Source organism: Schistocerca gregaria, unplaced genomic scaffold, assembly GCF_023897955.1.
Source record: "Schistocerca gregaria isolate iqSchGreg1 unplaced genomic scaffold, iqSchGreg1.2 ptg000317l, whole genome shotgun sequence".
Taxonomy (NCBI): Eukaryota; Metazoa; Arthropoda; class Insecta; order Orthoptera; family Acrididae; genus Schistocerca; species Schistocerca gregaria.
In genome coordinates this window covers 5,515,607-5,659,785 of record NW_026061795.1, presented here as the reverse complement: position 1 = coordinate 5,659,785, position 144,179 = coordinate 5,515,607, and positions in this window count along the sequence as shown.

Sequence of the window (144,179 nt, the reverse complement as noted above, 5' to 3'; positions counted from 1 at the left end):
CAAAGCCTCAGTTTTTTGTGGAGCGAGGTGAGGGCTTGTCGAAAATGTGCTCTGGAGCAGTTTTGAAAGAAACAGCATCCTTTGTCCAGTCATGACGGTTACTTGCTTGTGTAAAGTTGGGGGATGTTTCAGTTACCATAGCGCCCCATAAGAGTTTAAATATGGTCTAGGGCATTATATTCCACAAGGATCTTCTTTTGCAGTCTGACAATGAACTCCCACCAAGCTAGAACAATAAGGTGTTCACTTTCTCTGGCGCATCCATTGAGATCTGAGGGATAATCAGGAAGTCACCACTGTCTTCATCTTGGCCTTCGAGGATGATGCATTACCCGAAAAGGTCAAGGTGATGGTTTACTGCTGTGTTGTGAAGCGTATATCTCTCCCCCGATGCGGTGTTTTAAATGCTGGAGGTTGTGGTTGGCAGGAGAGCCAACACCGTTACTACAGGAGGCCGAAATGCACGTGTTTTAACTCACGCAGGCTGGCGTGAGGTCTGGAACATGACAAGGGAATTAGAATTGAGAAAAACGGACGTACCTGGTGGAATACTTAACTTTAATCCATTAATGACGAACGTCGCTCTTGACATTACATGATTCACAGTATCAATCGTAACTGATAATGGCGCCTTGCTAGGTCGTAGCAAATAACGTAGCTGAAGGCTATGCTAACTATTGTCTCGGCAAATGAGAGCGTATTTTGTCAGTGAACTATCGGTAGCAAAGTCGGCTGTACAACTGGGGCGAGTGCTAGGAAGTCTGTCTAGACCTGCCGAGTGGCGGCGCTCGGTCTGCAATCACTGATAGTGGCGACACGCGGGTCCGACGTATACTACCGGACCGCGGCCGATTTATAGGCTACCATCTAGCAAGTGTGGTGTCTGGCGGTGACACCACATTCCTCCCCCGCAAATCGGCGTACGGTTGTGGCATAAGGCTTCCGCCCACCGTGGGGAGGATTCCATGTTGACGTAGGCGACGAGGTGGGGATACAACAGGCGAGGCTGTGCCACCCGCATCCTGCTATTCGGAGCGCGGGGAGCTAGGAAACGCCTGAAAACCTGCTCCAGGGTGTACGCCAATATGCGGTGTATGCGCCCGTAGAGAGACAGGAGGGGCCGAAGGGTCGACCTCCATCGGGCCGGGGCACCCGACGGGCGAAGACGACATATGGTCCGGAGCGGGCAAGAGTTCCATGGCGGAGGACAACTGGTCACGGGAAGCGATCGGCGGCACGTGACTCAGGGAGGCGCCCGGCGGTTGCAGCGACGCGACCACTGCGGGCGTCGTCGGCGGGAGAACAGGCGGCGGCGGCCGCGTTGGCGGCCGCGTCGGCGGCGCGTCGCCATGGGGCAAAATGGAAGGCAGCGTCGGTAACACCTGGGGCTGAGGCGAGCCAGTAGAGGGGTCCCCGGGGCGCCGACCGGGCGGCACCGTCGCTGAAAGCAGACGGCGAGCGACAGATCCCGTGCGACGACAGAGGCGCAGCTGATTGAGATGCCGACGCACCTCACCAGAGGCCCCCAAAACCAGATACGTAGCGCGTTCGAGGCAGCGAAGAATGCGCCCTTCGAGCCAACGCCGTGAACCTTGGTAGTGGCGATAGTAGACAACGTCGCCTGGAGCAAAAGCAGGTGTCTGTCGCTGCACAGGAACTTGATGCGGCGGATGTAGCAAAGACATCAAGGTTTGATGAGGGCGACCGTGAAGCAACTCAGCCGGCGAGCGACCATCTCGGGGCTGAGAGCGACACGAGGACAAAAAGAGCAATAACGCGTCTTCCCGAGAATGCGGCTCTTTCAACTTCAACATCTGTGGCTTGAAAGTCCTGACCAATCGTTCAGCTGCACCGTTTGACTGTGGCGAAAACGGCGCGGACGTCAGATGTTGAATACCATTGGCCTTGCAGAATGACTGAAATTCCGCGGACATGAATTGTGGGCCATTGTCGGAAACAATTGTCTGTGGAAGACCTTCAATGCAAAAGATAGCGGATAACACTTGGATGGTGGCAGATGTCGTCGTGGAAGACATCCGGACAACAAAAGGAAGATTACTGAATAAATCTACCACAACCAACCATCGAGCATTCCAGAATGGATCAGCAAAATCGATGTGTAAGCGTTGCCAAGGGGATGTGGCTTTTGGCCATGCAAAGAACTCCCGCGGTGGTGCTGATTGTTGTTCGGCACACACCCTGCAAGAAGAGCACATATTCGTAATCGCGGCATCGATTCCGAACCAAGTACAGCGCTGACGAGCAAGTTGTTGCGTTCTCACTATACCCCAATGTCCTTGGTGGAGAAGCTGTAAGACAGAGGACTGTAACGAACGTGGTACCACGACCCTGGACTGATCATTATCAGAACGCAACAGCAAAACACCACGTCGTACAAAAAGTCTCTCCTTGTGAGCAAAAAATCGGCGAACGAACGGGTCCCCGATCCGTGAATTTGACAAGGGACATTGCGTAGCAACAAAACGCAGAACGGTAGCAAGGACAGGGTCGGCAGCTGTGGCTGTAGCTACACGACGAAAATCAATCTGAAACGATTCGACCACGACATCGGTTTCCGCTTCAATGAATATGCAAGCAAGTTCGGAGGAATCGAATGCCCTATCCTCAGCAACAGGCAAGCGGGACAACGCATCGGCGTTTCCGTGCATAGCAGTGGACCGATGCAAGATATCGTAGCGGTACTGCGAGAGGAAAATAGACCAGCGAATGAATTTCTGCGCTGTACGTGGAGGTACAGGCTTGGTCGGATGATGAAAAAGCGATGTCAAAGGTTTATGGTCTGTGATTATGGTAAAGTGACGACCATACAAGAAATCATGAAACTTTGTAACACCAAATACGATAGCCAATGCTTCTTTCTCGATCTGTGAATAATTTCTTTGCGCAGACGAGAGCAATTTGGACGCAAAGGCAATAGGGCGATCGTGCGATCCATCTTTGTGCGCAAACACAGCACCGATCCCGAAATCCGATGCATCCACCATCAACAAAATGGGCTGCCGGTTGTCGAATGGCCTAAGGCAAGTATTGGAAAGCAACCCCGATTTCAACTAGCGAAAGGCGCATTCGCATTCCGTCGTCCAGACGAACGGAACACCCTTACGGCGTAAGCGATGAAGCGGAGCTGAAATAGAAGAGGCATGCGGTATATAACGGTGATAATAATTAATTTTTCCCAGCACACTCTGTAGCTGCTTCAAATTCTGCGGCGATGGCAAGTCTTGTATGGCACGAAGGTGTGTGGAACAGGGATGTATGCCTTGGGCATTGAGTACATGTCCCAAGTATGGCAAGTCCCGAGTAAAAAATACACATTTGTCCTTCCGCAAGCGAAGACCATTTTGTCGCAAGACCTGAAATAATGTTCGGAGATTGGCCAAATGTTCTTCTTCCGTTTTTCCGGAGATCACAATATCGAAAAATGGCTCTGAGCACTATGGGACTTAACATCTGTGGTCATCAGTCCCCTAGAACAGAACTAATTAAACCTAACTAACCTAAGGACATCACACACATCCATGCCCGAGGCAGGATTCGAACCTGCGACCGTAGCAGTCGCGCGGTTCCGGACTGAGCGCCTGAACCGCTAGACCACCACGGCCGGTTCACAATATCGTCCAGATAATTTGCTGCAGTAGGGACCGACGCACAAACAGTTTGTAGATATTGCTGAAACAATGCAGGGGCGGATGCACACCCGAATGGCAGTCGTTTAAATCGATACAAACCAAGATGCGTGTTAACCACCAAAACGCGCTGGGATTCTTGTCCACCGGTATTTGCAAGTACGCATCTGCGAGGTCCAACTTCGAAAAATATTTCCCCGGGCACAGTTTGTCAAAAAGATCTTCCGGGCGGGGTAAAGGAAAAGTTGCAATCACTAGTTGTAGATTCACCGTTGCCTTGAAGTCCACACAAAGTCTCAACTTTCTGGAAGGTTTTGGCAAAATTACTAAGGGTGATGCCCAGAGAGAAGCCTGCACACGTTCAATTACACCTGGCGATTCCAAATCGTGTAATTTTTTTGCGACCTCATCACGCAATGCGTGGGGAACATTGCACGCTCTGAAAAATTTCGGTTTCGCGTTTACTTTCAGTTCCAAATGTGCTTTATAGTTCTTAGCGCCACCGAGGCCCGGTGCAAAAATGTCTGCAAATTCTTCACATAGACGAGAAACACTGTCTGAAGGCACAGTCTGGTTCACTGATAGGACCTGATTTACTATAGACAGGTAAAACAACTGAAATAAATCGAAACCAAACAAGTTCACTGCAGAAGAAGAACGAAGGATGTAAAATGACACAAGTTTTGTTTGTCCTTTGTATGTTGCAAGAAGGCTGCACTGTCCGAACACAGGGATACCTTGCCCTGAATAGCTAGTTAACTTAACATTTGCGGCACGCAAAGGAGGTGTGCCCAGCAGTTTGTAAGTGTCTTGATTGACCAGTGAAACTGCAGCTCCGGTATTGAGCTGGAATGGTATCACTTTGCGTTAATGTCCAAGTCTACAAAAAGTTTATTGTCCTGCTGACGACAAGAGCGACTGTCTCGTGCAACGTGAACTGACACTGGTACATAATCACTTGCGACTTGACGGGAATTCCGGCGATGACGACGCACACTATTTTTGGGACGAACACAGTCACTGTTAGAGAGAGTGGCACTGGGCTGAGTGGAATGAACTACATGAATTTCCATGGGCGAAGTTTCGCGAGCCTGAGTATCCATGGTTCGATTCCGATTCCGGCGCGAAGCAAAGGGCCTGGAACGGTTTTGAGCTTCCGATCTGTGCTATTTCTGGCAAACACTCTGAACATGTCCTTTTTTATTACAATAAAAGCAAATAGCTTGGCGTGACGCGCAATTCTCACGCGAATGTTTAGTAGCACACCGCGGGCATGATTTGATCACTGCCTGCGCGGCACACGTGGCTGAGAGCCTGGCGGCAGCAGCGCGGCCGGGCGCGAGGGCTGTTTACTGCTCCGTGCAGCTCGCCCGGCGGGCCGGTTAACCTGACACACTGCTCGCGAAGTTTCAGATGATTCCTGAGCAAAGACAAGTGTGTCCTGCCGATCCAATATGACCATCACTTGTTGAAGGGAGGGATTTACTAGTTTCAAAATCTGTTCCCTTATACGAACATCAGAAACTTCTGTGCAATTGCATCACGCACCATAGTATCTGAATAAGGGAGTCCACATTGATACTCATAAGCACAATCCCTAGTAAGGCCTTGCGAGGTTGCAAACCACTCACGATTAGTCTGACCTGCCGTGCGTTTTGTACGAAAGAAGGTATACCTTTTTGCAACTACATTGACTGATTCTTTGACATATGCACCTAATGCAGACAACATTTCTTCGTAGGACAGAGTTGCTACGTTGCGTCGGGGAAATAATTTGACTATCACACGGTACATGGTCACCCCGACGGAAGATAACAAAAAAGGCTGCCGCTCGTTACCTTGAATTCTGTAGGCGGCGAGATGGAATCCAAATTGGCGTGACCACTCCGTCCAGCTTTCCAGTGCAGCATCAAAAGGTCCAAAAGTCGGTGCAACAGCGTGTTGTAGCTAAGTTAGCGGTGAAGCGGCTGCTGCCGCATAGTTTTGCATCGCACGTTGACCCTGGACGAGCTGTCCAGAGGCACCAAGTAATGCCTGCGTCTGCTGATTCTGTAAGCGATGAAATTGGGACAGTACATCTGGAGATTGTGGCGAAGCCATTACGCAAGTAAATCAGGGCAATATCGGTAAGAACACTTTTACTCTCGTCGCCAATGTTGTGGTTGGCAGGAGAGCCAACACCGTTACTACAGGAGGCCGAAATGCACGTGTTTTAGCTCACGCAGGCTGGCGTGAGGTCTAGAACATGACAAGGGAATTAGAATTGAGAAAAACGGACGTACCTGGTGGAATACTTAACTTTAATCCATTAATGACGAACTTCGCTCTTGACATTATATGATTCACAGTATCAATCGTAACTGATAATGGCGCCTTGCTAGGTCGTAGCAAATAACGTAGCTGAAGGCTATGCTAACTATCATCTCGGCAAATGAGAGCGTATTTTGTCAGTGAACCATCGCTAGCAAAGTCGGCTGTACAACTGGGGCGAGTGCTAGGGAGTCTGTCTAGATCTGCCGATTGGCGGCGCTCGGTCTGCAATCACTGATAGTGGCGACACGCGGGTCCGACGTATACTACCGGACCGCAGCCGATTTAAAGGCTACCACCTAGCAAGTGTGGTGTCTGGCGGTGACACCACACTGGAAGTTTGGGCATATGTCATCCTGGTGTACTTCCAGCGTCACGTGTTGATATTGTGGACGTCCTTTGCTTCCCAATACCCCCTGTGTCCCGCCTCCCATCTGTATTAACAGCGGAGAACACCGTTCCCCTTGCTCTCTGGACTATCGGATTTTACAGAAAGAATGGAGGATTATGGAATATAAGACTCTGGATCGCCTGACCTACACTGATACACTGAGGCTAAACTGAAATACGAAAGACTCCATCCTGTGCATATGACATCAACCTACACTGCTGTTGCGACAGTGGTTCTACCATCTCCCATTTCATTGTGTACAGTTGGCTCTCAGAGCTGTCAGACTCCCCCCACCCCTTTGATGGTGGGGGACATTTCCCTCCCTGTTGCTCCTGCACCACATACTTTAGGAGCAACGCCCCCTTCCCCAATCATCGGGGACACCAGTCCCCACTTCTCACTCAGAGAAGCGTGCGTCTTCTTTGGCTCTTCTCACCAGGAAGGGGTCCCTTGGGTCACTCCCTTCCTGAGTTCTGACCAGTGGAAAAGTGGATGCCCACCAGTGGCTGAAGCAACCACACACAGGTGGCTGGTCATAGAGTTTCACGGTCCTCCCCATTCCCTGAGACTGACCCAGTGAAGCCCTCTCAGCAGGATCTGTCGAAGGACCAGCAGGAGACAAGAAGAAGGCCAACAGGAATCCTGACCTTGCGGTGGCACCCATTCCACTGCTCCCTACAAGCTCTGCATCTGAGGAAGAAGTGGAGATTCTGGCGTCTGCTGAGGACCTAGATCTCGCTGGACCCTCAGACACAATGGATGTCACTCTCACAGGTACTCAATCGATGGCAGCAAGTGACCCTGAGTCGTGACCTGCCTCCTTGAGCGCTTCCTGTCTTTCCAGCCTAATCATGACATCATCCTCCAGTGGAATTTCAGTGTTTTTTTTTTTCAACCACTTGGCTGAACTAAGACAGATTTTGAGCTCAACGCCTGCTCTCTGTATTTCCCTCCAAGAAACCTGGTTCCCAGCAATGCAGACCCATGCCCTTTGTGGCTATCGGGGTTTTTATAAAAATCAGACTGACTGTAACAGGGCGTCAGGTGGCATATGTCTGTGTGTCCTTATCTCTGTTTACTCTGAATCAGTGCCTCTTCACACAGCTTTAGAGGCTTTAGAGGCTTTAGAGGATAAGGACAATCTTGGATATTACCGTCTGCAATGTCTACCTTCCTCCAGATGGTGAAGTACCTCTTAATGAATTGGCTCTTATGATTTCCCAACTCCCTCCACCATTCCTACTTTTGGAGGACTTCAATGCCTATAAACCCTTGGAAGGTGGGGCCGTGATTACTGGCCGGGTTAGAGATGTTGAGAATCTTCTCTCTCAGCTCGACCTGTGCCTCTTAAATAATGGAGACCCCACACACTTCAGTGTGGTTCGTGGCACAAATACGACCATTGATCTCTCGCTTTGCAGCCTAGGATTTTCACCATCCATCCATTGGAGGGTTCACAGCAACTTGTGTGGTCGTGACCACTTTCCGATCTTCCTGTCACTACCCCAGCGTCACAGTTCTGGACGTCTTCTGCGATGGGCCCTTAATAGGGCCAATTGGCTGGCTTTCAAATCTGCTGTCACTGTTGACACTCCCACTCATGGCGCTATTAATGTGGTGGTCGAGCAGGTCACTGCGTAGATCGTATCAGCTGCAGAACGCACGGTTCCTCTTCCTTCTGGGTGCCCTCGGCGTAAAACTGTGCCTTGGTGGTCGCTGGAAATCGCTGAGGCCATCAAAGTGCGTAGGCGGGCCCTCCAACTACACAAGCGGCATCCATCATTGGAGACTCTCATTTTTTTTAAGCAGCTCTGTGCCCATGCCTGCCACCTGATACAATGACGGAAGCAAGAGTGCTGGGAACGATATGTTTTCTCCATTGGTTCTCGTACCCCTGCCTCCCGGGTGTGGACTCAGATTCGCCACATTTATGGTTACCTGACCCCGCTGGGGGTACATGGGGTTTCAGTCAATGGGGCAGTGTGCAACGACTCATGTGAAATCACCGAGCATTTTTCTGAGCATTTTGCTCCAAGTTGTGCACCTGCCAATTATCACCCAGCTTTTTGTTCCTTGAAAGAGATGGCAGAACGACAACATTTGTCTTTTACATCGCCCCGCCCTGAGCCATAATATGCTACTTTTACTGAGTGGGAATTCCTCAGTGCCCTTGCCCATTGTCCTGACACAGCTAACCGAATTCACTCCCAATTTCTCAAACATCTGTCTCTGGCCTCACTGTGTCAGATTATGTCTATCTTGAATTGCACCTGGGGTGAGGAAGTGTTCCCGTCCCAGTGAGAAAATAGCATCATCTTCCCAGTCTTGAAAACTGGGAAGAACCATGCAGCATTGGACAGCTACCATCTCATTAGCCTCATCAACGTTCTCTGCAAATTATTCGAATGAATGGTAAGCCGGAGGTTGTGTTGGCTCCTGGAGTCTCGGGGGCATCTGGCTCCATCCCAGGGTCGTTCCCGCCGACGCCGCTCAACGACACATACTTTGGTGTGCCTTGAGTCTGCCATCCAAACATCTTTTTCCAGTTGTCAACATCTGGTAGTCGTCATTTTTGATTTGCGGGGGGCCTACGACACGACCTGGCGCCACCACATCCTTGCCACACTGCCGATTTTTATATGGAACTTTCTCTCCCTTTTTACCTTCCGTGTTCAAGTCGGAGGCTCCTTTAGTTCCTCCCATATCCAAGAGAAGGGGGTCCCACATGGCTATCTGTTGAGCGTTCCCCTGTTTTCAATCGCTATAAATGGCCTAGCAGCAGCTTTAGGACCGTCAGTGTCGCCCTCCATATTTGCTGACGATTTCTGCCTTTGCTTCAGTTTCTCAACCATCGGTGTTGCTGAAAGCCAACTACAGGGAGCCATTCAGAATGAACAGTCTTGGGCTCTCTCCCATGGGTTTCACTTCTCTGCCGACAAGACTTGCGTTTTGCACTTCTGTCGGCGACAGGCAGTCCATCCTGACCCTGCACTTTTTCTTGATGGCCATCCACTACAGGTAGTCGAAACGTATCGCTTTTTAGCACTGGTTTTCGACGCCCAGCTAAGATGGCTCCCCCACATTCGCCAGCTTAAGCGAAAGTGCTGACGGTATCTTAACGCAATCCGCTGCCTGAGAAACACCACTGGAAAGGGGGGTGGGGAGGGGGAGCAGATCGCCCTACATTACTGCACCTCTAGAAAGCCCTAGTTCAGTCACGACTTGACGATGGGAGTGAAGTGTATGGTTCGTCAGTGCCTTCAGCATTGAAGTTGTTTGATCCTGTGCACCACTGCAGGGTCCATCTGGGGATGGGCGCTTTTCGAACGAGTCCAGTGGCCAGTCTACTAGTGGAGGCTGGAGTCCCTCCATTGCACATCAGGCGCCGCCAACTGCTTGCCCAATATGCATCGCACGTCCATAGCTGTCTTTTGTTCCTGAATGCAGTGATTCATCTCCCAGAATGGCGGCCTCAGTCAGGGATAACGATCGCTGTACGTATCCGTTTCCTATTGTTTGAACTCGATTCCTTTCCCTTACAGCGTCTGGTGTGGGTCCATCACATACACCTCAATGGTGTATGCTTCAGCCGAAACTATGGCTGGACCTATCGCATTTCTATAAGGACTCCAATCCTCCTGAGGCACTCCACAGTCAATTCTTATCGATCCTTGACGAATCCCACGATTCTCAAGTCATTTATCCCGACATCTCGCTGGTTGATGGTCGCGTAGGCTTTGCCTATGCTCACTCAGAGCATATCGAACAGCACTCCATACTGGATGGCTGCAGTGTCTTCACTGCCGAGCTGGTGGCCACCTCTCGCGCCCTTGAGCATATTCGTTCTTGCCCATTGTGTCCTACCTGGTCCGCAGTGATTCTCTGAATGGTTTACAGGCCATTGATCAGTGCTACCCACGCCATCCTCTGATAGCAAGTATCCAGGAGTCAGTTTAAGCCCTCAAATGATCTGGTCGTCCAGTGGTCATTCTATGGACCCCAGGGCACGTTCGAATCCCGGGAAATGAGCTCGTTGACAGGCTGGCCAAACAGGCCACTCGTAAACCACTTCTGGAGATTGGAGTACCCGAATCTGACCTCCAATCAGTGTTATGCCACAAAGTTCTCAAGATTCGGGATGCTGAATGACACAGCTTAGTTACGCCCAATAAAATCCGCGCCATCATGGAGAGATCAAATGAGTGGTCGTCTTCTCTGCGGGCTTCTCACAGGGTCTCTGTGGTCCTCTGCTGCCTTCGCATTGCCCACACTTGGCTGACACACAGATATTTATTGCGCTACGAGGACCCACCTCTCTGTCGATGTGGTCCACATACTGGTGGGCAGAACTAGCACCCCTGAAAGAAAAGAGTTCGAGTCTCCGTCGGGCACACAGTTTTAATCTGCCAGGAAGTTTCATATCAGCGCACACTCTGCTGCAGAGTGAAAATCTCATTCTACAATCTATTTAGATTACAAAATGTAGGAAGTCGTTGTTTCCACACAGCAGGGAGATCCCATTTTATTGGTGCAATGTTTATTGGTGCAATGTTTATTTTCTCATCGACTGGGTTTTTGGTGGAAGGGAACCACCACGTCCAACGTACTGACTACAGGAGACACTGGGAAAATCTTCTTTCTTTTGGTATATCCTTCTTTTGCCTTACGTTCTTATCAGTTATATTAATCAAGTTCACTGTGGAATAATTTATTTGACTTGCGAAATGTACTAAATTTCTTGTCCTTTACAGTAGGGTCACCCGGTTTTGTGGGTGTAATATTTATTCTCCCTTCAACGGGTTTTTGGTGGAAATGAGACACCACATTTACCACTCTAACTAACTGGTTTTTGGATCTTGATAAATCTGGTTAGTTTAGGTATGTCCTTCCTTTGCTTTATATTTTTCATAGCTATATCCCTGTGTTCACTAAGAACTCGCTATTGGCATTGACAGTTTTTGTTGGAAGGGAACCACCACATCCAGCATACTGACTACAGGAGTGTATGGGCAAAGGGACTTTCTTTTGGTACGTCCATCTTTTGTTATATATTCTTATAGTTACATTCATCAAGTTAACAGTGGAATAATTTATTTAATATGTGAAATGTAAATGTTTTGTCCTTTACAGCAGGGTTATCTGGTTGTGTTGCTACCCTGCCGCCAATGGATAAGCAGCAGCCAGCAGCAAGTCATACTCTTAGCTCACTTATTTGTTTTATAGTTTAATTCTTAATTTCTTTGCGTGTTTTTGTGTGCTTACATAGTTTAAGTCGTAATTTTCGTGTGTATTATAGTATTTTAGAGTTGTAGCATCACATTTTAGTACCTGTGTAGTGTAAATTCGCGTAATCGCCAGTCATCTGTTTGTTTTAAACAGCTTGTGAGATAAAAGAGAGGAAAAAAGATGTTAATGATGGATAGGGACTGCGCCTGTTGCGTACGGATTCAGGGGTATTGTCCACCGTCTGTAAACAGCTGGAAGATGTGTTGGCCATGGTCGACAGGTTCCAGGCTGTTGCTTTGGGCCGTGGTGACATTAGGACAACCAAGGCGAGCGCTTTGGCGCTTGTGGAACCTGTAGCATTGCCTGGAATCTCTGATGCCACTGCGCCCTGCAGGTCGACACTTGCCTGACGGTGATTGGCGAACCGTGGCGGGGTCACGGATACCTGGGCGGAAGGCGAAAGTTGGTGCTGGTCGCAAGGCTGTACGCTTATGCCTCCGTGACAGGTTTGAGGTTCTGCCCAGTGCTGAAAGTACTTCCGAGCCAGCAAGGGCGGCCACACCTGCTGAGTCAGTAGCCTGTCTTCCTGAGAGGTCCGGACAAGTGCAGAGGGTCGGATTGCTTGTCATGGGGAAGGGGCGAGTGATGGAGCCCCTCAGGGATATGGCAGCTAAGGACGGGAAGAGAGCCAATGTGCACTCTGTGTGCATACTGCGGGGAGTCATCCAAGATGTGGAAAGGGTCCTTCCGGATGCCATGAAGGGTACAGGGCGCAGCCAACTGTGGATGGTGGCTCATGTCGGCATTAATGAAGTGTGTCGCTATGGATCGGAAGAGATTTTCTCTGGTTTCCGGCGGCTATCTGAGTTGGTAAAGACTGCCAGTATTGATAGCGAGATGAAGGCAGAGCTCACCATCATCTGCAGCATCGTCGTCAGGACCACTTGTGGACCTTTGGTACAGAGCCGAGTGGAGGGTCTGAATCAGAGGCTCAGACGGTTCTGCGACCATGTAGGCTGTAGAATCCTCGACTTGCGCCATAGGGTGGTGGGGTTTCAGGTTCCGCTAAATAGGTCAGGTGTCCACTACACACAGGAGGCGGCTACACGTGTAGCACGGGCTGTGTGGCAGGGACAGGGCGGTTTTTTTAAGTTAGACCGTCTCGGGAAAGATCAAAAAGGGCTCCAGACTCAAAGGGTACAGGGCAAAGGAACGACAAGAATTGACCAAGCAACAGTCGGTATTGTAGCTGTAAATTGTCGTAGCTGTGTAGGAAAAGTACCAGCGTTTCAAGTGCTGATAGAAAGCACTGAAGCTGAAATCGTTATAGGAACAGAAAGCTGGCTAAAGCCGGAGATAAATTCTGCCAAAATTTTTACAGAGGCGCAAAGTGTGCTCAGAAAGGATAGATTAAATAAAGTAGGTGGTGGTCTGTTTGTGCCTGTTTGTAGTAGTTTATCTTGTAATGAAGCTGAAATAAGTAGTTCCTGCAAATTACTATGGGTAAAGGTTATACTCAACAGCCATGCCAAAATAAATAATTGGCTTCTTCTAACGACGCCCCCGAGTCAGACGATATAATAGCTGAATGGATCTAGGAAAACTTGAATCACATTACAAGTAAGTACCCCACTCATACAGTTATAATTGGTTGGCGAAAATACATGTTCAAAGCCAGTGGCAGACAGAAAACATCTTCCGAAATTGTACTAAATGCTTTCTCTGAGAATTACTTTGAACAATTACTTCATGAGCCCACATGAAAAAGTCTCCATTCTTTCCAAGCTAATTATGTAAGTATAGACCAGATATGACCCAAATTCAAAGGTACAGAATCGACAGCAAGAGATAGATTCATACCGCATAAGTTAATAAGAGACGGGAGTGATCCACCATGGTACACAAAACGCGTCAGAACACTGTTGCAGAAGCAACGAAAAAAGCATGCCAAATTCAGAAGCACGAAAAATCCTCATGACTGGCTAAGTTTCACGGAACCTTGAAATTTAGTGTGGACGTCAATGCGAGATGCTTTTAATAGTTTCCACAATGAAACATTGTCTCAAAATATGGTAGAAAACCCGAAGAGATTCTGGATGTATGTAAAGTACACCAGTCGCAAAGATGGTGCTACTAAAGCGGAGTTACTAAACACAGTTTTCCATAATCCCTTCACGTAAGAAGACGAAGGAAATATTCCACAATTCGGAACCAGAACAGCTGTTAGCATGAGTGACATAAAAGTAGATGTCTTAGGTGTTGCGAAAGAACTCAGATTGCTTAAGAAAGGCAAGTCTTCTTGGCCCAGATGATAACCATTCAGGTTCCTTTCAGCGTATGCAGACACAAGAGCGCCTTTCCTAGCAATCCTATACAACTGCTCACTTGATGAAAGGTCTGTTCCTAAAGACTGGAAAGTAGCACAGATCACAGCGATATTCAAAAAATGAAATAGGAGTAACCCATTGAATTACAGACCCATATCACTGACCTCAATTTGCAGTAGGATTTTGGAGCATGTACGGTACTCGAACATTATGAATCACCAATCAAACTATCCACGGGTGTACTGCCGGTCTATAGTGTTCAACGGGCACAATATTTCGGCGATCAAACATGTCGCCATCATCAGGTGAACATCGAAAAAGTGCAAAGAAGGGCAGCGCGTTTCGTGTTACCGCGCAATAGGGGTGAGAGTGTCACTGATATGATACGCGAGTTGGGGTAGCAGTCACTGAAACAAAGGCAGTTTTCATTGCGGCGAGATCTATTTACGAAATTTCAATCACCAACTTTCTCTTCCGAATGCGAAAATATTTTGTTGACACCCACTTGTCTAGAGAGAAATGATCATCATAATAAAATAAGAGAAATTAGCGCTCGAACGGAAAGATTTAGGTGTTCCTTTTTCCCATGCGCCATTCGAGAGTGGAAGGGTAGGGAAGTAGTATGAAAATGGTTCAATGAACCCTCTGTCAGGCACTTAAGTGTGAAATGCAGAGTAACCATGTAGATGTAGGTGTAGAATGTTTATTCTCCCTTCAGTGTGTTTTTGCTGGAAATAAGACACCACACGCACCACACTCAATAATAGATTTTCTGAACTAGATAAATCTGCTTTGTTTAGGAATCTCCTAAGTTTGCTTTATATTTTTAAAAGTCATATTCCTAAGGACACTAGGAACGATCTATTTGCTTTACAAAATGTAAATCTTACTTTCCTCATAGTAGAGAGATTCCATTGTATGGGTGTCTGGTACCGAGTGCTGTGGGTTTCGAATCCGCATCAGACGGCATGGAACTCGATGACCACTAGAGGTCTCTGTAGCAGTCGCGCCATAAGCTGTGGCTGCGTGAGCTCCTGGCCTCGAGTCTAACGTGAGGACGCCACTGTGAAGCACGTGGTCCCAGCGGCCATTGGCGACATATGCTGTCGTCTATTTATGCACCTGCCTCTCACTCGGCTAGCTACGGATGCAGATCCTTTACAACTCCCGTAAACTTGATCCCCCTCACTCGCTTGTCTCCCACCCCCGTCCGCTGCCGCGCCTGTATTCCCACCTTCCACCTGCTCTCCATCTCTCCATTCTCCATACCCTCACCCATAGTGGCTTCCACCAACTTCCCCTCCCTGATGATGTCCTTCTCCCCTCCATCTCCCCCTCCTACCAATTTTGATCCTCCCCTTCCACATCCTGTGTTTTTTCCTTAGGGCACCCTCTCTGCCTTCTCTTCCTCCTCCCTTCCTTCCCCCCTCCTCCCCCTGGGCTTCCCCTACCGCCCCCCCCGTACCTTCTTTCCTCCACCTTCCATATCCTCTGCCACTGGCATCTACACCCTCCCCTCCCCTTCCTCCCCCACCTTTTCCCCTTTTGGCAGGTCCCCGGACCCGTACACGTCAAGTGAACATTCGCGCACTGGAGATCATTACCATCAGTTCTTTGTGTGTACCGTCGTGTTAGTTCCTCAGTGTTTTCACCGCCCATGCTCCATCGTTCACGTGTGTCATTTCAGTCATCAGTGTTTGTGTACAAGTGCTAAACGTTTTTTATTTTGCTACACCTGTAAATGGCTCCATGTTTTTTACTCATGTGTCTACTGTTTTTTGTCCACCATTATATTTTGTTTTTCTGTATCATTCTTGTTTCTATTTGTACTATCTGTGACCGAAGAGCGGCGTAATATTGCCGCTGCCAGCCCACCTTTTGTATGAAGTGTTAAAATAACAATAAAGAAAAAAAAAATGGTGAGGCAGTCTGGTGTTCGCATTGAGTTGGTTGATATCTCGCTTACAGACATCATGTTTACATTGCGTGTGCTTTCTTCCTGTTTATGAGGGGATGTTGTTTTAATTTCTTGAGGTTCTCTCTTGGGACCCCATTGTTTAATACTTTCTTGTTGATCTTGGTGTCTTCTTGGTTGTCTGTCATTGTGCTTGTCCTTCCATTCCCATTCGTCTGACTTGTTTGTTCGCCGGCCGCTACCATTCGGTCCCGCCGCATTTTCGTTAGTGGCAATCCCCCGACCGTTCCTGCCGTCGTTACAACATTTTGGTGACAAGGTAAACGGTGATAGTTGTTCGCATGGAGGCTAAGTTGGTCTGTCTGTTGCAATAACAACAACAGCAGCTCGTGCAGCAGCAGCAGCCTCCAGTTAGACAAATTACAAAAGTCGATGTGGTTGCTAATGGGTACAGTTGATGCCCGGGACGCATTACCACAACAGCTTCAAGTCCTCGGGTGTCCGATGCTTTCCCCACATCCGCTGTCATTCCCAACTTTTGATGACGCTAAAGAAGACTGTAAAACATACTTACATAGTGTGAAACAACATTTCACGGCTTTTCAAATCACGGATGACCTACTGCAGTGGCCATTGTTTTTGTCTTGGGCCACCCCAGACACATTCTTTCTTCTCTGCAAGTTGGCACCCTTGTCTGATCCTGTAGCTCTTCCAGGAGATATGCCTTTTGCTGTCAAACTATTATTCCTAGTGCTACTATGTGGTCGTCCCTCAGCAGGAGTTCCACCAGTGCCATAAACAGCCTGGACAATCATATCGTTCCTGGGCCATGGACTTGCAGGATCTCAGCCATCAATGTGATTTTAAATGCACCAATCAGCAATGTAACGCTTCGTATGTGGACTTCCTGGTCCAGGATGTGGTGGTTCAGCTGGCTCCCGATACTGAGGTCCACACTGAGGCATTGAAACTCAATAATCCCTCATTGGAAGAGATTCTCTGAATTGCCCACTCATCTGAAATTGCTGAGGTGGCTAATGAGTGTCTCAAGGCTCAGCTGCAAGTGGCGGCGATCGACGCATCTCTGTGGGTTCCACCCTTGCAATGTCGATGTGGCCCAGCCAACAGAGGCCAGTGGCATTGGGACTCCTCTTTGTCTGATGTCTCTATGGTATCAGAGCTAGTCGTGTGGCCAGCTTCCATCTTGCCCACAGTGCTTTACCGCACATGCTCGAGCTGATTGCCCCCATTGCTGGAAAACGTGCATGCTGTGTAAGAAGGAGGGCCACATGTGATCTGTTTCTCATACTCGTTCGACTCACCCCTGTCCTTCCCCTAATGGGCCTCAGGATACAGTACATGCTCTGCAATCAGTCGTCCCACTGGGGGACCCATCAGTACGGAGGCTATTCCTCACGCTCCGCCTTTTTACTGAGGATGTCAGTTTTCTGGTTGGCACTGGGGCCACCATCTCCCGGATAAATATTGCATTGTATAGTCGCCTGGACTCTCCTGCATTGTTGCCGCCCTCTTGATGTTTGGTTGCCTGTGGCGACAGTTCCGTTCCCCTTTGTGAACAGTCCACCTACGAACATGTTCCCTGCCTCTTTACCCTATTTGTCATCGACCATCCGTCGGCTTCAAATATTTTTGGACTAGATGCATTTCAACTGTTTGGCTTTTCAATTTCCGATGAAGTTATGGTCATTTCCATGGCTGTTCCTTTTCAGAACCTGGACGATCTGTGCTCGGGTTTTGCATCATTGTTTGTGACATATCTCGGGTGTGCTTCACATTTTGAGGCACACATCACACTTCAGCCAGATGTGCAGCCTTGCTTTTTCCAGGCCAGACCCATTCTGGTGGCCTCACAGCTAGCAGTCATGCAGGAACTTCATCGGCTCCAGGCTGCTGGCGTCCTCAAGTCTGTGACATACAGTGCTTGGGTGACACCATTGGTGGTTATATGGAAACCCAATGGGTCCCTTAAGCTGTTTTGGGACTTCAGTGCTACTGTCAGTGCTCAGTCCTTAGTAGACACTTACCCCATTTCCTGACAGGAAGACCTTCCCGCCAAGCTTGTGGGGACGAGTACTTTTCTAAGATCAACCTGGCTGAGGCATACCACCAGTTACCTTTGGATTCCAATTCCTTGAACATCTTGGTTATCAACACACCTTTTGGCTTATACAAGTACAAGCGCCTTCCATTTGGTGTCTCTTCAGTGCCAGCTAATTTGAAAATGGTTCCTGGAGCAGCTTATGCCACAGCCTATCCCAGCCTACGTTAATTATCTAGATGACATATCAGTCACCGGGCGTTCCTGCCAGGAACATTTGCACAACCTCAGCACCTTGTTTCACGCTCTGCAATCAGTGGGTATACGCTGTCACCTGGACGAGTGTTGTTTTTTTTTCAACTAGAAGTGGAATACTTAGGCCACTGGCTTAGCAAAGATGGCATTCACCCTTCAGATTGAAATGTCATGGCCATTGAGGCCCTTCCTCATCTCAAGGACTTATCTGAACTCCAGGTGTTTTTGGGCAAGGTTACTTATTACTTAAAGTTCTTGCCCCAAGCTGCCTCTGTTGCTCAACCCTTCAATCACTTGCATCACAAAGGGGTACCTTTTGATAGGACTCCTGCCTGTGACCAGGCTTTTCTTCATTTAAAGGCGATGCTGAAGTGTGCCCCTTGAGTTACTCCCTCATCTCTAGATCGCACCTTGGTTGTGGTGGTGGATGCGTCGGCCTACGGCACTGGGGCAGCCCTCACACATCGGAATACCAATGGCTCAGAACAGCACATTTAAACAACAGTTGACAAAGGTAGTGGAAACATCTCTAACCACATCAGCCCTCACCCTGTTCTTGAGCACATATCCCAACACACCAACTGACGGACATAGTCTGACAGAGCTCCTCCTTGGGCGACAGTTGCAGACCCTGCTCCATTTGCTGAAGCTGTCAACTTCCCACCCCACTCTTAGCCATCTCAGCGTTACACCCCGAGCATGGCCTTGTGGGCCCGCATGTAAGGGAGCAAGGTGGGCTGTGCGTCTGCCATGGTCGTCATGGCCCATGGTCAGTGTGTGACGTCAGTGCACGTGTCGAAAGGATTCTAGCCCCACCATCATAACCAGCTCCATCCATGTACCCCTGTCGGACTACCGCTGCCACCTCCTCCTACACTACCTCCTTCAGGTACAGACATGGTCATTGAGTCGTTGTCACTGCCCTCGGTTGCTACATCCCCGCAAGCCTACCGCCAACCATTCCCATCCTGAGCTGGATCGGAAGCTCCTTGCAACACCCTGGCTTCTGGCTTGGCTGACATGGACACCTCGGGTGTCCCTTCCTCCCCGACAATGGCAGTTGACAAGCCTGGGTCTTCTCCCATCTGCCGAACACCGCAGCACAGACAGGGGCATTTTCACCCCAATGCAGGGGGGGAGAAGGATCTGGTACCAAGCTCCATGAGTTTCAAATCCACAGGAGACCGCATGGAACTTGATGACCACTAGAGGTCTCTGGAGCAATCACCCCGAATGCTGTGGCTGCATGTGCTACTGACCCTGAGTCTAATGTGGGGGCGCCACTGTGGAGCATGTGGCCCAGTGGACAGTAGCAAAATACCCTGCCTCTCACTCAGTGAGGCAGCCTGGTGCTTGCATTGAGTCAGTAGACATCTCGCTTACAGACATCGTGTTCACATTGTGTGTGCTTGCTTCCCGTTTACGAGGGGGCATAGTTTGATTTCGCGAGGTTATCTCTTATGACCCTGTTGCTTAATACTTTGTTGTTGATCTTGGTACCTTGCTTGGTTGTCTGTCATCTTGACTGTCCTTCCATTCCATTCTTGTTTGTTCACAGCTGCTCCAGTCGATACCACCACATTTTGGTTAGCGGTAATCCGTGGCATTCCTGTAGAGGTTACAACAGGTGGCAATGTTTATTTTCACATCCACTGGGTGTTTGGTGTAAGGGAACTATCACATCCAGCATACTGACTACTGGAGAGACTGGGAAATTCTTCTTTCTTCTTGTATGTTCTCATTTACCTACATTCTTATCAGTTATATTCATCAATTTCACAGTAGAATAATTTATTTGTTCTTTGAAATGTTGTAAATTTTTTATCCTTTACAGCTGGGTAATGTTGTTGTTTGGCTACAATGTTTATTCTCACTTCAACAGGTTTTCAGTGGAAATGAGACACCACATGTACCATACTAACAGATTTTTTAAAATTGATAAATCGGCTTTGTTTAGGTATGTCCTTACTTTGTATTGTATTTTTGATAGTCATATCCCTATGTTTACCAAGAACAATCTATTTGCAATACAAAACATAGTAAATGGTTCTTTCCTCACAGCAGGGAGATTTCATTGCATGGGTGCAATGTTTATTTTCTCATCGACTGTGTTTTGGTGAAGGGAACCACCACATCCACCATACTGACTACTGGAGATAATTGGAAAAATCTTCTTTCTTCTGGTATGTTCTTTTGCTTTGCATTCTTATCAGTTACATTCTTCCAGTCCACAGTGGAAAAATGTATTTGATTTGTGAAATGTTCAATTTTTTTTACTTTACAGCTGGGTGATGTGGTTGTGTGGCTAAGTTGATTATTATCCCTTGAATGGGTTTTGTGGTGGAAATGACATACCAGATTCACCTTACTAACTAACAGATTATCAGAGTTTGATAAACAAGCTCTGATGAATTATTCTCTGGTTATCAGCTGAGTGGTGGTGTCATCTTGTCACAACGTTTCAGGGAGTACCGTGTGGGTATTAGTGGGGGCAGGGGCTGCGGCACTGCCCAGTATCTAGACCAGGTGGCTATCCAATCTGTCTGCGGATGCCACTGCCTTCAGATCAGAGTGTTCCTGATGTATTATGTCAATTGTGGAATTCCAAGCTGCACTGAGCTGAAAACCGCTACCGCTGTTTACTAAATTGTTGTGCAGACATATCTCCACTGCCTCTTTGAAGATCGAGCCCCAGAAACTGTTGATGCTGCACAGCTTCTTCGAAGATGTGTCCCTTGATAATGCTATGTTTTGCTACCGCAGACTTGTTTGTCTGTCCTAGTCATACATTTCTGATGTATCATTGTATCTACCTGATTGTCCCTTGATAATGCTATGTTTTGCTACCGCAGACTTGTTTGTCTGTCCTAGTCATACGTTTCTGATGTATCATTGTATCTACCTGATATATTCCATCCCACATTCGCACTCAATACTGTAAATGTGCAGTGTCTGCAACCCCAGCTGGTCTTTGGTTGAGCCAAGAATATCTTTGACTTTTTTGGTGCACAAAAGATGGTCGTTATTTTGTTTCTTTAATATTTTTATGATCTTGGCTGTTGGCAGTCCAGCACATGGCAGAAACGCCACACGTTTTGCTTCATCTTCTTCTTGTTTCTCCTTGTCTGCATGCAAGGCGTATCTTATTTGTGTCACAGTGTAGCTCTTAAAGAAGGTTTCCCAGAGATGTGCTAACTCACATGGCAAACTCTCGCTGTCACAGATTGACCAGGTTCTTTGTACTAAGGTGTTCATTACTGTGTTACATTTTGCTCGATGGTGGCAACTCCAAGCATTGAGATATAAGTCCGTGTGCATCTTCTTGCTGTAGACCAAATGTCCCATTGTACTGTCTGGATTTTTCCTGGTCAAAATATCCAAGAAGGGAAGGCAGCCATTCTCTTCTACCTCCATGCTAAATTTGATGCTATCATGTACATCATTGAGATGGTGTAGGAACTCCTATAGTTTTTTCATACCATGGGGCCACACTACAAAAGTGTCATCTATGTATCTGTAGAACACCTTTGGTTTATGGCAGATAGTGTTCAATGCCACATTTTCAAAGTGCTCCATGCACAAGTTGGCATACCTGGGGCCAGAGGGGAACCCATGGTAACACCATCTATTTGTTGATTTCCCACCACATTTGAAGTACATTGTGGTTAACACAAGACAAAAGAGTCTGAGTGTGTCCTCATCGAAGTGATCTTCAAGTAGAGCTACGGAATCATCCAGAGGCACACGGGTGAAAACAGAAGTGACATCAAAGCCAGCTAGTAGATCCTTCTCGTCCAGGTGTAACCCTTGGAGTACCTTAACAAATTCGGTCGAGTTCTTGACATGGGGAGGGCAATGACCCACGAGTGGTATTAACAGGTGTGCTAGGTGCTTGGCTACACCATACATCAGAGAATTTATGGTGTTCAATATAGGATGTAGTGGGACATTCTCCTTAAGGTTCTTTGGGAGCGCATACTGTTGTGGTGGAACCGGTGCCCAAGGGTAAAGCTTCCTGATGGTGTTTCTGTCAAGTCCTGTGCTATTGAGAAGATTGATGGTCTTGCCTGTAACAGAAGCAATTGTGTCTTTCCCCACTTCTTTGTATGCTGGACCTTGCAGTAAGATGTAGATCTTCTACCAGTAATCTTCCGACTTCAGTAGGACTGTCGCATTGCTTTTGTCTGCTGCTAAGACCGCTATACCCCTGTCGTCGTGAAGGTTCATCAGTGCCTTGTGCTCTTCTGCTGTAATGTTGTTCTCAGGCATTCTTGCTTTCTCGAGTACCCTGCTGGTCTCCCTCCTCACTTCCTCGGATGATCTCAGCGGGAGTCCACATGTGGCTTCCTCGACATATAGATATGCAGAACAAAGCATCCCAACACTTCACCAGAAAATGATGGGTATGAAACTCATTGAAACATTGCGACAAGACAACGCCACCACTCAGGTGATAACGCAAGAAGCATGCGTCAGTGGAATACACCAAGAAAGACTGTGCTTTGTTTAAGAATGTCCTTCCTTTGCATTATATTTTACATATTCATATCCCAATATTCACTAAGAAGAAAATATTTCTCTCCTCGGAGCAGGGAAATTACATTGTATGTCTGCAATTTTTTTTTTCCATCGACTGGGTTTTTGGTGGAAGGGAACCACCAAATCCTATGGGAGTAACTAGGAAAATCTTCTTTCTTTTGGTATATCTTTATAATGAGACACCGCATGTACAATATTAACCAACAGATATTCCAAACTTCTAAATCTTCTTAATTATGTATGTCCTTCTATTGCTTTATATTGTTAGATGTTGTATCAGTATGTTCACAAAGAAAAATTTATTTGCTTGAGATGCTGGAGTAAATCTATCTCTCCTCACAGAAGCGAGATTACATTGCATGGTTGCAATGTTTATTATACCATAGAATGGGATTTTGGTGAAAGGGAACCACCACATCCAGCATACTGAACATGGGAGATACTGGGAAAGTCTTCTTTTTTGGTATGTCCTTCTTTTGAATTATAATCATATCAGTTATATTCATCAAGTTCACAGTGTAATAATTTATTTGAATTGTGAAATGTGGGAAGGTTTTGTTATTTACAGCAGAGTTATCATGTTGTGTGGCAAGAAAGTTTATTCTCCATTCAATGTGTTTTCGGTTCAAATAAGACATAATGTGCACCTTACCAATTAACAGATTCTCGGATCTTAATAAATACATTTTTTAGGAATGTCCTTCATTTACTTTAAATATTTAAAAATCATATCCCAATGGTCACTATGAACAATCAATGTACATTACAATATGTAGCAAATCTTTATTTCTCCCAGCATGGAGATTCCATTGTACGAGTGCAATGTTTATTTTCCCATTGACTGGGTACCTTGTGGAATGGAACAGCCACATGCATCATACTGACTATGGGACAAACTAGAAATCCTTGTTTTGTTTAGTATGCCCTTCTTTTAAATTTTATTCTTATCAGATATATTTCTCATGTTCTCAGTTAAGTAATTTATTCTAATTGCAAAATGTAGTAAAGATTTTGTTCTTTACAGCAGGGTGATGTGGTTGTGATGCTACAAAGATTATTCTCCATTCAATGTGTTTTTGGTGCAAATGAGACAAAACCTGCATCTTACCAACTTACAGATCTTTGGATCTTAATAAATATATTTTTTTAGATATGTCTTTCATTTACTTTATATATTTAAAAATCATGTCAGAATGGTCAATGTACATTACAAAATGTTGTATATCTAAAAAATGTTGTATGTCTAACTTTCCTCACAACAGGGAGATTCCACTGTACTGGTATGTTTATTTTACCATCGTCTGGCAATCTGGTGGAAGGGAACTAAAATATGCACCATACTGACTATGGGAGATACTAGAAAGCCTTATTTCTTTTGGTATGCCCTTCTATTAAATTTTATTCTTGTGCTTGTTTTGTTACAAATATTGTTCTCCATTCAATAATGTTTTATGCAAGTGAGACATGGTGTGCATGTTTAACTTCCCATCGACTGGGAATCTGGTGGGAGGGAACCACCACATGCAGAATACTGGTTATGGGAGACACTAGAATGCCTTCTTTCTTTTGGTGTGACACTCTTTTAAATTTTATTCTAATTGGATATATATGTCTCAAGTTCACATTTAAATAATTTATTCATTACAGCGGAGTGATGTGGTTGTGTTGCTACGAAGATTATTTTCCATTCAATTTGTATTTGGTGCAAATGAGTCACAATGTGCACCTTAGCAACTAACAGATTTTTTGATCTTAATAAATATACTTTTTTAAGTTGTTGTATTGTTGTTGTTTTTGTTGTGGTCTTCAGTCCTGAGACTGGTTTGATGCAGCTCTCCATGCTACTCTATCCTGTGAAAGCTTCTTCACCTCCCAGTACCTACTGCAACCTACATCCTTCTGAATCTGCTTAGTGTATTCATCTCTTGGTCTCCCTCTACGATGTTTACCCTCCACGCTGCCCCCCAATACCAAATTTGTGATCCCTTGATGCCTCAGGACATGTCCTACCAACTGGTCCCTTCTTCTTGTCAAGTTGTGCCACAAACTCCTCTTCTCCCCAATTCTATTCAATACCTCCACATTAGTTATGTGATCTACCCATCTAATCTTCAGCATTCTTCTGTAGCACCACATTTCGAAAGCTTCTATTCTCTTCTTGTCCAAACTATTTATCGTCCACGTTTCACTTCCATACATGGCTACACTCCATACAAATGCTTTCAAGAACAACTTCCTGACACTAAAATCTATACTCGATGTTAACAAATTTCTCTCCTTCAGAAGTGCTTTACTTGCCATTGCCAGTCTACACTTCATATCCTCTCTACTTCAACCATCATCAGTTATTTTGATCCCCAAATAGCAAAACTCCTTCACTACTTTAAGTGTCTCATTTCCTAATCTAATTCCCTCATCATCACCTGACTTAATTCGACTACATTCCATTATCCTTGTTTTTCTTTTGTTGATGTTCATCTTATACCCTCCTTTCAAGACACTGTCCATTCTGTTCAACTCCTCTTCCAAGTCCTTTGCTGTCTCTGACAGAATTACAATGTCATCGGCGAACCTCAATGTTTTTATTTCCTCTCCATGGATTTTAATGACTACTCCGAATTTTTCTTTTGTTTCCTTTACTGCTTGCTCAAAATGCAGATTGAATAACATCAGATAAAGGTTACCACCCTGCCTCACTCCCTTCCCAACCACTACTTCCCTTTCATGCCCCTAACTGTTATAACTACCATCTGCTTTTTGTACAAATTGTAAATAGCCTTTCGCTTCCTTTTTTTTTTACCCTGCCACCTTTAAAATTTGAAAGAGAGTATGCCAGTCAACATCGTTAAAAGCTTTCTCTATGTCCACACATGCTATAAACACAGGTTAGCCTTTCCTTACTCTTTCTTCTAAGATACGTCGTAGGGTTAGTATTGCCTCACGTGTTCCAACATTCCTACGGAATCCAAACTGACCCCAAGGTCAGCTTCTACCCGTTTTTCCATTTGTCTGTAGAGAATTCGTGTTAGTATTTTGAAGCTGTGACTTATTAAACTGATAGTTCAGTAATTTTCACATCTGTCAACATCTGCTTTCTTTGGGATTGGAACTATTACATTCTTCTTGAAGTCTGAGGTTATCTCGCCTGTCTCATACATCTTGGTCACCAGATGGTAGAGTTTTGTCAGGACTGGCTCTCCCAAGGCTGTCAGTAGTTTCAATGGAATGTTGTCTACTCTTGGGGCCTTGTTACGACTCAGGTCTTTCAGTGCTCTGTCAAACTCTTCACGCAGTATCATATCTCCCATTTCATCTTCATCTTCATCCTCTTCCATTTCCATAATATTGTCCTCAAGTACATTGCCCTCTATATACTCCTTCCACCTTTCTGCTATCCCTTCTTTGCTTAAGACTGGGTTTGCATCTGAGCTCTTGATATTCATACAAGTGGCTCTCCTTTATCCAAAGGTGTCTTTAATTTTCCCGTAGTGAGATAAGCCTCTACATCCTTACATTTTTCCTCTAGCCATTCTTTTTAGCCATTTTGCACTTCCTGTCGATCTCATTTTTGAGACGTTTGTATTCCTTTTTGCCTGTTTCATTTACTGCGTTATTATATTTTCTACTTTTATCAATTAAATTCAATATTTCTTCTGTTACCCAAGGATTTCTACTAGCCCTCATCTTTTTTCCTAGTTGATCCTCTGCTGCCTTCACTACTTCATCCCTCAGAGCTACACATTCTTCATCTACTGTATTTCTTTCCTCCATTCCTGTCAATTGTTCCCTTATGCTTTCCCTGAAACTTAAAACCCTTGGTTTAGTCAGTTTATCCAGGTCCCATCTCCTTAAATTCTCACCTTTTTGCAGTTTCTTCAGTTTTAATCTACAGTTCATAACTAATAGATTGTGGTCAGTGTCCACATCTGCCTCTAGAAATGTCTTACAATTTCAAACCTGGTTCCTAAATCTCTGTCTTACCATTATATAAGCTATCTGAAACCTTATAGTATCTCCAGGATTCTTCCATGTATACAACCTTCTTTAATGATTCTTGAACCAAGTGTTAGCTATGATTAAGTTATGATCTGTGCAAAATTCTACCAGACGGCTTCCTCTTTCACTTCTCACCCCCAATCCATATTCACCCACTATGTTTCCTTCTCTTCCTTTTCCTGCTGTCCAATTCCAGTCACCCATGACTATTAAATTTTCGCCCCTTCGCTAGTTGAATAATATCTTTTATCTCATTATACATTTCATCAATTTCTTCATCATCTGCAGAGCAAGTTGGCATATAAACTTGTACTACTGTTGTAGGTGTGGTCTTTCATATCTATCTTGGCCACAATAATGTGTTTACTATGCTGTTTGTAGTAGCTTACCCACACTCCTATTTTTTTTATTTATTAGTAAACCTACTCCTGCATTACCACTATTTCACTTTGTATTTACAGCCCCGTATTCACCTGACCAAAAGTGTTGTTCCTCCTGCCACCGAACTTCACTAATTCCCACCATATCTAACTTTAACCTATCCATTTCCCTCTTTAAATTTTCTAACCTATCTGCCCGGTTAAGGGATCTGACATTCGAAGCTCCGATCCATAGAATGCCAGTTTTATTTCTCCTGATAATGACGTCCTCTTGAGTAGTCCCCATTTAGAGACCCAAATATGGGACTATTTTACCTCTGGAATATTTTACCCAGGAGGACGCCATCATCATTTAACCATACAGTACAGCTGCACGTCCGCAGGAAAAATTATTGCTGTAGTTTCCCCTTGCTTTCTGCCATTTGCAGTAGCAGAACAGCAAGGCCGTTTTGGTTAATGTTACAAGGCCAGTTCAGTCAATCATACAGACTGTTGCCCCTGCAACTACTGAAAAGTCTGCTGCCCCTCTTGAGGAACCACACGTATGTCTGGCCTCTCAATATATACCCTTCCATTGTGGTTGCACCTACGGTATGGCCATCTGCATCACTGAGGCATTGAGGCATGCAAGCCTCCCCACTAACGGCTAGGTCCATGGTTCATGGGTGGGACTAGTATGTCCTTCATTTACTCTATATATTTACAAACCATATAAAAATGATTTACTAGGAACAATCAATGTACATTTCAATAAGTAGTAAAGCTTTATTTCCTTACAGCAGGGAGATTCCATTGTACAGATGCAATGTTTATTTTCCCATCAACTGGAAATCTTAGATTAGATTAGTTTTCCAATCCATAGATCCATGCTGAGGAGATCCTCATGGATGTGGAACATGTCAATTATTTTTTTTTATATTTTTATTTTATTTAAAGCTGTAATAACAATAATAATAGCATGAGTATATACAATACATCCTATTCTTAAGCTGAAATAACAATGCTAATAGTGTGAGTATATACGAAACATCATTTGTTTCTATTAAAAAATTTGTCAATGGAATTGAAAGAGTTGGCCACTAGTAAGTCTTTCAGGCTCGTTTAAAAACTGATTCTCATTTGTAACTAAATTTTTTTTATTTTTGCTGGCAAATTATTGAAGATAAGTCTTCCTGAGTAGTTGACCCCCTTTTTGATCTAAAGTAATTGCTTTTAAGACTTTGTGCAGATCATTTTTGTTCTTGGTATTGTATGTATGAACTGAGCTGTTTGTTGGAAAAAGATATATATTACTTAAGACAAATTTCATTAAGGATAAATATACAGAGAGGCAGTAGTTAGTGTACCCAGTTCTCTGAAGAGGTATGTACAGGACGTCCATGAATTTACTCCACAAATAATACATATTACATGCTTTTGTACTCTAAAAACTTTTGTTTGACTTGAAGCTCTTTCATTTTTATGTAACCTATGTCTGCTACCACTCGAATGACAACCACAGATTTATTGAGGTGTTATTGCAGTTCTGTGGTGTGCTCCTCCCAACTGAATTTATTATCAAGTTGTAATCCCAGGATTTTAAGACTGTCAACATCTTCTGTCTGCTCTTCTTCATACTTTATGCATATACTGGGTGGAAACCTCTTACAGGTTCTGAATTGGATATAGTGAGTCTTTTCGAAGTTTAATGTTGGCTTTAAACCATTTATTATTATCCATGAGAATATCATTAACAGATCTTTCTAGAACTACACTCAACATACTATTTATTGCAGTACTTGTGTTATCTGCAAACAAAATGAACTCTGCTTCTGGCAGTGTAACTGATGAGAGATCATTAATGTGCACAGGAAAAAGCAATGGCCCTAAGATGAATCCTTGTGGGATATCACATGTAATTTCTTCCCATTCTGATGACTGATGACTTAATTCACTAGTCCCTTGCACTGACACCCTTTGTTTCCTGTTACCAAGGTATGACTTCAACCATTTTGCAGCACTGCCGTGACAACATAGAATTCTAATTCATTTAAAAGGATGTTGTGGTTCACACAGTCAAATGCCTTTGACAAATCACAGAAAATACCTGCTGCTTATAATTTGTTATTTAATGAATTAAGGACATTTTCAATGTAGGTGTAAATAGCCATCTCGATATCAGAACCCTTCAGAAATCCAAAGTGTGTTCTTGCTTATATGTTATTTGTGGTCAGATGGTTGAGAAGCTGCCTATACATTACTTTTTCTAAAATTTTTGAGAATGCTGGCAAAAGTGAAATCAGTCTGTAGTTTGATGTTATCTCTTTATCCCCACTTTTGAATAGAGGCTTAACATCTGCATATTTTAGCCAATCAGGAAATGTCCCAGTTATAATAGACTGGTTACACAAGTAATTTCGAATTGTACTAAGCTCACAAGAATTTGCCATAATTAACTTTGTTGATATGAATAGATTATAATTTCCTGCAGGTGCTTGGTAAATAGTCACTATTATATAGGATCTGTTATGGAACTCTACATCTGTTGCACATGCTTCTAGATGCTGCTCTAAACAGAATTTATTAATGTCAGTATTCTTGAATTTATGGCAGTTTTTAATGAATGTGGCAACTCCTCCTCCATCCATATCTACTCTGCAGATGTAGGAAGCTAGCATACATCCTGAAATCTGGTGGAAGGGAACCACCACTTGCAGCATACTGAATATGGGAGATACTAGAAAGCCTTCATCCTTTTCGTTTGCCCTTATTTTAAATTTTATTCTTATCAGATTCTTATTTCTCAAGTTCACAGCTGAATAGTTTGTTCGAATTGCGAAATGTTGTAAAGTTAAAAAAAAAAAAAAAGACAGCAGGGTGATGTGGTTGTGTGGCTACAAAGGTTACTCTCCATTCAATGTGTTTTGGGTGCAAATGAGCCTCAACGTGCACCTACCAACTAACAGATCTTCAGATTGTAATAAATATACTTGTTTGAGTTACTACAAAAATTATTCTCCATTCAACGTGTTTTTGTGCAAATGTGTCACAAAGTTGTAATGTTCAAACAGGCAACAAAAGTATCGCCACTGCTATGGGCGAACTGCTGCTGCTTTGTAGTTGCATGTGTGAACTCTTAGTTTTCGGTGACGCCATTTAAGAAGCGCAACTTTTGTCACGCCACAAAAAGTTTAAGTTGGTTCTACTTTGTTGCACCATTTTGCCTTCTCCACAGTCGAATAACGTCATTCCATTGCTACCTCGCGGCTGGATTCAAACCATTCTAGTGCGTATTCGTTCGTAGATAGTGCTTTTGTTTGGGAGTTTGCTATTAATATGCCGAAAAAGTGGTCAACAGCGACAATTATGAGATTCTTGGAAGTGTATCAAGAACAAGAATGCCTTTGGAACCACAAAAGCGAATCATACAAAGACAGAAATTTGAGAGATGCTGCTTTAATTGAAATAGTAAACAGTATGCGTGAATATGTACCTGGAATTGATGTAGCTACAACAAAATTAAAAATTCGAAATGCTTACATGAATGAACATACAGAAGTACTGAAATCACTTTGAGAGATGCTGCTTTAATTGAAATAGTAAACAGTATGCGTGAATATGTACCTGGAATTGATGTAGCTACAACAAAATTAAAAATTCGAAATGCTTACATGAATGAACATAAAGAAGTACTGAAATCACTTAAGAGTGGTGCTTCTACAGACGGTATTTATAAACCCAGCCTTGCTTGGTTTGAAGCTGCAGACCGGTTCTTAAAACGTGTAGTCGAGAGAAGAGAGATGAGAAACACTTTGGTAAGTAATATTTTATATTTATTAAGTTTCCAAAACATCTTATTTAGTAATATGTACAGCCGTTTAATCAGCCGAGACAGGTGACGCCATTTTGCGAACTGCGCAATTACGAATAATTTGTGGCTTCCTGTGTGAACGGTAACTCAATGCGCCACTCGAGAATGACTTGACTTGTAGCGGTACTTTCGTTGCGTGTGTGAACCCGGCTTAATGAACGACTGAAACTATCGATACAATCCACAGGGTAGCTACGCGTTGCTGTGAATCGACATGAAAGAACAATTATATATAAAATTACAGTGAACTTTAATTATGTCAACATAGACAGATATATTATCGCTCTATTATAAAAACTAATAATTTGCAGGACAATAATATTAAGTATGGCTGCAGAACTATTTGAGAACTCTATTCAATTTTCGCACTGTTTTCATAGGTGTATACGTGCGATGTAAAAATTATGTATGCTCATTTCATGTTGGCACACCTGCGTACTTTGTAAGGTCGTGGATTGTTGAGGCAGAAGCAATTACGTTATACTAAGTCCAAGAGGCAGTGTCATGAGAAGTCGTGAGAAATGGAAAATTTTGAGAAAATTCGTGTTGTTGAACATTTTGAGACAACGACTTATGTTGGGAAAGCTTATTTTGGTGAAGTACTGATTGTTATGAAGATGATATTACGAAAATATATAATATAGAAGCCTTTAAACAGCATCAGTTACGTAGCATATTACAAACCCAAGGACCCATTGTAGTAACAATTACAGCAAATCCAGAAGTTACCCGTAGACAACGAGTATTCATGGTGAGGTAATTAAATTATTTCATGTTCGTACTGTGAAGTTACCTTCTCTTTAAGTCTCTTATGCTCTGTTAATAGAGTGAACAGACTGACGGGGACTTGTGGTCCACTATTGAAACCAGGAAGACCTCACAGGTTTTTGAACACTTGTCATAATTTGATATAAAATAATTGATGATATTCAATATTTCTTCCCCGGACGAGAGAGGTACAATACATATGGGAACTTCCTGTCCGGGATTCAAATTGAATTGTTCGAACTGATACTTGTTCTATGTTCACAGATAATAATAGGTACAGTAACAGTAAATCAGCCAATAAAGGGGAAGAGGAAAAGGAATCCAATGACGAAGGCAAATAACATGTATTAAAGTACGGAAGCAATTAAGAAACAACAAAATTAGGCCTACACTTAACGGCAAGACCACGCGAAAAACAAGGTAAGTGCATATATTGATTTGTTCATATTGTTGGCTGTTTTTAGGCGTATTTTGTGGGTTAATAAGTTTAAAAATTTCTTGCTTTAAAATGACGTTAACGGAGGATATGACATACTATCTTGTTGCTGGGTGGGATTGGGTAGGCAAATTCGAATGCAAGTGGCGAGGTTAGTACCAGTACAGGAATAGAGTTATCAAAAAATGTTGTTGAAGAATTAGATACATCCACGATGTTGCGATTACTTTTTTTAAAAAAAATCTGAATTGAAGAACGTAATTGAAAATAAAAGTGTCTCGAATTGTTAGCAAATGCAAAACGTGTAGAAGTAAAACTTTCGAAAGAAAATAGCCAAGTGGCTCAGCAATTCGTTAAAGGAAGTGAAGGTATCAGATCTGACATGGAATTAATGAAAATTAATTTAGAATAACGTGCAAATAAGATTGAAGATAGGGTGTCGACGTAGAAGTTACGCTCAATATAGTCAAACTAACGATCAAACGGTAAGCGGAAGAAACCGTAAAAAATTTCGAAGTATTTGCAAATTAAAGGAAAATTAGATAGGGGGGTAATGATTACCGGAATTGAGTTGCATACGAAAAATTTCTAAACTTACAGAGGGGGAAATGGTTACCAGAATGGAGTTGGATACGAAAAATTTCTATGGCAAATTGTCAATACTTGAAAACAATGTTGTGGAAAAAGTAAAGACTGTCGGGAATCATGTAGAGTGTTGTCACGCCGTAATTAAAGACAATGAGAATGAGGTAGCACGATTACAGAAACAACTGAGATTCGGGATAATGTAGCAATGAAATCGGTGGTGACTCCTTTTAGCGGATTTTGGCCAGGTGTTGACGTGCGTAATTTTCCAGGGTCGAAAAATTACACCCGGTTGACTTGATTGTGAATAGTAGTGACAATTTTGGTATGAAATGAAAGAGTGGAAATTATCGAAGTAATTATAATGGGAACAATCAAAATTATCAGCAAAATCAACATTATAACTGCCAGGGAAATTCCAATACTGAAAACAAGGGCAACTGGAGACGAAATGAGAACAGGGCAAGAAATAATTATGGGTGGAACGGGAATAGACAATGGGAAAATTCAGAGAGAAGACAAGATGGGATTGTGCAAGGGTGGTTAAACTACGAGCCATTCCGATGAGGGCCCGTCAGTTTGGGACGAACAGATATAACTTCAGAAATCCGGCTATTAGAAACCAAAGTAGGCATATAATAATAATAATTTTATTGTCGTTCGGCTGATTACAGCAATAGCAAAGTCAAGAGCATATATTTCTATATAAACTACTATATTGATGTAATTTGGTTAACATAAAATAGGTACACGTTAGAATACAGTATTTTCATCTTCAAAGAATTCATAAATGGTATAAAATGGATTGTTCACTAGTAGCTTGTATAATTTAGCTTTAAAGATATTAACAGGCAGTTCTTTAAAGTCAGCACTTAATCTATTAAACATCCTTAGTTCAAGAACTAGGTAAGAGTTATGCGGTTTTGATAATCTATGATATGATACGTCTACAGATGTTCTGTTTCTAGTATTATGGCTATGAATATCATTTCTCAACTCAAAATTAGACACATTGTTTCTCATGTACATTAAAACATTGTAGATGAATAAGTTTACTACTGTAAGACATTGCAATTTAATAAACAGAGGTTTACAATGTTCTGTTTTATCAGAATCTGTTGTTATTTTCTTCTGTAAAAGTAAAATGTCATTTACATGACAGCTACTACCCCACAGTAAAATTCCATAAGAGATGATGCTTTGGAAGAAGGCAAAATATGCTGATCTCACATAGTCATTGGGTACATGTCTTTGTAAATTTCTAATTAGATAAATAACTCTTGAAAGCCTAGCCAGTATATTTTTAATGTGTGCTTCCCACGTCAATTTATTGTCAGTAGTAACACCTAAAAATTTAACAGTTTCTAATTCCTGGTAGTTGGGAATCTCTTTGAGGCTAAAGTAAAGTGTCTGGGTTTTGTTTTCATTTATGAAGAAGCCATTATCTTTGAACCATAATGAGGACTGAGCAAGGGTATTTTCGGTCAGTGTTTTCAGTGTACCTAGATCAGAGCTTTTATGTAGAAAAGTTGTGTCATCAGCATACAATATTGTATGAGAATTTATGAATTATGGCAGGTCAATAATCATTAGTACAAACAGTAAAGGTCCAAGCACCGACCCTTGGGGCACTCCGTACCTAACATTAACCAAATTTGATTTCTCCCTACCAATGCACACAACTTGTTGACGGTTCTCTAGAAAAGACCTGAACATATTTATACTGTTGTCATCGAAACCATAGCAAACTAGCTTATTGAGCACAGTGTCGTGCTATACACAGTCAAAGGGTCTGATCAGGTCACAAAATGTAGCCTGGGTATAGTCCCTAGCCTCGAACACATCTAGGACTAATTTTACGAGGGAGTCCATTGAATCCGTTGTGGATTTACCTTTCCTAAATCCAAACTGTTTATCACTAATTATATTTAGTTTACCCAAGTAGGCACTAACTTGTTCATACATAATCATTTCTAAATTATTTTTTTTAAAACTGTGGTTATGGATATAGGTCTGTAACTAGCGGGACAGTTCTTTTCCCCTTTTTTGTATATGGGCACAACTCTAGAAATTTTTAGTATGTCGGGGAACTTTCAACTAGGCATTTGTTAACACAAAAGGTTAAAGGATAAATCACACAATCAATAACATCTTTCAACAAATTTCATGACATAGCATAGAAATCAACACTAACTGAAGGTTTGAAATTTTTCACTATTTTTAGGATGTTATTTGGGCTCCTGTGAAAGTGAGGGTGCCTGAGGGAAGCTTTTTAAACCAGCTGTCCATAATACTAAGTGCATTTTCAGGTGGTTTGATTATTGAACTACTAATTTCTTCAATGGACTGACTGCAATATTTATTAAATTCTTCTGGAGTAATGGCAATTTCCTCTTTGTGTTTAGCGTGTGCAATGGAGTTTATTACCCTCCAGGCCTTCTTGCATTTATTGTTAGATTTTTCAATGTGTACTATGTTATGCAGTTTCTTTGCTTCATTTATTGTCTTCCTATACTTGCATTTAGCTTTATCATACAGTTCTTTATACAGTTCTGATTTACCAGTTTTGTATAGACTAGAATACAGCATAACAGTATTTTTCAGTTGCCCTAACTGTGGAGTATACCATTCCTTCGTTTTCCTTTTCTTGTAATTACTACTAATATTCACAGTACATTTTTTTAGAGGGATGTTATTTTCAAATACATTTAAAAAGACAGAGAAAAACTTTGTGAATACAATATCAGCTGAACAGTGTTGAAGCCTAATAAAACATGTGTCCCAACTGAAATAAGTGAGGGCCTGATTAATCCTATCCATCCTGTCTCTGCTCACTGGTCTACTAATCACAGTTGTAGATTCTGGTTTGGTGCAGTCCGAAGTTACATTATTAAGACTAAGATATACTGCATCGTGGTCTGAGAAAGGGAAACTAATTGTTGTGGTTGGCAGGAGAGCCAACACCGTATTGCTAAAGCAGGCCGAAATGCACTCGTCTCAGCTCACGCAGGCTGCCGTGAGGTCTGGAACATGACAAGGGAATTAGAATTGAGAAAAACCGATGTAGCTGGTGGAATACTTAACTTTAATCCATTAATGACGAACATCACTCTTTATGGTACATGATTCACAATATCAATAGTACGGATACTGGCGCCTTGCTAGATCGTAGCAAATGACGTAGCTGAAGGCTATGCTAACTATCGTCTCGGCAAATGAGAGCGTACAAGTCAGTGATCCATTGCTAGCAAAGTCGGCTGCCGACTGGGGCGAGTGCTAGGGAGTCTCTCTAGACCTGCCGTGTGGCGGCGCTCGGTCTGCAATCACTGATAGTGGCGACATGCGTGTCCGACGTATACTAATGGACCGCGGCCGATTTAAAGGCTACCACCCAGCAAGTGTGGTGTCTGGCGGTGACACCACACTAATTACATCAGTGGACATACAAGTTCTCTTAATATTTGTAAATATATTGTCTAGACAGGATGAGCCTCTGGTAGGTTTGCAGTTAACACAGTACAGGTTAAATTGTCGAATCACATTTTTGAGCTCTGTCACAGTTTTTCTGTCCTGCAGGACATCAAAACTTGAATTGATATCCCCTCAATGACAACATTGTACTGTTTCCATTTCGGTATACATATGTACATTAAGAGTTCCTCAAGTTCCTCCAGAAAGATATGGGGGTCACCACTAGGTGGCCTGTACGCTACTACTACCATTACCTTAAGGCTCTCAATTACTAGACCTGATATTTCAAAATGCATTTCATTACAAAGGGTATTGAGATCTATCCTGCCTCAGTTTGGTGCAAGAGGTGTTTTTGCATATATTCCTACACCACCACGTAAGTGCTGTTTTCTGCAACAGCAACTAAGTACTGTGTAATCATCCAATACTTTGTACCCAAGCTCATCCTCTTTACACCAATATTGACTTAAACATAGAACGTCTATCACGTTTTCATTTGAAAATTTGTTGACAATTAAGTTTTTGTCTGCCATGCCCTGAATATTGAGGTAGCATATTTTGAACTCTACTTTAGGCATTTCTTTTTTTGCATATTCTCTTAGTTGACATGACGTACTGTTACTGCATGAAAGTTGACCAGATTGTGTCCTTATGTCACTAGGACACCCAACCTGGTCTATGCATACAAGTTTTTTGTCATCTCAGTTGAAACATAATCCAAACACATTACTGGTCTTTTTTCCTTCTCTAGCTTATCCAATACTATTCCGATAATTGTATCACTTAAAACACGTTTACCTAGATAACAGAAATGTTGACCATGCTTGGTATGCCATTCTCTGCTACAACTACTGGTGTTAATTAAGGAAACATTCTTAAAAGTGCTTACAGATAGCTTTGTACTCCTTGTTTGTCTGCTCCACTTCCTTATTCACACATGACCACTGGGGCAAATCATGTCAATGTGGCACATTAACAACAATCACGTTGGTGTGGGTTAACATTCCGAGAGTCTCCTTCAGTGTCGAAGTAGCAATCTTCCTTTCATTTGTGCTGACGTCGTTCGCTCCGGCCATTACCACTACAAAGTCTCTGTCCGAGAGGACTGTGCTTTCTTTCTCGATTGATGTTGAAACATCTCGTAAACCAGCTCCTGATTTAACGGTACCTTCTATTTCGAACTCGTTAATCACACGAGGTCCGCTTTCTGTTAACATAGCTGCCAGTCCTCTGGCGTAACTGTCTGAATAAATCTTGATTTTGCATTTTTTCTTATACCTTACTTGGCTGTTCGCTAAGTTGTGAGAGTCATGCACCACCTTATCAGATGAGTGTGCTGATACCATTTCTATGTCATCTGTGTTTTGAAGCGAATTATATTTGTTATTTAATGGTAACACAAAGTCCTGCCTATGTTTATTGTTAATATGTTTGTAAGCGCTCCCCTTCGATTTTACAGTTACCCATCTACTACTAGGCCTGTTGTAAGCCGTTTTAGTCATAGCTTCACTTTCAGGCAATCCTTCCATAGGTTTAGAGATATGAAGACATACCTGATGACCACTCTCTTCCAATTTAAGCTTGAGTCTTCTGTTTTCATCACTCAGGATTTTTGTGTCCTCTCATAGCTCAGCAATAATTAACAACAGATCATTTTCGGAGGATGAAGCCTCGATTTTCACATCTTTGATTTTTGTTTTACCACGGCATTGCTCTGACTTGTGTGGATTTAATTCATATTTCTCGTACTGTTTTTTTAATTCGTCCTGTAAGAGTCCAATAATTGTAATATATGATAGGTTTTCCTTTTTGATACTGTCGGTCTTCCTTGCTGCATCACACATACACATTTCTTGATCATTAAGGGACACAGCCTTTTGTTTACAATCTGCACAGTTCCACATAGTCGCACAATTATCGTCGCATCTCAGGGAAGGGTCAACCTTTCCCCAACGAAAATTAAAGTTATGGTTACACTGGACACAGACGAAGCCACTTTTAACAGGTCTCGTGCACTTTTTGCAAGATTGACACTGTATAACACTATTTTTGCGAACTCCTATATTCAATACTTCCGTAACTGACGCCATCTACATACTAATTATGGAAAAAGACAGGTGGTTAATAATAATAATATAATTTTATTGTCTTTAAGCCATTACAGCAATAGACAAAGTCATACACATAATACAATACATGACAGTAAATGCTTTAAAAGAACAGAATTGTTAAGAACGTTACAGTGTTTATATCACAGGTCATGAAATCCTTTATATTGTAAAATGGGCTTACAACTAACAAGTCACAAAGTGTTTGTTTGTAATGTTGCTATGATAAATTTTGTGTAGCTTGTGGAAGTTTGTTAAATAATTTGTGGCCCATAAGTTCATAACTGTTAACTGATTTTGACAGTCTGTGGTAGGGCATATAGATAGAGCTGTTTGTCCTAGTGCTGTAACAATGTATATTTGCTCTGCGTTATACTTTAGGTAAGTTCTTTTTTGCGTAGATTAAAACATAATAAATATATAGGTTTATTACTGTCATGATTATACAAGTAGGGCACCGGAAGTTGTAAGAGACCATTTGATAAACAATTTTGGCACAAATAAGTGAAGGGGGACAAGCAAAGATAATTGTAGACACATTAGTATTCAGGAATCTGTGGAGATGTAATGAAGAATTTGTTTACGGAGGAAGAAAATGTTATAAGAGGTGATGTGGGGGGCTGTTGCTATGTTAATAATACTAATGACACCTGTGATACTTATGGAATTAATGTATTGTGATAAAATTGTAGTAAATTGACATCTGAATGATGTGGAGGCTTCTGTCAGTGAGAATGAGAAAAAAATACTGCATAATAGAGTTGTAGAATTCAAGGCAGGAGGTTGTGCTCATGATGTGAGAGATAATGTTGAAGTGGATGACGTTAGGGAACTTGAGTCATGTGTTGAGGTATTGAAGGATTCTGAGGAAGAGGCTGTTGATGGTAGAGCAGTAGGTGCTTCTTTTTATTGAAATTCTTATCAGTTTAATTCATCACATTCACAGTGGAAGAATTTATTTAAATTGCAATATATGGTTAAGTATTTTTTGTTTAAAGCAGGGTCATCTGGTTTTATGGCCAGAAAGCAGATTCTCCATTCAATGGGTTTTTGGTGCAGATTGGACACCACATGCCCCTTACTGATTAACGAATGTTCGGAATTTGATAAATCTTCGTGTTTAGGTATCTCCTTCATTTAATTTATTTTTTTAAAATATTATTCCATGTTCATTATAAATAATCAATTTGCTGCACAATTTGTGCCACATGGTCCTACCCTCTCAGCAGGGAGATTCCGTTTCATGAGTGCTATGTTTGTTCAACCATTGAGTGTGATTTTGTTGGATGGGACCCACCACTCCAAGCATCTTGAATATTGGAGTTACAAGGAAAGACTTCTTTCTTTTGCTGGGTGCTTCTTTTGATTGTTACCCTTAACACTTATAATCATTAAATTCACAGTGAAGTAATGTATTTGAATCATGGAATGTGGTTAAGTAGTTCCTTACATCAGCATCATCTGCTTGTATGGCCAGAAAGCAGATTCTTCATTCAATGGGTTTTTGGTGCAGATTGGACACCACTTGCATTTTACTGAACACCGAATGTTTGGAATTTGATAAATCTTCTTTTTTGGTATCTCCTTCATTTGCTGTATATTTTTAAAAATTTTATTCCATGGTAGCTAAAATAATCAAAATGCTGGTCAAGATGTGGTACAAGGTTCTTCCCTCTCTGGAGGGAGATTCCGTTTCATGATTGCTATGTTTGTTCCACCATCAAGTGTGATTTTGGTGGATGGGAACCACCACTGCGAGCAATTTGACTATTGGAGTTATAAGGAAAGACTTCATTCTTTTGCTAGGTGCTTCTTTTGATTGTTACCCTTATCACTTATATTCATCAATTTCACAGTAGAGTAATGTATTTGAATTGTGATATGTGGTTAAGAGTTTGTTGTTTAGAGCAGAGTCATTTGGTTGTATGGTCAGAAAGCAGATTCTGCATTCAATGGGTTTTTGGTGCACATTGGACACCACATGCACCTTACTGAACACCGAATGTTCGGAATTTGATAAATCTCCTTGTTTTCGTATCTCCTTCATTTGCTTTGTATTTTTAAATATCTTATTTCAATGGTCACAAAAAATAATCAATGTGCTGCACAAATTGCAGTACATGTTTCTTCCCTCTCATTAGGGAGATTCCGTTTCATGACTGCTATGTTTGTTCAACCATCGAGTGTGATTTCATTGAATGGGAACCACCACTCCGAGCATCTTGAAGATTGTAGTTATAAGGAAAGACTTCTTTCTTTTGCTAGGTGCTTCTTTTGATTGATACCCTTATCACTTACATTCATCAATTTCACAGTGGAGTAATGTATTTGAATCGTGAAATGTGGTTAAGAGTTTCTTCATTACAGCAGGGTCATCTAGTGGTATTGCCAGAAAGCATTTTATACTATCAATGGGTTTTTGTGCCGATGGGACACCACATCCACTTTTTTGAATAAGGGTTGTTCGGAATTTTATAAATCTTCTTGTTTTGGTATCTCCTTAATTTGCTTTATGTTTTAAAAAATCTTATTCCAGTGGTCACTAAAAGTAATCAATGTGTTGCACATATTGTGGTACATGTTTCTTCCCTCCGGGCAGGGAGATTCCGTTTCATGAGTGCTATGTTTGTTCAACCATTAAGTGTGATTTTGTTGGATGGGAACCACCACTGCGAGCATTTTGACTATTGGAGTTATAAGGAAAGACTTCTTTCTTCTGGTAGGTGCTGCTTTTGATTGTTACCCTTAACATTTATAATCATAAAATTCACAGTGGAGTAACGTATTTGAATCATGGAATGTGGTTAAGTAGTTCTTTACATCAGCATCATCAGCTTGTATGGCCAGAAAGCAAATTCTCCATTCAATGGGTTTTTCGTGCAGATTGGAAACCATATGCCCCTTACTGAATAATGAATGTTCGGAATTTGATAAATCGTCTAGTTTCGGTATTTCCTTTATTTCCTTTATATTTTAAAAAATGTTATTCTATGGTCACTGAAAGTAATCAATGATGCTGCATAAATTGTGGTACATGTTTCTTTCCTCTCAGCTGGGAGATTCCGTTTCATGACTGCTATCCTTGTTCTGCCATCGAGTGTGTTTTTGTAGGATGGGAACCACCACTCTGAGATCTTGAGTATTGGAGTTATTAGGAAAGCCTTTTTTTTTTTTTGCTAGGTATTTCTTTTAATTGTTATTCTTATCACTTATATTCATCAATTTCACAGTGGAGTAATGTATTTGCATTGTGAAATGTGGGTAAAAGTTTGTTGTTTACAGCAGGGTCATCTGGTTGTATGGCCAGAAAGCAGATTCTCCATTCAATGTGTTTTTGGTGCAGATTGCACAACACATGCATTTTACTGAATAACGAATGTTCGCAGATTAATAAATCTTCTTGTTTTGGTATCTCCTTCAACTGCTTTAAATTTTTAAAAATCTTCTTGCAATGGTCATTAGAAATATTCAACGTGCTGCTCAAATTGTGGTACATGTTTCTTCCCTCTCAACAGGAAGATTCAGTTTAATGACTGCTGTGTTTGTTCTACCTTACTGTGTGATATTGTTGGATGGGAACCACCTCTCCGAGCATTCTGACTATTTGAGTTATTAGGGAAGAGTTTGTTCTTTTGCTAGATGCTTCTTTTGATTGTTATCTTTAACACTTATATTCATCAATTTCACAGTGGAGTATTGTATTTGATTAATGAAATGTGGTTCAGTGATTGTTGTTTACATCAGCATCAACTGGTTGTTTGGCCAGAAAGCAGAATTCTCAATTCAGTTGGTTTTTGGTGCAGATTGGACACCACATGCTCTTTAATGAATAACAAATGTTCAGAATTTGATAAATCCTCTTGTTTAGGTAGCTCTTTGATTTGCTTTATATTTTTAAAAATCGTATTGCAATGGTCACTAAAAATAATCAATGTCCTGCACAAATTGTGGTACATGTTCCTTCCGTCTCAGTAGTGTGATTCCGTTTAATGACTGCTAATGTTTGTTCTAGCATCGAGTGTGATATTTATTGGATGGAAACCACCACTCCGAGCATCTTGAGTGTTGCAGTTAATAGGAACGACTTCATTATTTTGCTAGGTGCTTCTCTTGATTGTCATCCTTATCACTTATATTCATCAATTTCACAGTATGTTAATATATTAGAATCATTAAATGTAGTTATGTGCTTTTTGTTTACAGCAGGGTCATCTGGTTGTATGGCCACAAAGCAGATTCTCCATTCTATGTGTTTTGGTGCAGATTGGACACAACATGCACCTTACTGAGTAATGGCTGTTCGGAATTTGATAAATCTCCTTGTTTTGGTATTTCCTTCATTTACTTTATATTTTAAAAAATCTTATTTCAATGGTCCCTAAAAATATACAATGTGCTGCACAAATTGTAGTACAAGTTTCTTCCCTCTCAACAGGGAGATTCCGTTTCATGATTGCTATGTTTGTTTTACCATCGAGTGTGATTTTGTTGGATGCGAACAACCACTCCGAGCATCCTGAGTATTGGATTTATTAGGAAAGACTTCTTTTTACTAGGTGCTGGTTTGCATTGTTACCCTTATCACTTATATTCATCGATTTCACTGTTGAGTAATGTATTTGAATCGTGAAATGTGGTTAAGAGTTTGGTGTTTACAGTAGGGTCATCTGGTTGCATGGCCAGAAAGCAGATTCTCCATTCAATGCGTTTTTGCTGCAGATTGGACACCACGTGCACTTTACTGAATATCTAATGTTCTGAATTTGATAAATCTTCTTGTTTAGGTATCTCCTTCATTTGCTTTATATTTGTAAAAATCGTATTGCAATGGTCACTAAAAATAATCAATGTGCTGCACAACTTATGATACATGTTTCTTCCCTCTCAACAGGGAGAATCTGTTTTATGACTGCTATGTTTGTTCAAACATTGAGTGTGAATTTGTTGGATGGGAACCAGCACTCCGAGCATTCTGACTATTGGTGTTATTAGGAAAGACTTAATTGTTATGCTAATTGCTTCTTTTGATTGTTACCTTTATCACTTATATTCATCAATTTCACAGTGGAGTAATGTATTTCTTTCGTGAAATGTTCGTAAATGTTTGTTGTTTACAGCAGGGTCATCTGGTTGTATGGCCAGAAAGCAGATTCTCTATTGAATGGTCTATTGGTGCTGATTGGACTCCACATGCACTTTACTGGATAACGAATGTTCGGATTTTGATATATCTTCGTTTTTAGGTATCTTCTTCATTTCCTTTATATTTTTAAAAATCTTATTGCAATGGTCACTAAAAATTATCAATGTGCTGCACACATTGTGGTACATGTTTCTTCCCTCTCAACAGGGACATTCTGTTTCAGGACTGCTGTGTTTGTTAAAAAATCGAGTGTGATTTTGTTGGATTTGAACCACCACTCCGAACATCCCGAGTATTGGAGTTATTAGGAACGATTTCATTGTTTTGCTAGGTGCTTGTTTTGATTGTTACCTATATGACATATATTCATAAATTTCACAGTGGATTAATATATTTGAATCGTGAAATGTGGTTATGTGTTTGTTGTTTACAGCAGCATCATCTGGTTGTATGGCTAGAAAGCAGATTTTCCACTCAATGGGTTTTTTTTGCAGATTGGACACCACATGCACCTTACTGAATAATGGCTGTACGGAATTTGATAAATCTTCTTGTTTAGGTATCTCCTTCATTTTCTTTATATTTGTAAAAATGCTATTCCAATGGTCCCAAAAAGTAATCAATGTGCTGCACAAATTGTGGGACATGTTTATTCCCTCTCAGCAAGGAGATTCGTTTCATGACTGCTATGCTTGTTCTTCCATAGAGTGTGATTTTGTTTGATGGGAAGTATCACTCCGAGCATCCTGAGTATTAGTGCTTTTAGTCAGACTTCATTGTTTTGCTAGGTGCTTATTTTGATTCTTCCCCTTATCACATATATTCATCAATTTCACAGTGGAATAATATATTTGAATCGTGAAATGAGGTTATGTGTTTTTTGTTTACAGCAGGGTCATGGTGCATATTGGACACCACATGCACCTTACTGGACACCGGATGTTGAGAATTTGATAAATCTTGTCGTTTTGATATTTCCTTCATTTGCTTTATATTTTTAAAAATCTTATTTCAATGGTCACAAAAAGTAGACAATGTGCTGCACAAATTGTAGTACATGTTTATTCCCTCTCATCAGGGAGATTCCGTTTCATGACTGCTACGTTTGTTCAAACATCGAGTGTGATTTTGTTGGATGTGAATCACATCTCCGAACGTTCTGACGATTGGAGTTATTAGAAAGACTTTTTTTCTTTTGCTAGTTTCTTCCTTTGATTAATACCTTTATCACTTATATTCATCAATTTCACAGTGGAGTAATTTATTTGAATCGTGAAATGTGGGTAAATGGTTGTTGTTTACAGCAGGGTCATCTGGTTGTATGGCCAGAAAGCAGATTGTCCATTCAATGGGTTTTTGGTGATATTTTACACCACATGCACCTTACTGAACACCGAATATTCGGAATTTGATAAATCTTCTTGTTTTGGTATCTCCTTCATTTGCTTTATATTTTTAAAAATCTTATTTCAATGGTCACTAAAAATAAACATTGCGCTGCACAAATTGTAGTACATGTTTCGTACCTCTCATCAGGGATATTCCGTTTCATGACTGCTATGTTTGTTCAAACATCAAGTGTGATTTTGTTGGATGGGAACCACCACTCCGAGTATTTTGACCATCGAATTATTAGGAAAGACTTCATTGTTTTGCTAGGTGCTTCCTTTGATTGATACTTTTATCACCTATATTCATTGATTTCACAGTGGAGTAATTTATTTGAATCGTGAAATGTGGGTAAATGTTTGTTGTTTACAGCAGGGTCATCTGGTTGTAAGGCCAGAAAGCAGATTCTCCATTAAATGGGTTTTTGGTGCAGATTAGACAACACATGCACTTTACTCAATAACAGATGTTCGGAATTTGATATATCTTAGTTTTTAGGTATCTCCTTAATTTGCTTTATATTTTCAAAAATCTTATTGCAGTGGTCATTAAAAATAATCAATGTGCTGCACAAATTGTAGTACATGTTTCTTCCCTCTCAGCAGAGAGATTCTGTTTCGTGACTGCTATGTTTGTTCAAACATCGAGTGTGATTTTGTTGGATGGGAACCACCACTCAGAGCATCCTGAGTATCGGAGTTATTAGGAAAGTCCTGTTTCTTTTGCTAGGACCTTCATTGGATTGTTACCCTTATAACTTATATTCATGTATTTCGCAGTGGGGTAATGTATTTGAATCGTTAAATGTGTGTAAATGTTTGTTGTATAGAGCAGGGTCATCTTGTTGTATGGCCAGAAAACAGATTCTCCATTAATGGGTTTTTGGTGCAGATTGGACACCACATGCATTTTACTGAATAACGAATGTTCGGACTTTGATAAATGTTCTTGTTTAGCTAGCTCCTTCATTTGCTTTATATTTTTAAATATCTTATTTGTATGGTGTTTAAAAATAATCAATGTGGTGCAGAAATTGTGGTACATGTTTCGTACCTCTCATCAGGGAGATTCTGTTTTAGTTAGTTATATTACTTGTTCCATGGATCATGAACACGATTCTTTCGTAATGATGTGGAACGTGTCAAGGTACACAAGATTCATTTATCCCAAGTAATCATTGTTAGTCTTATATACGGTACAATTGTTAAAGCTTACTGTATTTCTTTGGCCTATGTCAAAAAATTCATCTATGGAGGAGAAGGAGTTGTCATTCAGGAATTCTCTTAACTTACTTTTGAATGCCGATTGTTTGTCTGTCAGACTTTTGATATTGTTTAGCAATTGACCAAAAATCTTTGTGGCAGTAGAATTGACCCCCTTTTGTGCCAATGTCAAATTCAATGAACGGTAGTGAAGGTCACCCTGTCTCCTAGTATTGTAGCTGTGGAGTGTGCTATTAATTCTGAAGTGATCTGGGTTACTAACAACAAATTTCATTAGGCTGTATATATATTGTGAAGCTACTGGCAATATCCCTAATTCTTTAAATAATTGTCTACGAGATGATCTTGGATGAGCCCCAGACATTATTCTGATAACACGTGTTTTTGTGCAATAAATACCTTCTTTCTTAGTGATGAATTGCCCCAAAAGATGATTCTGTAAGAAAGCAACGAATGAAAATATGCGTGGTAAGCTAACTTACTGATGTGCTTGTCTCCAAAATTTGCAATGACACTAATAGCATAGGTAGCTGAGCTCAATCGTTTCAGTAGATTGTCAATGTGTGTCTTCCACTTTAAATTCTGTTCAATACAGACACCCAGAAATTTTGAACGATCTGCTTTAGCTAAAGATTTTCCCCCACACTCTATATTTATTTCCGGTGGTATGCCTTTCCCTGTACTGAACTGTATGTACAGTGTTTTTCCAAAGTTCAATGAAAGTCCATTTGCGGAAAACCACCTAATAACTCTTTGAAAAACATTATTTGCATTTTCCTCAGCTGATTCTTGCTTTTTAGGCTTGATTACAATACTTGTGTCATCTGCAAAGAGGACCAAGTTTGCATCTTCATGAATATAATTAGGCAAGTCATTAACATATATTAAAAACAATAAATTCCCCAAGACAGAACCCTGTGGTACCCCATTCTTGATACATCCCCAGTCTGAATAATCTGCTGCCCTTTGTGTACTATGTGGGTTTACTGTTTCAACCTTCTGCATTCTACCAGTTAAATATGAAGTGAACCGTCTGTGTACTGAACCATTCATTCCATAGTACTTTAGCTTATCTAAGAGGATTTCATGACCCACACAATCAAAAGCCTTAGAGAGATCACAGAAAATCCCAATTGGTGATGTTCTACTATCCAGAGCATTTAAAATTTGATCAGTGAAAGCGTGTATAGCACTATCTGTTGAAACACCTTTCTGAAAACCGAACTGACATTTTGTTGAAACGTTATTCCCACTAATGTGTAAAGTTACTCTTGAGTACATTACTTTTCCAAACACTTTTGAGAAGGATGTCAGAAGCGAAATAGGACGATAATTGTTGACGTCTGTCTTGTCACCTTTTTTATACAAGGGTTTAACTATGGCCTATTTCAATCTGTCAGGAAATATTCCCTGATTCAATGAGCTATTACATATGTGGCTAAGAACTCGACTTATCAGGTGTGGACAAGATTTTAGTATTCTATTGGAGATACCATCAGTTCTATGTGAGTTTTTATTCTTAAGTGAATTTATTTTTTTCTTAATTTCAGACGGTGAGGTGGGTAGGATTTCAATTTCATTTGTTTGCACCGGGAATGCCTCTTTCATATGGAGTTCTGCCCTATCTGGTGAGCAGCTGGTGCCTATATTTTCCACTACATTTATAAAATGATTATTAAAAATATTTTCAACCAGTGATTTTTCATTTATAAGCTTTTCATTGTGCTTAACAGTAATACTGTTGTCCTGTGACCTTGGTTGCTCTGTTTCCCTTTTAACTATATTCCATATTGTTTTGTCATCAGAGGTGCTAATCTCAGACTTGATACACATACTTCTGGATTTTTTTATAACTTTCCTTAATATATTACAATATTTCTTATAATGGTTGAGCTTTTCTTCATCTCGACTTATTCTAGTGTCTTGGTATAGTTCCCATTTCCGGCTACAAGAAATTTTAATCCCTTTAGTCAGCCATGGTTTTTTATCAAGTTTATTTGAATTATGATTCACTAATTTCTTAGGAAAACTGTTTTCAAATATGTCCACAAGTTTATCATGGAATAAGTTAAATTTAACATTTGCATCAGGTTCCCGATAAACATCCTCCCAGTCTACCCTTTTCAAGCTTTCCTTAAATTGTTGAATTGTTATATGGTTAATTGGGCGTATTATTTTGTTTGTTTTTTTTCACATTACTGTATGGAGCAAAGTCATGAATTGAAAGTAGCTGTGCATCGTGATCAGAAAGCCCGTTCTTAATAGGATAGGTGCTTACTTCTTTTAATTTATCTTGGTCTATGAAAATGTTATCTATCAGGGTGCTACTGTCTTGTACAATACGAGTAGGAAGATCAATGACTGATGTCAGATTGTAAGAGCAAAGTAATAGTTCAAGGTCGTTCTTCTTGCTTGAGTGTTTAAGAAAATCTACGTTAAAATCTCCACAAATGATAATGTGTTTTCCCTTTTCTGACAGATAACACAGCAAGAGATCTAGGTTTTTAAGAAACATTTGAAAATTTCCAAGTGGGGACCTATACACAGTCACAATTATGAATTTACCACTGTCCAATTTAAGCTCACAAGCGCATACTTCAATGTGCTGTTCTACACAGAATTTTGCGGTTTCTCTGTTTTTAAAACTATGTTCCCCCTTAACATAAATGGCAGCTCCTCCTTTCTCCATATTGTCTCTACAAAAATAAGTTGCTAGTTTATACCCATTAATATTTCCATTTTCCATTTGTGTAGTTATATGATGTTCAGACAGGCACAGTACATCAACTTCTGTTGTATTTTTAATATTCTCAAAACAAATTATTAGTTCGTCTGTTTTGTTCCTTAATCCCCTGATATTTTGGTGAAATATATTAACATAACTGTTTCCTCTACCTTTATTCGAACCATTTATTTTTTTTACCTTTAAGAGCTGCCCGTCTGGACATTTTGTTCAACCTAAAAAAAGGTGCTCCTATGCCCTTTTGGGTCACAGGGGTTTTGCCTTGAGTGCTAGTGGCCCCCTTTAGACGACCTACAATTAAATCAGCTAATCTATCCTTCCCTAGACTATTTAGGTGCAGGCCATGTTGAGTGTATCCCCATCTCCCAATGCTACCAACAGGCACTGTATAAATGTGTGTTTTTGCACCGTCCAGCAGCTGCTCGCACAACTCTCTGTTAACTCGCCACACAGAAGGGTTAACCGAGTGCTGATCGTAACGCTGCAATACCTCAACAAAACCCACATTCGCACATCCTGTTGCAGCTCATATTTTATCCAGGTCACTCTTAATATCATAATTCCTATCCTTAGCCAGGCTGTTTCCTGCCCCACCTATTACTATCACCTCATCATTCTTGTCAAAGTCCCTACAGAGTGGTCCTATTTCTGCTATCACCTGGCTAAGCCTAGCACTTGGCTTAAACAAACTCGTGACCTGGTAATCTGCTCCTAATTTCTCCTGCACTAGTTGGCCTACACCCCTCACTGGCAGCAAGACTTTTCTTTTCCTATTACTAGATTTTCCCGACCTAATGCTGTTACCAATTTTAGTAGTCTGCTGCACCCTACTTTCAACTACTCCTGTTTTTGGCTCCTCCCTTCCTACTCCAGGTAACAAGGAGAATTTATTCATAACTGGAACTTCGACAACATCTACATGGCTGGTCCCTTTTTGCGATTTCCTTGTTACCAATTCCCATTTCCCGCAGGCTTTTTCCCCCTTTAACTTAGTTAATTCAGTTTTTACCGAATCTAGTTCAGCCTGAAGGGCACACATCTTTTCCTCCTGTTGTACGAATCTTTTTTCTATACTACAGAACCTACAGTTCCATGGAAGAGCCAAAAGCATAATCTCGTCAAATTTCCCGCTACATGAGCCCCAATGAAAAACACCCCCACATCCTCCACATACCACACCCGATTCTATCTCCTTACGGCAGCTTCCACACTTAGTACTCATGGCATTGTACAGTAATAAAATTTAAACAATGATCTCTTAATACAACAAACTATATTCTTAAATCAGTAAGATAATGAACCTACAATGGATGTAATCTAACGAGCTACGTGAATTTAAACAATCGTTACCTGAAAGTAAACAAATGCTAAATGGAAAGTCTATGAACAAATAAGTTTGAATAATCTACAATCCGACGATATGCTAATTGCTTCTTTTGATTGTTACCCTTCTCACTTACATTCATCAATTTCACAGTGGAGTAATGTATTTGAATCATGAAATGTGGTTAAGAGTTTGTTGTTTACAGCAGGGTCATCTGGTTGTATGGCCAGAATGCAGATTCTCCATTCAATGGGTTTTTGGTGCAAATTGGACACCACATGCTCTTTACTGAATAACTAATGTCTAGAATTTGATAAATCTTCTTGTTTAGGTATCTCCTTCATTTGCTTTATATTTTAAAAAATCTTATTCCAATGTTCACTAAAAATAATCAATGTGCTGCACAAATTGTGGTACATGTTTGTTCCCTCTCTACAGGGAGATTCCGTTTCATGACTGCTATGTTTGTTCAAACATCGAGTGTGATTTTGTTGAATGGGAACCTCCACTCCGAGCATCTTGAGTGTTGGAGTTATTACGAAAAACTTCATTGTTTTGCTAGGTGCTTCTTTTGATTGTTACCCTTATCACATACATTCATCAATTTCACAGTGGGTTAATATACTTGAATCATTAAATGTGGTTATGTGTTTGTTGTTTACCGCAGGGTCATCTGGTTGTATGGCCAGAAAGCAGATTCTACATTCAATGGATTTTTGGTGCAGATTGGACACCACATGCACCTTACTGAACACCGAATGTTCGGAATTTGATAAATGTTTTTGTTTAGCTAGCTCCTTCGTTTGCTTTATATTTTGAAATACCTTATTTCAATGGTGTTTAAAAATAATCAATGTGGTGCAGAAATTGTGGTACATGTTTCATACCACTCATCAGGGAGATTCTGTTTTAGTTAGTTATATTACGTGTTCCATGGGTCATGAACACGATTCTTTCGTAATGATGTGGAACGTGTCAAGGTACACAAGATTCATTTATCCCAAGTAATCATTGTTAGTCTTATATACGGTACAATTGTTAAAGCTTACTGTATTTCTTTGGCCTATGTCAAAAAATTCATCTATGGAGGAGAAGGAGTTGTCATTCAGGAATTCTCTTAACTTACTTTTGAATGCCGATTGTTTGTCTGTCAGACTTTTGATATTGTTTAGCAATTGACCAAAAATCTTTGTGGCAGTAGAATTGACCCCCTTTTGTGCCAATGTCAAATTCAATGAACGGTAGTGAAGGTCACCCTGTCTCCTAGTATTGTAGCTGTGGAGTGTGCTATTAATTCTGAAGTGATCTGGGTTACTAACAACAAATTTCATTAGGCTGTATATATATTGTGAAGCTACTGGCAATATCCCTAATTCTTTAAATAATTGTCTACGAGATGATCTTGGATGAGCCCCAGACATTATTCTGATAACACGTGTTTTTGTGCAATAAATACCTTCTTTCTTAGTGATGAATTGCCCCAAAAGATGATTCTGTAAGAAAGCAACGAATGAAAATATGCGTGGTAAGCTAACTTACTGATGTGCTTGTCTCCAAAATTTGCAATGACACTAATAGCATAGGTAGCTGAGCTCAATCGTTTCAGTAGATTGTCAATGTGTGTCTTCCACTTTAAATTCTGTTCAATACAGACACCCAGAAATTTTGAACGATCTGCTTTAGCTAAAGATTTTCCCCCACACTCTATATTTATTTCCGGTGGTATGCCTTTCCCTGTACTGAACTGTATGTACAGTGTTTTTCCAAAGTTCAATGAAAGTCCATTTGCGGAAAACCACCTAATAACTCTTTGAAAAACATTATTTGCATTTTCCTCAGCTGATTCTTGCTTTTTAGGCTTGATTACAATACTTGTGTCATCTGCAAAGAGGACCAAGTTTGCATCTTCATGAATATAATTAGGCAAGTCATTAACATATATTAAAAACAATAAATTCCCCAAGACAGAACCCTGTGGTACCCCATTCTTGATACATCCCCAGTCTGAATAATCTGCTGCCCTTTGTGTACTATGTGGGTTTACTGTTTCAACCTTCTGCATTCTACCAGTTAAATATGAAGTGAACCGTCTGTGTACTGAACCATTCATTCCATAGTACTTTAGCTTATCTAAGAGGATTTCATGACCCACACAATCAAAAGCCTTAGAGAGATCACAGAAAATCCCAATTGGTGATGTTCTACTATCCAGAGCATTTAAAATTTGATCAGTGAAAGCGTGTATAGCACTATCTGTTGAAACACCTTTCTGAAAACCGAACTGACATTTTGTTGAAACGTTATTCCCACTAATGTGTAAAGTTACTCTTGAGTACATTACTTTTCCAAACACTTTTGAGAAGGATGTCAGAAGCGAAATAGGACGATAATTGTTGACGTCTGTCTTGTCACCTTTTTTATACAAGGGTTTAACTATGGCCTATTTCAATCTGTCAGGAAATATTCCCTGATTCAATGAGCTATTACATATGTGGCTAAGAACTCGACTTATCAGGTGTGGACAAGATTTTAGTATTCTATTGGAGATACCATCAGTTCTATGTGAGTTTTTATTCTTAAGTGAATTTATTTTTTTCTTAATTTCAGACGGTGAGGTGGGTAGGATTTCAATTTCATTTGTTTGCACCGGGAATGCCTCTTTCATATGGAGTTCTGCCCTATCTGGTGAGCAGCTGGTGCCTATATTTTCCACTACATTTATAAAATGATTATTAAAAATATTTTCAACCAGTGATTTTTCATTTATAAGCTTTTCATTGTGCTTAACAGTAATACTGTTGTCCTGTGACCTTGGTTGCTCTGTTTCCCTTTTAACTATATTCCATATTGTTTTGTCATCAGAGGTGCTAATCTCAGACTTGATACACATACTTCTGGATTTTTTTATAACTTTCCTTAATATATTACAATATTTCTTATAATGGTTGAGCTTTTCTTCATCTCGACTTATTCTAGTGTCTTGGTATAGTTCCCATTTCCAGCTACAAGACATTTTAATCCCTTTAGTCAGCCATGGTTTTTTATCAAGTTTATTTGAATTATGATTCACTAATTTCTTAGGAAAACTGTTTTCAAATATGTCCACAAGTTTATCATGGAATAAGTTAAATTTAACATTTGCATCAGGTTCCCGATAAACATCCTCCCAGTCTACCCTTTTCAAGCTTTCCTTAAATTGTTGAATTGTTATATGGTTAATTGGGCGTATTATTTTGTTTGTTTTTTTTCACATTACTGTATGGAGCAAAGTCATGAATTGAAAGTAGCTGTGCATCGTGATCAGAAAGCCCGTTCTTAATAGGATAGGTGCTTACTTCTTTTAATTTATCTTGGTCTATGAAAATGTTATCTATCAGGGTGCTACTGTCTTGTACAATACGAGTAGGAAGATCAATGACTGATGTCAGATTGTAAGAGCAAAGTAATAGTTCAAGGTCGTTCTTCTTGCTTGAGTGTTTAAGAAAATCTACGTTAAAATCTCCACAAATGATAATGTGTTTTCCCTTTTCTGACAGATAACACAGCAAGAGATCTAGGTTTTTAAGAAACATTTGAAAATTTCCAAGTGGGGACCTATACACAGTCACAATTATGAATTTACCACTGTCCAATTTAAGCTCACAAGCGCATACTTCAATGTGCTGTTCTACACAGAATTTTGCGGTTTCTCTGTTTTTAAAACTATGTTCCCCCTTAACATAAATGGCAGCTCCTCCTTTCTCCATATTGTCTCTACAAAAATAAGTTGCTAGTTTATACCCATTAATATTTCCATTTTCCATTTGTGTAGTTATATGATGTTCAGACAGGCACAGTACATCAACTTCTGTTGTATTTTTAATATTCTCAAAACAAATTATTAGTTCGTCTGTTTTGTTCCTTAATCCCCTGATATTTTGGTGAAATATATTAACATAACTGTTTCCTCTACCTTTATTCGAACCATTTATTTTTTTTACCTTTAAGAGCTGCCCGTCTGGACATTTTGTTCAACCTAAAAAAAGGTGCTCCTATGCCCTTTTGGGTCACAGGGGTTTTGCCTTGAGTGCTAGTGGCCCCCTTTAGACGACCTACAATTAAATCAGCTAATCTATCCTTCCCTAGACTATTTAGGTGCAGGCCATGTTGAGTGTATCCCCATCTCCCAATGCTACCAACAGGCACTGTATAAATGTGTGTTTTTGCACCGTCCAGCAGCTGCTCGCACAACTCTCTGTTAACTCGCCACACAGAAGGGTTAACCGAGTGCTGATCGTAACGCTGCAATACCTCAACAAAACCCACATTCGCACATCCTGTTGCAGCTCATATTTTATCCAGGTCACTCTTAATATCATAATTCCTATCCTTAGCCAGGCTGTTTCCTGCCCCACCTATTACTATCACCTCATCATTCTTGTCAAAGTCCCTACAGAGTGGTCCTATTTCTGCTATCACCTGGCTAAGCCTAGCACTTGGCTTAAACAAACTCGTGACCTGGTAATCTGCTCCTAATTTCTCCTGCACTAGTTGGCCTACACCCCTCACTGGCAGCAAGACTTTTCTTTTCCTATTACTAGATTTTCCCGACCTAATGCTGTTACCAATTTTAGTAGTCTGCTGCACCCTACTTTCAACTACTCCTGTTTTTGGCTCCTCCCTTCCTACTCCAGGTAACAAGGAGAATTTATTCATAACTGGAACTTCGACAACATCTACATGGCTGGTCCCTTTTTGCGATTTCCTTGTTACCAATTCCCATTTCCCGCAGGCTTTTTCCCCCTTTAACTTAGTTAATTCAGTTTTTACCGAATCTAGTTCAGCCTGAAGGGCACACATCTTTTCCTCCTGTTGTACGAATCTTTTTTCTATACTACAGAACCTACAGTTCCATGGAAGAGCCAAAAGCATAATCTCGTCAAATTTCCCGCTACATGAGCCCCAATGAAAAACACCCCCACATCCTCCACATACCACACCCGATTCTATCTCCTTACGGCAGCTTCCACACTTAGTACTCATGGCATTGTACAGTAATAAAATTTAAACAATGATCTCTTAATACAACAAACTATATTCTTAAATCAGTAAGATAATGAACCTACAATGGATGTAATCTAACGAGCTACGTGAATTTAAACAATCGTTACCTGAAAGTAAACAAATGCTAAATGGAAAGTCTATGAACAAATAAGTTTGAATAATCTACAATCCGACGATATGCTAATTGCTTCTTTTGATTGTTACCCTTCTCACTTACATTCATCAATTTCACAGTGGAGTAATGTATTTGAATCATGAAATGTGGTTAAGAGTTTGTTGTTTACAGCAGGGTCATCTGGTTGTATGGCCAGAATGCAGATTCTCCATTCAATGGGTTTTTGGTGCAAATTGGACACCACATGCTCTTTACTGAATAACTAATGTCTAGAATTTGATAAATCTTCTTGTTTAGGTATCTCCTTCATTTGCTTTATATTTTAAAAAATCTTATTCCAATGTTCACTAAAAATAATCAATGTGCTGCACAAATTGTGGTACATGTTTGTTCCCTCTCTACAGGGAGATTCCGTTTCATGACTGCTATGTTTGTTCAAACATCGAGTGTGATTTTGTTGAATGGGAACCTCCACTCCGAGCATCTTGAGTGTTGGAGTTATTACGAAAAACTTCATTGTTTTGCTAGGTGCTTCTTTTGATTGTTACCCTTATCACATACATTCATCAATTTCACAGTGGGTTAATATACTTGAATCATTAAATGTGGTTATGTGTTTGTTGTTTACCGCAGGGTCATCTGGTTGTATGGCCAGAAAGCAGATTCTACATTCAATGGATTTTTGGTGCAGATTGGACACCACATGCACCTTACTGAACACCGAATGTTCGGAATTTGATAAATGTTTTTGTTTAGCTAGCTCCTTCGTTTGCTTTATATTTTGAAATACCTTATTTCAATGGTGTTTAAAAATAATCAATGTGGTGCAGAAATTGTGGTACATGTTTCATACCACTCATCAGGGAGATTCTGTTTTAGTTAGTTATATTACGTGTTCCATGGGTCATGAACACGATTCTTTCGTAATGATGTGGAACGTGTCAAGGTACACAAGATTCATTTATCCCAAGTAATCATTGTTAGTCTTATATACGGTACAATTGTTAAAGCTTACTGTATTTCTTTGGCCTATGTCAAAAAATTCATCTATGGAGGAGAAGGAGTTGTCATTCAGGAATTCTCTTAACTTACTTTTGAATGCCGATTGTTTGTCTGTCAGACTTTTGATATTGTTTAGCAATTGACCAAAAATCTTTGTGGCAGTAGAATTGACCCCCTTTTGTGCCAATGTCAAATTCAATGAACGGTAGTGAAGGTCACCCTGTCTCCTAGTATTGTAGCTGTGGAGTGTGCTATTAATTCTGAAGTGATCTGGGTTACTAACAACAAATTTCATTAGGCTGTATATATATTGTGAAGCTACTGGCAATATCCCTAATTCTTTAAATAATTGTCTACGAGATGATCTTGGATGAGCCCCAGACATTATTCTGATAACACGTGTTTTTGTGCAATAAATACCTTCTTTCTTAGTGATGAATTGCCCCAAAAGATGATTCTGTAAGAAAGCAACGAATGAAAATATGCGTGGTAAGCTAACTTACTGATGTGCTTGTCTCCAAAATTTGCAATGACACTAATAGCATAGGTAGCTGAGCTCAATCGTTTCAGTAGATTGTCAATGTGTGTCTTCCACTTTAAATTCTGTTCAATACAGACACCCAGAAATTTTGAACGATCTGCTTTAGCTAAAGATTTTCCCCCACACTCTATATTTATTTCCGGTGGTATGCCTTTCCCTGTACTGAACTGTATGTACAGTGTTTTTCCAAAGTTCAATGAAAGTCCATTTGCGGAAAACCACCTAATAACTCTTTGAAAAACATTATTTGCATTTTCCTCAGCTGATTCTTGCTTTTTAGGCTTGATTACAATACTTGTGTCATCTGCAAAGAGGACCAAGTTTGCATCTTCATGAATATAATTAGGCAAGTCATTAACATATATTAAAAACAATAAATTCCCCAAGACAGAACCCTGTGGTACCCCATTCTTGATACATCCCCAGTCTGAATAATCTGCTGCCCTTTGTGTACTATGTGGGTTTACTGTTTCAACCTTCTGCATTCTACCAGTTAAATATGAAGTGAACCGTCTGTGTACTGAACCATTCATTCCATAGTACTTCAGCTTATCTAAGAGGATTTCATGACCCACACAATCAAAAGCCTTAGAGAGATCACAGAAAATCCCAATTGGTGATGTTCTACTATCCAGAGCATTTAAAATTTGATCAGTGAAAGTGTGTATAGCACTATCTGTTGAAACACCTTTCTGAAAACCGAACTGACATTTTGTTGAAACGTTATTCCCACTAATGTGTAAAGTTACTCTTGAGTACATTACTTTTCCAAACACTTTTGAGAAGGATGTCAGAAGCGAAATAGGACGATAATTGTTGACGTCTGTCTTGTCACCTTTTTTATACAAGGGTCTAACTATTTCCTATTTCAATCTGTCAGGAAATATTCCCTGATTCAATGAGCTATTACATATGTGGCTAAGAACTCGACTTATCAGGTGTGGACAAGATTTTAGTATTCTATTGGAGATACCATCAGTTCTATGTGAGTTTTTATTCTTAAGTGAATTTATTTTTTTCTTAATTTCAGACGGTGAGGTGGGTAGGATTTCAATTTCATTTGTTTGCACCGGGAATGCCTCTTTCATATGGAGTTCTGCCCTATCTGGTGAGCAGCTGGTGCCTATATTTTCCACTACATTTATAAAATGATTATTAAAAATATTTTCAACCAGTGATTTTTCATTTATAAGCTTTTCATTGTGCTTAACAGTAATACTGTTGTCCTGTGACCTTGGTTGCTCTGTTTCCCTTTTAACTATATTCCATATTGTTTTGTCATCAGAGGTGCTAATCTCAGACTTGATACACATACTTCTGGATTTTTTTATAACTTTCCTTAATATATTACAATATTTCTTATAATGGTTGAGCTTTTCTTCATCTCGACTTATTCTAGTGTCTTGGTATAGTTCCCATTTCCGGCTACAAGAAATTTTAATCCCTTTAGTCAGCCATGGTTTTTTATCAAGTTTATTTGAATTATGATTCACTAATTTCTTAGGAAAACTGTTTTCAAATATGCCCACAAGTTTATCATGGAATAAGTTAAATTTAACATTTGCATCAGGTTCCCGATAAACATCCTCCCAGTCTACCCTTTTCAAGCTTTCCTTAAATTGTTGAATTGTTATATGGTTAATTGGGCGTATTATTTTGTTTGTTTGTTTTCACATTACTGTATGGAGCAAAGTCATGAATTGAAAGTAGCTGTACATCGTGATCAGAAAGCCCGTTCTTAATAGGATAGGTGCTTACTTCTTTTAATTTATCTTGGTCTATGAAAATGTTATCTATCAGGGTGCTACTGTCTTGTACAATACGAGTAGGAAGATCAATGACTGATGTCAGATTGTAAGAGCAAAGTAATAGTTCAAGGTCGTTCTTCTTGCTTGAGTGTTTAAGAAAATCTACGTTAAAATCTCCACAAATGATAATGTGTTTTCCCTTTTCTGACAGATAACACAGCAAGAGATCTAGGTTTTTAAGAAACATTTGAAAATTTCCAAGTGGGGACCTATACACAGTCACAATTATGAATTTACCACTGTCCAATTTAAGCTCACAAGCGCATACTTCAATGTGCTGTTCTACACAGAATTTTGCGGTTTCTCTGTTTTTAAAACTATGTTCCCCCTTAACATAAATGGCAGCTCCTCCTTTCTCCATATTGTCTCTACAAAAATAAGTTGCTAGTTTATACCCATTAATATTTCCATTTTCCATTTGTGTAGTTATATGATGTTCAGACAGGCACAGTACATCAACTTCTGTTGTATTTTTAATATTCTCAAAACAAATTATTAGTTCGTCTGTTTTGTTCCTTAATCCCCTGATATTTTGGTGAAATATATTAACATAACTGTTTCCTCTACCTTTATTCGAACCATTTATTTTTTTTACCTTTAAGAGCTGCCTGTCTGGACATTTTGTTCAACCTAAAAAAAGGTGCTCCTATGCCCTTTTGGGTCACAGGGGTTTTGCCTTGAGTGCTAGTGGCCCCCTTTAGACGACCTACAATTAAATCAGCTAATCTATCCTTCCCTAGACTATTTAGGTGCAGGCCATGTTGAGTGTATCCCCATCTCCCAATGCTACCAACAGGCACTGTATAAATGTGTGTTTTTGCACCGTCCAGCAGCTGCTCGCACAACTCTCTGTTAACTCGCCACACAGAAGGGTTAACCGAGTGCTGATCGTAACGCTGCAATACCTCAACAAAACCCACATTCGCACATCCTGTTGCAGCTCATATTTTATCCAGGTCACTCTTAATATCATAATTCCTATCCTTAGCCAGGCTGTTTCCTGCCCCACCTATTACTATCACCTCATCATTCTTGTCAAAGTCCCTACAGAGTGGTCCTATTTCTGCTATCACCTGGCTAAGCCTAGCACTTGGCTTAAACAAACTCGTGACCTGGTAATCTGCTCCTAATTTCTCCTGCACTAGTTGGCCTACACCCCTCACTGGCAGCAAGACTTTTCTTTTCCTATTACTAGATTTTCCCGACCTAATGCTGTTACCAATTTTAGTAGTCTGCTGCACCCTACTTTCAACTACTCCTGTTTTTGGCTCCTCCCTTCCTACTCCAGGTAACAAGGAGAATTTATTCATAACTGGAACTTCGACAACATCTACATGGCTGGTCCCTTTTTGCGATTTCCTTGTTACCAATTCCCATTTCCCGCAGGCTTTTTCCCCCTTTAACTTAGTTAATTCAGTTTTTACCGAATCTAGTTCAGCCTGAAGGGCACACATCTTTTCCTCCTGTTGTACGAATCTTTTTTCTATACTACAGAACCTACAGTTCCATGGAAGAGCCAAAAGCATAATCTCGTCAAATTTCCCGCTACATGAGCCCCAATGAAAAACACCCCCACATCCTCCACATACCACACCCGATTCTATCTCCTTACGGCAGCTTCCACACTTAGTACTCATGGCATTGTACAGTAATAAAATTTAAACAATGATCTCTTAATACAACAAACTATATTCTTAAATCAGTAAGATAATGAACCTACAATGGATGTAATCTAACGAGCTACGTGAATTTAAACAATCGTTACCTGAAAGTAAACAAATGCTAAATGGAAAGTCTATGAACAAATAAGTTTGAATAATCTACAATCCGACGATATGCTAATTGCTTCTTTTGATTGTTACCCTTCTCACTTACATTCATCAATTTCACAGTGGAGTAATGTATTTGAATCATGAAATGTGGTTAAGAGTTTGTTGTTTACAGCAGGGTCATCTGGTTGTATGGCCAGAATGCAGATTCTCCATTCAATGGGTTTTTGGTGCAAATTGGACACCACATGCTCTTTACTGAATAACTAATGTCTAGAATTTGATAAATCTTCTTGTTTAGGTATCTCCTTCATTTGCTTTATATTTTAAAAAATCTTATTCCAATGTTCACTAAAAATAATCAATGTGCTGCACAAATTGTGGTACATGTTTGTTCCCTCTCTACAGGGAGATTCCGTTTCATGACTGCTATGTTTGTTCAAACATCGAGTGTGATTTTGTTGAATGGGAACCTCCACTCCGAGCATCTTGAGTGTTGGAGTTATTACGAAAAACTTCATTGTTTTGCTAGGTGCTTCTTTTGATTGTTACCCTTATCACATACATTCATCAATTTCACAGTGGGTTAATATACTTGAATCATTAAATGTGGTTATGTGTTTGTTGTTTACCGCAGGGTCATCTGGTTGTATGGCCAGAAAGCAGATTCTACATTCAATGGATTTTTGGTGCAGATTGGACACCACATGCACCTTACTGAACACCGAATGTTCGGAATTTGATAAATGTTTTTGTTTAGCTAGCTCCTTCGTTTGCTTTATATTTTGAAATACCTTATTTCAATGGTGTTTAAAAATAATCAATGTGGTGCAGAAATTGTGGTACATGTTTCATACCACTCATCAGGGAGATTCTGTTTTAGTTAGTTATATTACGTGTTCCATGGGTCATGAACACGATTCTTTCGTAATGATGTGGAACGTGTCAAGGTACACAAGATTCATTTATCCCAAGTAATCATTGTTAGTCTTATATACGGTACAATTGTTAAAGCTTACTGTATTTCTTTGGCCTATGTCAAAAAATTCATCTATGGAGGAGAAGGAGTTGTCATTCAGGAATTCTCTTAACTTACTTTTGAATGCCGATTGTTTGTCTGTCAGACTTTTGATATTGTTTAGCAATTGACCAAAAATCTTTGTGGCAGTAGAATTGACCCCCTTTTGTGCCAATGTCAAATTCAATGAACGGTAGTGAAGGTCACCCTGTCTCCTAGTATTGTAGCTGTGGAGTGTGCTATTAATTCTGAAGTGATCTGGGTTACTAACAACAAATTTCATTAGGCTGTATATATATTGTGAAGCTACTGGCAATATCCCTAATTCTTTAAATAATTGTCTACGAGATGATCTTGGATGAGCCCCAGACATTATTCTGATAACACGTGTTTTTGTGCAATAAATACCTTCTTTCTTAGTGATGAATTGCCCCAAAAGATGATTCTGTAAGAAAGCAACGAATGAAAATATGCGTGGTAAGCTAACTTACTGATGTGCTTGTCTCCAAAATTTGCAATGACACTAATAGCATAGGTAGCTGAGCTCAATCGTTTCAGTAGATTGTCAATGTGTGTCTTCCACTTTAAATTCTGTTCAATACAGACACCCAGAAATTTTGAACGATCTGCTTTAGCTAAAGATTTTCCCCCACACTCTATATTTATTTCCGGTGGTATGCCTTTCCCTGTACTGAACTGTATGTACAGTGTTTTTCCAAAGTTCAATGAAAGTCCATTTGCGGAAAACCACCTAATAACTCTTTGAAAAACATTATTTGCATTTTCCTCAGCTGATTCTTGCTTTTTAGGCTTGATTACAATACTTGTGTCATCTGCAAAGAGGACCAAGTTTGCATCTTCATGAATATAATTAGGCAAGTCATTAACATATATTAAAAACAATTAATTCCCCAAGACAGAACCCTGTGGTACCCCATTCTTGATACATCCCCAGTCTGAATAATCTGCTGCCCTTTGTGTACTATGTGGGTTTACTGTTTCAACCTTCTGCATTCTACCAGTTAAATATGAAGTGAACCGTCTGTGTACTGAACCATTCATTCCATAGTACTTTAGCTTATCTAAGAGGATTTCATGACCCACACAATCAAAAGCCTTAGAGAGATCACAGAAAATCCCAATTGGTGATGTTCTACTATCCAGAGCATTTAAAATTTGATCAGTGAAAGCGTGTATAGCACTATCTGTTGAAACACCTTTCTGAAAACCGAACTGACATTTTGTTGAAACGTTATTCCCACTAATGTGTAAAGTTACTCTTGAGTACATTACTTTTCCAAACACTTTTGAGAAGGATGTCAGAAGCGAAATAGGACGATAATTGTTGACATCTGTCTTGTCACCTTTTTTATACAAGGGTTTAACTATGGCCTATTTCAATCTGTCAGGAAATATTCCCTGATTCAATGAGCTATTACATATGTGGCTAAGAACTCGACTTATCAGGTGTGGACAAGATTTTAGTATTCTATTGGAGATACCATCAGTTCTATGTGAGTTTTTATTCTTAAGTGAATTTATTTTTTTCTTAATTTCAGACGGTGAGGTGGGTAGGATTTCAATTTCATTTGTTTGCACCGGGAATGCCTCTTTCATATGGAGTTCTGCCCTATCTGGTGAGCAGCTGGTGCCTATATTTTCCACTACATTTATAAAATGATTATTAAAAATATTTTCAACCAGTGATTTTTCATTTATAAGCTTTTCATTGTGCTTAACAGTAATACTGTTGTCCTGTGACCTTGGTTGCTCTGTTTCCCTTTTAACTATATTCCATATTGTTTTGTCATCAGAGGTGCTAATCTCAGACTTGATACACATACTTCTGGATTTTTTTATAACTTTCCTTAATATATTACAATATTTCTTATAATGGTTGAGCTTTTCTTCATCTCGACTTATTCTAGTGTCTTGGTATAGTTCCCATTTCCGGCTACAAGACATTTTAATCCCTTTAGTCAGCCATGGTTTTTTATCAAGTTTATTTGAATTATGATTCACTAATTTCTTAGGAAAACTGTTTTCAAATATGCCCACAAGTTTATCATGGAATAAGTTAAATTTAACATTTGCATCAGGTTCCCGATAAACATCCTCCCAGTCTACCCTTTTCAAGCTTTCCTTAAATTGTTGAATTGTTATATGGTTAATTGGGCGTATTATTTTGTTTGTTTTTTTTCACATTACTGTATGGAGCAAAGTCATGAATTGAAAGTAGCTGTGCATCGTGATCAGAAAGCCCGTTCTTAATAGGATAGGTGCTTACTTCTTTTAATTTATCTTGGTCTATGAAAATGTTATCTATCAGGGTGCTACTGTCTTGTACAATACGAGTAGGAAGATCAATGACTGATGTCAGATTGTAAGAGCAAAGTAATAGTTCAAGGTCGTTCTTCTTGCTTGAGTGTTTAAGAAAATCTACGTTAAAATCTCCACAAATGATAATGTGTTTTCCCTTTTCTGACAGATAACACAGCAAGAGATCTAGGTTTTTAAGAAACATTTGAAAATTTCCAAGTGGGGACCTATACACAGTCACAATTATGAATTTACCACTGTCCAATTTAAGCTCACAAGCGCATACTTCAATGTGCTGTTCTACACAGAATTTTGCGGTTTCTCTGTTTTTAAAACTATGTTCCCCCTTAACATAAATGGCAGCTCCTCCTTTCTCCATATTGTCTCTACAAAAATAAGTTGCTAGTTTATACCCATTAATATTTCCATTTTCCATTTGTGTAGTTATATGATGTTCAGACAGGCACAGTACATCAACTTCTGTTGTATTTTTAATATTCTCAAAACAAATTATTAGTTCGTCTGTTTTGTTCCTTAATCCCCTGATATTTTGGTGAAATATATTAACATAACTGTTTCCTCTACCTTTATTCGAACCATTTATTTTTTTTACCTTTAAGAGCTGCCTGTCTGGACATTTTGTTCAACCTAAAAAAAGGTGCTCCTATGCCCTTTTGGGTCACAGGGGTTTTGCCTTGAGTGCTAGTGGCCCCCTTTAGACGACCTACAATTAAATCAGCTAATCTATCCTTCCCTAGACTATTTAGGTGCAGGCCATGTTGAGTGTATCCCCATCTCCCAATGCTACCAACAGGCACTGTATAAATGTGTGTTTTTGCACCGTCCAGCAGCTGCTCGCACAACTCTCTGTTAACTCGCCACACAGAAGGGTTAACCGAGTGCTGATCGTAACGCTGCAATACCTCAACAAAACCCACATTCGCACATCCTGTTGCAGCTCATATTTTATCCAGGTCACTCTTAATATCATAATTCCTATCCTTAGCCAGGCTGTTTCCTGCCCCACCTATTACTATCACCTCATCATTCTTGTCAAAGTCCCTACAGAGTGGTCCTATTTCTGCTATCACCTGGCTAAGCCTAGCACTTGGCTTAAACAAACTCGTGACCTGGTAATCTGCTCCTAATTTCTCCTGCACTAGTTGGCCTACACCCCTCACTGGCAGCAAGACTTTTCTTTTCCTATTACTAGATTTTCCCGACCTAATGCTGTTACCAATTTTAGTAGTCTGCTGCACCCTACTTTCAACTACTCCTGTTTTTGGCTCCTCCCTTCCTACTCCAGGTAACAAGGAGAATTTATTCATAACTGGAACTTCGACAACATCTACATGGCTGGTCCCTTTTTGCGATTTCCTTGTTACCAATTCCCATTTCCCGCAGGCTTTTTCCCCCTTTAACTTAGTTAATTCAGTTTTTACCGAATCTAGTTCAGCCTGAAGGGCACACATCTTTTCCTCCTGTTGTACGAATCTTTTTTCTATACTACAGAACCTACAGTTCCATGGAAGAGCCAAAAGCATAATCTCGTCAAATTTCCCGCTACATGAGCCCCAATGAAAAACACCCCCACATCCTCCACATACCACACCCGATTCTATCTCCTTACGGCAGCTTCCACACTTAGTACTCATGGCATTGTACAGTAATAAAATTTAAACAATGATCTCTTAATACAACAAACTATATTCTTAAATCAGTAAGATAATGAACCTACAATGGATGTAATCTAACGAGCTACGTGAATTTAAACAATCGTTACCTGAAAGTAAACAAATGCTAAATGGAAAGTCTATGAACAAATAAGTTTGAATAATCTACAATCCGACGATATGCTAATTGCTTCTTTTGATTGTTACCCTTCTCACTTACATTCATCAATTTCACAGTGGAGTAATGTATTTGAATCATGAAATGTGGTTAAGAGTTTGTTGTTTACAGCAGGGTCATCTGGTTGTATGGCCAGAATGCAGATTCTCCATTCAATGGGTTTTTGGTGCAAATTGGACACCACATGCTCTTTACTGAATAACTAATGTCTAGAATTTGATAAATCTTCTTGTTTAGGTATCTCCTTCATTTGCTTTATATTTTAAAAAATCTTATTCCAATGTTCACTAAAAATAATCAATGTGCTGCACAAATTGTGGTACATGTTTGTTCCCTCTCTACAGGGAGATTCCGTTTCATGACTGCTATGTTTGTTCAAACATCGAGTGTGATTTTGTTGAATGGGAACCTCCACTCCGAGCATCTTGAGTGTTGGAGTTATTACGAAAAACTTCATTGTTTTGCTAGGTGCTTCTTTTGATTGTTACCCTTATCACATACATTCATCAATTTCACAGTGGGTTAATATACTTGAATCATTAAATGTGGTTATGTGTTTGTTGTTTACCGCAGGGTCATCTGGTTGTATGGCCAGAAAGCAGATTCTACATTCAATGGATTTTTGGTGCAGATTGGACACCACATGCACCTTACTGAACACCGAATGTTCGGAATTTGATAAATGTTTTTGTTTAGCTAGCTCCTTCGTTTGCTTTATGTTTTGAAATACCTTATTTCAATGGTGTTTAAAAATAATCAATGTGGTGCAGAAATTGTGGTACATGTTTCATACCACTCATCAGGGAGATTCTGTTTTAGTTAGTTATATTACGTGTTCCATGGGTCATGAACACGATTCTTTCGTAATGATGTGGAACGTGTCAAGGTACACAAGATTCATTTATCCCAAGTAATCATTGTTAGTCTTATATACGGTACAATTGTTAAAGCTTACTGTATTTCTTTGGCCTATGTCAAAAAATTCATCTATGGAGGAGAAAGAGTTGTCATTCAGGAATTCTCTTAACTTACTTTTGAATGCCGATTGTTTGTCTGTCAGACTTTTGATATTGTTTAGCAATTGACCAAAAATCTTTGTGGCAGTAGAATTGACCCCCTTTTGTGCCAATGTCAAATTCAATGAACGGTAGTGAAGGTCACCCTGTCCCCTAGTATTGTAGCTGTGGAGTGTGCTATTAATTCTGAAGTGATCTGGGTTACTAACAACAAATTTCATTAGGCTGTATATATATTGTGAAGCTACTGGCAATATCCCTAATTCTTTAAATAATTGTCTACGAGATGATCTTGGATGAGCCCCAGACATTATTCTGATAACACGTGTTTTTGTGCAATAAATACCTTCTTTCTTAGTGATGAATTGCCCCAAAAGATGATTCTGTAAGAAAGCAACGAATGAAAATATGCGTGGTAAGCTAACTTACTGATGTGCTTGTCTCCAAAATTTGCAATGACACTAATAGCATAGGTAGCTGAGCTCAATCGTTTCAGTAGATTGTCAATGTGTGTCTTCCACTTTAAATTCTGATCAATACAGACACCCAGAAATTTTGAACGATCTGCTTTAGCTAAAGATTTTCCCCCACACTCTATATTTATTTCCGGTGGTATGCCTTTCCCTGTACTGAACTGTATGTACAGTGTTTTTCCAAAGTTCAATGAAAGTCCATTTGCGGAAAACCACCTAATAACTCTTTGAAAAACATTATTTGCATTTTCCTCAGCTGATTCTTGCTTTTTAGGCTTGATTACAATACTTGTGTCATCTGCAAAGAGGACCAAGTTTGCATCTTCATGAATATAATTAGGCAAGTCATTAACATATATTAAAAACAATAAATTCCCCAAGACAGAACCCTGTGGTACCCCATTCTTGATACATCCCCAGTCTGAATAATCTGCTGCCCTTTGTGTACTATGTGGGTTTACTGTTTCAACCTTCTGCATTCTACCAGTTAAATATGAAGTGAACCGTCTGTGTACTGAACCATTCATTCCATAGTACTTTAGCTTATCTAAGAGGATTTCATGTCCCACACAATCAAAAGCCTTAGAGAGATCACAGAAAATCCCAATTGGTGATGTTCTACTATCCAGAGCATTTAAAATTTGATCAGTGAAAGCGTGTATAGCACTATCTGTTGAAACACCTTTCTGAAAACCGAACTGACATTTTGTTGAAACGTTATTCCCACTAATGTGTAAAGTTACTCTTGAGTACATTACTTTTCCAAACACTTTTGAGAAGGATGTCAGAAGCGAAATAGGACGATAATTGTTGACATCTGTCTTGTCACCTTTTTTATACAAGGGTTTAACTATGGCCTATTTCAATCTGTCAGGAAATATTCCCTGATTCAATGAGCTATTACATATGTGGCTAAGAACTCGACTTATCAGGTGTGGACGAGATTTTAGTATTCTATTGGAGATACCATCAGTTCTATGTGAGTTTTTATTCTTAAGTGAATTTATTTTTTTCTTAATTTCAGACGGTGAGGTGGGTAGGATTTCAATTTCATTTGTTTGCACCGGGAATGCCTCTTTCATATGGAGTTCTGCCCTATCTGGTGAGCAGCTGGTGCCTATATTTTCCACTACATTTATAAAATGATTATTAAAAATATTTTCAACCAGTGATTTTTCATTTATAAGCTTTTCTTTGTGCTTAACAGTAATACTGTTGTCCTGTGACCTTGAATGCTCTGTTTCCCTTTTAACTATATTCCATATTGTTTTGTCATCAGAGGTGCTAATCTCAGACTTGATACACATACTTCTGGATTTTTTTATAACTTTCCTTAATATATTACAATATTTCTTATAATGGTTGAGCTTTTCTTCATCTCGACTTATTCTAGTGTCTTGGTATAGTTCCCATTTCCGGCTACAAGAAATTTTAATCCCTTTAGTCAGCCATGGTTTTTTATCAAGTTTATTTGAATTATGATTCACTAATTTCTTAGGAAAACTGTTTTCAAATATGTCCACAAGTTTATCATGGAATAAGTTAAATTTAACATTTGCATCAGGTTCCCGATAAACATCCTCCCAGTCTACCCTTTTCAAGCTTTCCTTAAATTGTTGAATTGTTATATGGTTAATTGGGCGTATTATTTTGTTTGTTTTTTTTCACATTACTGTATGGAGCAAAGTCATGAATTGAAAGTAGCTGTGCATCGTGATCAGAAAGCCCGTTCTTAATAGGATAGGTGCTTACTTCTTTTAATTTATCTTGGTCTATGAAAATGTTATCTATCAGGGTGCTACTGTCTTGTACAATACGAGTAGGAAGATCAATGACTGATGTCAGATTGTAAGAGCAAAGTAATAGTTCAAGGTCGTTCTTCTTGCTTGAGTGTTTAAGAAAATCTACGTTAAAATCTCCACAAATGATAATGTGTTTTCCCTTTTCTGACAGATAACACAGCAAGAGATCTAGGTTTTTAAGAAACATTTGAAAATTTCCAAGTGGGGACCTATACACAGTCACAATTATGAATTTACCACTGTCCAATTTAAGCTCACAAGCGCATACTTCAATGTGCTGTTCTACACAGAATTTTGCGGTTTCTCTGTTTTTAAAACTATGTTCCCCCTTAACATAAATGGCAGCTCCTCCTTTCTCCATATTGTCTCTACAAAAATAAGTTGCTAGTTTATACCCATTAATATTTCCATTTTCCATTTGTGTAGTTATATGATGTTCAGACAGGCACAGTACATCAACTTCTGTTGTATTTTTAATATTCTCAAAACAAATTATTAGTTCGTCTGTTTTGTTCCTTAATCCCCTGATATTTTGGTGAAATATATTAACATAACTGTTTCCTCTACCTTTATTCGAACCATTTATTTTTTTTACCTTTAAGAGCTGCCCGTCTGGACATTTTGTTCAACCTAAAAAAAGGTGCTCCTATGCCCTTTTGGGTCACAGGGGTTTTGCCTTGAGTGCTAGTGGCCCCCTTTAGACGACCTACAATTAAATCAGCTAATCTATCCTTCCCTAGACTATTTAGGTGCAGGCCATGTTGAGTGTATCCCCATCTCCCAATGCTACCAACAGGCACTGTATAAATGTGTGTTTTTGCACCGTCCAGCAGCTGCTCGCACAACTCTCTGTTAACTCGCCACACAGAAGGGTTAACCGAGTGCTGATCATAACGCTGCAATACCTCAACAAAACCCACATTCGCACATCCTGTTGCAGCTCATATTTTATCCAGGTCACTCTTAATATCATAATTCCTATCCTTAGCCAGGCTGTTTCCTGCCCCACCTATTACTATCACCTCATCATTCTTGTCAAAGTCCCTACAGAGTGGTCCTATTTCTGCTATCACCTGGCTAAGCCTAGCACTTGGCTTAAACAAACTCGTGACCTGGTAATCTGCTCCTAATTTCTCCTGCACTAGTTGGCCTACACCCCTCACTGGCAGCAAGACTTTTCTTTTCCTATTACTAGATTTTCCCGACCTAATGCTGTTACCAATTTTAGTAGTCTGCTGCACCCTACTTTCAACTACTCCTGTTTTTGGCTCCTCCCTTCCTACTCCAGGTAACAAGGAGAATTTATTCATAACTGGAACTTCGACAACATCTACATGGCTGGTCCCTTTTTGCGATTTCCTTGTTACCAATTCCCATTTCCCGCAGGCTTTTTCCCCCTTTAACTTAGTTAATTCAGTTTTTACCGAATCTAGTTCAGCCTGAAGGGCACACATCTTTTCCTCCTGTTGTACGAATCTTTTTTCTATACTACAGAACCTACAGTTCCATGGAAGAGCCAAAAGCATAATCTCGTCAAATTTCCCGCTACATGAGCCCCAATGAAAAACACCCCCACATCCTCCACATACCACACCCGATTCTATCTCCTTACGGCAGCTTCCACACTTAGTACTCATGGCATTGTACAGTAATAAAATTTAAACAATGATCTCTTAATACAACAAACTATATTCTTAAATCAGTAAGATAATGAACCTACAATGGATGTAATCTAACGAGCTACGTGAATTTAAACAATCGTTACCTGAAAGTAAACAAATGCTAAATGGAAAGTCTATGAACAAATAAGTTTGAATAATCTACAATCCGACGATATGCTAATTGCTTCTTTTGATTGTTACCCTTCTCACTTACATTCATCAATTTCACAGTGGAGTAATGTATTTGAATCATGAAATGTGGTTAAGAGTTTGTTGTTTACAGCAGGGTCATCTGGTTGTATGGCCAGAATGCAGATTCTCCATTCAATGGGTTTTTGGTGCAAATTGGACACCACATGCTCTTTACTGAATAACTAATGTCTAGAATTTGATAAATCTTCTTGTTTAGGTATCTCCTTCATTTGCTTTATATTTTAAAAAATCTTATTCCAATGTTCACTAAAAATAATCAATGTGCTGCACAAATTGTGGTACATGTTTGTTCCCTCTCTACAGGGAGATTCCGTTTCATGACTGCTATGTTTGTTCAAACATCGAGTGTGATTTTGTTGAATGGGAACCTCCACTCCGAGCATCTTGAGTGTTGGAGTTATTACGAAAAACTTCATTGTTTTGCTAGGTGCTTCTTTTGATTGTTACCCTTATCACATACATTCATCAATTTCACAGTGGGTTAATATACTTGAATCATTAAATGTGGTTATGTGTTTGTTGTTTACCGCAGGGTCATCTGGTTGTATGGCCAGAAAGCAGATTCTACATTCAATGGATTTTTGGTGCAGATTGGACACCACATGCACCTTACTGAACACCGAATGTTCGGAATTTGATAAATGTTTTTGTTTAGCTAGCTCCTTCGTTTGCTTTATATTTTGAAATACCTTATTTCAATGGTGTTTAAAAATAATCAATGTGGTGCAGAAATTGTGGTACATGTTTCATACCACTCATCAGGGAGATTCTGTTTTAGTTAGTTATATTACGTGTTCCATGGGTCATGAACACGATTCTTTCGTAATGATGTGGAACGTGTCAAGGTACACAAGATTCATTTATCCCAAGTAATCATTGTTAGTCTTATATACGGTACAATTGTTAAAGCTTACTGTATTTCTTTGGCCTATGTCAAAAAATTCATCTATGGAGGAGAAGGAGTTGTCATTCAGGAATTCTCTTAACTTACTTTTGAATGCCGATTGTTTGTCTGTCAGACTTTTGATATTGTTTAGCAATTGACCAAAAATCTTTGTGGCAGTAGAATTGACCCCCTTTTGTGCCAATGTCAAATTCAATGAACGGTAGTGAAGGTCACCCTGTCTCCTAGTATTGTAGCTGTGGAGTGTGCTATTAATTCTGAAGTGATCTGGGTTACTAACAACAAATTTCATTAGGCTGTATATATATTGTGAAGCTACTGGCAATATCCCTAATTCTTTAAATAATTGTCTACGAGATGATCTTGGATGAGCCCCAGACATTATTCTGATAACACGTGTTTTTGTGCAATAAATACCTTCTTTCTTAGTGATGAATTGCCCCAAAAGATGATTCTGTAAGAAAGCAACGAATGAAAATATGCGTGGTAAGCTAACTTACTGATGTGCTTGTCTCCAAAATTTGCAATGACACTAATAGCATAGGTAGCTGAGCTCAATCGTTTCAGTAGATTGTCAATGTGTGTCTTCCACTTTAAATTCTGTTCAATACAGACACCCAGAAATTTTGAACGATCTGCTTTAGCTAAAGATTTTCCCCCACACTCTATATTTATTTCCGGTGGTATGCCTTTCCCTGTACTGAACTGTATGTACAGTGTTTTTCCAAAGTTCAATGAAAGTCCATTTGCGGAAAACCACCTAATAACTCTTTGAAAAACATTATTTGCATTTTCCTCAGCTGATTCTTGCTTTTTAGGCTTGATTACAATACTTGTGTCATCTGCAAAGAGGACCAAGTTTGCATCTTCATGAATATAATTAGGCAAGTCATTAACATATATTAAAAACAATAAATTCCCCAAGACAGAACCCTGTGGTACCCCATTCTTGATACATCCCCAGTCTGAATAATCTGCTGCCCTTTGTGTACTATGTGGGTTTACTGTTTCAACCTTCTGCATTCTACCAGTTAAATATGAAGTGAACCGTCTGTGTACTGAACCATTCATTCCATAGTACTTTAGCTTATCTAAGAGGATTTCATGACCCACACAATCAAAAGCCTTAGAGAGATCACAGAAAATCCCAATTGGTGATGTTCTACTATCCAGAGCATTTAAAATTTGATCAGTGAAAGCGTGTATAGCACTATCTGTTGAAACACCTTTCTGAAAACCGAACTGACATTTTGTTGAAACGTTATTCCCACTAATGTGTAAAGTTACTCTTGAGTACATTACTTTTCCAAACACTTTTGAGAAGGATGTCAGAAGCGAAATAGGACGATAATTGTTGACGTCTGTCTTGTCACCTTTTTTATACAAGGGTTTAACTATGGCCTATTTCAATCTGTCAGGAAATATTCCCTGATTCAATGAGCTATTACATATGTGGCTAAGAACTCGACTTATCAGGTGTGGACAAGATTTTAGTATTCTATTGGAGATACCATCAGTTCTATGTGAGTTTTTATTCTTAAGTGAATTTATTTTTTTCTTAATTTCAGACGGTGAGGTGGGTAGGATTTCAATTTCATTTGTTTGCACCGGGAATGCCTCTTTCATATGGAGTTCTGCCCTATCTGGTGAGCAGCTGGTGCCTATATTTTCCACTACATTTATAAAATGATTATTAAAAATATTTTCAACCAGTGATTTTTCATTTATAAGCTTTTCATTGTGCTTAACAGTAATACTGTTGTCCTGTGACCTTGGTTGCTCTGTTTCCCTTTTAACTATATTCCATATTGTTTTGTCATCAGAGGTGCTAATCTCAGACTTGATACACATACTTCTGGATTTTTTTATAACTTTCCTTAATATATTACAATATTTCTTATAATGGTTGAGCTTTTCTTCATCTCGACTTATTCTAGTGTCTTGGTATAGTTCCCATTTCCAGCTACAAGACATTTTAATCCCTTTAGTCAGCCATGGTTTTTTATCAAGTTTATTTGAATTATGATTCACTAATTTCTTAGGAAAACTGTTTTCAAATATGCCCACAAGTTTATCATGGAATAAGTTAAATTTAACATTTGCATCAGGTTCCCGATAAACATCCTCCCAGTCTACCCTTTTCAAGCTTTCCTTAAATTGTTGAATTGTTATATGGTTAATTGGGCGTATTATTTTGTTTTTTTTTTTTCACATTACTGTATGGAGCAAAGTCATGAATTGAAAGTAGCTGTGCATCGTGATCAGAAAGCCCGTTCTTAATAGGATAGGTGCTTACTTCTTTTAATTTATCTTGGTCTATGAAAATGTTATCTATCAGGGTGCTACTGTCTTGTACAATACGAGTAGGAAGATCAATGACTGATGTCAGATTGTAAGAGCAAAGTAATAGTTCAAGGTCGTTCTTCTTGCTTGAGTGTTTAAGAAAATCTACGTTAAAATCTCCACAAATGATAATGTGTTTTCCCTTTTCTGACAGATAACACAGCAAGAGATCTAGGTTTTTAAGAAACATTTGAAAATTTCCAAGTGGGGACCTATACACAGTCACAATTATGAATTTACCACTGTCCAATTTAAGCTCACAAGCGCATACTTCAATGTGCTGTTCTACACAGAATTTTGCGGTTTCTCTGTTTTTAAAACTATGTTCCCCCTTAACATAAATGGCAGCTCCTCCTTTCTCCATATTGTCTCTACAAAAATAAGTTGCTAGTTTATACCCATTAATATTTCCATTTTCCATTTGTGTAGTTATATGATGTTCAGACAGGCACAGTACATCAACTTCTGTTGTATTTTTAATATTCTCAAAACAAATTATTAGTTCGTCTGTTTTGTTCCTTAATCCCCTGATATTTTGGTGAAATATATTAACATAACTGTTTCCTCTACCTTTATTCGAACCATTTATTTTTTTTACCTTTAAGAGCTGCCTGTCTGGACATTTTGTTCAACCTAAAAAAAGGTGCTCCTATGCCCTTTTGGGTCACAGGGGTTTTGCCTTGAGTGCTAGTGGCCCCCTTTAGACGACCTACAATTAAATCAGCTAATCTATCCTTCCCTAGACTATTTAGGTGCAGGCCATGTTGAGTGTATCCCCATCTCCCAATGCTACCAACAGGCACTGTATAAATGTGTGTTTTTGCACCGTCCAGCAGCTGCTCGCACAACTCTCTGTTAACTCGCCACACAGAAGGGTTAACCGAGTGCTGATCATAACGCTGCAATACCTCAACAAAACCCACATTCGCACATCCTGTTGCAGCTCATATTTTATCCAGGTCACTCTTAATATCATAATTCCTATCCTTAGCCAGGCTGTTTCCTGCCCCACCTATTACTATCACCTCATCATTCTTGTCAAAGTCCCTACAGAGTGGTCCTATTTCTGCTATCACCTGGCTAAGCCTAGCACTTGGCTTAAACAAACTCGTGACCTGGTAATCTGCTCCTAATTTCTCCTGCACTAGTTGGCCTACACCCCTCACTGGCAGCAAGACTTTTCTTTTCCTATTACTAGATTTTCCCGACCTAATGCTGTTACCAATTTTAGTAGTCTGCTGCACCCTACTTTCAACTACTCCTGTTTTTGGCTCCTCCCTTCCTACTCCAGGTAACAAGGAGAATTTATTCATAACTGGAACTTCGACAACATCTACATGGCTGGTCCCTTTTTGCGATTTCCTTGTTACCAATTCCCATTTCCCGCAGGCTTTTTCCCCCTTTAACTTAGTTAATTCAGTTTTTACCGAATCTAGTTCAGCCTGAAGGGCACACATCTTTTCCTCCTGTTGTACGAATCTTTTTTCTATACTACAGAACCTACAGTTCCATGGAAGAGCCAAAAGCATAATCTCGTCAAATTTCCCGCTACATGAGCCCCAATGAAAAACACCCCCACATCCTCCACATACCACACCCGATTCTATCTCCTTACGGCAGCTTCCACACTTAGTACTCATGGCAATGTACAGTAATAAAATTTAAACAATGATCTCTTAATACAACAAACTATATTCTTAAATCAGTAAGATAATGAACCTACAATGGATGTAATCTAACGAGTTAAGTGAATTTAAACAATCGTTACCAGAAAGTAAACAAATGCCAAATGGAAAGTCTATGAACAAATAAGTTTGAATAATCTACAATCCGACGATATGCTAATTGCTTCTTTTGATTGTTACCCTTCTCACTTACATTCATCAATTTCACAGTGGAGTAATGTATTTGAATCATGAAATGTGGTTAAGAGTTTGTTGTTTACAGCAGGGTCATCTGGTTGTATGGCCAGAATGCAGATTCTCCATTCAATGGGTTTTTGGTGCAAATTGGACACCACATGCTCTTTACTGAATAACTAATGTCTAGAATTTGATAAATCTTCTTGTTTAGGTATCTCCTTCATTTGCTTTATATTTAAAAAAATCTTATTCCAATGTTCACTAAAAATAATCAATGTGCTGCACAAATTGTGGTACATGTTTGTTCCCTCTCTACAGGGAGATTCCGTTTCATGACTGCTATGTTTGTTCAAACATCGAGTGTGATTTTGTTGAACGGGAACCTCCACTCCGAGCATCTTGAGTGTTGGAGTTATTACGAAAAACTTCATTGTTTTGCTAGGTGCTTCTTTTGATTGTTACCCTTATCACATACATTCATCAATTTCACAGTGGGTTAATATACTTGAATCATTAAATGTGGTTATGTGTTTGTTGTTTACCGCAGGGTCATCTGGTTGTATGGCCAGAAAGCAGATTCTACATTCAATGGATTTTTGGTGCAGATTGGACACCACATGCACCTTACTGAACACCGAATGTTCGGAATTTGATAAATGTTTTTGTTTAGCTAGCTCCTTCGTTTGCTTTATGTTTTGAAATACCTTATTTCAATGGTGTTTAAAAATAATCAATGTGGTGCAGAAATTGTGGTACATGTTTCATACCACTCATCAGGGAGATTCTGTTTTAGTTAGTTATATTATGTGTTCCATGGGTCATGAACACGATTCTTTCGTAATGATGTGGAACGTGTCAAGGTACACAAGATTCATTTATCCCAAGTAATCATTGTTAGTCTTATATACGGTACAATTGTTAAAGCTTACTGTATTTCTTTGGCCTATGTCAAAAAATTCATCTATGGAGGAGAAGGAGTTGTCATTCAGGAATTCTCTTATCTTACTTTTGAATGCCGATTGTTTGTCTGTCAGACTTTTGATATTAAAAATAAAGATTCCAAGACTTACCAAGCGGGAAAGCGCCGGCAGACAGGCACATGAACAAAACACACAAACACACACACAGAATTACTAGCTTTCGCAACCGATGGTTGCTTCTTCAGGAAGGAGAGGGAAAGACGAAAGGATGTGGGTTTTAAAACCCACATCCTTTCGTCTTTCCCTCTCCTTCCTGAAGAAGCAACCATCGGTTGCGAAAGCTAGTAATTCTGTGTGTGTGTTTGTGTGTTTTGTTCATGTGCCTGTCTGCCGGCGCTTTCCCGCTTGGTAAGTCTTGGAATCTTTATTTTTAATATATTTTTCCCATGTGGAAGTTTCTTTCTGTTTTATTTACAGACTTTTGATATTGTTTAGCAATTGACCAAAAATCTTTGTGGCAGTAGAATTGACCCCCTTTTGTGCCAATGTCAAATTCAATGAACGGTAGTGAAGGTCACCCTGTCTCCTAGTATTGTAGCTGTGGAGTGTGCTATTAATTCTGAAGTGATCTGGGTTACTAACAACAAATTTCATTAGGCTGTATATATATTGTGAAGCTACTGGCAATATCCCTAATTCTTTAAATAATTGTCTACGAGATGATCTTGGATGAGCCCCAGACATTATTCTGATAACACGTGTTTTTGTGCAATAAATACCTTCTTTCTTAGTGATGAATTGCCCCAAAAGATGATTCTGTAAGAAAGCAACGAATGAAAATATGCGTGGTAAGCTAACTTACTGATGTGCTTGTCTCCAAAATTTGCAATGACACTAATAGCATAGGTAGCTGAGCTCAATCGTTTCAGTAGATTGTCAATGTGTGTCTTCCACTTTAAATTCTGATCAATACAGACACCCAGAAATTTTGAACGATCTGCTTTAGCTAAAGATTTTCCCCCACACTCTATATTTATTTCCGGTGGTATGCCTTTCCCTGTACTGAACTGTATGTACAGTGTTTTTCCAAAGTTCAATGAAAGTCCATTTGCGGAAAACCACCTAATAACTCTTTGAAAAACATTATTTGCATTTTCCTCAGCTGATTCTTGCTTTTTAGGCTTGATTACAATACTTGTGTCATCTGCAAAGAGGACCAAGTTTGCATCTTCATGAATATAATTAGGCAAGTCATTAACATATATTAAAAACAATAAATTCCCCAAGACAGAACCCTGTGGTACCCCATTCTTGATACATCCCCAGTCTGAATAATCTGCTGCCCTTTGTGTACTATGTGGGTTTACTGTTTCAACCTTCTGCATTCTACCAGTTAAATATGAAGTGAACCGTCTGTGTACTGAACCATTCATTCCATAGTACTTCAGCTTATCTAAGAGGATTTCATGACCCACACAATCAAAAGCCTTAGAGAGATCACAGAAAATCCCAATTGGTGATGTTCTACTATCCAGAGCATTTAAAATTTGATCAGTGAAAGCGTGTATAGCACTATCTGTTGAAACACCTTTCTGAAAACCGAACTGACATTTTGTTGAAACGTTATTCCCACTAATGTGTAAAGTTACTCTTGAGTACATTACTTTTCCAAACACTTTTGAGAAGGATGTCAGAAGCGAAATAGGACGATAATTGTTGACGTCTGTCTTGTCACCTTTTTTATACAAGGGTTTAACTATGGCCTATTTCAATCTGTCAGGAAATATTCCCTGATTCAATGAGCTATTACATATGTGGCTAAGAACCCGACTTATCAGGTGTGGACAAGATTTTAGTATTCTATTGGAGATACCATCAGTTCTATGTGAGTTTTTATTCTTAAGTGAATTTATTTTTTTCTTAATTTCAGACGGTGAGGTGGGTAGGATTTCAATTTCATTTGTTTGCACCGGGAATGCCTCTTTCATATGGAGTTCTGCCCTATCTGGTGAGCAGCTGGTGCCTATATTTTCCACTACATTTATAAAATGATTATTAAAAATATTTTCAACCAGTGATTTTTCATTTATAAGCTTTTCATTGTGCTTAACAGTAATACTGTTGTCCTGTGACCTTGGTTGCTCTGTTTCCCTTTTAACTATATTCCATATTGTTTTGTCATCAGAGGTGCTAATCTCAGACTTGATACACATACTTCTGGATTTTTTTATAACTTTCCTTAATATATTACAATATTTCTTATAATGGTTGAGCTTTTCTTCATCTCGACTTATTCTAGTGTCTTGGTATAGTTCCCATTTCCGGCTACAAGAAATTTTAATCCCTTTAGTCAGCCATGGTTTTTTATCAAGTTTATTTGAATTATGATTCACTAATTTCTTAGGAAAACTGTTTTCAAATATGTCCACAAGTTTATCATGGAATAAGTTAAATTTAACATTTGCATCAGGTTCCCGATAAACATCCTCCCAGTCTACCCTTTTCAAGCTTTCCTTAAATTGTTGAATTGTTATATGGTTAATTGGGCGTATTATTTTGTTTGTTTTTTTTCACATTACTGTATGGAGCAAAGTCATGAATTGAAAGTAGCTGTGCATCGTGATCAGAAAGCCCGTTCTTAATAGGATAGGTGCTTACTTCTTTTAATTTATCTTGGTCTATGAAAATGTTATCTATCAGGGTGCTACTGTCTTGTACAATACGAGTAGGAAGATCAATGACTGATGTCAGATTGTAAGAGCAAAGTAATAGTTCAAGGTCGTTCTTCTTGCTTGAGTGTTTAAGAAAATCTACGTTAAAATCTCCACAAATGATAATGTGTTTTCCCTTTTCTGACAGATAACACAGCAAGAGATCTAGGTTTTTAAGAAACATTTGAAAATTTCCAAGTGGGGACCTATACACAGTCACAATTATGAATTTACCACTGTCCAATTTAAGCTCACAAGCGCATACTTCAATGTGCTGTTCTACACAGAATTTTGCGGTTTCTCTGTTTTTAAAACTATGTTCCCCCTTAACATAAATGGCAGCTCCTCCTTTCTCCATATTGTCTCTACAAAAATAAGTTGCTAGTTTATACCCATTAATATTTCCATTTTCCATTTGTGTAGTTATATGATGTTCAGACAGGCACAGTACATCAACTTCTGTTGTATTTTTAATATTCTCAAAACAAATTATTAGTTCGTCTGTTTTGTTCCTTAATCCCCTGATATTTTGGTGAAATATATTAACATAACTGTTTCCTCTACCTTTATTCGAACCATTTATTTTTTTTACCTTTAAGAGCTGCCCGTCTGGACATTTTGTTCAACCTAAAAAAAGGTGCTCCTATGCCCTTTTGGGTCACAGGGGTTTTGCCTTGAGTGCTAGTGGCCCCCTTTAGACGACCTACAATTAAATCAGCTAATCTATCCTTCCCTAGACTATTTAGGTGCAGGCCATGTTGAGTGTATCCCCATCTCCCAATGCTACCAACAGGCACTGTATAAATGTGTGTTTTTGCACCGTCCAGCAGCTGCTCGCACAACTCTCTGTTAACTCGCCACACAGAAGGGTTAACCGAGTGCTGATCGTAACGCTGCAATACCTCAACAAAACCCACATTCGCACATCCTGTTGCAGCTCATATTTTATCCAGGTCACTCTTAATATCATAATTCCTATCCTTAGCCAGGCTGTTTCCTGCCCCACCTATTACTATCACCTCATCATTCTTGTCAAAGTCCCTACAGAGTGGTCCTATTTCTGCTATCACCTGGCTAAGCCTAGCACTTGGCTTAAACAAACTCGTGACCTGGTAATCTGCTCCTAATTTCTCCTGCACTAGTTGGCCTACACCCCTCACTGGCAGCAAGACTTTTCTTTTCCTATTACTAGATTTTCCCGACCTAATGCTGTTACCAATTTTAGTAGTCTGCTGCACCCTACTTTCAACTACTCCTGTTTTTGGCTCCTCCCTTCCTACTCCAGGTAACAAGGAGAATTTATTCATAACTGGAACTTCGACAACATCTACATGGCTGGTCCCTTTTTGCGATTTCCTTGTTACCAATTCCCATTTCCCGCAGGCTTTTTCCCCCTTTAACTTAGTTAATTCAGTTTTTACCGAATCTAGTTCAGCCTGAAGGGCACACATCTTTTCCTCCTGTTGTACGAATCTTTTTTCTATACTACAGAACCTACAGTTCCATGGAAGAGCCAAAAGCATAATCTCGTCAAATTTCCCGCTACATGAGCCCCAATGAAAAACACCCCCACATCCTCCACATACCACACCCGATTCTATCTCCTTACGGCAGCTTCCACACTTAGTACTCATGGCATTGTACAGTAATAAAATTTAAACAATGATCTCTTAATACAACAAACTATATTCTTAAATCAGTAAGATAATGAACCTACAATGGATGTAATCTAACGAGCTACGTGAATTTAAACAATCGTTACCTGAAAGTAAACAAACGCCAAATGGAAAGTCTATGAACAAATAAGTTTGAATAATCTTCAATCCGACGATATGCTAATTGCTTCTTTTCATTGTTACCTTCTCACTTACATTCATCAATTTCACAGTGGAGTTATGTATTTGAATCGTGAAATGTGCTTAAGAGTTTGTTGTTTACAGCAGGGTCATCTGGTTGTATGGCCAGAATGCAGATTCTCCATTCAATGGGTTTTTGGTGCAAATTGGACACCACATGCTCTTTACTGAATAACTAATGTCTAGAATTTGATAAATCTTCTTGTTTAGGTATCTCCTTCATTTGCTTTATATTTAAAAAAATCTTATTCCAATGTTCACTAAAAATAATCAATGTGCTGCACAAATTGTGGTACATGTTTGTTCCCTCTCTACAGGGAGATTCCGTTTCATGACTGCTATGTTTGTTCAAACATCGAGTGTGATTTTGTTGAATGGGAACCTCCACTCCGAGCATCTTGAGTGTTGGAGTTATTACGAAAAACTTCATTGTTTTGCTAGGTGCTTCTTATGATTGGTACCCTTATCACATACATTCATCAATTTCACAGTGGGTTAATATACTTGAATCATTAAATGTGGTTATGTGTTTGTTGTTTACCGCAGGGTCATCTGGTTGTATGGCCAGAAAGCAGAGTCTACATTCAATTGATTTTTGCTGCAGATTGGACACCACATGCACCTTACTGAACATCGAATGTTCGGAATTTGATAAATGTTTTTGTTTTGGTATCTCCTTCATTTGCTGTATATTTAAAAAAAAATTATTCCATGGTCACTAAAAGTAATCGGAGTGCTGCACAACTTGTGGTACATGGTTCTTCCTTCTCTGCAGGGAGATTCCGTTTCAAGACTGCTATGTTTGTTCTAGCATCGAGTGTGATTTTGTTGGATGGGAACCACCACTCTGAGCATCCTGAGTATTGGAGTTATTAGGAATGACTTCATTGTTTTGCTAGGTGCTTCTTTGATTGTTACCCATATCACTTATATTCACTAATTCCACTATGGATTAATGTATTAGAATTGTGACATGAGGTTACGTATTTGTTGTTTACAGCAGGGTCATCTGGTTGTATGGCCACAAAGCAGATTCTCCATTAAATGTGTTTTTGGTGCAGATTGGATACCACATGCACGTTACTGAATAACGGCTGTTCAGAATTTGATAAATCTTCTTGTTTAGGTGTCCCCTTCATTTGCTTTATATTTTTAAAAATCTTATTCCAATGTTCACTAAAAATAATCAATGTGCTGCACAAATTGTGGTACATGTTTGTTCCCTCTCAACAGGGAGATTCCTTTTCATGACTGCTATGTTTGTTCAACCATCGAGTGTGATTTTTTTGGATGGGAACCACCACTCCGAGCGTCTTGAGTGTTGGAATTATTAGGAATGACTTCATTGTTTTGCTAGGTGCTTCTTTTGATTGCTACCCTTATCACATATATTCATCAATTGCACAGTGGGTTAATATATTTGAATCATTAAATGTGGTTATGTGTTTGTTGTTTACAGCAGGGTCATCTGGTTGTATGGCCATAAAGCAGATTCTGCATTCAATGCATTTTTGGTGCACATTGGACAACACATGCACCTTACTGAACACCGAATGTTCAGAATTTGATAAATCTTCTTGTTTTGCTGCAGAGTGAGTACCACATGCACATTACTGACCACCGAATGTTAGGAATTTGATAAATCTTCTTATTTTGGTATCTCTTTCATGTGTGTTATGTTTTTAAAAATGTTACTCCATGGTAACGAAAAATAATCAATGTGCTGCACAAATTGTGGTACATGATTCTTCCCTCTCAGCAGGGAGATTCTGTTTCATGAGTGCTATGTTTGTTTAACCATTGAGTGTGATTTTGTTGGATGGGATCACCACTCCGATGATTTTGACTATTGGAGTTATAGGGAAATACTTAATTGTTATGCTAGTGCTTCTTTTGATTGTTACTTTATATTCATCAATTTCACAGTGGAGTAATGAATTTGAATAGTGAAATGTGGTTAAGAGTTTGTTGTTTACAGCATGGTCATCTGGTTGTATGGCCAGAAAGCAGTTTCTCCATTCAATGGGTTATTGCTGCATATTGGACACGACATACTCTTTACTGAATAACGATTGTTCAGAATATCACAATTGAGGTAGCTCCTTCGTTTGCTTTATATTTTTAAAAATGTTATTCGATGGTCACAAAAAATAATCAAGGTGCTGCACACATTGTGGTACATGTTTCTTCCCTCTCAACAGTGACATTCTGTTTCAGGACTGCTATGTTTGTTCAAACATCGAGTGTGATTTTGTTGTATTTGAACCACCACTCCGAGCATCCTGAGTATTGGAGTTATTAAGAAAGATTTCATTGTTTTGCTAGGTGCTTGTTTTGATTGTTACCCTTATGACATATATTCATAAATTTCACAGTGGGTTAATATATTCTAATCTTGAAATGTGGTTATGTGTTTGTTGTTTACAGCAGCATCATTTGGTTGTATGGCCAGAAAGCAGATTTTCCACTCAGTGGGTTTTTGTTGCAGATTGGAGACCACTTACACCTTACTGAATAATGGCTGTACGGAATTTGATAAATCTTCTTGTTTAGGTATCTCCTTCATTTGCTTTATATTTGTAAAAATGTTATTCCAATGGTCCCAAAAAGTAATCAATGTGCTGCACAAATTGTGGGACATGTTTATTCCCTCTCAGCAAGGAGATTCGTTTCGTTACTGCTATGCTTGTTCTTCCATCGAGTGTGATTTTGTTCGATGAGCAGTATCACTCCAAGCATCCTGAGTATTAGTTTTTAGTAAGGCTTCATTGTTTTGCTAGGTGCTTATTTTTATTCTTCAACTTATCACATATATTCATCAATTTCACAGTGGAATAATATATTTGAATCGTGAAATGTGGGTAAATATTTGTCGATTACAGCAGGGTCATCTGGTCGTATGGCCAGAAAGCAGATTCTCCATTCAATGGGTTTTTGGTTCAGGTTGGACACCACATGCACTTTACTGAATATCTATTGTTAAGAATTTGATAAATCTTCTTGTTTAGGTATCTCCTTCATTTGCTTTATATTTTACAAAATCTTATTCCAATGTTCACTAAAAATAATCAATGTGCTGCACAAATTGTGGTACATGTTTGTTCCCTCTCTACAGGGAGATTCCGTTTCATGACTGCTATGTTTGTTCAAACATCGAGTGTGATTTTGTTGAATGGGAACCTCCACTCCGAGCATCTTGAGTGTTGGAGTTATTACGAAAAACTTCATTGTTTTGCTAGGTGCTTCTTTTGATTGTTACCCTTATCACATACATTCATCAATTTCACAGTGGGTTAATATACTTGAATCATTAAATGTGGTTATGTGTTTGTTGTTTACCACAGGTTCATCTGGTTGTATGGCCAGAAAGCAGATTCTACATTCAATGGATTTTTGGTGCAGATTGGACACCACATGCACCTTACTGAACACCGAATGTTCGGAATTTGATAAATGTTTTTTGTTTAGCTAGCTCCTTCGTTTGCTTTATATTTTGAAATACCTGATTTCAATGGTGTTTAAAAATAATCAATGTGGTGCAGAAATTGTGGTACATGTTTCATACCACTCATCAGGGAGATTCTGTTTTAGTTAGTTATATTACGTGTTCCATGGGTCATGAACACGATTCTTTCGTAATGATGTGGAACGTGTCAAGGTACACAAGATTCATTTATCCCAAGTAATCATTGTTAGTCTTATATACGGTACAATTGTTAAAGCTTACTGTATTTCTTGGGCCTATGTCAAAAAATTCATCTATGGAGGAGAAGGAGTTGTCATTCAGGAATTCTCTTAACTTACTTTTGAATGCCGATTGTTTGTCTGTCAGACTTTTGATATTGTTTAGCAATTGACCAAAAATCTTTGTGGCAGTAGAATTGACCCCCTTTTGTGCCAATGTCAAATTCAATGAACGGTAGTGAAGGTCACCCTGTCCCCTAGTATTGTAGCTGTGGAGTGTGCTATTAATTCTGAAGTGATCTGGGTTACTAACAACAAATTTCATTAGGCTGTATATATATTGTGAAGCTACTGGCAATATCCCTAATTCTTTAAATAATTGTCTACGAGATGATCTTGGATGAGCCCCAGACATTATTCTGATAACACGTGTTTTTGTGCAATAAATACCTTCTTTCTTAGTGATGAATTGCCCCAAAAGATGATTCTGTAAGAAAGCAACGAATGAAAATATGCGTGGTAAGCTAACTTACTGATGTGCTTGTCTCCAAAATTTGCAATGACACTAATAGCATAGGTAGCTGAGCTCAATCGTTTCAGTAGATTGTCAATGTGTGTCTTCCACTTTAAATTCTGATCAATACAGACACCCAGAAATTTTGAACGATCTGCTTTAGCTAAAGATTTTCCCCCACACTCTATATTTATTTCCGGTGGTATGCCTTTCCCTGTACTGAACTGTATGTACAGTGTTTTTCCAAAGTTCAATGAAAGTCCATTTGCGGAAAACCACCTAATAACTCTTTGAAAAACATTATTTGCATTTTCCTCAGCTGATTCTTGCTTTTTAGGCTTGATTACAATACTTGTGTCATCTGCAAAGAGGACCAAGTTTGCATCTTCATGAATATAATTAGGCAAGTCATTAACATATATTAAAAACAATAAATTCCCCAAGACAGAACCCTGTGGTACCCCATTCTTGATACATCCCCAGTCTGAATAATCTGCTGCCCTTTGTGTACTATGTGGGTTTACTGTTTCAACCTTCTGCATTCTACCAGTTAAATATGAAGTGAACCGTCTGTGTACTGAACCATTCATTCCATAGTACTTCAGCTTATCTAAGAGGATTTCATGACCCACACAATCAAAAGCCTTAGAGAGATCACAGAAAATCCCAATTGGTGATGTTCTACTATCCAGAGCATTTAAAATTTGATCAGTGAAAGTGTGTATAGCACTATCTGTTGAAACACCTTTCTGAAAACCGAACTGACATTTTGTTGAAACGTTATTCCCACTAATGTGTAAAGTTACTCTTGAGTACATTACTTTTCCAAACACTTTTGAGAAGGATGTCAGAAGCGAAATAGGACGATAATTGTTGACGTCTGTCTTGTCACCTTTTTTATACAAGGGTCTAACTATTTCCTATTTCAATCTGTCAGGAAATATTCCCTGATTCAATGAGCTATTACATATGTGGCTAAGAACTCGACTTATCAGGTGTGGACAAGATTTTAGTATTCTATTGGAGATACCATCAGTTCTATGTGAGTTTTTATTCTTAAGTGAATTTATTTTTTTCTTAATTTCAGACGGTGAGGTGGGTAGGATTTCAATTTCATTTGTTTGCACCGGGAATGCCTCTTTCATATGGAGTTCTGCCCTATCTGGTGAGCAGCTGGTGCCTATATTTTCCACTACATTTATAAAATGATTATTAAAAATATTTTCAACCAGTGATTTTTCATTTATAAGCTTTTCATTGTGCTTAACAGTAATACTGTTGTCCTGTGACCTTGGTTGCTCTGTTTCCCTTTTAACTATATTCCATATTGTTTTGTCATCAGAGGTGCTAATCTCAGACTTGATACACATACTTCTGGATTTTTTTATAACTTTCCTTAATATATTACAATATTTCTTATAATGGTTGAGCTTTCTTCATCTCGACTTATTCTAGTGTCTTGGTATAGTTCCCATTTCCGGCTACAAGAAATTTTAATCCCTTTAGTCAGCCATGGTTTTTTATCAAGTTTATTTGAATTATGATTCACTAATTTCTTAGGAAAACTGTTTTCAAATATGCCCACAAGTTTATCATGGAATAAGTTAAATTTAACATTTGCATCAGGTTCCCGATAAACATCCTCCCAGTCTACCCTTTTCAAGCTTTCCTTAAATTGTTGAATTGTTATATGGTTAATTGGGCGTATTATTTTGTTTGTTTGTTTTCACATTACTGTATGGAGCAAAGTCATGAATTGAAAGTAGCTGTACATCGTGATCAGAAAGCCCGTTCTTAATAGGATAGGTGCTTACTTCTTTTAATTTATCTTGGTCTATGAAAATGTTATCTATCAGGGTGCTACTGTCTTGTACAATACGAGTAGGAAGATCAATGACTGATGTCAGATTGTAAGAGCAAAGTAATAGTTCAAGGTCGTTCTTCTTGCTTGAGTGTTTAAGAAAATCTACGTTAAAATCTCCACAAATGATAATGTGTTTTCCCTTTTCTGACAGATAACACAGCAAGAGATCTAGGTTTTTAAGAAACATTTGAAAATTTCCAAGTGGGGACCTATACACAGTCACAATTATGAATTTACCACTGTCCAATTTAAGCTCACAAGCGCATACTTCAATGTGCTGTTCTACACAGAATTTTGCGGTTTCTCTGTTTTTAAAACTATGTTCCCCCTTAACATAAATGGCAGCTCCTCCTTTCTCCATATTGTCTCTACAAAAATAAGTTGCTAGTTTATACCCATTAATATTTCCATTTTCCATTTGTGTAGTTATATGATGTTCAGACAGGCACAGTACATCAACTTCTGTTGTATTTTTAATATTCTCAAAACAAATTATTAGTTCGTCTGTTTTGTTCCTTAATCCCCTGATATTTTGGTGAAATATATTAACATAACTGTTTCCTCTACCTTTATTCGAACCATTTATTTTTTTTACCTTTAAGAGCTGCCCGTCTGGACATTTTGTTCAACCTAAAAAAAGGTGCTCCTATGCCCTTTTGGGTCACAGGGGTTTTGCCTTGAGTGCTAGTGGCCCCCTTTAGACGACCTACAATTAAATCAGCTAATCTATCCTTCCCTAGACTATTTAGGTGCAGGCCATGTCGAGTGTATCCCCATCTCCCAATGCTACCAACAGGCACTGTATAAATGTGTGTTTTTGCACCGTCCAGCAGCTGCTCGCACAACTCTCTGTTAACTCGCCACACAGAAGGGTTAACCGAGTGCTGATCGTAACGCTGCAATACCTCAACAAAACCCACATTCGCACATCCTGTTGCAGCTCATATTTTATCCAGGTCACTCTTAATATCATAATTCCTATCCTTAGCCAGGCTGTTTCCTGCCCCACCTATTACTATCACCTCATCATTCTTGTCAAAGTCCCTACAGAGTGGTCCTATTTCTGCTATCACCTGGCTAAGCCTAGCACTTGGCTTAAACAAACTCGTGACCTGGTAATCTGCTCCTAATTTCTCCTGCACTAGTTGGCCTACACCCCTCCCATGACTGCTCCATGGCAGCAAGACTTTTCTTTTCCTATTACTAGATTTGCTGTTACCAATTTTAGTAGTCTGCTGCACCCTACTTTCAACTACTCCTGTTTTTGGCTCCTCCCTTCCTACTCCAGGTAACAAGGAGAATTTATTCATAACTGGAACTTCGACAACATCTACATGGCTGGTCCCTTTTTGCGATTTCCTTGTTACCAATTCTCATTTCCCGCAGGCTTTTTCCCCCTTTAACTTAGTTAATTCAGTTTTTACCGAATCTAGTTCAGCCTGAAGGGCACACATCTTTTCCTCCTGTTGTACGAATCTTTTTTCTATACTACAGAACCTACAGTTCCATGGAAGAGCCAAAAGCATAATCTCGTCAAATTTCCCGCTACATGAGCCCCAATGAAAAACACCCCCACATCCTCCACATACCACACCCGATTCTATCTTCTTACGGCAGCTTCCACACTTAGTACTCATGGCAATGTACAGTAATAAAATTTAAACAATGATCTCTTAATACAACAAACTATATTCTTAAATCAGTAAGATAATGAACCTACAATGGATGTAATCTAACCGGCTACGTGAATTTAAGCAATCGTTACCTGAAAGTAAACAAACGCCAAATGGAAAGTCTATGAACAAATAAGTTTGAATAATCTACAATCCGACGATATGCTAATTGCTTCTTTTCATTGTTACCCTTCTCACTTACATTCATCAATTTCACAGTGGAGTTATGTATTTGAATCGTGAAATGTGCTTAAGAGTTTGTTGTTTACAGCAGGGTCATCTGGTTGTATGGCCAGAATGCAGATTCTCCATTCAATGGGTTTTTGGTGCAAATTGGACACCACATGCTCTTTACTGAATAACTAATGTCTAGAATTTGATAAATCTTCTTGTTTAGGTATCTCCTTCATTTGCTTTATATTTAAAAAAATCTTATTCCAATGTTCACTAAAAATAATCAATGTGCTGCACAAATTGTGGTACATGTTTGTTCCCTCTCTACAGGGAGATTCCGTTTCATGACTGCTATGTTTGTTCAAACATCGAGTGTGATTTTGTTGAATGGGAACCTCCACTCCGAGCATCTTGAGTGTTGGAGTTATTACGAAAAACTTCATTGTTGTGCTAGGTGCTTCTTATGATTGTTACCCTTATCACATACATTCATCAATTTCACAGTGGGTTAATATACTTGAATCATTAAATGTGGTTATGTGTTTGTTGTTTACCGCAGGGTCATCTGGTTGTATGGCCAGAAAGCAGAGTCTACATTCAATTGATTTTTGCTGCAGATTGGATACCACATGCACCTTACTGAACATCGAATGTTCGGAATTTGATAAATGTTTTTGTTTTGGTATCTCCTTCATTTGCTGTATATTTAAAAAAAAAAAAATTATTCCAAGGTCACTAAAAGTAATCGGAGTGCTGCACAACTTGTGGTACATGGTTCTTCCTTCTCTGCAGGGAGATTCCGTTTCAAGACTGCTATGTTTGTTCTAGCATCGAGTGTGATTTTGTTGGATGGGAACCACCACTCTGAGCATCCTGAGTATTGGAGTTATTAGGAATGACTTCATTGTTTTGCTAGGTGCTTCTTTGATTGTTACCCATATCACTTATATTCACTAATTCCACTATGGATTAATGTATTAGAATTGTGACATGAGGTTACGTATTTGTTGTTTACAGCAGGGTCATCTGGTTGTATGGCCACAAAGCAGATTCTCCATTAAATGTGTTTTTGGTGCAGATTGGATACCACATGCACCTTACTGAATAATGGCTGTTCAGAATTTGATAAATCTTCTTGGTTAGGTGTCCCCTTCATTTGCTTTATATTTTTAAAAATCTTATTCCAATGTTCACTAAAAATAATCAATGTGCTGCACAAATTGTGGTACATGTTTGTTCCCTCTCAACAGGGAGATTCCTTTTCATGACTGCTATGTTTGTTCAACCATCGAGTGTGATTTTTTTGGATGGGAACCACCACTCCGAGCATCTTGAGTGTTGGAATTATGAGGAATGACTTCATTGTTTTGCTAGGTGCTTCTTTTGATTGCTACCCTTATCACATATATTCATCAATTGCACAATGGGTTAATATATTTGAATCATTAAATGTGGTTATGTGTTTGTTGTTTACAGCAGGGTCATCTGGTTGTATGGCCATAAAGCAGATTCTGCATTCAATGCATTTTTGGTGCACATTGGACAACACATGCACCTTACTGAACACCGAATGTTCAGAATTTGATAAATCTTCTTGTTTTGGTGCAGAGTGAGTACCACATGCACATTACTGACCACCGAATGTTAGGAATTTGATAAATCTTCTTATTTTGGTATCTCTTTCATGTGTGTTATGTTTTTAAAAATGTTACTCCATGGTCACGAAAAATAATCAATGTGCTGCACAAATTGTGGTAAATGATTCTTCCCTCTCAGCAGGGAGATTCTGTTTCATGAGTGCTATGTTTGTTTAACCATTGAGTGTGATTTTGTTGGATGGGATCACCACTCCGATGATTTTGACTATTGGAGTTATAGGGAAATACTTAATTGTTATGCTAGTGCTTCTTTTGATTGTTACTTTATATTCATCAATTTCACAGTGGAGTAATGAATTTGAATAGTGAAATGTGGTTAAGAGTTTGTTGTTTACAGCATGGTCATCTGGTTGTATGGCCAGAAAGCAGTTTCTCCATTCAATGGGTTATTGCTGCATATTGGACACGACATACTCTTTACTGAATAACGATTGTTCAGAATATCACAATTGAGGTAGTTCCTTCGTTTGCTTTATATTTTTAAAAATGTTATTCGATGGTCACAAAAAATAATCAAGGTGCTGCACAAATTGTGGTACATGTTCCTTCCCTCTCAACAGGGAGATTCCGCTTAATGACTGCCATGTTTGTTCCACCATCGAGTGTGATTGTGTAGGATGGGAACCACAACTCCGAGCATTCTGACTATTGGAGTCATTAGAAAGACTTTTTTCTTTTGCTAGGTGCTTCCTTTGATACCTTTATCACTTATATTCATCAATTTCACAGTGGAGTGATGTATTTGGTTCTTTAAATGTTTGTTGTTTACAGCAGGGTCATCTGATTGTATGGCCAGAAAGCTGATTCTCTATTCAATGGTCTTTTGGTGCAGATTGGACACCACATGCACTTTACTGAAAAACGAATGTTCGGATTTTGATATATCTTCGTTTTTAGGTATCTCCTTCAATTGCTTTAAATTTTTAAAAATCTTATTTCAATGGTCACTAAAAATAGACAATGTGCTGCACAAATTGTAGTACATGTTTCGTACTTCTCATCAGGGAGATTCCATTTCATGACTGCTATGTTTGTTAGAACATCAAGTGTGATTTTGTTGGATGGGAATCACCACTCGTAGCGTTCTGACGATTGGAGTTATTAGAAAGACTTTTTTCTTTTGCTAGGTGCTTCCATAGATACCTTTATCACTTATATTCATCAGTTTCACAGTGGAGTAATGTATTTCTTTCGTGAAATGTTCGTAAATGTTTGTTGTTTACAGCAGGGTCATCTGGTTGTATGGCCAGAAAGCAGATTCTCTATTCAATGGTCTGTTGGTGCAGATTGGACACCACATGTACTTTACTGAATAACGAATGTTCGGATTTTGATATATCTTCGTTTTTAGGTATCTGCTTCATTTGCTTTATATTTTTAAAAATCTTGTTGCAATGGTCACTAAAAATTATCAATGTGCTGCACACATTGTGGTACATGTTTCTTCCCTCTCAACAGGGACATTCTGTTTCAGGACTGCTATGTTTGTTCAAACATCGAGTGTGATTTTGTTGGATTTGAACCACCACTCCGAGCATCCTGAGTATTGGAGTTATTAAGAAAGATTTCAATGTTTTGCTAGGTGCTTGTTTTGATTGTTACCCTTATGACATATATTCATAAATTTCACAGTGGGTTAATATATTTGAATCTTGAAATGTGGTTATGTGTTTGTTGTTTACAGCAGCATCATCTGGTTGTATGGCCAGAAAGCAGATTTACCACTCAGTGGGTTTTTGTTGCAGATTGGAGACCACTTACGCCTTACTGAATAATGGCTGTACGGAATTTGATAAATCTTCTTGTTTAGGTATCTCCTTCATTTGCTTTATATTTGTAAAAATGTTATTCCAATGGTCCCAAAAAGTAATCAATGTGCTGCACAAATTGTGGGACATGTTTATTCCCTCTCAGCAAGGAGATTCGTTTCGTTACTGCTATGCTTGTTCTTCCATCGAGTGTGATTTTGTTCGATGAGAAGTATCACTCCAAGCATCCTGAGTATTAGTTTTTAGTAAGGCTTCATTGTTTTGCTAGGTGCTTATTTTTATTCTTCAACTTATCACATATATTCATCAATTTCACAGTGGAATAATATATTTGAATCGTGAAATGTGGGTAAATATTTGTCGATTACAGCAGGGTCATCTGGTCGTATGGCCAGAAAGCAGATTCTCCATTCAATGGGTTTTTGGTTCAGGTTGGACACCACATGCACTTTACTGAATATCTATTGTTAAGAATTTGATAAATCTTCTTGTTTAGGTATCTCCTTCATTTGCTTTATATTTTAAAAAATCTTATTCCAATGTTCACTAAAAATAATCAATGTGCTGCACAAATTGTGGTACATGTTTGTTCCTTCTCTACAGGGAGATTCCGTTTCATGACTGCTATGTTTGTTCAAACATCGAGTGTGATTTTGTTGAATGGGAACCTCCACTCCGAGCATCTTGAGTGTTGGAGTTATTACGAAAAACTTCATTGTTTTGCTGGGTGCTTCTTTTGATTGTTACCCTTATCACATACATTCATCAATTTCACAGTGGGTTAATATACTTGAATCATTAAATGTGGTTATGTGTTTGTTGTTTACCGCAGGGTCATCTGGTTGTATGGCCAGAAAGCAGATTCTACATTCAATGGATTTTTGGTGTAGATGGACACCACATGCACCTTACTGAACACCGAATGTTCGGAATTTGATAAATGTTTTTGTTTAGCTAGCTCCTTCGTTTGCTTTATGTTTTGAAATACCTTATTTCAATGGTGTTTAAAAATAATCAATGTGGTGCAGAAATTGTGGTACATGTTTCATACCACTCATCAGGGAGATACTATTTTAGTTAGTTATATTACGTGTTCCATGGGTCATGAACACGATTCTTTCGTAATGATGTGGAACGTGTCAAGGTACACAAGATTCATTTATCCCAAGTAATCATTGTTAGTCTTATATACGGTACAATTGTTAAAGCTTACTGTATTTCTTGGGCCTATGTCAAAAAATTCATCTATGGAGGAGAAGGAGTTGTCATTCAGGAATTCTCTTAACTTACTTTTGAATGCCGATTGTTTGTCTGTCAGACTTTTGATATTGTTTAGCAATTGACCAAAAATCTTTGTGGCAGTAGAATTGACCCCCTTTTGTGCCAATGTCAAATTCAATGAACGGTAGTGAAGGTCACCCTGTCTCCTAGTATTGTAGCTGTGGAGTGTGCTATTAATTCTGAAGTGATCTGGGTTACTAACAACAAATTTCATTAGGCTGTATATATATTGTGAAGCTACTGGCAATATCCCTAATTCTTTAAATAATTGTCTACGAGATGATCTTGGATGAGCCCCAGACATTATTCTGATAACACGTGTTTTTGTGCAATAAATACCTTCTTTCTTAGTGATGAATTGCCCCAAAAGATGATTCTGTAAGAAAGCAACGAATGAAAATATGCGTGGTAAGCTAACTTACTGATGTGCTTGTCTCCAAAATTTGCAATGACACTAATAGCATAGGTAGCTGAGCTCAATCGTTTCAGTAGATTGTCAATGTGTGTCTTCCACTTTAAATTCTGATCAATACAGACACCCAGAAATTTTGAACGATCTGCTTTAGCTAAAGATTTTCCCCCACACTCTATATTTATTTCCGGTGGTATGCCTTTCCCTGTGCTGAACTGTATGTACAGTGTTTTTCCAAAGTTCAATGAAAGTCCATTTGCGGAAAACCACCTAATAACTCTTTGAAAAACATTATTTGAATTTTCCTCAGCTGATTCTTGCTTTTTAGGCTTGATTACAATACTTGTGTCATCTGCAAAGAGGACCAAGTTTGCATCTTCATGAATATAATTAGGCAAGTCATTAACATATATTAAAAACAATAAATTCCCCAAGACAGAACCCTGTGGTACCCCATTCTTGATACATCCCCAGTCTGAATAATCTGCTGCCCTTTGTGTACTATGTGGGTTTACTGTTTCAACCTTCTGCATTCTACCAGTTAAATATGAAGTGAACCGTCTGTGTACTGAACCATTCATTCCATAGTACTTTAGCTTATCTAAGAGGATTTCATGACCCACACAATCAAAAGCCTTAGAGAGATCACAGAAAATCCCAATTGGTGATGTTCTACTATCCAGAGCATTTAAAATTTGATCAGTGAAAGCGTGTATAGCACTATCTGTTGAAACACCTTTCTGAAAACCGAACTGACATTTTGTTGAAACGTTATTCCCACTAATGTGTAAAGTTACTCTTGAGTACATTACTTTTCCAAACACTTTTGAGAAGGATGTCAGAAGCGAAATAGGACGATAATTGTTGACGTCTGTCTTGTCACCTTTTTTATACAAGGGTTTAACTATGGCCTATTTCAATCTGTCAGGAAATATTCCCTGATTCAATGAGCTATTACATATGTGGCTAAGAAATCGACTTATCAGGTGTGGACAAGATTTTAGTATTCTATTGGAGATACCATCAGTTCTATGTGAGTTTTTATTCTTAAGTGAATTTATTTTTTTCTTAATTTCAGACGGTGAGGTGGGTAGGATTTCAATTTCATTTGTTTGCACCGGGAATGCCTCTTTCATATGGAGTTCTGCCCTATCTGGTGAGCAGCTGTTGCCTATATTTTCCACTACATTTATAAAATGATTATTAAAAATATTTTCAACCAGTGATTTTTCATTTATAAGCTTTTCATTGTGCTTAACAGTAATACTGTTGTCCTGTGACCTTGGTTGCTCTGTTTCCCTTTTAACTATATTCCATATTGTTTTGTCATCAGAGGTGCTAATCTCAGACTTGATACACATACTTCTGGATTTTTTTATAACTTTCCTTAATATATTACAATATTTCTTATAATGGTTGAGCTTTTCTTCATCTCGACTTATTCTAGTGTCTTGGTATAGTTCCCATTTCCGGCTACAAGAAATTTTAATCCCTTTAGTCAGCCATGGTTTTTTATCAAGTTTATTTGAATTATGATTCACTAATTTCTTAGGAAAACTGTTTTCAAATATGCCCACAAGTTTATCATGGAATAAGTTAAATTTAACATTTGCATCAGGTTCCCGATAAACATCCTCCCAGTCTACCCTTTTCAAGCTTTCCTTAAATTGTTGAATTGTTATATGGTTAATTGGGCGTATTATTTTGTTTGTTTGTTTTCACATTACTGTATGGAGCAAAGTCATGAATTGAAAGTAGCTGTGCATCGTGATCAGAAAGCCCGTTCTTAATAGGATAGGTGCTTACTTCTTTTAATTTATCTTGGTCTATGAAAATGTTATCTATCAGGGTGCTACTGTCTTGTACAATACGAGTAGGAAGATCAATGACTGATGTCAGATTGTAAGAGCAAAGTAATAGTTCAAGGTCGTTCTTCTTGCTTGAGTGTTTAAGAAAATCTACGTTAAAATCTCCACAAATGATAATGTGTTTTCCCTTTTCTGACAGATAACACAGCAAGAGATCTAGGTTTTTAAGAAACATTTGAAAATTTCCAAGTGGGGACCTATACACAGTCACAATTATGAATTTACCACTGTCCAATTTAAGCTCACAAGCGCATACTTCAATGTGCTGTTCTACACAGAATTTTGCGGTTTCTCTGTTTTTAAAACTATGTTCCCCCTTAACATAAATGGCAGCTCCTCCTTTCTCCATATTGTCTCTACAAAAATAAGTTGCTAATTTATACCCATTAATATTTCCATTTTCCATTTGTGTAGTTATATGATGTTCAGACAGGCACAGTACATCAACTTCTGTTGTATTTTTAATATTCTCAAAACAAATTATTAGTTCGTCTGTTTTGTTCCTTAATCCCCTGATATTTTGGTGAAATATATTAACATAACTGTTTCCTCTACCTTTATTCGAACCATTTATTTTTTTTACCTTTAAGAGCTGCCCGTCTGGACATTTTGTTCAACCTAAAAAAAGGTGCTCCTATGCCCTTTTGGGTCACAGGGGTTTTGCCTTGAGTGCTAGTGGCCCCCTTTAGACGACCTACAATTAAATCAGCTAATCTATCCTTCCCTAGACTATTTAGGTGCAGGCCATGTTGAGTGTATCCCCATCTCCCAATGCTACCAACAGGCACTGTATAAATGTGTGTTTTTGCACCGTCCAGCAGCTGCTCGCACAACTCTCTGTTAACTCGCCACACAGAAGGGTTAACCGAGTGCTGATCGTAACGCTGCAATACCTCAACAAAACCCACATTCGCACATCCTGTTGCAGCTCATATTTTATCCAGGTCACTCTTAATATCATAATTCCTATCCTTAGCCAGGCTGTTTCCTGCCCCACCTATTACTATCACCTCATCATTCTTGTCAAAGTCCCTACAGAGTGGTCCTATTTCTGCTATCACCTGGCTAAGCCTAGCACTTGGCTTAAACAAACTCGTGACCTGGTAATCTGCTCCTAATTTCTCCTGCACTAGTTGGCCTACACCCCTCACTGGCAGCAAGACTTTTCTTTTCCTATTACTAGATTTTCCCGACCTAATGCTGTTACCAATTTTAGTAGTCTGCTGCACCCTACTTTCAACTACTCCTGTTTTTGGCTCCTCCCTTCCTACTCCAGGTAACAAGGAGAATTTATTCATAACTGGAACTTCGACAACATCTACATGGCTGGTCCCTTTTTGCGATTTCCTTGTTACCAATTCCCATTTCCCGCAGGCTTTTTCCCCCTTTAACTTAGTTAATTCAGTTTTTACCGAATCTAGTTCAGCCTGAAGGGCACACATCTTTTCCTCCTGTTGTACGAATCTTTTTTCTATACTACAGAACCTACAGTTCCATGGAAGAGCCAAAAGCATAATCTCGTCAAATTTCCCGCTACATGAGCCCCAATGAAAAACACCCCCACATCCTCCACATACCACACCCGATTCTATCTCCTTACGGCAGCTTCCACACTTAGTACTCATGGCAATGTACAGTAATAAAATTTAAACAATGATCTCTTAATACAACAAACTATATTCTTAAATCAGTAAGATAATGAACCTACAATGGATGTAATCTAACGAGTTAAGTGAATTTAAACAATCGTTACCAGAAAGTAAACAAATGCCAAATGGAAAGTCTATGAACAAATAAGTTTGAATAATCTACAATCCGACGATATGCTAATTGCTTCTTTTGATTGTTACCCTTCTCACTTACATTCATCAATTTCACAGTGGAGTAATGTATTTGAATCATGAAATGTGGTTAAGAGTTTGTTGTTTACAGCAGGGTCATCTGGTTGTATGGCCAGAATGCAGATTCTCCATTCAATGGGTTTTTGGTGCAAATTGGACACCACATGCTCTTTACTGAATAACTAATGTCTAGAATTTGATAAATCTTCTTGTTTAGGTATCTCCTTCATTTGCTTTATATTTTAAAAAATCTTATTCCAATGTTCACTAAAAATAATCAATGTGCTGCACAAATTGTGGTACATGTTTGTTCCCTCTCTACAGGGAGATTCCGTTTCATGACTGCTATGTTTGTTCAAACATCGAGTGTGATTTTGTTGAATGGGAACCTCCACTCCGAGCATCTTGAGTGTTGGAGTTATTACGAAAAACTTCATTGTTTTGCTGGGTGCTTCTTTTGATTGTTACCCTTATCACATACATTCATCAATTTCACAGTGGGTTAATATACTTGAATCATTAAATGTGGTTATGTGTTTGTTGTTTACCGCAGGGTCATCTGGTTGTATGGCCAGAAAGCAGATTCTACATTCAATGGATTTTTGGTGTAGATGGACACCACATGCACCTTACTGAACACCGAATGTTCGGAATTTGATAAATGTTTTTGTTTAGCTAGCTCCTTCGTTTGCTTTATGTTTTGAAATACCTTATTTCAATGGTGTTTAAAAATAATCAATGTGGTGCAGAAATTGTGGTACATGTTTCATACCACTCATCAGGGAGATACTATTTTAGTTAGTTATATTACGTGTTCCATGGGTCATGAACACGATTCTTTCGTAATGATGTGGAACGTGTCAAGGTACACAAGATTCATTTATCCCAAGTAATCATTGTTAGTCTTATATACGGTACAATTGTTAAAGCTTACTGTATTTCTTGGGCCTATGTCAAAAAATTCATCTATGGAGGAGAAGGAGTTGTCATTCAGGAATTCTCTTAACTTACTTTTGAATGCCGATTGTTTGTCTGTCAGACTTTTGATATTGTTTAGCAATTGACCAAAAATCTTTGTGGCAGTAGAATTGACCCCCTTTTGTGCCAATGTCAAATTCAATGAACGGTAGTGAAGGTCACCCTGTCTCCTAGTATTGTAGCTGTGGAGTGTGCTATTAATTCTGAAGTGATCTGGGTTACTAACAACAAATTTCATTAGGCTGTATATATATTGTGAAGCTACTGGCAATATCCCTAATTCTTTAAATAATTGTCTACGAGATGATCTTGGATGAGCCCCAGACATTATTCTGATAACACGTGTTTTTGTGCAATAAATACCTTCTTTCTTAGTGATGAATTGCCCCAAAAGATGATTCTGTAAGAAAGCAACGAATGAAAATATGCGTGGTAAGCTAACTTACTGATGTGCTTGTCTCCAAAATTTGCAATGACACTAATAGCATAGGTAGCTGAGCTCAATCGTTTCAGTAGATTGTCAATGTGTGTCTTCCACTTTAAATTCTGATCAATACAGACACCCAGAAATTTTGAACGATCTGCTTTAGCTAAAGATTTTCCCCCACACTCTATATTTATTTCCGGTGGTATGCCTTTCCCTGTGCTGAACTGTATGTACAGTGTTTTTCCAAAGTTCAATGAAAGTCCATTTGCGGAAAACCACCTAATAACTCTTTGAAAAACATTATTTGAATTTTCCTCAGCTGATTCTTGCTTTTTAGGCTTGATTACAATACTTGTGTCATCTGCAAAGAGGACCAAGTTTGCATCTTCATGAATATAATTAGGCAAGTCATTAACATATATTAAAAACAATAAATTCCCCAAGACAGAACCCTGTGGTACCCCATTCTTGATACATCCCCAGTCTGAATAATCTGCTGCCCTTTGTGTACTATGTGGGTTTACTGTTTCAACCTTCTGCATTCTACCAGTTAAATATGAAGTGAACCGTCTGTGTACTGAACCATTCATTCCATAGTACTTTAGCTTATCTAAGAGGATTTCATGACCCACACAATCAAAAGCCTTAGAGAGATCACAGAAAATCCCAATTGGTGATGTTCTACTATCCAGAGCATTTAAAATTTGATCAGTGAAAGCGTGTATAGCACTATCTGTTGAAACACCTTTCTGAAAACCGAACTGACATTTTGTTGAAACGTTATTCCCACTAATGTGTAAAGTTACTCTTGAGTACATTACTTTTCCAAACACTTTTGAGAAGGATGTCAGAAGCGAAATAGGACGATAATTGTTGACGTCTGTCTTGTCACCTTTTTTATACAAGGGTTTAACTATGGCCTATTTCAATCTGTCAGGAAATATTCCCTGATTCAATGAGCTATTACATATGTGGCTAAGAAATCGACTTATCAGGTGTGGACAAGATTTTAGTATTCTATTGGAGATACCATCAGTTCTATGTGAGTTTTTATTCTTAAGTGAATTTATTTTTTTCTTAATTTCAGACGGTGAGGTGGGTAGGATTTCAATTTCATTTGTTTGCACCGGGAATGCCTCTTTCATATGGAGTTCTGCCCTATCTGGTGAGCAGCTGTTGCCTATATTTTCCACTACATTTATAAAATGATTATTAAAAATATTTTCAACCAGTGATTTTTCATTTATAAGCTTTTCATTGTGCTTAACAGTAATACTGTTGTCCTGTGACCTTGGTTGCTCTGTTTCCCTTTTAACTATATTCCATATTGTTTTGTCATCAGAGGTGCTAATCTCAGACTTGATACACATACTTCTGGATTTTTTTATAACTTTCCTTAATATATTACAATATTTCTTATAATGGTTGAGCTTTTCTTCATCTCGACTTATTCTAGTGTCTTGGTATAGTTCCCATTTCCGGCTACAAGAAATTTTAATCCCTTTAGTCAGCCATGGTTTTTTATCAAGTTTATTTGAATTATGATTCACTAATTTCTTAGGAAAACTGTTTTCAAATATGCCCACAAGTTTATCATGGAATAAGTTAAATTTAACATTTGCATCAGGTTCCCGATAAACATCCTCCCAGTCTACCCTTTTCAAGCTTTCCTTAAATTGTTGAATTGTTATATGGTTAATTGGGCGTATTATTTTGTTTGTTTGTTTTCACATTACTGTATGGAGCAAAGTCATGAATTGAAAGTAGCTGTGCATCGTGATCAGAAAGCCCGTTCTTAATAGGATAGGTGCTTACTTCTTTTAATTTATCTTGGTCTATGAAAATGTTATCTATCAGGGTGCTACTGTCTTGTACAATACGAGTAGGAAGATCAATGACTGATGTCAGATTGTAAGAGCAAAGTAATAGTTCAAGGTCGTTCTTCTTGCTTGAGTGTTTAAGAAAATCTACGTTAAAATCTCCACAAATGATAATGTGTTTTCCCTTTTCTGACAGATAACACAGCAAGAGATCTAGGTTTTTAAGAAACATTTGAAAATTTCCAAGTGGGGACCTATACACAGTCACAATTATGAATTTACCACTGTCCAATTTAAGCTCACAAGCGCATACTTCAATGTGCTGTTCTACACAGAATTTTGCGGTTTCTCTGTTTTTAAAACTATGTTCCCCCTTAACATAAATGGCAGCTCCTCCTTTCTCCATATTGTCTCTACAAAAATAAGTTGCTAATTTATACCCATTAATATTTCCATTTTCCATTTGTGTAGTTATATGATGTTCAGACAGGCACAGTACATCAACTTCTGTTGTATTTTTAATATTCTCAAAACAAATTATTAGTTCGTCTGTTTTGTTCCTTAATCCCCTGATATTTTGGTGAAATATATTAACATAACTGTTTCCTCTACCTTTATTCGAACCATTTATTTTTTTTACCTTTAAGAGCTGCCCGTCTGGACATTTTGTTCAACCTAAAAAAAGGTGCTCCTATGCCCTTTTGGGTCACAGGGGTTTTGCCTTGAGTGCTAGTGGCCCCCTTTAGACGACCTACAATTAAATCAGCTAATCTATCCTTCCCTAGACTATTTAGGTGCAGGCCATGTTGAGTGTATCCCCATCTCCCAATGCTACCAACAGGCACTGTATAAATGTGTGTTTTTGCACCGTCCAGCAGCTGCTCGCACAACTCTCTGTTAACTCGCCACACAGAAGGGTTAACCGAGTGCTGATCGTAACGCTGCAATACCTCAACAAAACCCACATTCGCACATCCTGTTGCAGCTCATATTTTATCCAGGTCACTCTTAATATCATAATTCCTATCCTTAGCCAGGCTGTTTCCTGCCCCACCTATTACTATCACCTCATCATTCTTGTCAAAGTCCCTACAGAGTGGTCCTATTTCTGCTATCACCTGGCTAAGCCTAGCACTTGGCTTAAACAAACTCGTGACCTGGTAATCTGCTCCTAATTTCTCCTGCACTAGTTGGCCTACACCCCTCACTGGCAGCAAGACTTTTCTTTTCCTATTACTAGATTTTCCCGACCTAATGCTGTTACCAATTTTAGTAGTCTGCTGCACCCTACTTTCAACTACTCCTGTTTTTGGCTCCTCCCTTCCTACTCCAGGTAACAAGGAGAATTTATTCATAACTGGAACTTCGACAACATCTACATGGCTGGTCCCTTTTTGCGATTTCCTTGTTACCAATTCCCATTTCCCGCAGGCTTTTTCCCCCTTTAACTTAGTTAATTCAGTTTTTACCGAATCTAGTTCAGCCTGAAGGGCACACATCTTTTCCTCCTGTTGTACGAATCTTTTTTCTATACTACAGAACCTACAGTTCCATGGAAGAGCCAAAAGCATAATCTCGTCAAATTTCCCGCTACATGAGCCCCAATGAAAAACACCCCCACATCCTCCACATACCACACCCGATTCTATCTCCTTACGGCAGCTTCCACACTTAGTACTCATGGCAATGTACAGTAATAAAATTTAAACAATGATCTCTTAATACAACAAACTATATTCTTAAATCAGTAAGATAATGAACCTACAATGGATGTAATCTAACGAGTTAAGTGAATTTAAACAATCGTTACCAGAAAGTAAACAAATGCCAAATGGAAAGTCTATGAACAAATAAGTTTGAATAATCTACAATCCGACGATATGCTAATTGCTTCTTTTGATTGTTACCCTTCTCACTTACATTCATCAATTTCACAGTGGAGTAATGTATTTGAATCATGAAATGTGGTTAAGAGTTTGTTGTTTACAGCAGGGTCATCTGGTTGTATGGCCAGAATGCAGATTCTCCATTCAATGGGTTTTTGGTGCAAATTGGACACCACATGCTCTTTACTGAATAACTAATGTCTAGAATTTGATAAATCTTCTTGTTTAGGTATCTCCTTCATTTGCTTTATATTTTAAAAAATCTTATTCCAATGTTCACTAAAAATAATCAATGTGCTGCACAAATTGTGGTACATGTTTGTTCCCTCTCTACAGGGAGATTCCGTTTCATGACTGCTATGTTTGTTCAAACATCGAGTGTGATTTTGTTGAACGGGAACCTCCACTCCGAGCATCTTGAGTGTTGGAGTTATTACGAAAAACTTCATTGTTTTGCTGGGTGCTTCTTTTGATTGTTACCCTTATCACATACATTCATCAATTTCACAGTGGGTTAATATACTTGAATCATTAAATGTGGTTATGTGTTTGTTGTTTACCGCAGGGTCATCTGGTTGTATGGCCAGAAAGCAGATTCTACATTCAATGGATTTTTGGTGCAGATTGGACACCACATGCACCTTACTGAACACCGAATGTTCGGAATTTGATAAATGTTTTTGTTTAGCTAGCTCCTTCGTTTGCTTTATGTTTTGAAATACCTTATTTCAATGGTGTTTAAAAATAATCAATGTGGTGCAGAAATTGTGGTACATGTTTCATACCACTCATCAGGGAGATTCTGTTTTAGTTAGTTATATTATGTGTTCCATGGGTCATGAACACGATTCTTTCATAATGATGTGGAACGTGTCAAGGTACACAAGATTCATTTATCCCAAGTAATCATTGTTAGTCTTATATACGGTACAATTGTTAAAGCTTACTGTATTTCTTTGGCCTATGTCAAAAAATTCATCTATGGAGGAGAAGGAGTTGTCATTCAGGAATTCTCTTATCTTACTTTTGAATGCCGATTGTTTGTCTGTCAGACTTTTGATATTGTTTAGCAATTGACCAAAAATCTTTGTGGCAGTAGAATTGACCCCCTTTTGTGCCAATGTCAAATTCAATGAACGGTAGTGAAGGTCACCCTGTCTCCTAGTATTGTAGCTGTGGAGTGTGCTATTAATTCTGAAGTGATCTGGGTTACTAACAACAAATTTCATTAGGCTGTATATATATTGTGAAGCTACTGGCAATATCCCTAATTCTTTAAATAATTGTCTACGAGATGATCTTGGATGAGCCCCAGACATTATTCTGATAACACGTGTTTTTGTGCAATAAATACCTTCTTTCTTAGTGATGAATTGCCCCAAAAGATGATTCTGTAAGAAAGCAACGAATGAAAATATGCGTGGTAAGCTAACTTACTGATGTGCTTGTCTCCAAAATTTGCAATGACACTAATAGCATAGGTAGCTGAGCTCAATCGTTTCAGTAGATTGTCAATGTGTGTCTTCCACTTTAAATTCTGATCAATACAGACACCCAGAAATTTTGAACGATCTGCTTTAGCTAAAGATTTTCCCCCACACTCTATATTTATTTCCGGTGGTATGCCTTTCCCTGTACTGAACTGTATGTACAGTGTTTTTCCAAAGTTCAATGAAAGTCCATTTGCGGAAAACCACCTAATAACTCTTTGAAAAACATTATTTGCATTTTCCTCAGCTGATTCTTGCTTTTTATGCTTGATTACAATACTTGTGTCATCTGCAAAGAGGACCAAGTTTGCATCTTCATGAATATAATTAGGCAAGTCATTAACATATATTAAAAACAATAAATTCCCCAAGACAGAACCCTGTGGTACCCCATTCTTGATACATCCCCAGTCTGAATAATCTGCTGCCCTTTGTGTACTATGTGGGTTTACTGTTTCAACCTTCTGCATTCTACCAGTTAAATATGAAGTGAACCGTCTGTGTACTGAACCATTCATTCCATAGTACTTCAGCTTATCTAAGAGGATTTCATGACCCACACAATCAAAAGCCTTAGAGAGATCACAGAAAATCCCAATTGGTGATGTTCTACTATCCAGAGCATTTAAAATTTGATCAGTGAAAGCGTGTATAGCACTATCTGTTGAAACACCTTTCTGAAAACCGAACTGACATTTTGTTGAAACGTTATTCCCACTAATGTGTAAAGTTACTCTTGAGTACATTACTTTTCCAAACACTTTTGAGAAGGATGTCAGAAGCGAAATAGGACGATAATTGTTGACGTCTGTCTTGTCACCTTTTTTATACAAGGGTTTAACTATGGCCTATTTCAATCTGTCAGGAAATATTCCCTGATTCAATGAGCTATTACATATGTGGCTAAGAACTCGACTTATCAGGTGTGGACAAGATTTTAGTATTCTATTGGAGATACCATCAGTTCTATGTGAGTTTTTATTCTTAAGTGAATTTATTTTTTTCTTAATTTCAGACGGTGAGGTGGGTAGGATTTCAATTTCATTTGTTTGCACCGGGAATGCCTCTTTCATATGGAGTTCTGCCCTATCTGGTGAGCAGCTGGTGCCTATATTTTCCACTACATTTATAAAATGATTATTAAAAATATTTTCAACCAGTGATTTTTCATTTATAAGCTTTTCATTGTGCTTAACAGTAATACTGTTGTCCTGTGACCTTGGTTGCTCTGTTTCCCTTTTAACTATATTCCATATTGTTTTGTCATCAGAGGTGCTAATCTCAGACTTGATACACATACTTCTGGATTTTTTTATAACTTTCCTTAATATATTACAATATTTCTTATAATGGTTGAGCTTTTCTTCATCTCGACTTATTCTAGTGTCTTGGTATAGTTCCCATTTCCGGCTACAAGAAATTTTAATCCCTTTAGTCAGCCATGGTTTTTTATCAAGTTTATTTGAATTATGATTCACTAATTTCTTAGGAAAACTGTTTTCAAATATGTCCACAAGTTTATCATGGAATAAGTTAAATTTAACATTTGCATCAGGTTCCCGATAAACATCCTCCCAGTCTACCCTTTTCAAGCTTTCCTTAAATTGTTGAATTGTTATATGGTTAATTGGGCGTATTATTTTGTTTGTTTTTTTTCACATTACTGTATGGAGCAAAGTCATGAATTGAAAGTAGCTGTGCATCGTGATCAGAAAGCCCGTTCTTAATAGGATAGGTGCTTACTTCTTTTAATTTATCTTGGTCTATGAAAATGTTATCTATCAGGGTGCTACTGTCTTGTACAATACGAGTAGGAAGATCAATGACTGATGTCAGATTGTAAGAGCAAAGTAATAGTTCAAGGTCGTTCTTCTTGCTTGAGTGTTTAAGAAAATCTACGTTAAAATCTCCACAAATGATAATGTGTTTTCCCTTTTCTGACAGATAACACAGCAAGAGATCTAGGTTTTTAAGAAACATTTGAAAATTTCCAAGTGGGGACCTATACACAGTCACAATTATGAATTTACCACTGTCCAATTTAAGCTCACAAGCGCATACTTCAATGTGCTGTTCTACACAGAATTTTGCGGTTTCTCTGTTTTTAAAACTATGTTCCCCCTTAACATAAATGGCAGCTCCTCCTTTCTCCATATTGTCTCTACAAAAATAAGTTGCTAGTTTATACCCATTAATATTTCCATTTTCCATTTGTGTAGTTATATGATGTTCAGACAGGCACAGTACATCAACTTCTGTTGTATTTTTAATATTCTCAAAACAAATTATTAGTTCGTCTGTTTTGTTCCTTAATCCCCTGATATTTTGGTGAAATATATTAACATAACTGTTTCCTCTACCTTTATTCGAACCATTTATTTTTTTTACCTTTAAGAGCTGCCTGTCTGGACATTTTGTTCAACCTAAAAAAAGGTGCTCCTATGCCCTTTTGGGTCACAGGGGTTTTGCCTTGAGTGCTAGTGGCCCCCTTTAGACGACCTACAATTAAATCAGCTAATCTATCCTTCCCTAGACTATTTAGGTGCAGGCCATGTCGAGTGTATCCCCATCTCCCAATGCTACCAACAGGCACTGTATAAATGTGTGTTTTTGCACCGTCCAGCAGCTGCTCGCACAACTCTCTGTTAACTCGCCACACAGAAGGGTTAACCGAGTGCTGATCGTAACGCTGCAATACCTCAACAAAACCCACATTCGCACATCCTGTTGCAGCTCATATTTTATCCAGGTCACTCTTAATATCATAATTCCTATCCTTAGCCAGGCTGTTTCCTGCCCCACCTATTACTATCACCTCATCATTCTTGTCAAAGTCCCTACAGAGTGGTCCTATTTCTGCTATCACCTGGCTAAGCCTAGCACTTGGCTTAAACAAACTCGTGACCTGGTAATCTGCTCCTAATTTCTCCTGCACTAGTTGGCCTACACCCCTCCCATGACTGCTCCATGGCAGCAAGACTTTTCTTTTCCTATTACTAGATTTTCCCGACCTAATGCTGTTACCAATTTTAGTAGTCTGCTGCACCCTACTTTCAACTACTCCTGTTTTTGGCTCCTCCCTTCCTACTCCAGGTAACAAGGAGAATTTATTCATAACTGGAACTTCGACAACATCTACATGGCTGGTCCCTTTTTGCGATTTCCTTGTTACCAATTCCCATTTCCCGCAGGCTTTTTCCCCCTTTAACTTAGTTAATTCAGTTTTTACCGAATCTAGTTCAGCCTGAAGGGCACACATCTTTTCCTCCTGTTGTACGAATCTTTTTTCTATACTACAGAACCTACAGTTCCATGGAAGAGCCAAAAGCATAATCTCGTCAAATTTCCCGCTACATGAGCCCCAATGAAAAGCACCCCTACATCCTCCACATACCACACCCGATTCTATCTCCTTACGGCAGCTTCCACACTTAGTACTCATGGCATTGTACAGTAATAAAATTTAAACAATGATCTCTTAATACAACAAACTATATTCTTAAATCAGTAAGATAATGAACCTACAATGGATGTAATCTAACGAGCTACGTGAATTTAAACAATCGTTACCTGAAAGTAAACAAACGCCAAATGGAAAGTCTATGAACAAATAAGTTTGAATAATCTTCAATCCGACGATATGCTAATTGCTTCTTTTCATTGTTACCTTCTCACTTACATTCATCAATTTCACAGTGGAGTTATGTATTTGAATCGTGAAATGTGCTTAAGAGTTTGTTGTTTACAGCAGGGTCATCTGGTTGTATGGCCAGAATGCAGATTCTCCATTCAATGGGTTTTTGGTGCAAATTGGACACCACATGCTCTTTACTGAATAACTAATGTCTAGAATTTGATAAATCTTCTTGTTTAGGTATCTCCTTCATTTGCTTTATATTTTAAAAAATCTTATTCCAATGTTCACTAAAAATAATCAATGTGCTGCACAAATTGTGGTACATGTTTGTTCCCTCTCTACAGGGAGATTCCGTTTCATGACTGCTATGTTTGTTCAAACATCGAGTGTGATTTTGTTGAATGGGAACCTCCACTCCGAGCATCTTGAGTGTTGGAGTTATTACGAAAAACTTCATTGTTTTGCTAGGTGCTTCTTATGATTGGTACCCTTATCACATACATTCATCAATTTCACAGTGGGTTAATATACTTGAATCATTAAATGTGGTTATGTGTTTGTTGTTTACCGCAGGGTCATCTGGTTGTATGGCCAGAAAGCAGAGTCTACATTCAATTGATTTTTGCTGCAGATTGGACACCACATGCACCTTACTGAACATCGAATGTTCGGAATTTGATAAATGTTTTTGTTTTGGTATCTCCTTCATTTGCTGTATATTTTAAAAAAAATTATTCCATGGTCACTAAAAGTAATCGGAGTGCTGCACAACTTGTGGTACATGGTTCTTCCTTCTCTGCAGGGAGATTCCGTTTCAAGACTGCTATGTTTGTTCTAGCATCGAGTGTGATTTTGTTGGATGGGAACCACCACTCTGAGCATCCTGAGTATTGGAGTTATTAGGAATGACTTCATTGTTTTGCTAGGTGCTTCTTTGATTGTTACCCATATCACTTATATTCACTAATTCCACTATGGATTAATGTATTAGAATTGTGACATGAGGTTACGTATTTGTTGTTTACAGCAGGGTCATCTGGTTGTATGGCCACAAAGCAGATTCTCCATTAAATGTGTTTTTGGTGCAGATTGGATACCACATGCACGTTACTGAATAACGGCTGTTCAGAATTTGATAAATCTTCTTGTTTAGGTGTCCCCTTCATTTGCTTTATATTTTTAAAAATCTTATTCCAATGTTCACTAAAAATAATCAATGTGCTGCACAAATTGTGGTACATGTTTGTTCCCTCTCAACAGGGAGATTCCTTTTCATGACTGCTATGTTTGTTCAACCATCGAGTGTGATTTTTTTGGATGGGAACCACCACTCCGAGCGTCTTGAGTGTTGGAATTATTAGGAATGACTTCATTGTTTTGCTAGGTGCTTCTTTTGATTGCTACCCTTATCACATATATTCATCAATTGCACAGTGGGTTAATATATTTGAATCATTAAATGTGGTTATGTGTTTGTTGTTTACAGCAGGGTCATCTGGTTGTATGGCCATAAAGCAGATTCTGCATTCAATGCATTTTTGGTGCACATTGGACAACACATGCACCTTACTGAACACCGAATGTTCAGAATTTGATAAATCTTCTTGTTTTGCTGCAGAGTGAGTACCACATGCACATTACTGACCACCGAATGTTAGGAATTTGATAAATCTTCTTATTTTGGTATCTCTTTCATGTGTGTTATGTTTTTAAAAATGTTACTCCATGGTAACGAAAAATAATCAATGTGCTGCACAAATTGTGGTACATGATTCTTCCCTCTCAGCAGGGAGATTCTGTTTCATGAGTGCTATGTTTGCTTAACCATTGAGTGTGATTTTGTTGGATGGGATCACCACTCCGATGATTTTGACTATTGGAGTTATAGGGAAATACTTAATTGTTATGCTAGTGCTTCTTTTGATTGTTACTTTATATTCATCAATTTCACAGTGGAGTAATGAATTTGAATAGTGAAATGTGGTTAAGAGTTTGTTGTTTACAGCATGGTCATCTGGTTGTATGGCCAGAAAGCAGTTTCTCCATTCAATGGGTTATTGCTGCATATTGGACACGACATACTCTTTACTGAATAACGATTGTTCAGAATATCACAATTGAGGTAGCTCCTTCGTTTGCTTTATATTTTTAAAAATGTTATTCGATGGTCACAAAAAATAATCAAGGTGCTGCACACATTGTGGTACATGTTTCTTCCCTCTCAACAGTGACATTCTGTTTCAGGACTGCTATGTTTGTTCAAACATCGAGTGTGATTTTGTTGTATTTGAACCACCACTCCGAGCATCCTGAGTATTGGAGTTATTAAGAAAGATTTCATTGTTTTGCTAGGTGCTTGTTTTGATTGTTACCCTTATGACATATATTCATAAATTTCACAGTGGGTTAATATATTCTAATCTTGAAATGTGGTTATGTGTTTGTTGTTTACAGCAGCATCATTTGGTTGTATGGCCAGAAAGCAGATTTTCCACTCAGTGGGTTTTTGTTGCAGATTGGAGACCACTTACACCTTACTGAATAATGGCTGTACGGAATTTGATAAATCTTCTTGTTTAGGTATCTCCTTCATTTGCTTTATATTTGTAAAAATGTTATTCCAATGGTCCCAAAAAGTAATCAATGTGCTGCACAAATTGTGGGACATGTTTATTCCCTCTCAGCAAGGAGATTCGTTTCGTTACTGCTATGCTTGTTCTTCCATCGAGTGTGATTTTGTTCGATGAGCAGTATCACTCCAAGCATCCTGAGTATTAGTTTTTAGTAAGGCTTCATTGTTTTGCTAGGTGCTTATTTTTATTCTTCAACTTATCACATATATTCATCAATTTCACAGTGGAATAATATATTTGAATCGTGAAATGTGGGTAAATATTTGTCGATTACAGCAGGGTCATCTGGTCGTATGGCCAGAAAGCAGATTCTCCATTCAATGGGTTTTTGGTTCAGGTTGGACACCACATGCACTTTACTGAATATCTATTGTTAAGAATTTGATAAATCTTCTTCTTTAGGTATCTCCTTCATTTGCTTTATATTTTACAAAATCTTATTCCAATGTTCACTAAAAATAATCAATGTGCTGCACAAATTGTGGTACATGTTTGTTCCTTCTCTACAGGGAGATTCCGTTTCATGACTGCTATGTTTGTTCAAACATCGAGTGTGATTTTGTTGAATGGGAACCTCCACTCCGAGCATCTTGAGTGTTGGAGTTATTACGAAAAACTTCATTGTTTTGCTAGGTGCTTCTTTTGATTGTTACCCTTATCACATACATTCATCAATTTCACAGTGGGTTAATATACTTGAATCATTAAATGTGGTTATGTGTTTGTTGTTTACCACAGGTTCATCTGGTTGTATGGCCAGAAAGCAGATTCTACATTCAATGGATTTTTGGTGCAGATTGGACACCACATGCACCTTACTGAACACCGAATGTTCGGAATTTGATAAATGTTTTTTGTTTAGCTAGCTCCTTCGTTTGCTTTATATTTTGAAATACCTGATTTCAATGGTGTTTAAAAATAATCAATGTGGTGCAGAAATTGTGGTACATGTTTCATACCACTCATCAGGGAGATTCTGTTTTAGTTAGTTATATTACGTGTTCCATGGGTCATGAACACGATTCTTTCGTAATGATGTGGAACGTGTCAAGGTACACAAGATTCATTTATCCCAAGTAATCATTGTTAGTCTTATATACGGTACAATTGTTAAAGCTTACTGTATTTCTTGGGCCTATGTCAAAAAATTCATCTATGGAGGAGAAGGAGTTGTCATTCAGGAATTCTCTTAACTTACTTTTGAATGCCGATTGTTTGTCTGTCAGACTTTTGATATTGTTTAGCAATTGACCAAAAATCTTTGTGGCAGTAGAATTGACCCCCTTTTGTGCCAATGTCAAATTCAATGAACGGTAGTGAAGGTCACCCTGTCCCCTAGTATTGTAGCTGTGGAGTGTGCTATTAATTCTGAAGTGATCTGGGTTACTAACAACAAATTTCATTAGGCTGTATATATATTGTGAAGCTACTGGCAATATCCCTAATTCTTTAAATAATTGTCTACGAGATGATCTTGGATGAGCCCCAGACATTATTCTGATAACACGTGTTTTTGTGCAATAAATACCTTCTTTCTTAGTGATGAATTGCCCCAAAAGATGATTCTGTAAGAAAGCAACGAATGAAAATATGCGTGGTAAGCTAACTTACTGATGTGCTTGTCTCCAAAATTTGCAATGACACTAATAGCATAGGTAGCTGAGCTCAATCGTTTCAGTAGATTGTCAATGTGTGTCTTCCACTTTAAATTCTGATCAATACAGACACCCAGAAATTTTGAACGATCTGCTTTAGCTAAAGATTTTCCCCCACACTCTATATTTATTTCCGGTGGTATGCCTTTCCCTGTACTGAACTGTATGTACAGTGTTTTTCCAAAGTTCAATGAAAGTCCATTTGCGGAAAACCACCTAATAACTCTTTGAAAAACATTATTTGCATTTTCCTCAGCTGATTCTTGCTTTTTAGGCTTGATTACAATACTTGTGTCATCTGCAAAGAGGACCAAGTTTGCATCTTCATGAATATAATTAGGCAAGTCATTAACATATATTAAAAACAATAAATTCCCCAAGACAGAACCCTGTGGTACCCCATTCTTGATACATCCCCAGTCTGAATAATCTGCTGCCCTTTGTGTACTATGTGGGTTTACTGTTTCAACCTTCTGCATTCTACCAGTTAAATATGAAGTGAACCGTCTGTGTACTGAACCATTCATTCCATAGTACTTCAGCTTATCTAAGAGGATTTCATGACCCACACAATCAAAAGCCTTAGAGAGATCACAGAAAATCCCAATTGGTGATGTTCTACTATCCAGAGCATTTAAAATTTGATCAGTGAAAGTGTGTATAGCACTATCTGTTGAAACACCTTTCTGAAAACCGAACTGACATTTTGTTGAAACGTTATTCCCACTAATGTGTAAAGTTACTCTTGAGTACATTACTTTTCCAAACACTTTTGAGAAGGATGTCAGAAGCGAAATAGGACGATAATTGTTGACGTCTGTCTTGTCACCTTTTTTATACAAGGGTTTAACTATGGCCTATTTCAATCTGTCAGGAAATATTCCCTGATTCAATGAGCTATTACATATGTGGCTAAGAACTCGACTTATCAGGTGTGGACAAGATTTTAGTATTCTATTGGAGATACCATCAGTTCTATGTGAGTTTTTATTCTTAAGTGAATTTATTTTTTTCTTAATTTCAGACGGTGAGGTGGGTAGGATTTCAATTTCATTTGTTTGCACCGGGAATGCCTCTTTCATATGGAGTTCTGCCCTATCTGGTGAGCAGCTGGTGCCTATATTTTCCACTACATTTATAAAATGATTATTAAAAATATTTTCAACCAGTGATTTTTCATTTATAAGCTTTTCATTGTGCTTAACAGTAATACTGTTGTCCTGTGACCTTGGTTGCTCTGTTTCCCTTTTAACTATATTCCATATTGTTTTGTCATCAGAGGTGCTAATCTCAGACTTGATACACATACTTCTGGATTTTTTTATAACTTTCCTTAATATATTACAATATTTCTTATAATGGTTGAGCTTTTCTTCATCTCGACTTATTCTAGTGTCTTGGTATAGTTCCCATTTCCGGCTACAAGAAATTTTAATCCCTTTAGTCAGCCATGGTTTTTTATCAAGTTTATTTGAATTATGATTCACTAATTTCTTAGGAAAACTGTTTTCAAATATGCCCACAAGTTTATCATGGAATAAGTTAAATTTAACATTTGCATCAGGTTCCCGATAAACATCCTCCCAGTCTACCCTTTTCAAGCTTTCCTTAAATTGTTGAATTGTTATATGGTTAATTGGGCGTATTATTTTGTTTGTTTGTTTTCACATTACTGTATGGAGCAAAGTCATGAATTGAAAGTAGCTGTACATCGTGATCAGAAAGCCCGTTCTTAATAGGATAGGTGCTTACTTCTTTTAATTTATCTTGGTCTATGAAAATGTTATCTATCAGGGTGCTACTGTCTTGTACAATACGAGTAGGAAGATCAATGACTGATGTCAGATTGTAAGAGCAAAGTAATAGTTCAAGGTCGTTCTTCTTGCTTGAGTGTTTAAGAAAATCTACGTTAAAATCTCCACAAGTGATAATGTGTTTTCCCTTTTCTGACAGATAACACAGCAAGAGATCTAGGTTTTTAAGAAACATTTGAAAATTTCCAAGTGGGGACCTATACACAGTCACAATTATGAATTTACCACTGTCCAATTTAAGCTCACAAGCGCATACTTCAATGTGCTGTTCTACACAGAATTTTGCGGTTTCTCTGTTTTTAAAACTATGTTCCCCCTTAACATAAATGGCAGCTCCTCCTTTCTCCATATTGTCTCTACAAAAATAAGTTGCTAGTTTATACCCATTAATATTTCCATTGTCCATTTGTGTAGTTATATGATGTTCAGACAGGCACAGTACATCAACTTCTGTTGTATTTTTAATATTCTCAAAACAAATTATTAGTTCGTCTGTTTTGTTCCTTAATCCCCTGATATTTTGGTGAAATATATTAACATAACTGTTTCCTCTACCTTTATTCGAACCATTTATTTTTTTTACCTTTAAGAGCTGCCCGTCTGGACATTTTGTTCAACCTAAAAAAAGGTGCTCCTATGCCCTTTTGGGTCACAGGGGTTTTGCCTTGAGTGCTAGTGGCCCCCTTTAGACGACCTACAATTAAATCAGCTAATCTATCCTTCCCTAGACTATTTAGGTGCAGGCCATGTCGAGTGTATCCCCATCTCCCAATGCTACCAACAGGCACTGTATAAATGTGTGTTTTTGCACCGTCCAGCAGCTGCTCGCACAACTCTCTGTTAACTCGCCACACAGAAGGGTTAACCGAGTGCTGATCGTAACGCTGCAATACCTCAACAAAACCCACATTCGCACATCCTGTTGCAGCTCATATTTTATCCAGGTCACTCTTAATATCATAATTCCTATCCTTAGCCAGGCTGTTTCCTGCCCCACCTATTACTATCACCTCATCATTCTTGTCAAAGTCCCTACAGAGTGGTCCTATTTCTGCTATCACCTGGCTAAGCCTAGCACTTGGCTTAAACAAACTCGTGACCTGGTAATCTGCTCCTAATTTCTCCTGCACTAGTTGGCCTACACCCCTCCCATGACTGCTCCATGGCAGCAAGACTTTTCTTTTCCTATTACTAGATTTGCTGTTACCAATTTTAGTAGTCTGCTGCACCCTACTTTCAACTACTCCTGTTTTTGGCTCCTCCCTTCCTACTCCAGGTAACAAGGAGAATTTATTCATAACTGGAACTTCGACAACATCTACATGGCTGGTCCCTTTTTGCGATTTCCTTGTTACCAATTCTCATTTCCCGCAGGCTTTTTCCCCCTTTAACTTAGTTAATTCAGTTTTTACCGAATCTAGTTCAGCCTGAAGGGCACACATCTTTTCCTCCTGTTGTACGAATCTTTTTTCTATACTACAGAACCTACAGTTCCATGGAAGAGCCAAAAGCATAATCTCGTCAAATTTCCCGCTACATGAGCCCCAATGAAAAACACCCCCACATCCTCCACATACCACACCCGATTCTATCTTCTTACGGCAGCTTCCACACTTAGTACTCATGGCAATGTACAGTAATAAAATTTAAACAATGATCTCTTAATACAACAAACTATATTCTTAAATCAGTAAGATAATGAACCTACAATGGATGTAATCTAACGAGCTACGTGAATTTAAGCAATCGTTACCTGAAAGTAAACAAACGCCAAATGGAAAGTCTATGAACAAATAAGTTTGAATAATCTACAATCCGACGATATGCTAATTGCTTCTTTTCATTGTTACCCTTCTCACTTACATTCATCAATTTCACAGTGGAGTTATGTATTTGAATCGTGAAATGTGCTTAAGAGTTTGTTGTTTACAGCAGGGTCATCTGGTTGTATGGCCAGAATGCAGATTCTCCATTCAATGGGTTTTTGGTGCAAATTGGACACCACATGCTCTTTACTGAATAACTAATGTCTAGAATTTGATAAATCTTCTTGTTTAGGTATCTCCTTCATTTGCTTTATATTTTAAAAAATCTTATTCCAATGTTCACTAAAAATAATCAATGTGCTGCACAAATTGTGGTACATGTTTGTTCCCTCTCTACAGGGAGATTCCGTTTCATGACTGCTATGTTTGTTCAAACATCGAGTGTGATTTTGTTGAATGGGAACCTCCACTCCGAGCATCTTGAGTGTTGGAGTTATTACGAAAAACTTCATTGTTGTGCTAGGTGCTTCTTATGATTGTTACCCTTATCACATACATTCATCAATTTCACAGTGGGTTAATATACTTGAATCATTAAATGTGGTTATGTGTTTGTTGTTTACCGCAGGGTCATCTGGTTGTATGGCCAGAAAGCAGAGTCTACATTCAATTGATTTTTGCTGCAGATTGGACACCACATGCACCTTACTGAACATCGAATGTTCGGAATTTGATAAATGTTTTTGTTTTGGTATCTCCTTCATTTGCTGTATATTTAAAAAAAAAAAAATTATTCCATGGTCACTAAAAGTAATCGGAGTGCTGCACAACTTGTGGTACATGGTTCTTCCTTCTCTGCAGGGAGATTCCGTTTCAAGACTGCTATGTTTGTTCTAGCATCGAGTGTGATTTTGTTGGATGGGAACCACCACTCTGAGCATCCTGAGTATTGGAGTTATTAGGAATGACTTCATTGTTTTGCTAGGTGCTTCTTTGATTGTTACCCATATCACTTATATTCACCAATTCCACTATGGATTAATGTATTAGAATTGTGACATGAGGTTACGTATTTGTTGTTTACAGCAGGGTCATCTGGTTGTATGGCCACAAAGCAGATTCTCCATTAAATGTGTTTTTGGTGCAGATTGGATACCACATGCACCTTACTGAATAATGGCTGTTCAGAATTTGATAAATCTTCTTGTTTAGGTGTCCCCTTCATTTGCTTTATATTTTTAAAAATCTTATTCCAATGTTCACTAAAAATAATCAATGTGCTGCACAAATTGTGGTACATGTTTGTTCCCTCTCAACAGGGAGATTCCTTTTCATGACTGCTATGTTTGTTCAACCATCGAGTGTGATTTTTTTGGATGGGAACCACCACTCCGAGCATCTTGAGTGTTGGAATTATGAGGAATGACTTCATTGTTTTGCTAGGTGCTTCTTTTGATTGCTACCCTTATCACATATATTCATCAATTGCACAATGGGTTAATATATTTGAATCATTAAATGTGGTTATGTGTTTGTTGTTTACAGCAGGGTCATCTGGTTGTATGGCCATAAAGCAGATTCTGCATTCAATGCATTTTTGGTGCACATTGGACAACACATGCACCTTACTGAACACCGAATGTTCAGAATTTGATAAATCTTCTTGTTTTGGTGCAGAGTGAGTACCACATGCACATTACTGACCACCGAATGTTAGGAATTTGATAAATCTTCTTATTTTGGTATCTCTTTCATGTGTGTTATGTTTTTAAAAATGTTACTCCATGGTCACGAAAAATAATCAATGTGCTGCACAAATTGTGGTAAATGATTCTTCCCTCTCAGCAGGGAGATTCTGTTTCATGAGTGCTATGTTTGTTTAACCATTGAGTGTGATTTTGTTGGATGGGATCACCACTCCGATGATTTTGACTATTGGAGTTATAGGGAAATACTTAATTGTTATGCTAGTGCTTCTTTTGATTGTTACTTTATATTCATCAATTTCACAGTGGAGTAATGAATTTGAATAGTGAAATGTGGTTAAGAGTTTGTTGTTTACAGCATGGTCATCTGGTTGTATGGCCAGAAAGCAGTTTCTCCATTCAATGGGTTATTGCTGCATATTGGACACGACATACTCTTTACTGAGTAACGATTGTTCAGAATATCACAATTGAGGTATCTCCTTCGTTTGCTTTATATTTTTAAAAATGTTATTCGATGGTCACAAAAAATAATCAAGGTGCTGCACAAATTGTGGTACATGTTCCTTCCCTCTCAACAGGGAGATTCCGTTTAATGACTGCTATGTTTGTTCCACCATCGAGTGTGATTGTGTAGGATGGGAACCACAACTCCGAGCATTCTGACTATTGGAGTCATTAGAAAGACTTTTTTCTTTTGCTAGGTGCTTCCTTTGATACCTTTATCACTTATATTCATCAATTTCACAGTGGAGTGATGTATTTGGTTCTTTAAATGTTTGTTGTTTACAGCAGGGTCATCTGATTGTATGGCCAGAAAGCTGATTCTCTATTCAATGGTCTTTTGGTGCAGATTGGACACCACATGCACTTTACTGAAAAACGAATGTTCGGATTTTGATATATCTTCGTTTTTAGGTATCTCCTTCAATTGCTTTAAATTTTTAAAAATCTTATTTCAATGGTCACTAAAAATAGACAATGTGCTGCACAAATTGTAGTACATGTTTCGTACTTCTCATCAGGGAGATTCCATTTCATGACTGCTATGTTTGTTAGAACATCAAGTGTGATTTTGTTGGATGGGAATCACCACTCGTAGCGTTCTGACGATTGGAGTTATTAGAAAGACTTTTTTCTTTTGCTAGGTGCTTCCATAGATACCTTTATCACTTATATTCATCAGTTTCACAGTGGAGTAATGTATTTCTTTCGTGAAATGTTCGTAAATGTTTGTTGTTTACAGCAGGGTCATCTGGTTGTATGGCCAGAAAGCAGATTCTCTATTCAATGGTCTGTTGGTGCAGATTGGACACCACATGTACTTTACTGAATAACGAATGTTCGGATTTTGATATATCTTCGTTTTTAGGTATCTGCTTCATTTGCTTTATATTTTTAAAAATCTTGTTGCAATGGTCACTAAAAATTATCAATGTGCTGCACACATTGTGGTACATGTTTCTTCCCTCTCAACAGGGACATTCTGTTTCAGGACTGCTATGTTTGTTCAAACATCGAGTGTGATTTTGTTGGATTTGAACCACCACTCCGAGCATCCTGAGTATTGGAGTTATTAAGAAAGATTTCAATGTTTTGCTAGGTGCTTGTTTTGATTGTTACCCTTATGACATATATTCATAAATTTCACAGTGGGTTAATATATTTGAATCTTGAAATGTGGTTATGTGTTTGTTGTTTACAGCAGCATCATCTGGTTGTATGGCCAGAAAGCAGATTTACCACTCAGTGGGTTTTTGTTGCAGATTGGAGACCACTTACGCCTTACTGAATAATGGCTGTACGGAATTTGATAAATCTTCTTGTTTAGGTATCTCCTTCATTTGCTTTATATTTGTAAAAATGTTATTCCAATGGTCCCAAAAAGTAATCAATGTGCTGCACAAATTGTGGGACATGTTTATTCCCTCTCAGCAAGGAGATTCGTTTCGTGACTGCTATGCTTGTTCTTCCATCGAGTGTGATTTTGTTCGATGGGAAGTATCACTCCAAGCATCCTGAGTATTAGTTTTTAGTAAGGCTTCATTGTTTTGCTAGGTGCTTATTTTTATTCTTCAACTTATCACATATATTCATCAATTTCACAGTGGAATAATATATTTGAATCGTGAAATGTGGGTAAATATTTGTCGATTACAGCAGGGTCATCTGGTCGTATGGCCAGAAAGCAGATTCTCCATTCAATGGGTTTTTGGTTCAGGTTGGACACCACATGCACTTTACTGAATATCTATTGTTAAGAATTTGATAAATCTTCTTGTTTAGGTATCTCCTTCATTTGCTTTATATTTTAAAAAATCTTATTCCAATGTTCACTAAAAATAATCAATGTGCTGCACAAATTGTGGTACATGTTTGTTCCCTCTCTACAGGGAGATTCCGTTTCATGACTGCTATGTTTGTTCAAACATCGAGTGTGATTTTGTTGAATGGGAACCTCCACTCCGAGCATCTTGAGTGTTGGAGTTATTACGAAAAACTTCATTGTTTTGCTGGGTGCTTCTTTTGATTGTTACCCTTAACACATACATTCATCAATTTCACAGTGGGTTAATATACTTGAATCATTAAATGTGGTTATGTGTTTGTTGTTTACCGCAGGGTCATCTGGTTGTATGGCCAGAAAGCAGATTCTACATTCAATGGATTTTTGGTGTAGATGGACACCACATGCACCTTACTGAACACCGAATGTTCGGAATTTGATAAATGTTTTTGTTTAGCTAGCTCCTTCGTTTGCTTTATGTTTTGAAATACCTTATTTCAATGGTGTTTAAAAATAATCAATGTGGTGCAGAAATTGTGGTACATGTTTCATACCACTCATCAGGGAGATACTATTTTAGTTAGTTATATTACGTGTTCCATGGGTCATGAACACGATTCTTTCGTAATGATATGGAACGTGTCAAGGTACACAAGATTCATTTATCCCAAGTAATCATTGTTAGTCTTATATACGGTACAATTGTTAAAGCTTACTGTATTTCTTGGGCCTATGTCAAAAAATTCATCTATGGAGGAGAAGGAGTTGTCATTCAGGAATTCTCTTAACTTACTTTTGAATGCCGATTGTTTGTCTGTCAGACTTTTGATATTGTTTAGCAATTGACCAAAAATCTTTGTGGCAGTAGAATTGACCCCCTTTTGTGCCAATGTCAAATTCAGTGAACGGTAGTGAAGGTCACCCTGTCTCCTAGTATTGTAGCTGTGGAGTGTGCTATTAATTCTGAAGTGATCTGGGTTACTAACAACAAATTTCATTAGGCTGTATATATATTGTGAAGCTACTGGCAATATCCCTAATTCTTTAAATAATTGTCTACGAGATGATCTTGGATGAGCCCCAGACATTATTCTGATAACACGTGTTTTTGTGCAATAAATACCTTCTTTCTTAGTGATGAATTGCCCCAAAAGATGATTCTGTAAGAAAGCAACGAATGAAAATATGCGTGGTAAGCTAACTTACTGATGTGCTTGTCTCCAAAATTTGCAATGACACTAATAGCATAGGTAGCTGAGCTCAATCGTTTCAGTAGATTGTCAATGTGTGTCTTCCACTTTAAATTCTGATCAATACAGACACCCAGAAATTTTGAACGATCTGCTTTAGCTAAAGATTTTCCCCCACACTCTACATTTATTTCCGGTGGTATGCCTTTCCCTGTGCTGAACTGTATGTACAGTGTTTTTCCAAAGTTCAATGAAAGTCCATTTGCGGAAAACCACCTAATAACTCTTTGAAAAACATTATTTGAATTTTCCTCAGCTGATTCTTGCTTTTTAGGCTTGATTACAATACTTGTGTCATCTGCAAAGAGGACCAAGTTTGCATCTTCATGAATATAATTAGGCAAGTCATTAACATATATTAAAAACAATAAATTCCCCAAGACAGAACCCTGTGGTACCCCATTCTTGATACATCCCCAGTCTGAATAATCTGCTGCCCTTTGTGTACTATGTGGGTTTACTGTTTCAACCTTCTGCATTCTACCAGTTAAATATGAAGTGAACCGTCTGTGTACTGAACCATTCATTCCATAGTACTTTAGCTTATCTAAGAGGATTTCATGACCCACACAATCAAAAGCCTTAGAGAGATCACAGAAAATCCCAATTGGTGATGTTCTACTATCCAGAGCATTTAAAATTTGATCAGTGAAAGCGTGTATAGCACTATCTGTTGAAACACCTTTCTGAAAACCGAACTGACATTTTGTTGAAACGTTATTCCCACTAATGTGTAAAGTTACTCTTGAGTACATTACTTTTCCAAACACTTTTGAGAAGGATGTCAGAAGCGAAATAGGACGATAATTGTTGACGTCTGTCTTGTCACCTTTTTTATACAAGGGTTTAACTATGGCCTATTTCAATCTGTCAGGAAATATTCCCTGATTCAATGAGCTATTACATATGTGGCTAAGAACTCGACTTATCAGGTGTGGACAAGATTTTAGTATTCTATTGGAGATACCATCAGTTCTATGTGAGTTTTTATTCTTAAGTGAATTTATTTTTTTCTTAATTTCAGACGGTGAGGTGGGTAGGATTTCAATTTCATTTGTTTGCACCGGGAATGCCTCTTTCATATGGAGTTCTGCCCTATCTGGTGAGCAGCTGGTGCCTATATTTTCCACTACATTTATAAAATGATTATTAAAAATATTTTCAACCAGTGATTTTTCATTTATAAGCTTTTCATTGTGCTTAACAGTAATACTGTTGTCCTGTGACCTTGGTTGCTCTGTTTCCCTTTTAACTATATTCCATATTGTTTTGTCATCAGAGGTGCTAATCTCAGACTTGATACACATACTTCTGGATTTTTTTATAACTTTCCTTAATATATTACAATATTTCTTATAATGGTTGAGCTTTTCTTCATCTCGACTTATTCTAGTGTCTTGGTATAGTTCCCATTTCCGGCTACAAGAAATTTTAATCCCTTTAGTCAGCCATGGTTTTTTATCAAGTTTATTTGAATTATGATTCACTAATTTCTTAGGAAAACTGTTTTCAAATATGCCCACAAGTTTATCATGGAATAAGTTAAATTTAACATTTGCATCAGGTTCCCGATAAACATCCTCCCAGTCTACCCTTTTCAAGCTTTCCTTAAATTGTTGAATTGTTATATGGTTAATTGGGCGTATTATTTTGTTTGTTTGTTTTCACATTACTGTATGGAGCAAAGTCATGAATTGAAAGTAGCTGTGCATCGTGATCAGAAAGCCCGTTCTTAATAGGATAGGTGCTTACTTCTTTTAATTTATCTTGGTCTATGAAAATGTTATCTATCAGGGTGCTACTGTCTTGTACAATACGAGTAGGAAGATCAGTGACTGATGTCAGATTGTAAGAGCAAAGTAATAGTTCAAGGTCGTTCTTCTTGCTTGAGTGTTTAAGAAAATCTACGTTAAAATCTCCACAAATGATAATGTGTTTTCCCTTTTCTGACAGATAACACAGCAAGAGATCTAGGTTTTTAAGAAACATTTGAAAATTTCCAAGTGGGGACCTATACACAGTCACAATTATGAATTTACCACTGTCCAATTTAAGCTCACAAGCGCATACTTCAATGTGCTGTTCTACACAGAATTTTGCGGTTTCTCTGTTTTTAAAACTATGTTCCCCCTTAACATAAATGGCAGCTCCTCCTTTCTCCATATTGTCTCTACAAAAATAAGTTGCTAATTTATACCCATTAATATTTCCATTTTCCATTTGTGTAGTTATATGATGTTCAGACAGGCACAGTACATCAACTTCTGTTGTATTTTTAATATTCTCAAAACAAATTATTAGTTCGTCTGTTTTGTTCCTTAATCCCCTGATATTTTGGTGAAATATATTAACATAACTGTTTCCTCTACCTTTATTCGAACCATTTATTTTTTTTACCTTTAAGAGCTGCCCGTCTGGACATTTTGTTCAACCTAAAAAAAGGTGCTCCTATGCCCTTTTGGGTCACAGGGGTTTTGCCTTGAGTGCTAGTGGCTCCCTTTAGACGACCTACAATTAAATCAGCTAATCTATCCTTCCCTAGACTATTTAGGTGCAGGCCATGTTGAGTGTATCCCCATCTCCCAATGCTACCAACAGGCACTGTATAAATGTGTGTTTTTGCACCGTCCAGCAGCTGCTCGCACAACTCTCTGTTAACTCGCCACACAGAAGGGTTAACCGAGTGCTGATCGTAACGCTGCAATACCTCAACAAAACCCACATTTGCACATCCTGTTGCAGCTCATATTTTATCCAGGTCACTCTTAATATCATAATTCCTATCCTTAGCCAGGCTGTTTCCTGCCCCACCTATTACTATCACCTCATCATTCTTGTCAAAGTCCCTACAGAGTGGTCCTATTTCTGCTATCACCTGGCTAAGCCTAGCACTTGGCTTAAACAAACTCGTGACCTGGTAATCTGCTCCTAATTTCTCCTGCACCAGTTGGCCTACACCCCTCCCATGACTGCTCCATGGCAGCAAGACTTTTCTTTTCCTATTACTAGATTTTCCCGACCTAATGCTGTTACCAATTTTAGTAGTCTGCTGCACCCTACTTTCAACTACTCCTGTTTTTGGCTCCTCCCTTCCTACTCCAGGTAACAAGGAGAATTTATTCATAACTGGAACTTCGACAACATCTACATGGCTGGTCCCTTTTTGCGATTTCCTTGTTACCAATTCCCATTTCCCGCAGGCTTTTTCCCCCTTTAACTTAGTTAATTCAGTTTTTACCGAATCTAGTTCAGCCTGAAGGGCACACATCTTTTCCTCCTGTTGTACGAATCTTTTTTCTATACTACAGAACCTACAGTTCCATGGAAGAGCCAAAAGCATAATCTCGTCAAATTTCCCGCTACATGAGCCCCAATGAAAAACACCCCCACATCCTCCACATACCACACCCGATTCTATCTCCTTACGGCAGCTTCCACACTTAGTACTCATGGCAATGTACAGTAATAAAATTTAAACAATGATCTCTTAATACAACAAACTATATTCTTAAATCAGTAAGATAATGAACCTACAATGGATGTAATCTAACGAGCTACGTGAATTTAAACAATCGTTACCTGAAAGTAAACAAATGCCAAATGGAAAGTCTATGAACAAATAAGTTTGAATAATCTACAATCCGACGATATGCTAATTGCTTCTTTTGATTGTTACCCTTCTCACTTACATTCATCAATTTCACAGTGGAGTAATGTATTTGAATCATGAAATGTGGTTGAGAGTTTGTTGTTTACAGCAGGGTCATCTGGTTGTATGGCCAGAATGCAGATTCTCCATTCAATGGGTTTTTGGTGCAAATTGGACACCACATGCTCTTTACTGAATAACTAATGTCTAGAATTTGATAAATCTTCTTGTTTAGGTATCTCCTTCATTTGCTTTATATTTTAAAAAATCTTATTCCAATGTTCACTAAAAATAATCAATGTGCTGCACAAATTGTGGTACATGTTTGTTCCCTCTCTACAGGGAGATTCCGTTTCATGACTGCTATGTTTGTTCAAACATCGAGTGTGATTTTGTTGAATGGGAACCTCCATTCCGAGCATCTTGAGTGTTGGAGTTATTACGAAAAACTTCATTGTTTTGATAGGTGCTTCTTTTGATTGTTACCCTTATCACATACATTCATCAATTTCACAGTGGGTTAATATACTTGAATCATTAAATGTGGTTATGTGTTTGTTGTTTACCGCAGGGTCATCTGGTTGTATGGCCAGAAAGCAGATTCTACATTCAATGGATTTTTGGTGCAGATTGGACACCACATGCACCTTACTGAACACCGAATGTTCGGAATTTGATAAATGTTTTTGTTTAGCTAGCTCCTTCGTTTGCTTTATATTTTGAAATACCTTATTTCAATGGTGTTTAAAAATAATCAATGTGGTGCAGAAATTGTGGTACATGTTTCGTACCTCTCATCAGGGAGATTCTGTTTTAGTTAGTTATATTACTTGTTCCATGGGTCATGAACACGATTCTTTCGTAATGATGTGGAACGTGTCAAGGTACACAAGATTCATTTATCCCAAGTAATCATTGTTAGTCTTATATACGGTACAATTGTTAAAGCTTACTGTATTTCTTTGGCCTATGTCAAAAAATTCATCTATGGAGGAGAAGGAGTTGTCATTCAGGAATTCTCTTAACTTACTTTTGAATGCCGATTGTTTGTCTGTCAGACTTTTGATATTGTTTAGCAATTGACCAAAAATCTTTGTGGCAGTAGAATTGACCCCCTTTTGTGCCAATGTCAAATTCAATGAACTGTAGTGAAGGTCACCCTGTCTCCTAGTATTGTAGCTGTGGAGTGTGCTATTAATTCTGAAGTGATCTGGGATACTAACAACAAATTTCATTAGGCTGTGTATATATTGTGAAGCTACTGGCAATATCCCTAATTCTTTAAATAATTGTCTACGAGATGATCTTGGATGAGCCCCAGACATTATTCTGATAACACGTGTTTTTGTGCAATAAATACCTTCTTTCTTAGTGATGAATTGCCCCAAAAGATGATTCTGTAAGAAAGCAACGAATGAAAATATGCGTGGTAAGCTAACTTACTGATGCGCTTGTCTCCAAAATTTGCAATGACACTAATAGCATAGGTAGCTGAGCTCAATCGTTTCAGTAGATTGTCAATGTGTGTCTTCCACTTTAAATTCTGATCAATACAGACACCCAGAAATTTTGAACGATCTGCTTTAGCTAAAGATTTTCCCCCACACTCTATATTTATTTCCGGTGGTATGCCTTTCCCTGTACTGAACTGTATGTACAGTGTTTTTCCAAAGTTCAATGAAAGTCCATTTGCGGAAAACCACCTAATAACTCTTTGAAAAACATTATTTGCATTTTCCTCAGCTGATTCTTGCTTTTTAGGCTTGATTACAATACTTGTGTCATCTGCAAAGAGGACCAAGTTTGCATCTTCATGAATATAATTAGGCAAGTCATTAACATATATTAAAAACAATAAATTCCCCAAGACAGAACCCTGTGGTACCCCATTCTTGATACATCCCCAGTCTGAATAATCTGCTGCCCTTTGTGTACTATGTGGGTTTACTGTTTCAACCTTCTGCATTCTACCAGTTAAATATGAAGTGAACCGTCTGTGTACTGAACCATTCATTCCATAGTACTTCAGCTTATCTAAGAGGATTTCATGACCCACACAATCAAAAGCCTTAGAGAGATCACAGAAAATCCCAATTGGTGATGTTCTACTATCCAGAGCATTTAAAATTTGATCAGTGAAAGTGTGTATAGCACTATCTGTTGAAACACCTTTCTGAAAACCGAACTGACATTTTGTTGAAACGTTATTCCCACTAATGTGTAAAGTTACTCTTGAGTACATTACTTTTCCAAACACTTTTGAGAAGGATGTCAGAAGCGAAATAGGACGATAATTGTTGACATCTGTCTTGTCACCTTTTTTATACAAGGGTTTAACTATGGCCTATTTCAATCTGTCAGGAAATATTCCCTGATTCAATGAGCTATTACATATGTGGCTAAGAACTCGACTTATCAGGTGTGGACGAGATTTTAGTATTCTATTGGAGATACCATCAGTTCTATGTGAGTTTTTATTCTTAAGTGAATTTATTTTTTTCTTAATTTCAGACGGTGAGGTGGGTAGGATTTCAATTTCATTTGTTTGCACCGGGAATGCCTCTTTCATATGAAATTCTGCCCTATCTGGTGAGCAGCTGTTGCCTATATTTTCCACTACATTTATAAAATGATTATTAAAAATATTTTCAACCAGTGATTTTTCATTTATAAGCTTTTCATTGTGCTTAACAGTAATACTGTTGTCCTGTGACCTTGGTTGCTCTGTTTCCCTTTTAACTATATTCCATATTGTTTTGTCATCAGAGGTGCTAATCTCAGACTTGATACACATACTTCTGGATTTTTTTATAACTTTCCTTAATATATTACAATATTTCTTATAATGGTTGAGCTTTTCTTCATCTCGACTTATTCTAGTGTCTTGGTATAGTTCCCATTTCCGGCTACAAGAAATTTTAATCCCTTTAGTCAGCCATGGTTTTTTATCAAGTTTATTTGAATTATGATTCACTAATTTCTTAGGAAAACTGTTTTCAAATATGCCCACAAGTTTATCATGGAATAAGTTAAATTTAACATTTGCATCAGGTTCCCGATAAACATCCTCCCAGTCTACCCTTTTCAAGCTTTCCTTAAATTGTTGAATTGTTATATGGTTAATTGGGCGTATTATTTTGTTTGTTTGTTTTCACATTACTGTATGGAGCAAAGTCATGAATTGAAAGTAGCTGTGCATCGTGATCAGAAAGCCCGTTCTTAATAGGATAGGTGCTTACTTCTTTTAATTTATCTTGGTCTATGAAAATGTTATCTATCAGGGTGCTACTGTCTTGTACAATACAAGTAGGAAGATCAATGACTGATGTCAGATTGTAAGAGCAAAGTAATAGTTCAAGGTCGTTCTTCTTGCTTGAGTGTTTAAGAAAATCTACGTTAAAATCTCCACAAATGATAATGTGTTTTCCCTTTTCTGACAGATAACACAGCAAGAGATCTAGGTTTTTAAGAAACATTTGAAAATTTCCAAGTGGGGACCTATACACAGTCACAATTATGAATTTACCACTGTCCAATTTAAGCTCACAAGCGCATACTTCAATGTGCTGTTCTACACAGAATTTTGCGGTTTCTCTGTTTTTAAAACTATGTTCCCCCTTAACATAAATGGCAGCTCCTCCTTTCTCCATATTGTCTCTACAAAAATAAGTTGCTAGTTTATACCCATTAATATTTCCATTTTCCATTTGTGTAGTTATATGATGTTCAGACAGGCACAGTACATCAACTTCTGTTGTATTTTTAATATTCTCAAAACAAATTATTAGTTCGTCTGTTTTGTTCCTTAATCCACCGATTATTTTGGTGAAATATATTAACATAACTGTTTCCTCTACCTTTATTCGAACCATTTATTTTTTTTACCTTTAAGAGCTGCCCGTCTGGACATTTTGTTCAACCTAAAAAAAGGTGCTCCTATGCCCTTTTGGGTCACAGGGGTTTTGCCTTGAGTGCTAGTGGCCCCCTTTAGACGACCTACAATTAAATCAGCTAATCTATCCTTCCCTAGACTATTTAGGTGCAGGCCATGTCGAGTGTATCCCCATCTCCCAATGCTACCAACAGGCACTGTATAAATGTGTGTTTTTGCACCGTCCAGCAGCTGCTCGCACAACTCTCTGTTAACTCGCCACACAGAAGGGTTAACCGAGTGCTGATCGTAACGCTGCAATACCTCAACAAAACCCACATTCGCACATCCTGTTGCAGCTCATATTTTATCCAGGTCACTCTTAATATCATAATTCCTATCCTTAGCCAGGCTGTTTCCTGCCCCACCTATTACTATCACCTCATCATTCTTGTCAAAGTCCCTACAGAGTGGTCCTATTTCTGCTATCACCTGGCTAAGCCTAGCACTTGGCTTAAACAAACTCGTGACCTGGTAATCTGCTCCTAATTTCTCCTGCACTAGTTGGCCTACACCCCTCCCATGACTGCTCCATGGCAGCAAGACTTTTCTTTTCCTATTACTAGATTTGCTGTTACCAATTTTAGTAGTCTGCTGCACCCTACTTTCAACTACTCCTGTTTTTGGCTCCTCCCTTCCTACTCCAGGTAACAAGGAGAATTTATTCATAACTGGAACTTCGACAACATCTACATGGCTGGTCCCTTTTTGCGATTTCCTTGTTACCAATTCTCATTTCCTGCAGGCTTTTTCCCCCTTTAACTTAGTTAATTCAGTTTTTACCGAATCTAGTTCAGCCTGAAGGGCACACATCTTTTCCTCCTGTTGTACGAATCTTTTTTCTATACTACAGAACCTACAGTTCCATGGAAGAGCCAAAAGCATAATCTCGTCAAATTTCCCGCTACATGAGCCCCAATGAAAAACACCCCCACATCCTCCACATACCACACCCGATTCTATCTTCTTACGGCAGCTTCCACACTTAGTACTCATGGCAATGTACAGTAATAAAATTTAAACAATGATCTCTTAATACAACAAACTATATTCTTAAATCAGTAAGATAATGAACCTACAATGGATGTAATCTAACGAGCTACGTGAATTTAAACAATCGTTACCTGAAAGTAAACAAACGCCAAATGGAAAGTCTATGAACAAATAAGTTTGAATAATCTACAATCCGACGATATGCTAATTGCTTCTTTTCATTGTTACCCTTCTCACTTACATTCATCAATTTCACAGTGGAGTTATGTATTTGAATCGTGAAATGTGCTTAAGAGTTTGTTGTTTACAGCAGGGTCATCTGGTTGTATGGCCAGAATGCAGATTCTCCATTCAATGGGTTTTTGGTGCAAATTGGACACCACATGCTCTTTACTGAATAACTAATGTCTAGAATTTGATAAATCTTCTTGTTTAGGTATCTCCTTCATTTGCTTTATATTTTAAAAAATCTTATTCCAATGTTCACTAAAAATAATCAATGTGCTGCACAAATTGTGGTACATGTTTGTTCCCTCTCTACAGGGAGATTCCGTTTCATGACTGCTATGTTTGTTCAAACATCGAGTGTGATTTTGTTGAATGGGAACCTCCACTCCGAGCATCTTGAGTGTTGGAGTTATTACGAAAAACTTCATTGTTTTGCTAGGTGCTTCTTATGATTGTTACCCTTATCACATACATTCATCAATTTCACAGTGGGTTAATATACTTGAATCATTAAATGTGGTTATGTGTTTGTTGTTTACCGCAGGGTCATCTGGTTGTATGGCCAGAAAGCAGAGTCTACATTCAATTGATTTTTGCTGCAGATTGGACACCACATGCACCTTACTGAACATCGAATGTTCGGAATTTGATAAATGTTTTTGTTTTGGTATCTCCTTCATTTGCTGTATATTTAAAAAAAAAAAATTATTCCATGGTCACTAAAAGTAATCGGAGTGCTGCACAACTTGTGGTACATGGTTCTTCCTTCTCTGCAGGGAGATTCCGTTTCAAGACTGCTATGTTTGTTCTAGCATCGAGTGTGATTTTGTTGGATGGGAACCACCACTCTTAGCATCCTGAGTATTGGAGTTATTAGGAATGACTTCATTGTTTTGCTAGGTGCTTCTTTGATTGTTACCCATATCACTTATATTCACCAATTCCACTATGGATTAATGTATTAGAATTGTGACATGAGGTTACGTATTTGTTGTTTACAGCAGGGTCATCTGGTTGTATGGCCACAAAGCAGATTCTCCATTAAATGTGTTTTTGGTGCAGATTGGATACCACATGCACCTTACTGAATAACGGCTGTTCAGAATTTGATAAATCTTCTTGTTTAGGTGTCCCCTTCATTTGCTTTATATTTTTAAAAATCTTATTCCAATGTTCACTAAAAATAATCAATGTGCTGCACAAATTGTGGTACATGTTTGTTCCCTCTCAACAGGGAGATTCCTTTTCATGACTGCTATGTTTGTTCAACCATCGAGTGTGATTTTTTTGGATGGGAACCACCACTCCGAGCATCTTGAGTGTTGGAATTATGAGGAATGACTTCATTGTTTTGCTAGGTGCTTCTTTTGATTGCTACCCTTATCACATATATTCATCAATTGCACAATGGGTTAATATATTTGAATCATTAAATGTGGTTATGTGTTTGTTGTTTACAGCAGGGTCATCTGGTTGTATGGCCATAAAGCAGATTCTGCATTCAATGCATTTTTGGTGCACATTGGACAACACATGCACCTTACTGAACACCGAATGTTCAGAATTTGATAAATCTTCTTGTTTTGGTGCAGAGTGAGTACCACATGCACATTACTGACCACCGAATGTTAGGAATTTGATAAATCTTCTTATTTTGGTATCTCTTTCATGTGTGTTATGTTTTTAAAAATGTTACTCCATGGTCACGAAAAATAATCAATGTGCTGCACAAATTGTGGTAAATGATTCTTCCCTCTCAGCAGGGAGATTCTGTTTCATGAGTGCTATGTTTGTTTAACCATTGAGTGTGATTTTGTTGGATGGGATCACCACTCCGATGATTTTGACTATTGGAGTTATAGGGAAATACTTAATTGTTATGCTAGTGCTTCTTTTGATTGTTACTTTATATTCATCAATTTCACAGTGGAGTAATGAATTTGAATAGTGAAATGTGGTTAAGAGTTTGTTGTTTACAGCATGGTCATCTGGTTGTATGGCCAGAAAGCAGTTTCTCCATTCAATGGGTTATTGCTGCATATTGGACACGACATACTCTTTACTGAATAACGATTGTTCAGAATATCACAATTGAGGTAGTTCCTTCGTTTGCTTTATATTTTTAAAAAAGTTATTCGATGGTCACAAAAAATAATCAAGGTGCTGCACAAATTGTGTTACATGTTCCTTCCCTCTCAACAGGGTGATTCCGTTTAATGACTGCTATGTTTGTTCCACCATCGAGTGTGATTGTGTAGGATGGGAACCACAACTCCGAGCATTCTGACTATTGGAGTCATTAGAAAGACTTTTTTCTTTTGCTAGGTGCTTCCTTTGATACCTTTATCACTTATATTCATCAATTTCTTAGTGGAGTGATGTATTTGGTTCTTTAAATGTTTGTTGTTTACAGCAGGGTCATCTGATTGTATGGCCAGAAAGCTGATTCTCTATTCAATGGTCTTTTGGTGCAGATTGGACACCACATGCACTTTACTGAAAAACGAATGTTCGGATTTTGATATATCTTCGTTTTTAGGTATCTCCTTCAATTGCTTTAAATTTTTAAAAATCTTATATCAATGGTCACTAAAAATAGACAATGTGCTGCACAAATTGTAGTACATGTTTCGTACTTCTCATCAGGGAGATTCCATTTCATGACTGCTATGTTTGTTCAAACATCAAGTGTGATTTTGTTGGATGGGAATCACCACTCGGAGCGTTCTGACGATTGGAGTTATTAGAAAGACTTTTTTCTTTTGCTAGGTGCTTCCATAGATACCTTTATCACTTATATTCATCAGTTTCACAGTGGAGTAATGTATTTTTTTCGTTAAATGTTCGTAAATGTTTGTTGTTTACAGCAGGGTCATCTGGTTGTATGGCCAGAAAGCAGATTCTCTATTCAATGGTCTGTTGGTGCAGATTGGACACCACATGTACTTTACTGAATAACGAATGTTCGGATTTTGATATATCTTCGTTTTTAGGTATCTGCTTCATTTGCTTTATATTTTTAAAAATCTTGTTGCAATGGTCACTAAAAATTATCAATGTGCTGCACACATTGTGGTACATGTTTCTTCCCTCTCAACAGGGACATTCTGTTTCAGGACTGCTATGTTTGTTCAAACATCGAGTGTGATTTTGTTGGATTTGAACCACCACTCCGAGCATCCTGAGTATTGGAGTTATTAAGAAAGATTTCATTGTTTTGCTAGGTGCTTGTTTTGATTGTTACCCTTATGACATATATTCATAAATTTCACCGTGGGTTAATATATTTGAATCTTGAAATGTGGTTATGTGTTTGTTGTTTACAGCAGCATCATCTGGTTGTTTGGCCAGAAAGCAGATTTTCCACTCAGTGGGTTTTTGTTGCAGATTGGAGACCACTTACACCTTACTGAATAATGGCTGTACGGAATTTGATAAATCTTCTTGTTTAGGTATCTCCTTCATTTGCTTTATATTTGTAAAAATGTTATTCCAATGGTCCCAAAAAGTAATCAATGTGCTGCACAAATTGTGGGACATGTTTATTCCCTCTCAGCAAGGAGATTCGTTTCGTGACTGCTATGCTTGTTCTTCCATCGAGTGTGATTTTGTTCGATGGGAAGTATCACTCCAAGCATCCTGAGTATTAGTTTTTAGTAAGGCTTCATTGTTTTGCTAGGTGCTTATTTTTATTCTTCAACTTATCACATATATTCATCAATTTCACAGTGGAATAATATATTTGAATCGTGAAATGTGGGTAAATATTTGTCGATTACAGCAGGCTCATCTGGTTGTATGGGCAGAAAGCAGATTCTCCATTCAATGGGTTTTTGGTTCAGGTTGGACACCACATGCACTTTACTGAATATCTATTGTTAAGAATTTGATAAATCTTCTTGTTTAGGCATCACCTTCATTTGCTTTATATTTTTAAATATCTTATTTCAATGGTCACTAAAAACAATCAATGTGCTGCACAAATTGTGGTATATGTTTCTTCCCTCCCAACATGGAGATTCCGTTTCATGACTGCTAAGGTTGTTCTACCATCGAGTGTGATTTTGTTGGATGGGAACCACCACGCCGAGGATCCTGAGTATTGGAGTTTTATTAGGAAAGACTTCATTGTTTTGTTAGGTGCTTGTTTTTTTGTTACCCTTATCACATATATTCATCAATTTCACAGTGGAATAATATATTTGAATCGTGAAATGCGGTTATGGGTTATTTGTTTACAGCAGGGTTATCTGTTTGTATGGCCAGAAAGCAGATTCTGCATTCAATCGGTTTTTGGTGCAGATTGGACACCATATGCTCCTTACTGAACACCGGATGTTCACAATTTGATAAATCTTCTAGTTTAGCTAGCTCCTTGATTTGATTTATATTTTTAAAAATCTTATTTCAATCGTCACTAAAAATAGACAATGTGCTGCACAAATTGTAGTACATGTTTCTTCCCTCTCAAAAGAGAGATTCCGTTTCATGGCTGCTATGTTTGTTCAAACATCGAGTGTGATTTTGTTGGATGGGGATCACCACTCCGAGCGTTCTGTCGATGGGAGTTATTAGAAAATCTTTTTTCTTCTGCTAGGTGCTTCCTTTGATACCTTTATCACTTATATTCATCAAATTTACAGTGGAGTAATGTATTTGAATAGTTAAATGTGTGTAAATGTTTGTTTTTTGGAGCAGGGTCATCTGGTTGTATGGCCAGAAAGCAGAATCTCCATTCAGTGGGTTTTTGGTGCAGATTGGACACCACATGCATTTCACTGAATAACGAATCTTCGGAATTTGATGAATCTTCTTGTTTTCGTATCTCCTTCAATTACTTTAAATTTTTACAAATCTTCTTGCAATGGTCACAAAAAATAATCAATGTGCTGCACAAATTGTGGTACGTTTCCCCGCTCTCAATAGGGAGATTTCGTTTCATGACTACGTTTGTTCTACCATTGAGTGTCATTGTGTTGGATGGGAACTACCATTCTGAGCATTCTGACCATTCGAGTTATTGGGAAAGACTTCATTGTATTGCTAGGTGATTCCATTGATTGGTACCTTTATCCCTTATATTCATAAATTTCACAGTGGAGTTATGTATTTGAATCGTGAAATGTGTGTAAGTGTTTGTTGTTTACAGCAGGGTCATCTGGTTGTATGGCCAAAATGCAGATTCTGCATTCAATCGGTTTCTGGTGCAGATTGGACACTACATGCAGCTTACTGAATAACGGCTATACGGAATTTGATAAATCTTCTTGTTTAGGTATCTCCTTCATTTGCTTTATATTTTTAAAAATTTTATTCCAATGGTCCCAAAAGTTAATAAATGTGCTGCACAAATTGTGGGACATGTTTATTTCCTCTCAGCAGGGAGATTCCGTTTCATGACTGCTATGTTTATTCAAACATCGAGTGTGATTATGTTGAATGGAAATCACCACTCCCAGCCTTCTGACGATTGGAGTTATTAGAAATTTTGTTTTCTTTTGCTAGGTGCTTCCTTTGATTGATACCTTTATCACTTATATTCATCAATTTCACAGTGGAGTAATGTATTTGATTCGTGAAATGTGGGTAAATGTTGGTTGGTTACAGCAGGGTCATCTGGTTGTATGGCCAGAAGGCAGATTCCCCATTCAATCGTCTTTTGGTGGATATTTGACTCCACATGCACAAATTGTGGTACATGTTCCTTCCCTCTCAACAGGGAGTTTCCGTTTAATGCCTGCTATGTTTGTTCTACTTTTGAGTGTGATTTTGTTGGATGGCGAGCACTACTCCGAGCATTCTGAAAATTGGAGTTATTAGGAAAGACCTCTTTCTTTTGCTGAATCCTTGTTTTGATTGTTACCCTCATCACATATATTCAATAATTTCGCAGTGGAATAATATATTTGAATTGTGAAATGTGGGTAAATGTTTGTTGATTACAGCAGGGTCATCTGGTTGTATGGCTAGAAAGCAGATTCCCGATTCAGTCGTCTTTTGATGCATATTTGACACCACATGCACAAATTGTGGTACATCTTTCTTGCCTCTCAACTGGGAGGTTCTGTTTCATGACTGCTATGTTTGTTCAAACATCGAGTGTGATTTTGTCTGATGGCAACTACCACTCCAAGCATCCTGAGTATTGGAGTTATTAGGAAGGACCTGTTTCTTTTCCTAGCTGCTTCTTTTGATTGTTACCCTTATAACTTATATTCATCTGTTTCGCAGTGGAGTAATGTATTTGAACCGTTAAATGTGTGTAAATGTTTTTTGTTTATAGCAGGGTCATCTGGTTGTATGACCAGAAACAGATTCTCCATTCAAAGGGTTTTTAGTGCAGATTGGACACCACTTGCATTTTACTGAATAACAAATGTTAGGAAATTGATAAATATTCTTGATTTCGTATCTCCTTCAATTGCTTTAAATTTTTAAAAATCTTATTGCAATGGTCACTAAAAATAATCAGTGTGCTGCACAAATTGTGGTACATGGTTCTTCTCTCTCAACAGGGAGATTCCGTTTCATGACTCCTATGTTTATTCAAACATCGAGTGTGATTATGTTGGATGGAATTCACCACTCCGAGCGTTCTGACGATCAGAGTTATTAGAAATACTGCTTTCATTTGCTAGGTGTTTCCTTTGATTCGTACCTTTATCTTTTATATTCGTCAATTTCACAGTGGAGTAATGTATTTGATTCGTGAAATGTGGGTAAATGTTTGTTGTTTACAGCAGGGTCATCTGGTTGTATGGCCAAAAAGCAGATTCGCTATTCAATGGTCCTTTGGTGCAGATTGGACACCACATGCACTTTACTGAATAACGAATGTTCGGAATTTGATAAATCTTCTTGTTTTGGTATCTCCTTCATTTGCTTTGTATTTTTTAAAATATTATTGCAATGGTCACTAAAAATAATAAATGTGCTGCACAAATTGTGGTACATGTTTCTTCCCTCTCAACAGTGAGATTCCGTTTAATGCCTGCTATGTTCTAATTTCGAGTGTGATTTTGGATGGGAAGCACTACTCCGAGCATTCTGACAATTGTAGTTATTAGGAAAGACATATTTCTTTTGCTAAGTCCTTGTTTTGATTGTTACCCTCATCACATATAATCATCAATTTCATAGTGGAATAATATATTTGAATCGTGAAATGTTTGTAAATGTTTGTTAATTACAGCAGGGTCATCTGGTTGTATGGCCAGAAAGCAGATTCCCCATTCAATCGTCTTTTGGTGCATATTTGACACCACATGCACAGATTGTGGTACATGTTTCTTGCCTCTCAACAGGGAAATTAATTTTCATGACTGCTATGTTTGTTCAAACATGGAGTGTGATTTTGTTGGATGGGAACTACCACTCCAAGCATCCTGAGTATATGTGTTATTGGGAAAGACCTCCTTCTTTTCCTAGGTGCTTCTTTTGATTTTTACCCTTATAACTTATATTCATCTGTTTCGCTGTGGAGTAATGTATTTGAATCGTTAAATGTGTGTAAATGATTTTTGTTTAGAGCAGGGTCATCTGGTTGTATGACCAGAAAGCAGATTCTCCGTTCAATGGGTTTTTAGTGCAGATTGGACACCACTTGCATTTTACTGAATAACAAATGTTAGGAATTTGATAATTATTCTTATTTTCGTATCTCCTTCAATTGCTTTAAATTTTTAAAAATCTTATTGCAATGGTCACTAAAAATTATCAATGTGCTGCACAAATTGTGGTACATGTTTCTTCTCTCTCTACAGGGAGATTCCGTTTCATGACTGCTATGTTTATCCAAACATCGAGTGTGATTATGTTGGATGGAAATCACCACTCCGTGCGTTCTGACGATTGGAGTTATTAGAAATACTGTTTTCTTTTTCTAGGTGTTTCTTTTGATTGATACCTTCATCACTTATATTATTCAATTTCACAGTGGAGTAATGTATTTGATTCGTGAAATGTGGGTAAATGTTTGTTGTTTACAGCAGGGTCATCTGGTTGTATGGCCAGAAAGCAGATTCTCTATTCAATGGTCTTTTGGTGCAGGTTGGACACCACATGCACTTTACTGAATAACGAATGTTTGGAATATGATATATCTTCTTGTTGAGGTATGTCCTTCATTTGCTTTATATTTTAAAAAATATTATTTCAATGGTTACTAAAAATAATAAATGTGCTGCATAAATTGTGGTACATGTTTCTTCCCTCTCAACAGGTAGATTCCGTTTAATGCCTGCTATGTTCTACTTTCGAGTGTAATTTTCTTGGATGGAAGCACTAATCCGAGCATTCTGACAATTATAGTTATTAGGAAAGACTTCTTTCTTTTGCTGTGTCCTGGTTTTGATTGTTACCCTCATCACATATATTCATCAATTTCACAGTGGAATAATATATTTGAATCGTGAAATGTGGGTAAATGATTGTTGATTACAGCTGGGTCATCTGGTTGTATGGGCATAAAGCAGATTCCCCATTGTATCGTCTTTTGGTGCATATTTGACACCACATGCACAAATTGTGGTACATGTTTCTTGCCTCTCAACAGGGAGATTCTCTTTCATGACTGCTATGTTTGTTCAAACATGGAGTGTGATTTTGTTGGATGGGAACTACAACTCCAAGCATCCTGAGTATTGGAGTTATTGGGAAAGACCTCATTCTTTGCCTAGGTGCTTCTTTTGATTGTTACCCATATAACTTATACTCATCTGTTTCGCAGTGGAGTAATGATTTTGAATCGTTAAGTGTGTGTAAATATTTTTTGTTTAGAGCAGGGTCATCTGGTTGTATGACCAGAAAGCAGATTTTCCTTTGAATGGGTTTTTAGTGCAGATTGGACACCACTTGCATTTTACTGAATAACAAATGTTAGGAATTTGATAATTATTCTTGTTTTCATATCTCGTTCAATTGCTTTAAATTATTAAGAATAATATTCCAATGGACATTAAAAATAATCAATGTGCTGCACAAATTGTGGTACATGTTTCTTCCCCCTCAACAGGGAAATTCTGTTTCATGCCTGCTATGTTCTACTTTCGAGTGTAATTTTGTTGGATGGAAGCACTACTCCGAGCATTCTGACAATTGGAGTTATTAGGAAAGACATCTTTCTTTTGCTAAGTCCTAGTTTTGATTGTTACCCTCGTCACATATATTCATCAGTTTCACAGTGGAATAATATCTTTGAATCGTGAAATGTGTGTAAATGATTGTTGATTACAGCAAGCTCATCTGGTTGTATGGCCAGAAAGCAGATTCTCTATTCAATGGTCTTTTGTCCAGATTGGACACCACATGCACGTTACTGAATAACGAATGTTCGGAATTTGATAAATCTTCTTGTTTAGGTATCTCCTTCATTTGCTTTATATTTTTAAAAATATTATTGCAATGGTCACTAAAAATAATAAATGTGCTGCACAAATTGTGGTACATGTTTGTTGCCTCTCAACAGGGAGATTCTGTTTTATGACTGCTATGTTTGTTCAAACATCGAGTGTGATTTTGTAGGATGGGTACTACCACTCCAAGCATCCTGAGTATTGGAGTTATTAGGAAAGACCTCTTTCTTTTCCTAGGTGCTTCTTTTGATTGTTACCCTTATAACTTATATTAATCTCTTTCGCAGTTGGGTAATGTATTTGAATCGTTAATTGTGTGTAAATGTTTTTTGTTTAGAGCAGGGTCATCTGGTTGTATGACCAGAAACAGATTCTTAATTCAAAGGGTTTTTAGTGCATATTGGGCACCACTTGCATTTTACTGTATAACAAATGTTAGGAATTTGATAAATATTCTTGTTTCTGTATCTCCTTCAATTGCTTTAAATGTTTAAAAATCTTATTGCAATGGTCACTAAAAATAATCAATGTGCTGCACAAATTGTGGTACATATTTCTTCTCTCTCTACAGGGAGATTCCGTTTCATGTCTGCTATGTTTATTCAAACATCAAGTGTGATTATGTTGGATGGAAATCACCACTCCGAGCGTTCCGACGATTGGAGTTATTAGAAGTACTGTTTTCTTTTGCTTGGTGCTTCCTTTGATTGATACCTTTATCACTTATATTCGTCAATTTCACAGTGGAGTAATGTATTTGATTCGTGAAATGTGGGTAAATGTTTGTTGTTTAGAGCAGGGTCATCTGGTTGTATGGCCAGAAAGCAGATTCTTTATTCAATGGTCTTTTGGTGCAGATTGGACACCACATGCACCTTACTGAATAACAAATGTTCGGAATTTGATAAATCTTCTTGTTGAGGTATCTCCTTCATTTGCTTTATATTTTTTAAAATATTATTGTAATGGTCACTAAAAATAATAAATGTGCTGCACAAATTGTGGTACATGTTGCTTCCCTCTCAACAGGGAGATTCCGTTTAATGCCTGCTATGTTCTACATTCGAGTGTAATTTTGTTGGATGGAAGCACTACTCCGAGAATTCTGACAATTGTAGTTATTAGGAAAGACTTCTTTGTTTTGCAAAGTCCTAGTTTTGATTGTTACCCTCATCACATATATTCATCAGTTTGACAGTGGAATAATATATTTGAATCCCGAAATATGGGTAAATGATTGTTGATTACAGCAAGGTCATCTGGTTGTATGCCCAGAAAGCAGATTCCCCATTCAATCGTCTTTTGATGCATATTTGTCACCACATGCACAAATTGTGGTACATGTTTCTTGCCTCTCAACAGGGAGATTCTGTTTCATGACTGCTATGTTTGTTCAAACATGGAGTGTGATTTTGTTGGATGGGAACTACCACTCCAAGCATCCTGAGTATAGGAGTTATTGGGAAAGACCTCCTTCTTTTCCTAGGTGCTTCTTTTAATTTTTACCCTTATAACTTATACTCATCTGTTTCGCAGTGGAGTAATGTATTTGAATCGTTAAATGTGTGTAAATGTTTTTTGTTTAGAGGAGGGTCATCTGGTTGTATGACCAGAAAGCAGATTCTCCATTGAATGGGTTTTTAGTGCAGATTGGACACCACTTGCATTTTACTGAATAACAAATGTTAGGAATTTGATAATTATACTTGTTTTCGTACCTCGTTCAATTGCTTTAAATTATTAAGAATAATATTCCAATGGACACTAAAAATAATCAATGTGCTGCACAAATTGTGGTACATGTTTCTTCTCTCTCAACAGGGAGATTCCGTTTCATGACTGCTATGTTTATTCAAACATCAAGTGTGACTATGTTGGATGGAAATCACCACTCCGAGGGTTCTGACGATTGGAGTTATTGAAATACTGTTTTCTTTTGCTAGGTGCTTCCTTTGATTGATACCTTTATCACTTATATTCGTCAATTTCACAGTGGAGTAATGTATTTGATTAGTGAAATGTGGGTAAATGTTTGTTGTTTAGAGCAGGGTCATCTGGTTGTGTGGCCAGAAAGCAGATTCTCTATTCAATGGTCTTTTGGTTCAGATTGGACACCACATGCACCTAACTGAATAACAAATGTTCGGAATTTGATAAATCTTCTTGTGGAGGTATCTCCTTCATTTGCTTTATATTTTTTAAAATATTATTGCAATGGTCACTAAAAATAATCAATGTGCTGCGCAAATTGTGGTACATGTTTCTTCCCTCTCAACAGGGAGATTCCGTTTAATGCCTGCTATGTTCTACTTTCGAGTGTAATTTTGTTGGATGGAAGCACTACTCCGAGCATTCTGACAATTGGAGTTATTAGGAAAGACTTCTTTCTTTTGCTAAGTCCTAGTTTTGATTGTTACCCTCGTCACATATATTCATCAGTTTCACAGTGGAATAATATATTTGAATCGTGAAATATGGGTAAATGATTGTTGATTACAGCAAGGTCATATGGTTGTATGGCCAGAAAGCAGATTCCCCAATCAGTCGTCTTTTGATGCATATTTGTCACCACATGCACAAATTGTGGTACATGTTTCTTGCCTCTCAACAGGGAGATTCTGTTTCATGACTGCTATGTTTGTTCAAACAAGGATTGTGATTTTGTTGGATGGGAACTACCACTCCAAGCACCCTGAGTATTGGAGTTATTAGGAAAGACCTCTTTCTCTTCCTAGGTGCTTCTTTTGATTGTTACCCTTATAACTTATATTCATCTGTTTCGCAGGGCAGTAATGTATTTACATTGTTAAATGTGTGTAAATGTTTTTTGTTTAGAGCAGGGTCATCTGGTTGTATGACCAGAAAGCAGATTCTCCGTTCAATGAGTTTTTAGTGCAGATTGGACACCACTTGAATTTTACCGAATAACAAATGTTAGGAATTTGATGAATAGTCTTGTTTTCGTATCTACTTCAATTGCTTTAAATTTTTAAAAATCTTATTGCAGTGGTCACTAAAAATAATCAATGTGCTGCACAAATTGTGGTCCATGTTTTTTCTCTCTCAACAGGGAGATTCCGTTTTATGACTGCTATGTTTATTAGAACATTGAGTGTGATTATGTTGGATGGAAATCACCACTCCGAGCGTTCTGACGATTGGAGTTATTAGAAATACTGCTTTCTTTTGCTAGGTGCTTCCTTTGATTGATACCTTTATCTTTTATATTCGTCAATTTCACAGTGGAGTAATGTTTTTGGTACGTGAAATGTGGGTATATGTTTGTTGTTTACTGCACGGGCATGTGGTTGTATGGCCAGAAAGCAGATTCTCTATTCAATGGTCTTTTCGTGCAGATTGGACACGACATGCACCTTACTGAATAACGAATGTTCGGAATTTGATAAATTTTCTTGTTGAGGTATCTCCTTCATTTGCTTTATATTTTTTAAAATATTATTGCAATGGGCACTAAAAATAATCAATGTGCTGCACAAATTGTGGTACATGTTTCTTCCCTCTCAACAGGGAGATTCCGTTTAATGCCTGCTATGTTCTACTTTCGAGTGTAATTTTGTTGGATGGAGGCACTACTCCGAGCATTCTGACAATTGGAGTTATTAGGAAAGACTTCTTTCTTTTGCTGAGTACTTCTTTTGATTGTTACCCTCATCAGATATATTCATCAATTTCACAGTGGAATAATATATTTGAATCGTGAAATGTGTTTAAATATTTGTTGATTACAGCTGGGTCATCTGGTTGTATGGCCAGAAAGCAGATTCCCCATTCAATCGTCTTTTGGTGCATATTTGACACCACATGCACAAATTGTGGTACATGTTTCTTGCCTCTCAACAGGGAGATTTTGTTTCATGACTGCTATGTTTGTTCAAACATGGAGTGTGATTTTGTTGGATGGGAACTACCACTCCAAGCATCCTGAGTATTGGAGTTATTAGGAAAGACCTCTTTCTTTTCCTAGGTGGTTCTTTTGATTGTTACCCTTATAACTTATATTCATCTGTTTTGCAGTGGAGTAATGTATTTGAATCGTTAAATGTGTGTAAATGTTTTTTGTTTAGAGCAGGGTCATCTGGTTGTATGACCAGAAAGCAGATTCTCCATTGAATGGGTTTTTAGAGCAGATTGGACACCACTTGCCTTTTACTGAATAACAAATGTTAGGAATTTGATAATTATTCTTGTTTTCGTATCTCCTTCAATAGCTTTAAATTTTTAAAAATCTTATTGCAATGGTCACTAAAAATAATCAATGTGCTGCACAAATTGTGGTACATGTTTCTACTCTCTCAACAGGGAGATTCCGTTTCATGACTGCTATGTTTATTCAAACATCAAGTGTGATTATGTTGGATGGAAATCACCACTCCGAGCGTTCTGACGATTATAGTTATTAGAAATCCTGTTTTCTTTTGCTAGGTGCTTCCTTTGATTGATACCTTTATCACTTATATTTGTCAATTTCACAGTGGAGTAATGTATTTGTTTCGTGAAATGTGGGTATATGTTTGTTGTTTACAGCAGGGTCATCTGGTTGTATGGACAGAAATAAGATTCTCTATTCAATGGTCTTTTGGTGCAGATTGGACACCACATGCACTT